The sequence below is a fragment of the Saccopteryx bilineata genome, chromosome 2 (assembly GCF_036850765.1).
Source record: "Saccopteryx bilineata isolate mSacBil1 chromosome 2, mSacBil1_pri_phased_curated, whole genome shotgun sequence".
Classification (NCBI taxonomy): Eukaryota; Metazoa; Chordata; class Mammalia; order Chiroptera; family Emballonuridae; genus Saccopteryx; species Saccopteryx bilineata.
The window spans coordinates 312,682,173-312,783,477 of NC_089491.1; the positions used below are offsets into that span (position 1 = coordinate 312,682,173).

General features: G+C 44.3%; 1 protein-coding gene and 2 long non-coding RNA genes across 3 annotated transcripts; 1 reads left to right on the plus strand and 2 right to left on the minus strand.

Annotated features, from left to right (window-relative positions):
• Positions 1–17,766: 17,766 nt before the first annotated feature.
• On the minus strand, positions 17,767–25,560 carry RHBG (Rh family B glycoprotein). The gene is given in 12 exon segments (XM_066254510.1): positions 17,767–17,835; positions 18,021–18,094; positions 19,123–19,198; positions 19,200–19,245; positions 21,934–22,036; positions 22,039–22,066; positions 22,187–22,317; positions 22,613–22,666; positions 22,669–22,785; positions 24,488–24,635; positions 24,715–24,885; positions 25,369–25,560. Coding segments are annotated over 12 exon segments (1,194 nt in total). The 5' UTR covers positions 25,546–25,560.
• A 6,144-nt stretch (positions 25,561–31,704) lies between these two features.
• On the minus strand, positions 31,705–44,215 carry LOC136326216 (uncharacterized). Its single transcript, XR_010729414.1, has 2 exons — positions 44,152–44,215; positions 31,705–32,908 (listed from the first exon to the last, which is right to left on the minus strand). It is a non-coding gene; the product is annotated as an uncharacterized lncRNA (long non-coding RNA).
• Positions 44,216–44,609: 394 nt separating this feature from the next.
• On the plus strand, positions 44,610–79,485 carry LOC136326215 (uncharacterized). The gene is made up of 15 exons (XR_010729413.1): positions 44,610–44,681; positions 46,557–46,660; positions 49,861–49,938; positions 52,690–52,786; positions 55,043–55,195; positions 55,641–55,733; positions 56,535–56,615; positions 56,697–56,784; positions 59,556–59,764; positions 61,679–61,827; positions 62,760–62,842; positions 67,364–67,555; positions 73,526–73,640; positions 73,849–73,939; positions 78,757–79,485. It is a non-coding gene; the product is annotated as an uncharacterized lncRNA (long non-coding RNA).
• The last annotated feature ends 21,820 nt before the right edge of the window (positions 79,486–101,305 follow it).

Genomic DNA, 101,305 nt, shown 5'->3' on the forward strand with positions numbered 1-101,305 from the left:
AATTGCATACGGAATGCTGGCCAGCACCTGGGCCCTGTTTCCAGGAAAGAGACTCACATTAAGAGCCACCTGGTCTGACCCAGCTTCTCATTTTACCGAGAAAATGAGGACTATGCCCAGGGTCCTCCGCCTGGTGAAGGCCTGTCAGGAGAAGACTCCCAGGCTCCTCCAAACTATTTGCCAAGGAGCCCTCGGGCCCTCCAAAGGGATGGTGTCTAGGAGGGCTGATTGAGGCCTAGGAAGCAGCCAGGAAGAGGCAGGTCTATTTGCATCGATGTGGTATAGTTAGGAGGCTGCGCCTAGGGCTCACCAGGCCCAGGAGAGTGTCTCTGAAGTTCCCAGGCCTCCTTTATGAACTTCCTTCTGCCCAGCCTGGCAAGGACCCATTGCAGGAGCCCTGCTCACCACCTGCCACCTTGGTCCCTGAGGAGTAGGGGTGAGTGGAGACAGGGTCTGGCCTGGGGTCAGCATGAGGGAAATTGCCCAGGACCACCTTTCCCCTCCCCTGGCTTTTGTTTGGACCCCAGAGCCGGAGCATCAGTTTAGCAACTGTGACTGGGGCCAGCTCTCTGCCTCCACTAGTGGCCTCCTTCCTGGCTTGGAAAGTAGGCTCCTGGTGAAGGAGTTGGAGGAGGCACAGGAAGGAGGAGGTGGAAGAACTGAGCACAGGAAAGGAAAGCAGGGTACCAGCGACAGCAGGTGACAGAGGAGCAACAGAAGGTAGCTGCCTTTTGGAAACAAAAAGACCAGACAGAGGCAGTAGGGGTGGGGAGGAACCCCTCTCTTGACAGGGATGCCAGGACTGGGGTAGGAGGGTCCAGGAGGGTCAGTTCTGCTGAGCCTATGCAGATGAGACCTGTCTGTATGCAAATGAATAATTTGTATGCAGATGAGAAGGGAGGGTGTTCTCTCAGAGTTACCACAGACTCAGGACGCAGCTGCAGGGCAACTTGAGAAAAGACCAGGGCTGGGGTGGGGCAATAGCAATAGGTTAGACTTCAGGAAGGACGTACCAAAGGAGGAAAGCCAGTTCTGGAGATGAAATGGGGACTATAGATGGGCTTCTGGGAGAGTCAGGCAAAAAAGATGGGGGTAGACCATAAAAGGACATCCCAGTCACAGAATAGGCAGACCAACCAAGAGCTTTGAGAGGGAAACAGGAATAAAAAGAACTTTGACTGAGCCTCCACTTCGTGCCAGGTCCCCACATCGTGCCTTCCACTTGCAGTCTCACTGGATCCTGGAGATATCCTGCGAGACCTTTCACGTGTGAGACCCAGCGAGGCTAATCGGACATGCCCAGGTCAGAGAGCGAGCAAATGGCAGGGTCCTGTCAGACTCCACGGCAGGCGGCCACAGCTTATAACCTTCCTGCTCCTTCCTGGAGTACAGTCTGGAACAGCGCCTCCCGGCCTGAAGGGAGGGGTGGGCGTCAGGGGCTCGGGGTGGGGGCAGGGCCTAGGTGAGGGGGCACTCATATACCCTGAGGGGAGGTCTGAGAACTGGCAGCTGAAGGCGGGATGAGGCTGTGGTGGCAGCTGAGTGGGTGGAGACCTAGAAGGGGACACCAGGGCTGGGAATGATGTCAGGGATAATACAGTGGGGAAAACTGAGGCCCAGAGAGATTTGGAGGTTGGCCCTCCTTGCTCAGCAGATCCAAGTTTAAACTGGGCCTGAACTGAAGGAAGTCACTGGGCCCTCAGCCCAGGTCCCCTTCCTGGGAGTACAGAGCCTGATAGTGGGGGTGTCTTTGAGAATAGCCTCTCCTCTTTCCCCAGTGGCCCCAGCCCTCCACATCCAATGGTGCAGCCAAGGCCTTTGTGGGGAAGGCTTGGGGAAGAGAGGCCCCTTGTTGGCCCATTCATTGTGCCGGAGGTTCGGCCATGCCAGGCCCTCAGTACCGGCTGGGCTGTCCTTCCTGGGGGTGCCAGCCAGCCCTCACCCATTGCCACTGCACATTCCCTAGCTCTGTCATTTCCTGGAGCCTCAAGTCATTGGCCCTGGTCCTGGCTGAAGGATGGCGGGGAGCCCCAGCCCCCACACCTCGCCTTTTACACGCTGGCACCAGAGTCGTGGGAAAACTGGATGGCAGCTGGGCACCGGCGCCTCGTTCTACCCACCCCCAGCCCATCAGACCTCAAAGAGGGGAGAGGAATAGGCCGCCCCCAAAAGAGCCCCTCCAGGATGGGGCCCTAGAAATCCTTAGCACTAATTATGAATCTGGGGACAAATGAGGCATTTGCAAGTCAATTAGTGAAAGAACTTTCCCAGGAAAGAGCTTCATCCAGGCTCAGCTTCAGACAGGGCCACATGCTGGGTCATCTTGTCTCTCTCCCAACCTCTGCCCTGCTCGAAGCTCAGGGATAGAGGCCCATCCAGCGTTCTGCCAACCCCTATGCAGCTAAGAGAGTCAGAGGCCTGCCTGGGCATGAAGGGCCAAGAGCAAAGTTGCACTCTGCTGAGGTCAGCTAGAAGTCACTATGGGGCTGCCACCAGGAGTCAGCCTGTCGGGGCCCTGACCTCAGTCCCACCTACAACAGCCCTTGCAGGGTAGCTCAGTTGGTTAGAGCATCGATCCAATATACCAAGGTTGCAAGTTATATCACCCAGTCAGGGCACATACAAGAATCAACCAATGAATGCTTAAACAAGTGGCACAACTAATCAATGTTTCTCTTTATCCCTCCCTCCATCTCTCTCTCTCTCTCTCTCTTCCTCAAATCACTTTTTAAAAATTCCACATGCAACAGAACCTGGTGGCTCCTGGACAGAATTGCCAAGGAAGACAGCTGGCCTAGACAGTGTGGCCTGGTTGGGTTGACAGAAAAATAGAAGCCACTATGAAAGAGTCAGGGGGAGACGCTTTCCAGAGAACACAGGGTAACCAGGACAAGAGGAGACCAAGGGAGAGACAGATGGTCCCAGACATCTCAGCTTGTGACCAGGCCAGAGCCACACAGCCAGAGGGGGTTCAGCTACACCTGTGGGAACTTCAGGTGGGCTGTCGCCCCCTGTGCATGAGCTTGTTTCTCCCACACTGGAATGCCTTTAGCTAGAAAAAGGGCTCTCTGCTGAAGGGACACCTTAATTGGGGAAAGAAAAGGAAGGAAAAGGCTGTTGGGCCTGACCAGGCGGTGGTGCAGTGGATAAAGCGTCGGACTAGGATGCGGAAGACCCAGGTTTGAGACCCCAAGGTTGCCAGCTTGAGTGCGGGCTCATCTGGTTTGAGCAAAACTCAGCTTGGACCCAAGGTCGGTGGCTCGAGCTGCTGAAGGCCCACGGTCAAGGCACATATAAGAAAGCAATCAATAAATAAGGTGTTGCAATGAAAAACTGATGATTGATGCTTCTCATCTCTCTCCGTTCCTGTCTGTCCCTATCTGTCCCTCTCTCTGACTCCCTCTCTGTCTCTGTAAAAAAAAAAAAAAGAAAGAAAGAAAGGCTATTGGGGCAAGAGCCCTAGAGCCAGCCTCACTATCTGAAGAGTAAGGGATTGTAATTAAAACATGTTCGAGGGACTCTGAACAGGTGGGTTGGGGCTGCAGCTAACAAACTAATTGCTGCCTTTAGGCAGGGTTTTCCCCAGGGCCTAGCTGCTGGGCTTGCTAATAAGTGGGGGCGGCTTTTTTAAAGGAGGGTGGATGAGGGGTCAGGAGTGAAAATCTTCTTCACTTTGAACACCCCAGCTCACAGGGTCACGTGCCCAGAGAGGCTCCCCCTACTGCCCTCCTTGAGAAACAAGATAGGCTGCAGGATAATGGAGTAACAGGAGGCTGAGAGAAGAATTTGGGGGGCCAGGAATGAGCAAAGAGAATACTTAGGTCCTCATAGAGAAGTGACATTGAGACAGGGAAGGTTATAGAGTCCTTGGAATAATTATAACAACAACAGTTGAAAATATTCCTATTCTGTGTCAAGCATTGTGTGAAACAGTTTACCCACTTACTTAACCCTCACAACCACATTATAACGTAGGTCTCTATCAGGACTAGATTGAGGGGAAGATATTGGTCACTAGAACAGGACCCAGCCACCTAGCTAAGCAGATGCCACGGGTCCCACTGACTAGGGGTAGCTCTTTCAGACCCTTCCTTCTTTTGAGGAAGTGACAGGTAGACAAACCCTCTTTAGATTCTGAGAGACCTCAAGCTAAGGGTCAAAAACATGCAGGTTGCAGCCCAAAGGCCTCTGGCTATGGGAGTCCAGCCTCACTCAAGTGGTGCAGCCCTCACTCCTGCCTCTTATGCAAAAAGCACACTAGGAATGGGAACACACATAGGGCGCCACACCGCTAAGCCTTTGCACATGCTGTTCGTTCTCCTTTGAAAACTATCCCTGCGTTCATTGCTCTTCTGAGAGATCTTCCTCTCCCCTCCATCCCCTGGGCTGCCCTGAGAGCTGAGGGTTTTTTTATGGCCATCCAGAGCCTGGCTGAGAGGATGCTTACCACACATTTAGAAACACTGGTCATCTTTGCATGCCATGTGAACTGCATGGTGGAGGCCGAGACAGAAGGGAAACTTCTACTGTACAGCATATTCTTTTTGTGCCTATGAATTTTTGTGCCTTTGAAGTAAATAAATTATTTTTTTAGAAATAAATTTAATTTGCCTGGTCTGTGGTGGTGCAGTGGATAGAGCATTCTCCTGGAATGCTGAGGTTGCCGGTTCCAAACCCTGGGCTTGCCTGGTCAATGCACATATGACAAGCAAGCAATCAGAGAATAACTAAAATGAAGCCACTATATAAAAAAAGAAAAGTAAAGCAACTATGAGTTGATACTTATTATTCCCTATCTCTATCTTCTCTTTGTAAAATCAATAAAAAAAATCTTTTTTAAAAAGGAAGAAAAAAAGAAAGAAATTTAGCTTAAAATATTAATTATTGCACCTTTTTAAAGTCTGGAAAAGGACAGCCTGACCAGGCAGTGGTGCAGTGGATAGAGTGTCAGACTGGGATGCGGAGGACCCAGGTTCAAGATCCCAAGGTCGCCAGCTTGAGCGCGGGCTCACCAGCTTGGACCCAAGGTCACTGGCTTGAGCAAGGGGTTACTCCGTCTGCTGTAGCCCCCAGTCAGGGCACATATGAGAAAGCAATCAATGAGCAACTAAGGTGTCGCAACAAAAAACTGATGATTGATGCTTCTCATCTCTCTCCGTTCCTGTCTGTCAGTCCCTATCTATCCTTCTCTCTGACTCTCTCTCTGTCTCTGAAAAAAAAAAAGTCTGGGGAAGGACAGTGTTTAACCCCAAAGACAGAGAGCATGAGAGAAACTCTGAGCCTCCTCATCCGAGGAGGAAACACTGGAATTTCAGTCCCTTCTCTTTACCTCCCCTTCTTTCCCTCTGCTCCTGCTTCCTCCCAGGCTGGCTGGGCCCAGTTGCTGTGCCTCACCCTCTGCCCATGTCCTCCAAGAGCTTTCCAAGATTGGCTGGAGACAGCCCTGGCCAGTGGCTCAGTGGATAGAGTGTCAGCCCCATGTATAGACATCCTGGGTTTGATTCCTGGTCAGGGCACACAGGAGAAGTGACCATCTGCTTCTCCCCCCATTCCTCTCCCCCCTTCTCTCCCTTTTCCCCTCCCACAGCCAGTAGCTCAATTAGTTCAAGCATGGTCCCGGGTGCTGAGAATAGCTCCTGGAGCACATGGGCCTCAGGTGTTAAAAATAGCTCAGTTGATTCAAGCATCAGCTCCAGATGGGGTTTCCAGGTGGATCCTAGCTGGCGTGCATGTGGGAGTCTGCCTCACTATCTTCCCTTTTCTCACCTAAAAATCAATCAATCAATCAATAAAAGTTAAAACATTTTTAAAAGATTGGCTGGAGAGCAGAAGTGCCCCCTCCAAATCTAATTGGTTTTGTGGGCAGAGCACCTGGATTCTCACTAGCCTTGTGCATATGGCAAACTCCTTGATGCTCCTTGAGCCAGTACCTGCCACTGTAAGAGGGCACAGTGATGGCCTGGCCACTCCCTTACTGCCTCTGAGAGGTGTGTGTAAGAAGAGCTCACCTGGAGAGCTTCTGCTTGCCCTCCTCTGCCTAGGCCCAAGGAAATTTTGCTTCCTATCCCTGCTGGAGAACTTGCTAATCTGCTGAGTGCTCTCTTGCAGGCCATTTTCCCTCTCTGCACCTCAGTGTCTCATCTGGGACATGGGTGCATCCCTGCCCTTCCTGTCCTTGTGTGGCTGAGCTGAAGATAAAGGAGCTCTGACCTGACCAGTGGTGGTGCAATGGATAAATAAATAAATAAGGAGCTCCGATAGCCCAGTCTTAGCATTCTCATCTACAAAATGGGGACATGAACAGTAGCTAGCCCAGGCCAGATAGCTCAGTTGGTTAGAGTGTTGTCCCAGTTCGATCTCCAGTTAGGACACAAACAAAAACAGATTCATGTTTTTGTCTCATTCCCTTCCTCTCTCCCAAAACAAACAAACAAACAGTAGTTATATGCCAGAGCTGTTGGGGGAATTAAATGAGATATTGTATGAGTAGTGCTTGGCGCACACGCATGACGCAGGCTTATAAATGGTGGCTGTTATTATAGTTTTTAAATGTTAGGGACTCTGCAAAACGTGCTAGCCTAGGGCAGGTACCTCATTATTGCTCTGGCTAGGAATAATGAGGCCTTGTGCTAATAGACGTTCACACTCACAGGCCCCTCTGACAAAATACTCAATGGCTGTGGGTAGGTCCAACAAAGCAAGAAGTGAATGGTGCATAATGCAACACTTAAGGGCTTAGCCCGGCCTAGCAGGCCCTGGGAAGGACCCTCCAGCTCCGACTCCAGGTGCTGAGGGATCCCACAACCAGAAACCCAAGTGAGAGGCCACCCATTTTCTTGCTTCATAGTGGCTTAGCCAAGAGCCTTCAAACACAAAACCAGGTCACCCAAGTCTTTGCTAACATGTACTGAGCACCTCCAAGGGCCGGTGCCGCTCTGTGTGCTGTGGCACCGGCCTGTACAAGCAGACCCCAGGACCTCGGACTGTATGAGGCTAGTGGGGAGATGAAGAGGAGTCCAAACAAAAAAGTAAAATACATTGAGTGTCAGATGGGGATAAATGATCTGGAGAAAAATAGATTATGAAAAGGAATATGGAGGGCTAGAGTTGAGTGGAGAACTGCAATTTAAAATAAGGTGCTTAGAAAAGACTAGATTTTTTTCAACTCCCTCTTGTGAAAAATTTTAAATAGATACAATAATAAACAGACTGGTTTAATAAAGCCTCTCCATCATCTGTCATCTAGCTTCAACAATGCCAATCTTGTTCAAACTGCGCTCCCACCTCCCATGTAGCATTCAAGCAAATCCCAGACTCCTCTTCATGGAGAGTGTGATTCAAGAGACAAGGAAGCCAGCTGAGCCAGCCAGCTGTGTGCTCACTAGGGAGTGGGTATCCTGGGCAAAGGGACAGCAAGTGCAAAAGCCTTGTACCTGGTATTTGGAAGACCAGGCTTTCATCTCAGCTTTTTTTTCTTTTAAAGATTTTTTTTTTAATTTATTCTTTTTAGAGAGGAGAGGGAGAGACAGAGAGAGAGAAGGGAGGGAGGAGCTGGAAGCATCAACTCCCATATGTGCCTTGACCAGGCAAGCTCAGGGTTTTGAACCGGCGACCTCAGCACTTCCAGGTCAATGCTTTATCCCACTGCGCCACCACAGGTCAGGCTCTTTTAAAGATTTTATTTACTGTTTTTTAAAGAGAGGATAGAGAGAGAGAGAGGCAGGGGAAGGAGCAGGAAGCATCAACATGTAGTAGTTGTTTCTTGTATGTGCCGTGACCGGGCAAGCCCAGAGTTTTGAGAAGCGGTGACCTCAGCATTCCAGGTCGATGCTTTATCCCCTGCGCCACCACAGGTCAGGTTTCTTTTTTTTTCCTTTTTTTTTTTTTTTCTTTTGTATTTTTCTGAAGTTGGAAACGGGGAGGCAGTCAGACAGACTCCCGCATGTGCCCAACCGGGATCCACCCGGCATGCCCACCAGGGGGCGACGCTCCGCCCATCTGGGGCAGCGCTCTGTTGCCACCAGAGCCATTCTAGTGCCTAATGCAGAGGCCACAGAGCCATCCTCAGCGCCTGGGCCAACTTTGCTCCAATGGAGCCTTGGCTACAGGAGGGAAAGAGAGAGAGACAGAGAGGAAGGAGAGGGGGAGGGGTGGAGAAGCAGATGGGCGCTTCTCCTGTGTGCCCTGGCCGGGAATTGAACCTGGGACTCCTGCACGCCAGGCCGACGCTCTACCACTGAGCAAACCGGCCAGGGCCTGGGTCAGGTTTCTTATCCCAGCTTTGCCCCTACTGGCTGTGTAACCAACCTTACATGTCTCTTAACTGCTCTGCACCGCAACTTTTTCATCTGTGAAATAGTACTGATGCCCTTATTTGATCATAAGGGCATTTGTAGGGGTAGAGCTAGAACCCCTGAGAGTGTTTCATAAAAGCAGAGCAATGAGGGAGAGCCAAAGTCTACTCCCATGCAGGTCTGACCCTAGAGAAACTCCGTCATTTGGTGGAGGAGAGATAAGGCCCTACAGTCCTCAAGACTAGAGAGAGATTATAACGGGAGTCAGCTGGTTAACCAACAGATAGCTCGGTTGGTTAGAGCCTTGTCTCGAAGCACTAGGTTGCCAGTTCGATCCCCTGTTTCTCTCTCTTCTTTCCCTTCTTCTTTCGCTAAAATCAGCCAATAAAGTTGTTTAAGGGGGTAGGGGGCTCAGGGGTTATTTTCTGTAGTAGGCTAGCCCTGAACCTGGTCTACCAGGCCACAGTGATGGGGAGGGCTTGGCCGTGTTTGCTGGTCCACTGCTCATTCCCACCCATTGTGGATGGGCCATGGGATCACAGGCCTCTGGAGAACAAGTGAGGGGCCAAAGGCTGGATGGCCAAGTGCTCCCTGAGGAGGCGTGGCCCCTGCAAAGACCCACATCCACCTCCCTCAGGGTGATTATCACCCAGAGGGACTTTTCCTGGTGGACACAAAGAGACCCTCAGTTCCCATCCTCTAGGCAGGATAATGAGCCATTCACAGTGAGGGACCCCAGCCCCACACCTGGACCTCTCAGGCAGCCCCCACAGCCCTATTGCCGTACAAGGGTGTCATTGGCAGGGAAGCTCGAGCTCCCAGCTGGAGCATTCCTGGCCCTTCCCCCACCTCTCCAGCCGTCTGGACTCAGAGCTTGATTTGGGGGGAGGTCAGCCCACCATTCATCCCACAACCACTCACTCTGAATTTCACTCCTCTTGAAGTCCTTATAGAGCAATGAAAAAATGGGAGGGAATAATTAGGAAAATCATTAGCGTCTCAAGGCCCATCTAAAAGGGATTAAGGGATTAAAGCCTTCCAACCAATCTCTTCTACTTTAAGGTTGTTGGAGGGTTTTCTTTCCAGGACTTTTTTCTCTTCTTTTTTCCTTGTTGGGGAGACTAAAGTCTTGGCGGATCCATCCCTCCAAAACTACAGATAAAAGTCAAGACATTGAAGTCTGGATGGAGAAAAATAGGGGGGAAAGAAGGGACCCTCCCCCAAGTCTCCTGGGACACCTTGGACCACTTCAGGGACATAAGTGAATGGGGTAGGGGGTGAAGAGGCCAGGCTGGGCTGAGGGGAAGCCCAGACAGGCCTGCTGAGAGCCACTGGCTCCTTTGGAGGGCCCCGCACTGCCTGCTAGGCCACCTTCAAGTCCTAGCTGTGGGCTCAGCAGCCTCTCTTGCCCCTGATTGGGTCCAACTGAAGCAAACTGGGACAAAGGGTAACTTGCCATTCATCCTTCTCTGGTAGCTTGAGGGTGGAGGTCAGGGAGAATAAAGTGGGCAGGCGAAGCTGCGGCAACAAAGCCTGATGGGACTCTCATTGTTTGCGGTGAACAACGCACAGCCATTAGTTTCAAGCAGTGTCTGATTGGGGTGAACAGATAAAAGAACAGCTCCTTACAACACCCTATGAGATGGGCTGAAATATGAAAAGGGTGAGGGTGTCTACAGAGAAGGTAGACTTGTCCAGGATGGAGGAATTAGGAACAATCCCCTGGAAGATATAACTACATTTTAATTATATAGTACCCTGAAGGCCTGGCACCTGGTAGGTACTCAGTAATTGTGAGGTACACATTCCATTCAGAGGCATCATCTCCCCCTCTTTTTTAAATGAGAGGAGGGGAGATAGTAAGACAGACTCCTTCATGCGCCCCGTTGGGGATCTATCTACCTGGCAACTCGTGTCTTGGGCTGATGCTTGAATCAACTGAGCTATTTTTAGTGCCTGAGGCTGAAACTTGGACCAACCAAGCTATCCTCAGTGCCCCAGGCCAACGCTCGAACCAATTGAGCCACTGGCTGCAGGAAAGGAAAAGGGAGAGAAGCAGATGGTCGCTTCTCTTGTGTGCCCTGACTGAGAATCAAACCCAAGATGTCCATATGCAGGCCGACACTCAATCCACTGAGCCAACTGACCAGGGCCACGTCATCCCCTTTTCACAGAGAGTGTTTCATGGTCTCACTGAAATAATTCCTTAACCATACGAAAACTTAAATACTCTGATCACCTGACTGAAAGCAAAGGGGAACTCTGGAGGCACCAAGAGCTCTGGGTGCTGGAAAGCAGAGGTGCACATTAGAGTGTACATTCCAACTCTCCCCCGAGTCTTCATGTGCTCCATCCGACCTGCCCCCCAATATTCTGGGGAAGAGAAATACCGGCATTACTGTCTCACCTAGTCCCTCTCACATATTGCACATACTGGCTTCCTTGGTTCCAGTTTGGGGCTCCCTGGAGTGAAGGTTGCCCCTCTACTTCTCCAGAAAGCTCTGCCAAATCCCCTTTGAGCCTCTGTATCCACCCACCTGTGCCTCAAAGGGCCTGAGGCAAGGTGGAGCAGGTGGTGGCATGAGCAGCCCTTCTCAAGATGGTGGCAGGCAGAAGCCACCCTGGAGCCTGCACCTGGCAAATGGTGCAGGCAATGGATGCTGGCTATTGCAGCCTACTACAGCATTAATAATCATGTTTATCAGTGTTTTTGTGTTTGTGTTTTTTGGGTTTTTTGGTTTTTTTACAGAGACAGAGAGAGAGTCAGAGAGAGAGAGAGTCAGAGAGAGGGATAGATAGAGACAGACAGACAGGAACAGAGAGAGATGAGAAGCATCAATCATCAGTTTTTTGTTTTGACACCTTAGTTGTTCATTGATTGCTTTCTCATATGTGCCTTGAGTGTGGGCCTTCAGCAGACCAAGTAACCCCTTGCTTGAGCCAGTGACCTTGGGTCCAAGCTGGTGAGCTTTTGCTCAAACCAGATGAGCCTGCGCTCAATCTGGGGACCTCGGGGTCTTGAACCTGGGTCCTTCTGCATCCCAGTCCGACTCTCTATCCACTGCGCCACTGTCTGGGCAGGCTGTTTGTGGTTTGTTTGTTTTTTTGACAGAGACAGAGAGTCAGAGAGAGGTACATATAGGGACAGACAAACAGAAGGGGAGAGAGATGAGAAGTATCAATTCGTAGTTGCAGCACTTTTAGTTGTTCATTGATTGCCTTCTCATATGTACCTTGACTGGGGGCCTCCAGCAGAGCAAGTGACCCCTTGCTCAAGCCAGTGACCCCACACTCAACCTGGTGACCTCAGGGTTTTGAACCGGGACCTTAGCGTCCAAGGTCAATGCTCTATCCACTGTGCCACCACCAGTCAGCCCAATGTGGTTTTTTTTCCCCAAAAGGTTTTATTTATTGATTTTAGAGAGAAGGGGGAGAGAGTGTGAGAGAGAAAGGGGAAGGGGAGCAGGAAGCATCAATTTGTAGTAGTTGACTCTCGTATGTGCTTTAAGCACACAAGCCCGGGGTTTTGAACCAATGACCTCAGCATTCCAAGTTGATGCTTTATCCACTGCACCACCACAGGTCAGGCATTAATGGTCTTTTTTTTTTTAAAAAAAAAGGATTTTATTTATTGACTTTAGAGAAAAGAGAGAGAGAGAGAGAGAGAAAGGAGTGGGGAGGAGCGGGAAGCATCTACTCATAGTAGTTGCTTCTCATATGTTCCTTGACCCGGGTTTTGGACTGGATGGCTTGCAGACACAGTGTATGCTACTGGGTCCAGCTATAGCAGAGGCCCACCTGAGTGGCTGGAGAGATGGGTCCCCACTGGTTCCCACACCAGAGTTCCTTGACGCCCCCCCTCATGGTGCAGCCACTTCAGATGGTGTTGGGACAAATAAGTGTGAGGTATCGGAGGGAGGAAGGGAGACCTGTCTGTGCCTCAGAGCCAGAACTGAGACAGCAGCCCAGGGATAAAGCTGAGTCTGTAAAAGGCCGAGTGAAATGAGCTAGAAGGGGATTGGGAACAAGCTCCACAGTGTCCGGGAGCCACATTCCTTGCTCTGAGGAGACAGAGATGGATGGTGCTAAGCTGGGAAGGAGGAGACACTAAAATGTGTATGTTGGGGGTCGGGGGAGATCAGCTTCTCCAGCCGAGGATTCTCTTGCCAAAAAGAGCAGAGTGGGAAAAATGAGTTTAAGAATCCAGACAATGCCCAGACACAACAAAGCCCAAACCTTTCTCAGCCTCCAATCCAAGCTGGGCCTGCTTGGGTCCTGCCTAAGGACCCAAAGACCAACCAGAGCAGATCCAGAGGACCCTGGAAATACAGTGGAAGAGAGAGGGCCAAAAAGAGGGAGGGTACAGGGAGGATGAGTGACAGGAGGCCCTGTGTGGAGCTATGCTACGATGTGGGTTTAGCTTCTTTTTGAGGTGGCCCTCGGGGATGGGTCTGCAGGAGGCTGGGCAGTCCCAGGTCAGAATGCTTTGAAGTAGAGACCCAGACAAGAGAGTAGCAGGGTAAGAAGCTGCAGGAGGACCCCCTTCCAAAGGTGGGGAGTGAGGGTGAGCAGAGCTCTGGCTGCTTCCCTGGCACCATGCATTATTGCTTCAGCACTCAGCCCAAGTCCCCTGATGCCACTTTTATCTAATTGTCTCCCAAATGCTCTACCAAAAAGCCAGGTTCTACTGCCCTTACCCCACCTAAATCCCCCCCACACTTAAAATGGGGACGTTGCACATGGGTCCTCATCAAGGCCAGGACGAGAGAGGGGAAGAGTTCTACCTTAGTGGAAGCCTGGGCAAACCCTAAAATGAATAAGCCTCATAGGTATCCAGGACCCCTGCCTCTGGGAAGACTGCCTGCCTTGCCAGCATCTTCTCCCTGCTCCCTCATTCAACCCTCTCCTGCCTTATTGGGACTGAAGACCTGAATTTCCTGGGACAAATGGTAGTCCTTATTTTGGTGTTGCCCTGATTGATTTTGCCCCCCCCTCCAAAAATAAAACCATCATGACTCCTAGAAGCATCACCGCACCATCTCCGAAACAGCTTTTCACCAGAGAGGCATCAGCCCTTGATCTTGGTCTTCATGGGGATTTACTTAGGAAAGAAGGACTCGGGTCCTGCACTGTGCTGGGTCTCAAGCTTATTTACGGGAGTTCAGCCTGTACCATCCAAAAGCAGGGTCTGAGTTCCTAGCTAAAAGGAACTCTGCTCCAAGTACCACTGTCCAGGTATTTCCCCCCAGTCGTAGACCAATACCATCTGTTGGAAGGACACCAACTCCCAGGCCAGGATAGAGGGACTCACCTTTTTCATTTGTGGGAGGGGGCTTTATGTGGCAACCCCCTACCTTACATCACTGGATAAGTTTATTTCAGTCCTGCCATGGCTAGCCTTTCTCCCAGTAAAACTGGTGGTGGACAGCAGAGGGAGGCAGGAAGCAAGGCCTGGATGGTCTTGAGTTCAGAAGTAAGAGGATCCCTGAGGCATCTGTCCTGCAACAATCCAAACCTGAAGTATTTCCCTCAGCGTTCTGGAAGGGAACTGGCTCCCGAGACAGCTGCGAGATTCCTTTGGCTCACTGCAATGTGAAAAAATGGACAGAGGTGGAGGGGCGGGTTAACAGGTAGGGAGGGTGTGAAGAGCAGCAACTATGGACCAGGTTTAAGTCCCAGAGACAGAGTCCCAGAGAAAGAGATTGGCTTGTGCGGGTTACTGAGGTCGTGTGTGGGGGAGTTAAGCTGTGGGCCCACCACGTTTTAACCGCTCTTTGGGGAGAGAGTAGGTATGGAGCGGACAGGTGACCAGCCCTCCTAGGCCCCAAGGCGTGGTTTGAGACACCTTCTGCCTTCCTCCCCAGACCGGCTAGCGTACTGGACTGGCGATCAGACCGAGCGCACAGACAATGGCGCTCTGTCCCGGCGGGCGGGCGCTCCGGCCCGCAGCTCATCCCTATGCAGTGACGGCCTCCCCCACCCTGCCGGGCCGCCTGCCGCTTTCAGACGGTGGAGGCCGGGCGGCCGAGGGGATTCTCACAGGCCGCTGTCATTTGCATAGCCGGCTCGCCGCCGGGAGACATTAGCTCGCATTGTTCCTGGCGGTTCCCGGCGGCGGGCGCATGGGCCGGGGCACTGGGCGGCGCTGGGAGGCGCTGGGACCCGACTGCGGGCCGGCAGGCCAGACAAAAGAGAGGGGCGCAGAGCCGCGAGGAGGAGGGTGGGAGATCCTGACGGTGGGAGAGAAATATCGGGGTGAGGTGGGGGGTCGCGGCTGCCAAGTTTGTCTGCCCCGGGAAGGCCACCCCCCCCCTTCGGACACCCATGCCGTGTCTAATTCCTCCCCTCTCTGGGCCGCTGAGCGCCGTGATGTGAATCCCAATGGGGGAAAGAGAGGACAGATCTTAGGCCTTTCCCAAGCTGCTCGGGCTCAGAGCACAGGCCCTCCAGAGGTCACTGGAGCAGCTCTAAGCTCTTGGTCAAGGGGGATCTGGCCACACATCTCCTGTGAGACTGTGGGTCTCCTGTCCAGATGGCTGGGCAGGTGCTGTCACCCCACACACTTGTGCAATGCCAGAACAGTGGCCACTTCCAGGAACCTTGCTCTCAATGTCTCTGGCTCTGCTGGCTTCCACACAGACTGACCTCACTGCAGCCTGTCTTCTCTATCAGTGGGGCCCTGGGAGAGGAGCAGGGGCTCAGGGAACTCATCCGTCATTATTCTTAGAGTTCTGACCTGAACAGACAGAGTTCATGAGTGGGCAAGCGTCTGATTGCCCTGAATTGGGAGGAATAATGGTAGTGATCAGAGGGGCTGTCCTAGAGGGGCAGAGGCCTTGTAGTCCTGAGAGGGTGAGGAAGGAGCTCCCTTAGCCCCTGTCCCTGCCATCTTCTTGACCTGCTCATTGTCACCCAGTTGACCCAGCCTGAATGGATGGGCCACCGTGTGGGGGACCTACAGTGCTAAGCCAGAGACTACAGAGAAGACAAAGGAGGGGGTTGGACCTGGTTCAGCGGAGGGCTCCAAGGATACCTGTCTTGCCTGCCTGCTGAGCTCCCTGCCTGAAAGCAATGATGGAACGATTGCCCCCATACCCAGACCAGGAATGTTGACCCAGCCCAACTAAATGGAACTTCTATGAACAGTCCACCAATGTACTAGTTATTAGAGGCAAGGTTTGGGGAGGGAGAGAAGGAAATGCAGAGTGAGAACCCAAGGACCTGTTTCAGGAGAGTCCAGCGCTGGACAGAGGTCCCTGAGCCTTGGCGCTCAGCAGCATCTCCCAGAGCACAGGAGGCCTCATGGGCTGATAGAATTTGGAACTTCCTGACTACAGGAGATGCAGGGCAATCTCTTGTGGAACAGCAGCCACCCTGTCCATCCTTTCTCAGGGACTTCTTGGTGGGCCATCCTGGGACCTGTAGCCTTTCCTCCCTTGGAAGCTGGCTGGGTAAATGCCCTCTGCCAGAGAGGGCTTAGTTGTCCCTTCTCTAAGAAGCTTTCTTGGATTGAGATGAGAACAGTGGCCAGTCTGGGCTGGAGCAGACCATTTTTTTCAGGCCTGGTAGATTTAGTTGTGGTCAAGGAGAAACCAGCAGTAGAAGGAGAGATTGGGAGAATGCAGGTGTCAAGAATAAGTGAATAATCATAGCTTTCCCCACCCAGAATGAGTTGGGGCAGGGACGGATCTCATCGTATCCTTGCTTCTTCCTTTGCCTGAAGTCTTTCAGACCTCTGAGGACTGCTTGGGGAGCTCCCTGACTACAGGAGATGCAGGGTCATCTCTTGTAGGACAGCAGCCACCCTGCCTCTTGTGAGACAATGCAGGTCAGCAGGATGGTAGCTAAGGCCCCAGAAGGTAAAGTTGGGGCGGGGCCTCAGCTCTCTCAAACTCCCTCTGTCCCAGCCGGGGCTGACAGGACAGGAGCTTCTTTGCAATGCCAGCCACCAGCCTTCTGCCTCAGCATCAGACTCTCCCCTAACATACCTATCCCAGCCAGCACTGGACAGGGGAAGCTGCAGAGGGAGACTGAAGGGGAGAAACACAGTTGGGTTGTGGGCAGGGATGGTTCCCATATAATGCTTGTCCCTCAGCCACCCTCCTTGTTCCCGCCCCTCTCAACTCTGTGGTTGGCCTCTTTCCCCAGACAAACTCAGTTTCTCCAACCACAGTGATGTGGAGCCTGATGAGGGCACCATCTTCCCCTGTTCCAGGGCCAGACCCCAGACACCCTCCCATTGCTTCCTTGTGTTCCTCGGTCTGACTGGACCTTGGTCTTGGGCTCTGGAGTCATGCTTAACTACTGCCAGAAGCCTTGGGGCAGGGCAGGAGAGGACAGCAGGGAGGGGGGCATCCAGTCCTGCAGGGTTGGAAAAGGAGCTCAGCTCTATCGGAGGGATAGATTCTCTGTTGGATGAGATCTGAAAACCCTAGCACCGACCTGACATGTAGTACGGAGCTGGGAGTTCAAAAGAGGCTGTGGCATGAGTGGTGAGGACCAGAGCTGAAGCAGACAGAAAGGCAGGCTAGAGGAAGGACTTCCATCCTTGACAGAGGATGGAGGGGCATGAAAGCCACATCTTCCTCTGCTGCATCTGGAGTGCCCTCTGGTGGTCAGATGACTTCAGGCAGTCAGAGGCCCTGAACCTGTCTTCCCCGTCCTTCTCAGAAGCAACTCTCATGGGTTTCTCCACTCCTTGGACTTAGGACAGGGACATCAGGTGGTGCCTGGCTGCTTCCAGCTTCTGAGGAGTTAGTGGCAAAGAACTCCTTATGCCCCTCTTAGGCCCTGCAGGTGCCCTCTTCTTACTCTGCTCAGAAGCTGCCTGAGTTGAGGGTCAGAGTGGCAGCAGTTCTTGTGTATAAGAACTCTCCAGCAGCCCAAGCTGTCCTATAACAGACACAGACTTCCTCAGGGAGAATGAGCCCTCCCTGTCTTTTCAGGCAGACAAGCACAGGCTGGGTACCCACCCGGGAGAACACAGTATCTTAAAGGGAGTTCCATGGATCCAGGGAGGTGGGATATTTTCCACCCCAAGGCTCTAATATTGTGACTTAGAGATAAGAGGAACTTGCCAAATTCCCAGTGCACAAAAAAAGGAGTCAGAGTCCTTGGTGATGGTGCTATTTACCACCCTTGAAGAGCCAGGCCCTGGCTCACACTGTAACTGTGTTGGACCAATGGATGGGCAGTCAAGTCAACTTACTTGCAAGTTGCGGGTGGTGGTGGCCATCTTCGTGAGGCTGCTGAGAGGTTCTTCCCCTACCGTGGCCAGTTATAGCCCTGCCCCTCCACCATCTCCCTGGCCTTCTACAGCCTTTCCCCTCGTGCTGCCTGTGGAAAGGAGATGCCTTCTGGCTCACGGTTTCTTTCTTGCAGTAGGAAGGATAGGAGCTGTGAAAGAACTTCATAATCACAGCCAGTCATTATCTTCTAAAAGAAAAGTACCTTCCCAAGGGTTAGAAGCAAGTTAGACCTGAGCGTCTGGTTCCTCCTCCTTCAGAGGTCCCTGGACTTCATCCTCATGCTCCCCAAGCACCTGGAGGGCAGGGGTGGGGTAGCAGATGAAGGGGTAGCTCCAGGTGGCTGGACGCCACAGATCAGGGGAATACCTCAGAGGAGAATGAGCTGGCAAGGAAGGAAGAGGAAGGCTGGTTCATAGAAGGTGCGGCAGTGAAGGGTGACAGGGCCCTGTGGGCATGAGGGGCTGCAGCTCAGTCTTACCTCCCAGTAAATCTGGTCCTCATAACACTGAGCATGCAGGAGGGCATCCAGGAAGGGCAGCCTCTGGCGGAGCCCTGGTGGTGGTAGGGGAGGATGTGTGAGGCTTTTTGCTGTCCCCATGGGGTAGGTTGCCACCCGGTGCCGCAAGGCACAGAGGGGCTGGGAGGCTGGAGGCCAGCATGATGCCTAGCCCAGGCAAGTCACAGCTCTATTTGTTGAGAACCTTCTGTATGCTTGTGCAAAGGGCTTGACAAGCATTGCCCTCCTGACTAATCATAGTGATCCTGAAGGAGGATATGATCCCTACGTTATAGAGAAGGAGCTAAGGTTCAGAGAAATTAAGTAATTCATTCATGTTTTGCACAGTTGGTAATAAACCAAATAGTGATTATGTCATGAACCACAGATGCTGAACTTTCTGCAACCTCCTATCCAGGAGGGGTGCAGAATATGTTTCTTGAATAAATAATTACATGAATGAAAGAATTGAACCTTGTCTGAACATGAAAATCTCAAGTTGAGAGCAGTAGGATAAAGATACTCAATCATAGGTTTTATTTTGAAAGCCAAAAGGACTAAGGCCAGACATTGGGAAAGACTGGCTGGCCCAGCATCAGTGAGCAGTCAGCCTCTGTGGAAAATTTTTGTGCTGCAATCTAGTGGTAAGCCAAGCTGACTCCTTGGTTGCCCCAGCCAGAAGATAGTTAGCTAGCTCAGCATCCCCTTCAGAGCCTCAGCCTGAGGGTGTACTGCCCTCTAGTGGGTAGAGGTAGCAGCACAGGGAAGTCACAGAATAGAGGAATCCAACCTACAGGCGCTAGCAGGGTGCTCCACCTTCCGTTGGCACCAGTAGGAAGCAAGTGTCCACTCGCTTCTCCTTACCTAGAGGTTACCTCTGAACTCTACAATCCCAGTCCGCACCTGACACAAAGTAAGCACTCAATAAATATCTGAGTAAAAAGAAATAAATACAAAAATATCCAAGTAAATGAATGTCGGGGGATGGGATCCACTGGCCCTTCCTCCAGATAACCCCATCTCTCTGTCTTCTGCCCTCCCTGGAGCTCCTGCCAGCCCCTCACCCCTAGCCAAGGTCACCAGCCTCCAAGGTCCCCGCCCACAGATGCAAACGTCAGTGTGACAAACAACCTGAAAAGCTGGTGCATGGCCTGAGATGGGGGCACTGCGCTGGCCCTCAACTGAGCGTGGAAACACATTCTGTAGGCTGCAGGGAGAGGTTGTGGGGAGACAGGGCTGGCCAGTGCATCAGAGCATCGCATCATGCAGCAGCCAAGAGGGCCTCAGCGGAGCCTGTTGGACTGAGTCTGTCAGGCCCGCAGCCAGGAACACCTCCCACACACCTTTCAAGAGTCAATTTGAGGGAGGCTGCCAGCCTGCGGAGGTGAGTCAGGTGTGGCCCATCTTCTTGATGAGTTTCACCTGCTCACCCAGGAAGTGGTTCTCCAGGAAGTCAGAGAGATGAGGGTCCGTGCTGGTAGAACTCAGGGCAAGCGGATCCAAAAGGGCCCGTTTCAGGTTCTGCTGCACGACCATGGCGGCTTCCATGCATCCTGAGTGTCACCCCACTCTTCCTGTGAAGGCTTCAGCACATCCTGGGAAAGAACGCGGCCACTGCGCTGGCTTTGCATTTTGAAGAAATGCTTGGCCTCAGCATTTCCAGGTCGACGCTTTATCCACTGCGCCACCACAGGTCAGGCCGGTTCGAAACCCTGGGCTTGCCTGGTCAAGGCACATATGGGAGTTGATGCTTCCAGCTCCTCCCCCCTTCTCTCTCTCTGTATCTCTCTCTCCCTCTCTCTCTCCTCTCTAAAAATGAATAAATAAAATTATTAAAAAAAAGAGTTAAAAAAAATACTGGCTAAAAAAAAAAAAAAAAAAAAAAGAAATGCTTGGCCAATACAGAAGTGACCCACGCCCCCCAGAGCCGCGTCATCGAGGTTGAAACAGAAGCCAGAGAGAGGTGGAATTTGGGGACTTCCGGCAAAACGCAACTCCGAAGAATGAAAGCAAGCTGTACCGCTTAAGTGAAAATGAACTGGAACACTCCTCCTCCACATCCCGCAAGGACACCATCTCCAGCTCTGTCTCCTCCCACGTGCCCAGGACTGGCTGGAGACTGGCCCATACAGTTCCTGGCCAGTATCACCAGGGTGCCAAGACAGACTGTGTCCTGGTGTTTCCAGAACGCTATTCCTTGGCTTCTCTCCCACTAGATGGGGTCCCCCAGTAGATGAGCCTCCCTCTGTCCACCCAGCAGGGAAGCCTCCTTTGTCCAGCTCTCTAGCCAGTCCCTGTAGTACGCAGAGCCTGGTCTAGTCCTTGCATTGGTTGGCTTCCTGTATGCCCCATCCTCCTGGAGGATACCCTTCTGGGCCCTAGGAATCCTTTCCTATTCATACACCTTCATTCATTTACTCACTAAACAAATATCTATTGAGGACCTACTATGTGCCAGGTGCAGGAGTGGGTGCTGGGGCACATATAAGCAATACAAATCAAACCCCTGCCTCCTCCTCCCAGAAGCCCTGGGATCCTTTTGTAGATGATTCCTCTGTTCCCACAGGGCCAGATGTGTAGACCGAGGGGCCTGAAGAGAAGGTATCACCCCCTTGCGCTGGGCAGCAGTGTCTCTAGCCCCTACATTTCTGTAAGAGATTGACCTGTCAAGAGGCCTTCCTCTGAGTAAAGGAAGTTGAGTTCAAGGAGACTTGTTTTTCCCATTGGAGAGGACAGGCCAGGACTGGGGTAGGGTGGGGGGCAAGGGGGCGTGGCAGCAGGGTTTAGGCTCCAATGAGCAGTCTGATGAATTCCATGAGGATTTTATGTGGCTTTCAAAAGGATTCTATGAAGCTTCTACATGGATTCTGTTAAGATTTCAAGAATTTTATGTTCACCCACAAATTATAGTCTATAAAGATTCTAGGAGGTTTTAATGCAGGGGTCTCAAACTTGCGGCCCATGGGCCGCATGCGGCCCGCCGAACAATTTTGTGCGGCCCGCAGACTAATCCACGAAGTTCAAAATATTTTGGATAAAATTAAGTAAGCCTAGGTTCCTACTTGTATTTTTCATTTCTCTAGCATCCTAGCTAGATATTAGCTTAGTTAACAGCAGTTGTGATGCGAACTACAGTTTCTGGTCGTTTTGTGACACTGAGTAAACTGCATGTACGATTGTGCTTGTTGTACTGATTTTTTTTTGTTTTCAACTGCAGTGAGAAAAGTGTTGGGTAACAGTTGCCTTTTGTAGACCTAGTGCGGCCTGCCAAACGGCTGTGATCTTGCTCTGCGGCCCACATGCTGAGTTGAGTTTGAGACCCCTGTTTTAATGTGTCAGACACTGAAGCCTTGAGGTGTGAGGGAGGAGCAGGACGTGGCTTCTTGCTGGATCCTACCAGCCACACACGGGCTCCCTCTGTGACGCTACGGCATTTCTCCCCCTGTAAACTATATCATGTTTCTTTTCTGCTGGGTTACTTCTTTTGCCCTTTATAGAACCAACTGAAGGCCAACTTTAAAATGTAAATAAAAGGAAAACCCCAGAGCATAAATTTAGAAATAAAATAAAAAAAAAGAGTCAGTTTGAGGGTCACTTTTGCCTGCCCTCTCCTCTGAGCCCTGATGTGCAAAAATTGATCCCAAGGGTCATTATCTCTTACTGACCCTTTAGTAACACTGCTAAAATAATCTGTTCAATGACCTGCTAAACTTGATTGAGGACCAGGAAGGCAGTCCCCTGGCTGGTCTTGCTCACTCCAGTTTCCTCAGCTCCCAGACTGTGGATGAATGAAAATAGACACTGCTTTTCTTGTTGGTGCACAAAACGGGGAGTGAGAGAGGTCACTCCCGGGGGATATAATGACTTCAGTGTGGATTGATGGAGGGCAACTCACTCATCTCCGTAAGCTTCATGGGTGGCCAGCCCAGCCATGAGGACCTCCAGTAGGGCTCCCAAGACCCCAGGCATCCCATGAAGATTATGAATGCCACATGTGTTTGAACTTTGAATTTTGACCCAAGAATGGGCTGAAGGACAGGACGCAAATAGTGAGTCTTGCGTGGCCCTCCCAACCCCAGCCTGTTGGAGAGGTGGGAGGGAAGGCCCTGAACATCCCAGCTCTGCTCGGGGCTGGAGGGGCATCATACCATGAAGAACTTACACCCCAGCGTGGAAACAGCTTCAGCCAAGAAGCCGGCTGCTAGAGCACCCAAAGATGTCAGCATCATTTCACTTGATGTCCCCACCACAATCCCTCCAGCCAGTGCTGCATTCTGGAATGTGGGCCTAAGGAAGCAGGAAAGAGCAAGGCACTGGAGGCCCTTTCAAATCCTCACACCCACACCCAACCCAAACCCGCCCACCACAGTGATGCCTACCTCTGAAGTTCCGCCACCATCTAACCTCTAACTCTTCTGCTATAATATCATCTCACACTCTGACCTCACAGCCTCCAGTGCAGTGGAACCCATGTGCCTGTGCCCTTACCTGTTCCCTGGAAAATCAGCCTTGCAGGGGCTCAGACCTCTCCTCCGGCTCCCATTTTCTCCCTCTACTTCTCCCAAGGCCTCCTCCCCATTCCATGTCCAGCTGCCCATCCCCCCGGAAGAGTGCCGACAGGTGCAGTTGCTGAGCGGGCCTGCAGTCAGGGAGTAGGACATGTTGAGGACTGTCTGGTGCTGTCCATCCCCCAGCACAGTGAGTGCAGAGTTGAAATTAGGCCGGAAGATCCACAGGAAGATGGTTCCTAAATGGTGGGCAGGCAGGCAGGGTGAAAGGAAGTAAGTGGCTCCCACAAGGTTCCCAGGTCAGTCCTGGAGGGAAAAGGAGGAGGAGCCAAGGGACAAAGTGAGAGAAGGCGAGGATCCTTTAGGGTAGGGCCAGCATAGCAAGGGGCTGGAGACACTGCCCCTCCTGCTGCATGGTCCTTGGGTGTGCCAGATAACCTCTCCCTGCAGCCTCAGTCTGCATTAAAATCCACCACACTCCCACACTGGTGCTCTGAGGGGAGGCTTTGGAAGAAATCAAGGAAAGGTCAGGTGGCCTGTCTGGAAGGAGCTGGGAGGCAGAGGAGAGCAGAAAATATAGGCCTCTGGGATAGCACACAAACCTCGGGGAAGCCTTTGGACTTTAAGCCAAACTTATCTAGGTCTTAAAGGGCAAGGAGGCCTCAGTTGCCCTAAGGTTACATATAGTTTATTTCACAACAAACCTGGAGCAAGAAATACAAAACCAGCCTCTTTTTAGAGGTAAGAATAGGTGCTTCAGTTACTTTTTAATACTGCCCACAGGAAAAAAAAAAATCAATTTTATTTCCTGGCTTGTTTATGAAGGTAGAGAGAGGAGCAAAGGCCAGAGTAGAGGTAGTGCTTAGAAGAAACAGGTAGTGAACCATGACCTCCAATCCCCCAACGCCAGGGCAGGGACTTCTGGGAGGAAGGGTCCTTAGGAGGTGGGAGGCAGTACTGGGATAAAGGCCTGGGGTAAGAGATGGGTGAAGCCTAGTGTGAGAGAGACTGGGTGGGGAGGGAGAAGGAGGGTGAGTGGCCGTGTGCCAGGCTGATGAGTCTGGTTTCTAACTTGTGGATGGTGGGCCTGCAGGGTTTTAAGCAGGGACTGGTGCCAACATTTTTGAAAGGCTCCTGGGAATGGGTCTCAAGGCCTGTGCATAATCCAGGGCTGAGTTCTAAAACCCTGTCATAAAACTGTTGAGAAAGAGGAGCACAGATTCTTGGACTCTGCTGGAAGAATCCAAAGAGGAAGGGAGTTCTCAGCCAGAGCCCCTGAGACTACAGCAGGGGTTGGGAAACTTTTTGGCTGAGAGAGCCATGAACGCCACATATTTTTAAATGTAATTCTGTGAGAGCCATACTACGACCCATGTACCTTATGCATTATCCAATAAAAATTTGGTGTTGTCCCGGAGGACAGCTGTGATTGGCTCCAGCCACCTGCAACCATGAACATGAGCGGTAGGAAATGAATGGATTGTAATAAATGAGAATGTTTTATATTTTTAACGTTATTATTTCTTTTATTAAAAGATTTGTCGCCTGACCTGTGGTGACGCAGTGGATAAAGTGTCGACCTGGAAATGCTGAGGTCGCCGGTTCGAAACCCTGGGCTTGCCTGGTCAAGGCACATATGGGAGTTGATGCTTCCTGCTCCTCCCCCCTTCTCTCTCTCTCTCTCTCCCTCTCTCCCTCTCTCTCTCTCCTTTCTAAAATGAATAAATAAAATTAAAAAAAAAAAAAAGAAATGTTAAAAAAAAAAAAGATTTGTCTGCGAGCCAGATGCAGCCATTAAAAGAACCACATCTGGCTTGCAAGCCATAGGTTCCCGACCCCTGGACTGCAGGCTACACCCTGAGACCATGCTTGGTGACAGTCCTCTCTGGCCCAGATCAGGGTGCCTGAAACTGGCTCCCACTCCACCTTGGCAGACCTCACCAATCATGGCAACGAGGTCGGAACTGTAGATGGATTTCTGGCAATGCTTGCTCTTCTTCAGCTAAGGCCTACAGAGGGACCATGAGAGGACCAACCGAAAGTAGGCACCAAAGGTGTGAATGGTCATGGAGCCTCCTGCATCCCTGACCTGAAAAGGCAGAGATGAGGTGCAGGGGCCGCCCTGCCCCATCCCCCTTCTCCTGCTCAGGGCCTGGCCCAGCCCTCACTCCATCCTCATCCAGACTCAGTCCCAGGAGACTAAGGAGCACAAACTCTTCGATGCCAAACAATGCCACCTCCAGCAGGACCATGAACATCAGGTGGACTGGCCTGGTCTTGTCCAGCACAGCACCAAATGAGATGAGTATTGCCCCAGTGCAGAAGTCAGCATTGATCATCTGGAGGGTTGGGATAGGGAGGGTGAGAAGGGGCCAAAACAAGGGGAGCCCTGGGGGAGGGGGTCAGGGGAGGAGGCAATGAGCCCACTATGTGTCTAAGTTCTTCCTTCAAGGAGGAAAGGGATTACCTTATCTTTTTGTAGATGAGGAAACCCAGTCTCAGGGAGGTAGGTTCTGGGACTTGGCGAACAAAGCCGACAGGTAAAAGAACCAGATCTTGAACTAGGAGCTCCTCTGAACCTTGACCTTCTCCATGAAGCTCTCTACCCTCCCAACAGCTCTTCAGTACTAAGGGGCCTAAAGTAATGTGTGTGGCTGAGTGTGTGGATCAATGTTGGGAGAAGAAATCAGGCAACAAGAACAGGCAGGGTACCTAAGAGAAATCAGCTGATGGGTCAGAAACCTGCATCATAGAGTGGACTTGAAGGTGGGTCTTGTGGGCAGGGGCCTCCGAGGCAGACCTGGGGGAGCAGGGGAGGCAACTGCTGCCCACCTCTCCACACCAACATGGATGTGGCTGCCATAGAAAGAGTGCAGGAAGCCCTGGGTGAGTGTGGACCACTGCAGGGCAAAGGAAGCCAGGAGGAAGGTGAAGCCCATGCTGTTCAAGCCCTAACGCTGCAGGAAGGCCACGAGGAAGCCGAAGCCCATGAACACCATGGCGTGCACACCCTGGAAGCCTGAGGAGGCATTTGGGGCTGCTCTGGCCACCACCCACAAATTCTCCAACCAGCCAGCTAGGGCCCCCAGCTCTTGAGGCTGGAAACAAGCTATCAAACCCTCCCCGCGTAGTGGGGCCTCCCAGCCTGGGCCACTTGCACCAAGCTGGCCAGTTTGGAGCATATAGACCCAGACCATCCTGGATGCCTCCATGTCAGAACAAGGGTGTATAGCCTTTTTCTGCTCTCTTCTCTGCTACTTTGCCCTGTTTTTGGACTCTTAAACACCTGCCAAAAAAATCCAACCTGTGTCACTCCTGCTGCAATCCCTGTCCCATCACCCCCAAAATTCTCTTCAATTTTCCCTTTCTGCTGGAAAGTCCTTCTTTTTAAAGAAATTTAGGCCCTGGCTGGTTTGCTCAGTGGATAGAGCATTGGCCTGGTATACAGAAATCCTGGGTTCGATCCTTGTTTAGGGAACACATGACAAGCAACCATCTACTTCTCTTCCTCGTCTCTCTCTCTCTTCCCCTCTTGCAGCCAGTGGCTCAATTGCTTCAAGCGCTGGCCCCAGGTGCTGAAGATAGCTTGGTTGATTTAAGCATCAGCCCCAGATGGGGTTTGCCAGGTGGATCCCATTGGGGGAGCATGCGGGACTCTATCTCCCATCCTCTCACTTAAAAATTTATTTATTTATTTTTTTGGTCCATGTTCTTTTATTATTATTACTTAACTTTATTCATTTTAGAGAGGAGAGAGAGAGAGAGAGAGAGAGAGAGAAGGAGGAGCAGAAAGCATCAACTCCCATATGTGCCTTGACCAGGCAAGCCCAGGGTTTTGAACCAGCGACCTCAGCATTCCAGGTCGAAGCTTTATCCACTGAGCCACCACAGGTCAGGCTATTTTATTTTTTTTACAGGGACAGAGAGAGTCAGAGAGAGTCAGAGAGAGGGATAGACAGGGACAAACAGGAATGCAGAAAGATGAGAAACATCAATCATAAGTTTTTCGTTGCGACACCTTAGTTGTTCATTGACTGCTTTCTCATATGTGCTTTGACCATGGGTCTTCAGCAGACCAAGTAACTCCTTGTTCGAGCCAGTGACCTTGGGTCCAAGCTGGTGAGCTTTTTGCTCAGGCCAGATGAGCCCGCGCTCAAGCTGGCAACCTTGGGGTCTTGAACCTGGTTCCTTCCGCATCCCAGTCCGATGCTCCATCTACTGCGCCACCGCCTGGTCAGGCACTTAAAAATTTTTTTTTAAATTTTATTTATTGTTTGATTTTAGTGAGAGAGGAAGGGAAAGAGGAGAGCAAGAAACATTAATTTGTTATTCCACCCATCCATGCACCCACTGGTGACTCCCACATGTGCCCTGACAAGGGACTGAACCCACAACCCTGATATACAATGCTTCAAACAACTGAGCTACCCAGCCAGGGCCTGGAAAGACCTTCTTCATACTTTAGAATCTTTGCCTCTATACCTCTCCATTTTGAGAATTTAAATTTTTAAAAATATAATTTGCAAAATTGCTTTAAATTGTAGCAGAGATTACCTTAGGGAGAAGGAAACGAAGGGGGGGTGGGGCTGCTGGCACCCAGCTCCAGTATAAGTGATGCCTCCTGTTACGCAACAGGGCAACTCTGGGAAGGAGTATTTCACTTTTTAATTTGTTTCTTTCTATAGTTTGAATTTTTTGTTTTTATAGATGAATTACTTGACTTTTTTTTTACTTGCCGGGCAGGGTTTCCGGGCAGGGAAATTTGGGGCCTTTTCTGTTTTTCTCTTCTGTACCACTGGGCATAAAAACTAAGCTAATAAACGTAACATACAGAAACAGTGACAATAAGATAAATACAAATAATTTGCTTTAGTGTTAGCTGTACCTCTCCCCTATCTACTTGTAAAAATAGGATTTGAAACACAACCCAGTATGATATCTGGCATGCATCTGGGCCTGTTTCCTTTGCCGTGGGTTTATGTATACAGTGACGCCACGCTCTGTATCTTTGACTTTAATTGAAAACAGCACAGAAAGAGTAGTTATTATAAGTGCTGCTATTGCATTTGTTGTAAATCAGTTATTGAAAACAGGATCAACCATGACCCTAAACTCCCCTTTTATAGCTCCACGTGAGAAACTTTTCTTAGAAGATAGTGCTAGGAAATGTCACTTCTCCTGAGGAACCAGTCCATTTCTCCCTGTTGACACGTGACAGATGTTGACTAAGCACTGGTGCCTCAGGATCTAGGAATGTAGCTGTCATCAAGCAGCCACAGTGCCTGCGCTCACAGGCATGGAAGACAGACATCAAAAAATAAAAGCATCACACCCTGGCCAGATAGTTTGGCTGGTTAGACCATCGGCCTGAAGCTCAGAGGTTGCTAGTTTGATCCCTGGTCAGGGCACATACAGGAACAAATCAATGTTCTTGTCTCTCTCTCCCCCTTCCTTTCTGGCTAAAATCAATAAATAAAAATTTAAAATTTAAAAAATTATTCACTAAACATTTAAAAATATATATAAAAGCATCACATATGTGAGGCTTCCTTGGTTCTGATAAGAACACATAGCTGCTCATATTTTCCTTTTCCCTTGGCTGCCAGGAAGCTCAGAGCTACACTGGAATCTCAACTGCTATAGGCCCTCATTATTTGTGTTCTGCTTCTCAGCTTTTCTTTTCTTATACACGTATTTTTGTTGTAAATGAACCTTAAGTCTCTTGTAGAAAGAGGCAGATCATAAAGAAAACAAAATCATGGTCATCTTTTTTGTTTAATCTGGAGAAGTCAAAATTTATTATTAAACTTCAGAATGTAATCAATCATTTTGAGAGTGAAAGGCAGAAACCACAGGCTGGACTGAAAACACGAGGCTAATGTGTTCCAAAAGGAAAGTTTATTTATTTATTTTTGTACTTATTTATTTGACAGAGACAGAGTCAGAGAGAGGGACAGATAAGGACAGAGACAGGAAGGGAGACGAGAAGCATCAATTCATCATTGTGGCACCTTAGTTGTTCATTGACTGCCCTCTCACATGTGCCCTGATCCAGACGCTACAGCAGAGTGGAGTGACCTCTTGCTCAAGCCAGCGACCCTGGGCTTCAAGCCAGTGACCTTTTGGCTCAAGCCGGCAACCTCAGGGCTTTGAACCTGGGTCTTCTGCATCCCAGTCCACTGACCACTGTCTGGTCAGGCTAAAGGAAAGTTTATTTTAAAAGCACCTGGATGCAAGTGGCCTGAGAAAAGCAAAGGATGTCAGCCCCGAGCTGCGGGAGAGAGCATTAGATATAAGGGTTACTATAGGCATTTGCTGGCATGGGGTTGCCTGCACCTGGACATACCCAGAGTAGCATATCCTGGTTTATGGCCTTGGTTACAAATTGTTTCTCTTTCCAACCCTCAGGTCCCTCATGATGGCCTTATCTCAAGAACCTTCCCAAGGTGGGAGAGTTGCTTAAGGGGAGGGGGATGTTGGGCGAGGGGATGCTTACTGAACAAGTTGCCCTAGTGAGAAGTTGGGTGAGAGGAATTTGAGTTTCGAAGGGGCTGTGGATTTAAAGGAGCCCTGTACCTAAACCTAACAGAGAGAAGCAAATTTTTACACTTTTTTTGTGCTGTATATAAACTGATAAGAGTTTGCAAGCCCCTGGTAGAGGGTTGGGTGTGTGCTGGAATTGGAGGTCTGCATCTCAGCTGTCAGCCCCAGTGGCCAAGGGGAGTGAGGATCTAGAAGTCCACTGGCCTCCCTAACTGTCCCCAACACTCTGCTATTTCTCTAGCCCTGCCCATTACCTATTACCCAAACCACTAGATTTCTTTCTTCTCAGATCTTTTATTTCTTCCTTTTAAAATCAGATTTTAAAACCCAATAGTAACGGAGAGACATCACTTAGAACTCAGCTGCAGTCTAAGTTCTTTAATGCCTCACTGCCTGACTTCTTTTCTCCTTGTGAAAATGATAAAGTGGATGCCATGTCGGTTCTTTTGCCCAAAGACAGCAAAATAATGAAGGGGACTGGATCACCGGGATCTGTGCCCATTACATGATGAAACTGCTCCAGAACATGTCTTAAATGGCAATAATATTTATATCTCCTACCCCAGGTTTGTTTGGAATCAAAATTCAATTCCTTGATCTTTCAACTGAAGTCTAAACATCAAGAAATCTACGACCTTGGCTGGTAGATTCAGTGGTATAGTGTCGCCCAGCGTGTGGAAGTCCCGGTTCAGGGCACACAGGAGAAGGGTTCGATTCCCGGTCAGGGCATACAGGAGAAGCAACCATTTGCTTCTCCACCCACTCCCATCTCTCTCTCTCTTCCTCTCCTGAAGCCAAGGCTTGAATGGTTTGAGAAAAATTGGCCCCAGGTGCTGAGAATAGCTCCATGGCCTCGCCTCAGGTGCTAAAATAGCTCGGTTGGTCGCAGAGTAATGGCGCAGCAGCCTAGACAGGGAGAGCTTCACCTGGTAGGGGGCTTGCCAGGTGGATCCCAGTCGGGGCACATGCATGCGGGAGGCTGTCTTTGCCTCCTCGTCTCTCATTTAATAATAAAAAAAGAAAGACAGACAGAGAGAGAGAGAGAGAGAGAGAGAGAGAGAGAGAGAGAGAAATAAATAAATCTCCTTCACTGGGGAACATTCTGCATAGACACTCTCCATGGGCTACACCAGCTGGAGACAGGGGAGTGGATAAGATGATCCCACACCAGTCCCTTCAGAGGATCCTTGTGGGGGCAGGATAAAGCCTGGCTGCAGAGAAGATAAAAGCCCTCTAGAGCCCCCTATCTTTTTTTTTTTTTTAGAAGGAAGGCCTTCTAATCAGCAGTTACTTTTTCTTTCTTTTTTTATTTAGCAACACCTTTTTTTTAAAAAAAATTTTTATTTAGTTATTTATTTTATGACAGAGAGAGTCAGAGAGAGGGACAGACAGGAAGGGAGAGAGAGAAAGCATCAATTCTTCGTTGCGGCACCTTAGTTGTTCGTTGATTGCTTTCTCATATGTGCCTTGACTGGGGGACTACAGCAGACTGAATGACCCTTTCTTTGCTCGAGCCAGCGACCTTGGGCTCAAACTGGTGAGCTTTGCTCAAACCAGATGATCCCGCACTCAAGCTGGCAACCTCGGGTCTCGAACCTGGGTCCTCCGCATCCCAGTCCAACACTCTATCCACTGTGCCACTGCCTGGTCAGGCACCATCCTTTTTTACTTAACTGCCCCTATCCAACCCCACTGGATCATTCTTGAACAAGATTAAGACTATGGGATAATGCCTGACCTGTGGTGGTAGAGATGATAGAGCACTGACCTGGAATGCTGAGGTTGCCAGTTCAAAGCCCTGGGCTTGCCCGGTCAAGGCACATATGGGAGTTGATACTTCTTGCTCCTCTCTGCTTCTCTCTCTCTCTTCTCTGAAAAATGAATAAAGTTTTTTTTTTTTTTTTTTTTTTTTTAAAAAGACTATGGGATAAAAGAACAATTAAAGCTGGGGCTTTAGCATCTGAAAGAGCTGAATTTAAATTCTACGTTACCCCCCCACACACACACACACACACACGTCTGACTGTGTGACTTTGGATAAGCCATTTAACTATTCTGAATATCACTTTCCTCATTTGTAAAATGGGGATATAAAATATGAAGAGCATGAAAAATGAGTGGCAAGCTGGGGAGGCCACCCACCCTACTCTCTCTTCCTCCTGCCTTTAGGGGAGCAGATGGGGTTGTATTCTTCTTAAAAGAGGTCGCACAGACCACTGTAGTCCCCATCACATACCCCTTCCCCACCATTTCCAAGAATATCCTGACTCTATCTATCTTAAATCCCTTTCCTGGTGTATAAGGTCCTGTATAAAAAAGGATTTGTCTATTTTTCTTAGAACCCTTTCTAATGTTTGCTTCTGTGGTCCCTGTAACCAGTGGTGGAGTTCAAATAATTTAACAACTGGTTCTCTGCCCTAATGACCATTTCAAATATAAAAAAAGATACACCAAAAGGTAGTTTATTATTTCATACATTTAATACTTAAATAAGACCAATAAAAGAGGTACAAAAAACTAGATTATAAGAAAGTTTTAAAAAATTAATGAAAAATTATTAACTAATCTGACTAAAAACAATAAAACTGTTATTTAAGATATTTCCATACTGGTTCTTTTTTTTTTTTTGTCTGGGAAGCTTTTTATTTCTCCTTCAATTTTAAATGATATCCTTGCTGGATAAAGAAGTCTTGGTTGTAGGCTCTTGTTCTGCATTACTTTGAACATTTCTTGCCATTCCCTTCTGGCCTCAAGTGTTTCAGTTGAGAAGTCGAATGTCATCCTTATGGGGGCTCCTTTCTGGGTGATAGCCTTTTTCTCTTGAGCAGCTTTTAATATTTCCTCTTTATCTCTTAGCTTTGGTATTTTAATTATGATGTATCTTGGTGTAGATTTCTTTGGGTTTCTCTTTAATGGAGTTCTCTGTGTTTCTTGAACTTGTGTGACCTTTTTCTGCATCAATTTAGGGAAGTTTTCGCTATGATTTCATTGAACAAGGTCTCTACCCCTTGTTCTTTCTCTTCTTCTTCAGGAATCCCTATGATGCGGATGTTGTTTCTCTTTAGGTTGTCACAGAGCTCTCTTAGAGTTTCCTCAGATTTTTTCAGCCTTTTTTCTTTTTGCTGCTCCGCTTCCGTGTTTTCGTTTATCTTGTCTTCTAAATCGCTGATTTGATCCTCTGCTTCATCCAGCCTGCTTTTAATTGCTTCTAGTGTAGTCTTCATTTCTGATTTTGTATTTGTCATTTCTGACTGGTTCTTCTTTATTATTTCAATGTCCTTTTTGATGCTTGTTATCGCTTTATGTGCTCATTGTGTCCATCCATTGTTGTCCTAAAATCTTTCAGCATTCTAATAATCATTATTTTAAACTCTGCATCCAGTAGTTTGCTTATTTCCATCTCACTCAGTTCATTCTCTGGGGGTTTCTCTTGTTGATTCATTTGGATTGCACTTCTCTGTCTTCCCATTTTGTCTGTGTATACCCTCCTTGTTTAGGTGTGTTGTTTGTAGAGCTGGCTAAGTCTAGGGTTGGTGTTGTCTGTCCATATTGCTGCTTTTTTTTTTTAGATTTTATTTATTCATTTTAGAGAGAGGAGACAGAGAGAGAAGGGAGGGAGGAGCAGAAAGCATCAACTCCCATATGTGCCTTGACCAGGGAAGCCCGGGGTTTCGAACCGTCGACCTCAGTGTTCCAGGTCGATGCTTTTACCCACTGCGCCACCGCAGGTGAGGCTCATATTGCTTCTTGATTGGTGTCCTCACTTGCAATTTTTTTCCAGTGGACGTAATAAACATTACTATGGGCACTTAGAATATGCTGTTGCACAGACGAACATTAAAAAAAGAGTAAGAAATGTAAATTTGTTATTTCTACATTGGATGGCTGCCCAGGCCTGTAATGCCCTGATTACAAGTGCCATTTTAACAACCAGTTCATGAGCTCAACAAAAAATTAGATATGAGTTCTGCCAAACCCATGCAAACCAGCTGAATCTCACCACTGCCTATAACCCTGCCTTTTTCCTATTACTCACCTAATGGGATAAGAAGCTTGTAATATGGGGAAAGGCCACAACTGGGGAACAAAGAGGCCTTGTTAAAGCCAAGATAACTTGCTGTGTGATCTTGGGCAGTCACATTTTCTTTCTTGTCTTCTCTCCACATCTCAGTAGAGTAGACCAGATGGACTCTAAAGGCCTTTCCTATAGATATAACAGATCCTCAAAGCAGCCATTCCATTGGTATTGGCTAGTACCCCAGCACAACAACAGCTTCAGAGCTCCCTGTCATATTCCAAATCAAAGGGTGGTGCCTACATCCCCTCTGGCCCTGATCCCTTCCCCTGACACAAGGGCAAGTGAAGACCTAGCTTATCAAAGTCACAGGCTCCAGAGACCTCAACATCTCCCTCTTCCCCAACCTTCCCCCCAACACCAGGGTCTCAAGTCCACAGGGATGAAAACCTAGGGCAGAAAAAGAGGGAGGACTTCCACTGCCATTCTTTTTACTACAATATAGGGCAGAGAATCTGTGTCCAAGGAGAGCCCACCACTGCAACAGAGGAGTGAGAAGCTGGCAGTTTTCAGGGAGGACTTTGAAACAAGCAGGGCTTGGTGGCCTTCAGTGAGGCCCAGGGGAGAAGCAATGGGGCTTCATGGCAGGCATCCAGGCCAGACCCTTGGACAAGTGCCTACGTCTCTCAGCCTGTGGACTGTTCCCTCCCAACTCTCTTATCTCTCTGGACAAATGTGTGACCTGAAGAGTCTGCCATTCCAGCCCTATGGCTCTGGCCTTCATCCTAGCTTCCATGGCTCACCTTGTCCAGCCAGGGTTGGGGTGAGGGAGGAGCTGTCACAACCTCTGCCTAGGATGTCTGGGGTCTGGTACTTTATGTCCAGGTCCAAATCTCCACCCCACACTCTAGATCCTCAGAATTATTTGCTTTATTTTGTCTGGCTAGAGCTGAGGGAGGGCCAGGTGGGGACAGACTGCTTCCAGCTCTTAATATAGAAAATAGGGTAATAACAGCCTGCGATTTGTGTGTGTGTGTGAGACAGAGACAAAGAGAGAGACAGAGAGAGGGACAGATAGGGACAGACAGGAAGGGAGAGAGATGGGAAGCATCAATTCTTTGTTGTGGCTCCTTAGTTACTCATTGATTGCTTTCTCATATGTGCCTTGAAGGGGGGGAGGGCTACAGCAGAGTGAGTGAGCTCTTGCTCAAGCCAGTGACCTTGGGGTCATGGTCATGTCTATCATCCCATGCTCAAGCCTGCGACTCTGCGCTCCAGCTGGTAAGCCCCTGCTCAAGCCAGCGACCTCGGGGTTTTGAACCTGGGTCCTCCACATCCCAGTCCGACTCTATCCACTGCACCATTGCCTGGTCAGGCAGCCTGTGATTTTTTAATAGGAGGTTCTCACTCCGAGGCTTGTTTGAATGCATATCCTTCAAACTGAGGCATCCTTCTTCCCATTGCCCAGATGGGGAAACTGAGGCTTGGAGAAGACCTGCCTAAGAATTTGTGATGAAGTCTGAGAGACCTGGCATCCTTGGTCTCAGCTGCATTGGGCCTGAGTCACAAGGCTGGGCCCCCAACCTTGAGAGACTACCCAGCAGGGGTCAGGGGATTAACCCTCCCCTTTCTGGGCCTTGCCAGCAGGCAAGTGAATTGTGGTTCAAAGAGTTTGACACATGATGGCTGATCATGAGCAAGTTCACAACTTCTTTGAGCCTCAGCTTCCTCCTGTTAAGTGGGCTGATGACCCTATCATGCCTCCTTCTGGGGGCAACTACTCTGTGGTTGGCTGGTAGGTAGTTGCATAATTTTCTCTGATTCTGGGCCAGTTCTGGGGAACTGGGAAAGAAATGCCTGACCCCACTACTTCTGACTGCCTTTGTAGCTAATTACCTGTCATTACCACCTGTTGCATACCACTCCCATTCTCACCTGCTCAGGATTCTCTTTTCTGTGGTCAGGGTAGAGGTTCCAGCAAAGCCCAATTAGGCCAACTGGGAGGTGGGACAAGAGAGTAGTTAAAGCTGGGGCTTCAAATCTGGGTTTGAATCCCAGCTCCCCCAATTCTGACCATGTGATCTTGAACCAGCCACTTAACCTTTCTGAACCTCAGCTTCCCCACCTCTAATTTATAGATGAAATGAGATAATGCATGTGTGGCCCTCAGCATCATACCTGGAACATGGCAGACACTAGTCAAAGGGTGTTCGTAAATCTGGGTGTAATGCCGATGGTTGAGGCCAGGCAGGTTCACACTGGACTCAGGCAGACGGTAGAGGAACTACAGAGTGGGAAAGCACTGGGCCATTCCCATTTATTAGATTCTCATAACGGGAGACAAGCAAACAGGGAAAAAGCTCTCACCGCAGCAGGCAAAGGAACAGCAAAATGGCTCGCTTGCAGTGGCAGGCAAGCAATCTGCAAAAACTGCCCTAAATGAAAAGTACCCATAGCCTTACATAGGCCATGAACACACATGTGGCTCTGCCATGTGCTCATGTAGTAATCATGCAAAGTGCAAGCGAGCAAGCCTAACACAGCTGTTTTCCCAACACTGAGGCACTTTCATCTCAGAGCAAGAGGGTAGCCCACCTAGGGGTAGATCTGAGCACACAAGTGCCTCTTCCTTAGGGTCCTTGCTCCCCACCCACCCTCACCAGCACTCACTTGGGTAGTGAAAGTAAAATTCATTGTTCTTGGCCTGTGGTGGTGCAGTAGATAGAGCTGCAGTGGATGGACCTGGAATGCTGAGGTCCCAATTCGAAACCTCATGCTTGTTGGCTCAAGACACATACATATAAGAAGCAACTACATACTAGGAGTTGATGCTTCCCACTCCTCCCTCCTTTCTCTCTCTCTCTCTCCTCTTTCTAAAATCAATAAAATATTTTAAAAGAAAATAAAATTCATTGTCCGCATTAACTATGGTGTTTCAGTGTTGTAGCTGTAGCCAACAAAAACCTGAAAGAGGATGGCAGTGGCTCCCTGGAAAAGAAGGCACCCAGGGGTAGTATAGTAACTACAGTCGCCAGCTCGAGGTGCGGCAGGGGGCCCTGGCCATGAAACAGACACTAGGAGTCGCAGGCGCGCTCTGGCTCTGCAGCGGATGGACACTCTGAGGCAGGGGGAGCAGGTTTCACTAGAGCCCGCCCACGTGGAGGTCCAACAGATGCGGAGATTTAGCCCTGAGGCTCCCGGTTCCAGTCCTGGGGAGCCTGGGCCCGGGGCCTGGGGTGGGGCAAGGACTGGGCGGGTTGGGGGCGTTCAGACCCCAGGATCCTGTCTCCCTTTGCCCAGCTGCCCTTGGCGCGGGTCTGGTCAGTACCGCTCCTTGGAAATGACCCTGGAAAAGCACCAAGATTCTGCCTGCTGGGCCGCAGCTGAGATGCGGTGGGGGAGAGGAAGAGAACGGACCCGCCCTCTAAAAAAATAAAATAAAATAAGGAACTGGTGTTCATTTGAAGAGTGTTTCCCAAAGAATAAACAAACAGCCCTTAAAGGCCCTGGCGGCCAGTGGGGCCCCTCCAGGGTTAACACAAGAGAGAGTTGAGGGGTTATTTAATCTTTTTCAAACTGAAAAATCAACATGGAGAGTGGAGATAAAGAAATGTTTCTCCAGGCACTGATAATTAACCCAGCTGGGGAGGTCTGAGCCTCAGCAATGCAGTTGATTAATCCATTCCTATCCTCCTCAGCCTCACCATCCCTAGTCTGCATCCCACCCACCACAGTGCAGCAGGCTGGGCAGGGGCCACACTGACACTGGGCTTTCCTCGGCATCCAGTCCAGTGTGGCTATGAGAGAGTTTGGGCTGTCTCAGTAGCTGGAAAGAAGGGAAGCCAGACAGAAGGAGGGTCTTTTTATTTAGGAGTCCGGAGTCCCTTGTTACAAAAGCAAGATTTTCATCCACTGGGGTCCTGGTAGACAGAAACTGAGGAGACACTTACTGTGAGCTAGGCTTCAGAGATGAACCAGATGACCCTTCTCTCTAGAAGCCCCTGTCCAATTGGGAGACAGACACTTAGGAGGGAATTTAATTGTGATGGGGTAAATGTGTGACCCTGGGAAGCACAAAGACTGTGGGGACTCAGGAGGAGAGGCTGCAGAACCCACAGGAGTGGAGATGAGAAAGGTGATGGAGACAGAGCATTGCTTACCTGTGAAGTAATGTCCACAGGCAGTCTAAAAGGACAACCCTGAAACTGGGCAAATGAAGAAGGAAGGAGGACATTTCAAGGGGCCCATCATAAACAGAAGCCTGGTTGTGTGAGTGTTCACTGTGTTCAGGAACTGAGGCTATGGGTGGTAAGCCTAGAAAGGCCCTGAAGGCCCCAAGGCACATGACCTCTGCCCAGTGGCTGCTGGGCCACTGGAGGGCTCTAAACCAGTGGAAGGCCTTGCCCTGAAAGAAGAGATCACCAAAGTCTCTCTTTGGATCAAAGCTATTTTAGAAGCCCTTATCTTCTTTAAAATAGTGAAACTTAGTCTACAAGTTGCTGTCAGGGCAAGGACTCCAATTATTTCAGTAATAACCTCCTATGATCTTCTGAGAAAAACATCTGACTTTTACTTTAAAAAACCTTATAGCCTGACCAGGCGGTGGCGCAGTGGATAGAGCATTGGACTGGGATGCAGAGGACCCGGGTTCGAGACCCCGAGGTCTCCAGCTGGAGTGCGGGCTCATCTGGTTTGAGGAAAAGCCCACCAGCTTGAACCCAGGGTCGCTGGCTCCAGCAAGGGGTTACTCAGTCTGCTGAAGGCCCGTGGTCAAGACACATATGAGAAAGCAATCAATGAACAACTAAGGTGTTGCAACGCGCAATGAAAAACTAATGATCGCTGCTTCTCATCTCTCTCCGTTCCTGTCTGTCTGTCCCTGTCTATCCCTCTCTCTGACTCACTCTCTGTCTCTGTAAAAAATAAAAAAAACCTTATAAATAAGTAGATGAAAACTGTTTTCATGAAGGAAAAGACCTAAGAACTAAGGATAAGCCATATTTTATTTTTCCTTGACACAAATGTGAGGGATTTGCATATGTGTGTCCACAAACAACAGGGCACAGAACTGAAGTAATATCAGATTTACGTTCCCCAGCTTTAGTAGTAAATGGTAATCAAAGGTGGGAAATCCAATAATTAACTTAGGGAACATTTAATAGCTCAGTCTTAGTATAGTGGAAGTTTCCTATAAAGAAAGAATAAAAATGAGGCTGATAATACAATTTAGGATGGTGTCATCCTCAGACATGACCTGAAATTCCCATCATTAGTATCATTCTAGACTAGAAAATAAAGAGAAAATATTTCTACAAAAGTTGTTTCCAAAAGGTTACATTCAAATGTACACAGAAAAAGGTAGGTGCTGCCTGACCAGGCGGTGGGGCAGTGGATAGAGCATCGGACTAGGATGCAGAGGACCCAGTTTGAGACCCCGAGTTCGCCAGCTTGAGCATAGGTTCATCTGGTTTGAGCCCAAGGCTCACCAGCTTGAGCCCAAGGTCACTGGCTTGAGTAAAGGGTCACTCAGTCTGCTGTAGCCCCACGGTCAAGGCACATATAAGAAAGCAATCAATGAACTAAGGTGCCGCAATGAAGAATTGATGCTTTCTCTCTTCCTTCCTGTCTCTCCCTCTCTCTGTCATAAAATAAATAAATAAAATTTACAGTAAAAGCGGAAGGAATGAAAAGGCAGCATGAAGAAAGACTAGCAGGAACGTCCGAAAGTGTGGGAGACTTATGTGTAAAAGAAACAGTCTATGTGCAGTAAGGGAAGTCTGGAAGAGGGTATTTCTCATGACCTTTATCTTTAGTGATCCTATCTTTCTCTCAAACTTTTCTTCCCTTAAAATTTTAAAAAAATAATGGGGAGTAAGGCTGGCAATCTAATGAAAGGCCTCACAGGATGCTACTATTTGGTTGAGCAGTGCAGGGTCTACCCTCTTAACTTAAAAGTTAAGGAATCGGATTGGTGACCATAAAGGGGTGTGACTACCTGAGTCCTCGGACAGTGCCTTCTTTAGAAGTAGGTAACATGGGGCATCAGATTGTAACAGGAAGTAGCTTGGGAATGTGGATAGAACCAGAACAAGGCAAGTTCCTTATGGAATTTGAATGTTCCAAGGTCTTGTGATAAGATATCCAGAAAGAAAATGGTCACAATAGACTTTTATTTGCTACTAGACCTCAAAATCAAGTCCTTGGGCCATAATGCACTTTCTCTTAAATAATGTTTAGATGGATAAAAGCAGTTTGTCTATGTAACTCTCTTTTTTGCTGTTGTTTCTTTGTCTTGATGACCAGTCCTCCTTGCTTCTTAGCACAGTTTTTCTTCAATTATAATAAATCAGTTGGTGCTTATGCTTTTTAAACAAACTGTTCAAATCCCTGTTCCATTTTGTATTGATTTTTAAGGCTTAACTTTATGAGGCAAATAGAATGTGTCTGATTTGTCAAATTTTTCTTAACCTCCTCTCCTATCTCTCCAATGAATCAACATTTTAAAAAATCAATGACAGGCACTGTACTATGTAACAAAATACAGTGTGTCCGTAAAGTCATGGTGCACTTTTGACTGGTCACAGGAAAGCAACAAAAGACGATAGAAATGTGAAATCTGTACCAAATAAAAGGAAAACTCTCCCAGTTTCTGTAGGATGATGTGGCAGCATGTGCGCATGTGCAGATGATGACATAACACCGTGTATACAGCGGAGCAGCCCACGGCCATGCCAGTCGAAATGTGGACAGTACAGAGGAAAGTTCAGTGTGTGCTTGCTAAATTCAAATCTGTGACCAAAGTGCAACGTGAATATTGGCACATTTATAAAAAAGCACCACCACATAGGAATAACATTTCTCGGTGGGATAATCAGTTGAAGGAAACCGGCAGTTTGGTAGAGAAACCCCGTTCTGGTAGGCCATCAGTCAGTGACGAGTCTGTAGAGGCTACACGGGATAGCTACCTAAGGAGCCCTAAAAAATCTGTGCGTGAGCCCACATCGAACTGCACTGAATAGGTATGAAACTGGGAGAGTTTTCCTTTTATTTGGTGCAGATTTCACATTTCTATCGTCTTTTGTTGCTTTCCTGTGACCTGTCAAAAGTGCACCGTGACTTTACGGACACACTGTATATGACCACTGTTGCTACAAGTCTGAGATAAGACAAAGTAGAATAGGAATAAACTTATCAAAAGCTACTTCTGTAAAGAACTGAACAACCAGGAATTTATAAAGATCAGAAGGGAGTATAAAACACTTTGAAAATACAAATAATGTGGTCAGTAACAATTCTAATATGGAGTTTTTACATTATAAAATATTCTTACATTGTCAAAAGATAATGTGTTCTGACTTAAGCAAACCTGGACTAGGTCTATCTTACTGCTCCACATTTTTTCTCAAAAATCCTCTTGGCATTTACATCTTCATTCCACCCTGAATTTATTGTTAAATAGCATACTTCACCTTTAAATAAACAGGCAATTTGTTCTGTCAATAAATACACACTTAGAAATACATACCTTCCCTATTAAAAGTCCAGAGACAAAAGACTTTCCTTGGAGACTGAGGTTTAAAAGATACTGGCCAACAGTCTCTTCTACAGTGTAGGTTCTTTCCATTATGAGAACCAATTCAATCTCCTAAATTACAAGAAAAATGTATATAGTATTTTTAGGGAAAAATATATCTATAACTTGCAATGGTTTTCTCATGGGGAAAGTATAGAGAAAGAAGTGGTACTCAATGCTACCCCATGCCTTGCAGTGACTGCTTATTAAATAGGGTTTTCTTATCTGCAAAGTTCAAATGCAGCTTCAGAATTCTCAACACAGTGCTACAGTAAATGCTGCAGTAAATTTACTGCAGTAAATGCTGTAAATCAACCAGAGTTGATGTGAGAGATGAAACTTATTTCTAGACCTGGGATAAGGGAAAGGACACTAAATTAGTAGTCAACACAGCTGATTTCTTATTCCAGATGTCCTACTCCTTAGTTGTGTTATCTTTGATAATCTATTGCTGAGCCTCAGTGTGCTTACTTCTCAAACACAAATGATAACTTTGCTTTGCTCATTGGGAGGTGGAAATAATCAAATTCATTTACTCAGTAAGCATACTATGAAGAACTACGACGTGCTAGAAATGGTGCCACGTGGGATGGTACCAACGTAAAATTTCATCTCTGCTCTTGCGTAACTCACAGTACAAGACCTACTAAAGCTGATTAATAGCAACGCAATAATAACAAACATGTCTATAGCTTCTACTGAAACAAAGAAAGGTAATGTAATTTGCCCAAGTGATAGAGCCGTTAAGTGGCAAAGGTGGCATTTAAACTCAGTCTAGATCTAGAATCCATGCCCTTAAATATTATGCTCATACTGAGTACCCTGTCTCTATACTAAACCATTACTAAGGGTAACTCTTGACTGTGGGTGAGAACCAGTATATCATTCTTATTGGCTTGTGCTCCTTTGTTTTGATTTTCAGTAGCTAAAAACCAAAGATGCTGACTAAAAGAGCTAGGCAGTAATGAATGATGAGCTCAAGGATTTTACATTCAGTGTGGGAGACAAAAATGTAAAAAGATGATATTAAAAAATGATATAAAATAGATAAAAAAGATTGTAGGAACACAGTTGCAGCATTTTGAATAGAGATAATGGTTATTTGAGTTCTATAAAAAATTTCAATCTTAGTACAACAAAGTCAAGGTGACTACAGATGTAGTGAGCTGGCTTATCTGACACCAGCAAACTGCCAGTCACAATGATTTTGTATTAGCTAAAACTAAAGCCCAGAGAACTGGTTCCAGTTTGAAACAGCCTACTGGATCCTGTTTTGTTTTGTTCTTTTCCCAAAGAGCCCGTTCAGTCTTGTCTCAAAATGCTTTATATTTCTTCCTACCTCTTTTCTGACAACCACGGAAATAAGTTGGGTTTGCACACCATTTTTGTTTAGATTAAGTCTATAACTCTCTGTATAAACCATTAATGCCTCTATAAAGTTAAGGGCTTTCAACTTTTAATATTGCCTTAAGGTATGCATTTCTATGTATTAAACTTTCCTCTACTTTTTCATGCTATTCTAGTCCTTTCCTTCTGGTCTAATAACTCCTAATTCTTGCAAGAAACAGCAGTGACAGTGACTCCAAAGTCATGGTATGTAACTTTCTAATCTTATTTTTTTCCGAGGTATCTACTAGCCAAGTTAACGCATAAAAAATTGAATGCAATAGGAAGATGTAAATGTATTGGGTTATAAAATCTGATTGAATGTCAGACATTATTTTCTTCACTGCTCTTTAAAAGTTTTAAATGTAGCCATGCCTGACCTGTGGTGGCGCAGTGGATAAAGTGTCGACCTGGAAATGCTGAGGTCGCTGGTTCAAAACCCTGGGCTTGCCTGGTCAAGGCACATATGGGAGTTGATGCTTCCAGCTCCTCCCCCATCTCTTTCCTCTCTCTCTCTCTTTCTCTGTCTTTCGCCTCTCTAAAATGAATAAATAAAATAAAAAATAAAAAAAACTTGAAAAATAAATAAATAAATGTAGCCAACCACACTTTGCAAAGGACACTACTAAAAAGGTAGATCTTGTTTTATACAGTTCAATTTTTCCTGAAATGTGTCAGCAGAAGCTTTGCAAGTTGTCCAAACACTGTGACTTGAAACACCTTAACCTCCCTGCACTTTCATTACCTAATCTATAAAATAAAGGATTTGGATCACAGCAGGTCTGAAAACCTATCTAATTTCAGGATTCTGTGTGTTCAAGTGCAAAATATCTTCATTCTCCAAAGGGGAGATCAATAATATGATAATATTGTGGACCGAGGACATAGTCCACTACTACACATATCCACTACCTCAGAGCGCTTATATAAAATATTTCAGGGGTAATAAAATCAACCTCAAGCTTCTTACTGATATTCACAAAAGGCCTGCTACTGTGGGAATTGAAGGGTGAACGACATTAGCGATGCTTTATTTCAATAAAAAATTTAATGAACTATTTCAGACGAGCAATCAAATATGTAATAATCTTCAGACCCATTTTAGAAGTCACAGACTAATGATCTGGAAACAAGTAGATCCTTTATGGGGGCAGAGAAATGGTTTTTAAGAATGCGCTTAAAAACTTTTCTTACAACACCTTTTCGAAATACAAATGTAAGGCAACATTTTCTGCAATATTACCTTAAAACAGAAACAAAAGTTGCACGCCAACTCCTCCTACCTTCTTTTTAAAATCTTCCTAGAAAATGAACCGAGCTCCCTAAATTCCTGTTGGATCACTGTCACCCACCCCAACACACACACACACCACCTAAATGGCCGTTTAAACATGGTTTGTCCTAACTGGATTCGAGTCTGTTGTACCTGAGTGTCCATGTTTCCTACAGTCTGTTCCTTTGTTCCTTAAAAAAGAAAGCGGTGTCCAAGCGCGCGCACACTCACACACACAACGTTCACACACGAATTACACCCCTAGGCGGGCTCACCAGCACGCGTGGCCGCCCAGCCTGTCAGTCTGCCTGCGAAGGAAGTTCAGGGTTCAAGTGCCAGCCTCCATGGGCCAAACTCCCCTCCAGCCCCACGGCCAATTAATTCATCAGAAAGCGACGGACTTCCCACACCTCACTTCTCACTCCAAACCTGGGGTCTCGGGAGGGAGGTGACACGGACTGATGACGCGAGCCGCCCTCCCACCCCCCATGGCTTCACTGCAGCGCCTCCGCCAAAGCGACTCTGGTAGCCACACCGCCCCGTTCCGGGCCCTGTTGAGAGCGTGGCGTTAGCCCGGCGCCTGCCGTCCGGCCCTGCCGGGACCGATGCCCTCTAGTGGCTCAGTGTCTAGGAACCGGCAAACAGGACCATCCATGGCATCCCGAAGCTTTGACGGTAAGGTTGCCCTGCTTTTCAGGAAGGGACGTGGGACGACAGGTATTACGTGGCACCCATTCGCGGACAGTGCTCAAGTGGCCGGACTAGGAGAGCTGGGGGGCGGGGAGGGAAAAGTAAGCGAAACCAGCGTTGCGTACTTGCGCTCACTCGAAGCACTGAAGGAAAAACACGTTTTCCAGAGTTCTGCGACGCTTGAAGCGGTTGGACACGGGAGCCGGAAGTCCGCGTGCAGGTCCGGGTGAGAGGCCTCTTCTGAACTTGTATACCCAGAGTGCATAGCGGCCAGCGGCTGCGCGTGCACTTGACACGGGAGCCGGAAGTCCGCGTGCAGGTCCGGGTGAGAGGCCTCTTCCGAACTCGTATACCCAGAGTGCACAGCGGCCAGCGGCTGCGCGCGCACTTGAGCGCAGACGCGGTGGCCCTTCTGCCGTGGCTAACAGAGGACTCGATTTCCCAGGGGCTCGCCGGGGCAGTCTCCCGCAGGCAGGCGCGCGCGAGCCAGGGAGCGAGGCTGCCGCGGAGGTGGCCCCCGAAGTTTCTGCGTCCTTCTGGTTTTCGCTTTTCTCCGTTTCTGCTTCGTCGGTCGCTGCCGCTGCGCTCTCTAGCCCGATCCACATGGCAGTGGTGCTGCAGCTAGTCCTGGAGCGGGCGGCCAGAGAACTTTAAGGTGGAGAGCGCTGAGTACGACGCTCTTCCCGTCCATACAGGCTCCCTCTGGGTCTGACTTCCCTGGGAGCATCGCCTCCTCTGTGTCCAGGGTCCCCGAGGCCCTGTCTTACCTACTTCTCTCAATTTGATGGAAGGAGCCTTTTGTTTGTTTTTGTAAATCTGCATCCACATGTAGGTCTGTTTTCTTTGTAAGTAGGGTACATCATATAACAAGTTGTGACGATTTGGGTCTATTTCCACTGGAATAAAAAGAGTCTGCAACCCCTGTCTAAGCCTATAATCCCGTCTGTAAGTTTCACGTAAAATAGTAGTGGTTTCCGCTCTGTTTGCCGGGCACTTGGATGCAGAGGCCTTTGTCCAATTGACTGCTTCATGAACTGATGTTTGAGTGTGTCCTGGTCTGGTAACGAGCTGGATATTCCCAGAAATGAGTAGGTGCCTAGGACAGCGTTGGCAGAGAAGTGAACGTCCAGTAAATACGTTTAATATATCGGACTTATCTCTGAAAGTTGGAGTTTGATATGAAATATGTTAAGACCTACTGTTAATACCTGTGGTAGACCCTCAAAGACAGGGGTCCCCAAACTACTGCCCGGGGGCCGCATGCGGCCCCCTGAGGCTATTTATCTGGCCCCGCCGCACTTCCGGAAAGGGCACCTCTTTCATTGGTGGTCAGTGAGAGGAGCACAGGATGCGCATGCTCCTGGAGTACTGTATGTGGCGATGCAGCGAAGTGTGGCGTCGCTCACGTACAGTACTACTTTCGTTTTGTTTGTTTTTTTACTTTAAAATAAGATATGTGCAGTGTGCATAGGGATTTGTTCATAGTTTTTTTTATAGTCCAGCCCTCCAACGTCTGAGAGACAGTGAACTGGCCCCCTGTGTAAAAAGTTTGCGGACCCCTGCTCAAAGAGAAAGTTACCGAGATAACGTCTGTCAGGGGTCGTCAAACTTTTTATGAAAACCGCCCACTTTTGCAGTGCTGGTCAACCTGGTCCCTACCGTGGAACCAAACAGCCGCGATTGGCCCATCATGAAAGCTGGAACGCCCACTAGTGGGCGGTAGGGACCAGGTCTACCAGCACTGCAAAAGTGGGCGGTTTTTATAAAAAGTTTGACGACCCCTGGAACTCCCTGTTGTGTGTTTTGGCTTTACCAGTTGTTTGGGGTGATTGGTACTGAGTTTTACTCAGTTGATTGAAAATTCCGAATAAATTTTTACTTCAGAAAATGGAATCATCAAGCAGAATTGATGTTGAATATTAATGTCCTGAGTCCCAAAAGAGAAGCTAGTACACTGCATTGTATTCATTAATGGGCACAATAAATATTGGGTGTCTTGGATGCACCCAATACTGTGTGAGCAGCACATACTCAGGTCCTTTCCTGTGCTAAGGTAACACTTTTTTTTTTACATAAACTTAATAATTTTATACTTTTAGGTATTATTTTGGCTATTTTAATATGAGCCTTTTAAAGTAAAGCAGTTTTTAATCTAAGTAATTTTTTTCTCCATTTAATAAAGCTTTTTGGATGCTTTATTCAGATAAATCTACTGATGTGTGGGGGGAAAATGCTAAGATAAGACATGTTGACTGCCTTGAAGAAGTTGGTGATCTGGTGGGATAAACAAGCAATTTGTAAAATCCCCTTGAGGCCTTGTTTTCTTTTGGCCTGTATTTGTAAGTTAGTTGGAAATATTAAAGTCATATTCAGTGCTTGATGTATTTACCTTTATTCAAATTATTACCTAGAGAGCAGTTCCAATACTATGTCTTAAATTTAAAAATCAAGCTTATTGAAAATAAGTAGCATTATGGAAACTGTGTGTACATGTGTGTTTGATGTTATTTTCTTTTCTGCTCTTCTGTAGAACAACAGTACTTTGAGATAGAAAAGAGCTGTCCCACACTTGGGAGAGACTTGTGAACAAAACCTGAGAGTGCCAAAGCTTGCAGCTTGAGCTAGAGAAGCTCAGTGAGTATTTTAATTGCATCTGTATAATTTTCATGGAGTATTGAGATCTTCAGACATCTTTGCTTGCTTTGGAAACATTTATTACTCTATATGAAATTGTTGACTAAGTGTCGTTTTCATTTATTGTAATATTTTGGTTTTCTCATTCTGTAGTAAAGACTGTAAAAGAACATAGGGTTTAATGGTCAGAAAGCCTGGGTTTTAATTCTGAGTGCTATTTAAAAGCTCTTTTGCATGTAACTCATAACAGTGCCTGACTTGTTTATAAAATGGCTAGAACAACATGTCCATCTACATACACAGCTGTATAGATAAAATATACATTGGAACACATTTTGAAAAAATGAAAGCTAGGAAGAATAAACATCATTAAAATGTCTATATTACCCAAAGCAATCTATAAATTCAATGCAATACCAATTAAAATACCAATGACATACTTCAAAGATATAGACCACATATTCCAAAAATTTATATGGAACCAAAAGAGAACACGAATAGCCTCAGCAATCTTAAAAAAGAAGAATAAAGTGGGAGGTATCACACTTCCTGATATCAAGTTATACTACAAGGCCATTGTACTCAAAACAGCCTGGTACTGGCATAAGAATAGGCATATAGATCAATGGAACAGAACAGAGAACCCAGAAAAAATGAAAGCAATTATGCAACTGAAAAGGTAAAGAGAGTGTCTTAATTATTTTTATATTGTTGAAAAACCTATTAGTTCCTTTATATTTATGTTTTAACTCTGTTATAATTTTTATAAATATAAAATATTTATTAATCTCAGGATATTTTCTACATAATCCTAGTTCAGGTGAAAGATGATTAGGTAATTTCCTTTTTTTCTTTTTTTTTTTTTTACAGAGACAGAGAGCGAGCCGGAGAGAGGGATAGACAGGGACAGACAGACAGAGAGATGAGAAGCATCAATCATTAGTTTTTCATTGCGCATTGCAACACCTTAGTTGTTCATTGATTGCTTTCTCATATGTGCCTTGACCACGAGCCTTCAGCAGACCAAGTAACCCCCTTGCTGGAGCCAGCAACCTTGGGTCCAAGTTTGTGAGCTTTTGCTTAAACCAGATGAGCCCGTGCTCAAGCTGGCAACCTCGGGGTCTTGAACCTGGGTCCTCTGCATCCCAGTCCGACGCTCTATCCCAGGGGTCGGAAACCTATGGCTCACAAGCCAGATGTGGCTCTTTTGATGGCTGCATCTGGCTCGCAGACAAATCTTTAATAAAAAAAATAATGTTAAAAATATAAAACGTTCTCATGTATTACAATCTATTCATTTCCTACCGCTCATGTTCATGGTTGTGGGTGGCTGGAGCCAATCACAGCTGTCCTCTGGGACAACATCAAATTTCTATTGGATAATGCATAACGTACACAGGTTGTTGTATGGCTCTCATGGAATTACATTTTAAAATATGTGGCGTTCATGGCTCTCTCAGCCAAAAACTATCCACTGCGCCACCGCCTGGTCAGGCGGTAATTTCCTTCTTAATTAGTTTTCTTACATCATTAAGTTCTAGAAGGTTCACAAGCTCTTAGATAAAGATCTTGATGTTTGTAGGGAGGATGATGTATATTACTTGCTTTGTCTGCAATAGAAGAAAGCAAATGCCAGAAAAGACCTGTGCAGAGTAGGGGCATAATACTGATTGCTAGATATAGCTGAATTTTAATTTGGGAACTCAGGAAGCTAATAATGAGAATGGTTAAAACTTCAACTTTCTTTCTTAACCAGGTTATGTCCATTGGTTATTTGGGTCATAATGTTTTTCCAACTGATTTTGGCAAACTCATTTTTAAAACATGGCATACATATGATGATACGGTATGGATACATGTTTAATGAGGGCATAAAATTTATTGAGTAGCTAAATCTAATTTATAATCTATACATCGTTCTGTCTTGGCATAATAAAAAGGTCTGTACATTAATGATGCTAAAGAATTTCAGGAAAGTGGCTGATTACAGCTGCTTGTGTGAGATCTGGAAAAAGGGAGAGGGAGGGGAAGATGAGGATAAACCTACACGAACGTCTGAGCTGTACAATTACATTTGTATTTTTTTAGTTTATCGTTCTGCATCTGTAAATTTGGACAGCAGCGAATAACCTTAAAGCAGAATAGAAGATTTAGACAAGTTTAGCAGCATTTTTTTTCTTAATTAACCAATTGTTTAAATAGAACTTAAATCTAGAAGTAGTAATAATGTATTTGCTCATTAAATCACTCACACATGATATAGATGAGTGATTGGGAAGAAGCTTCAGAAAGTACACTTTCCCAATTACAGTTATGTGTTTAGAAGAGAAACTATAAGAAGAGATAGCCCACTATAAGTGGACGTTGTGGGATTGATAATTCAGTATCAAGCATACATAGTCTTCTTCCATGTTAAAGACTGTTTAGAGCAGTGGTAGTCAACCTGGTCCCTACTGCCCACTAGTGGCCATTCCAGCTTTCATGGCGGGCGGTAGTGGAGCAACCAAAGTATAAATAAAAAGATAGATTTAACTATAGTAAGTTGTTTCATCAAGTTTTATTCTGCCAAACTTAGCGAAAATCCGACATAAAGTACTTGGTAAATAATTATTATTATATGCTTTAACTTGCTATAATTCTGCTTTATAAATTTTATAAAGTAAAGTTACTTCCCTACTTTATAAATCACCATTACTGTGGAACCAGTGGGCAGTTAGAAAATTTTACTACTAACAGAGATACCAAAGTGGGTGGTAGGTATAAAAAGGTTGACTACCCCTGGTTTAGAGTGATAACTAAGCTGAATTATATTGATAATTACAGTATCTATTAGTGTGATTTATTCTGTATATGTAGTTTAAATGTTACTTTCTTAATATTTTTTATCCAGTTTTCTTATAATTCACTGGTTTTATGATTGACTTAGAAGATGTCATTAAAAATAGAGAAATTGGTCATTGTGTATGCTTTTCCTATAAATGTTGGCTAGAATGATCACCAAGGCAGTTTTGGAGTTAGGATAGCATATTTTAAAATTTGATCTAAAAATATAGTAAATTTTAGATGTATCTTTAAATTTAGAATATAGTGTATAACTCAGCCTTTCTAAGGCTCAGTCTTAATTTTAAAGTGTATATTTAAACTTGTTATTGCAAGTTGTAAGCCTTTGTGTGTATGACCATAGTATTTCTTTTATTCAGATAGTCAACTGAAGGCACTAAATGAGAAAAACAAAGAGCTTGAATTTGCTCAGGATTGCAATACGTATTGCCATTCAGGTAAATGTCACTCATTTCAAAAAAAACTAATTGTAAACATGTACTGGAGCAAGTTTTTTTTTTAATCCTGATTTTGTTTATTAGTTATTTAGGCAACGAGAAGATGAAACAGATGTTCTATACAAGAAGCCACCAATAAAATCATATATACATAAATTTTTAAATTGGCTCTTTATGTGATTTTTTTTTTTTTTACAAAGAGAGAGAGTCAGAGAGAGGGATAGACAGGGACAGACAGACAAGAATGGAGAGATGTGAAGCATCAATCCTTAGTTTTTTGTTGCGCATTGCAACACCTTAGTTATTCATTGATTGCCTTCTCATACATGCCTTGACCGCGGGCCTTCAGCAGACCGAGTAATCCCTTGCTCAAGCCAGTGACGTTGGGCTCAAGCTGGTGAGCTTTTGCTCAAACCAGATGAGCCCTCGCTCAAGCTGGCGACCTCAGGGCCTCGAACCTGGGTCTTCCGTATCCCAGTCTGACGCTCTTATCCACTGCGCCACCGCCCGGTCAGGCTATGTGATATTTTTATTGATAGATCGGACATTACTTTTACTCATTAGAATATATTGGTACTTGAAATTTTAAAAAAACCTTTTAGCTCTGAAGCTCTTAAGTTGTGATTTTTAAGAATTATCATTGTTAAGTACAGTGCCATAGAATTAGATATAAGATGAAGTTCTTAGATTCATCTATCCGCTCATCCATTTATCTGCCTGCCTTCCATCCTTGCTTTCTCTTGGAAATTATCTATTTAATGCTTACGATCACCTAGGCATTATTTTAGGTATCGTGATATAGTTGGGGATATGGATGAATCACATTAGAAATTATTTCCTTAGAGTAGTGATATGAATAACAGATTGAATGTGATTATAAAGATTATTGACTAGTTTGTCTAATAAAGTGATCATACCCAGTGATTCTTCACCCAGATAGAACTTTAGACTCTTCCCATCACTTTTTAAATTTTGCATTAGATTTGAGGTTGAAAGGTACGTGCTATGTAAAAGAAACTTTTCATGGGAAAGACTAATAGACTTGATCTGTTAGAATTTTTTTACTTCTCCATGTTAACAGTAATTTCTTTTATTTTTTTTTTAATTTCTCTTTTTTATTTTTCATGACAGAGACAGAGTCAGAGAGGGGGACCGATAGGGACAGACAGACAGGAAGGGAGAGAGATGAGAAACATCAATTCTTTGTTGCGGCTCCTTAGTTGTTCATTGATTGCTTTCTCATATGTGCCTTGACTGTGGGGCTACAGCAGACAGAGTGATCCCTTGCTTGAGCCAGCGACTTTGGGCTCAAGCTGGTGAGCTTTGCTCAAACCAGATGAGCCCACGCTCAAGCTGGTGACCTCGGGGTCTCGAACCTGGGTCCTCCACATCCCAGTCCAATGCTCTATCCACTACGCCACTGCCTGGTCAGGCATAAATTTCTCTCTTTTTAAGAACAGTCTTTACCTTTCACATGAGTGGCTTGAAATTGCTACTTATGACTCACGCATATTAATTGCCTTTGTCTTGCTGCAAAGGTATTTGACTAAATACATTAAGGGTTTTAGGTAATTCCTTTTCTAAGGATCTTTCTTGAGAAATAATTTGAACCACGGTATAAATGTATTGAGAGCAAAAAACTAAAAGTAAAATAAATGTCTGACAAAGGCATATTTAAGGACACTTTTTTTTTTTTTAATAATTTTATTTTTTTAATGGGGCGACATCAATAAATCAGGATACATATATTCAAAGATAACAAGTCCAGGTTATCTTGTCGTTCAATTATGTTGCATACCCATCACCCAGAGTCAGATTGTCCTCTGTCACCTTCTATCTAGTTTTCTTTGTGCCCCTCCACCTCCCCCTTTCCCTCTTCCTCCCCCTCCCCCCCCAACCACCACACTCTTATCAATGTCTCTTAGTTTCACTTTTATGTCCCACCTACGTATGGAATAATGCAGTTCCTGGTTTTTTCTGATTTACTTATTTCGCTTCGTATCATGTTATCAAGATCCCACCATTTTGCTGTAAATGATCGATGTCATCATTTCTTATGGCTGAGTAGTATTCCATAGTGTATATTGCCACATCTTCTTTATCCAGTCATCTATTGACGGGCTTTTTGGTTGTTTCCATGTAAGGACACTTTCAAGTGAGAGTGATGTGATTTTTTTCATGAGCTAAGAAAAATAATTTTTAAAAATCCAAAACGAACAGAAATGTTAAAAGTATAGGTAATTTTCAACTTTTTGCTGTATGAGTTATATGAGAAAAACCCAACTATTTTATTTTATTTTATTTATATTTATTCATTTATTTTTGTGACAGAGACAGAGGGACAGATAGGGACAGACAAGAAGGGGAGAGAGAGATGAGAAGCATCAGTTCTTCCTTGCGGCACCTTAGTTGTTCATTGCTTGCCTTCCCATATGTGCCTTGATGGGGGGCTACAGCAGACCCAGTTACCCCTTGCTCGAGCCAGCGACCTTGGGCTCAAGTTGGTGAGCCTTGCCTAAACCAGATGAGCCCATGCTCAAGCTGACGACCGCGGGGTTTGGAACCTGGGTCCTTTGCATCCCAATCCGACGCTCTATCCACTGCACCACCGCCTAGTCAGGCAAAAAATCAACTATTTTAAACTGCATCTAACATTATCTAAATTGACAATTCCATATTCAGGTTCCTGTATTGATTGATTGATGAGCTTGATTTTTTAAATTTATTTATGTATTATGCTTTGTATGACAGAGACAATTTACAAGAACAAAAGAAGAATTAGAAGCTGAGAAAAGAGACTTAAATAGAACCAATGAGAGACTATCTTAAGAACTTGAATATTTAACAGGTATGAAGAAGTGGTTTAGCCTCTAACACTACTCTTTTCTGTTGGTGCTAGGAATTAATCATCCATGTCGTTGTTTATTCATCATAGCTCAGAATAGAGTTCAGGGTGATAGCCTATTGTTTCTCCCACTTACTTATTTTTAGATCATTAACAAGTATTTAAATAAGTGTTTAGACAAGTACACAAATGAAAAACATCTCCAGGAAGTAATTTGGACCAAGATTTACATCCAAAGATACTTAATACAATATTAATTGTAATATCAAATTGTAAGCAGTTTAATGTTCATTTATAGAGACTGAACTCCTTTATTTCATACATTTACTTTTGCTGGTATGAGTGTCCACAAGCATTCAATATAAGAACTTAAGAGGAGGTTCTTACAGGCTTTAAAGCCCATAGGTCTTAAAAATATGCTGAAGTAGTTAGGAAGCAGGAATATAAAATATATAAACAGACTATAGTATATAATACAGTTGATACATTCGGTGAACATGACTTTTATGCAGTTTAATGGTATCAAGTTCCCTTTGGTTACTTTTCATAACAGTTTTGAAAAGTTTTATTTCTGTTGAAGAATTTTCAAATATTTATGTTGCTATATAATATTTAATTAGACTTTTCTAGTCTTAGAAAAAAGTTACTTCAAAGTATTTGTTGATGCTGATCAGCTGTAGTTGAGTAAAATTAAAGGAATTTGTCCATAAAAACTTTGATGCAGGGAATGTAAAAAAAGTAAACATGTATTCTGATAGTTTTGACTAGAAAGTCTTAATATGTATCGTTATTTTTTTTATTTTATTTTTTTTACAGAGACAGAGAGAGAGTCAGAGAGAGGGATAGACAGGCAGGAACGGAGAGAGATGAGAAGCATCAATCATTCATCCGTTTTTTGTTGCGACACCTTAGTTGTTCATTGATTGCTTTCTCATATGTGCCTTGACTGTGGGCCTTCAGCAGACCAAGGCCCTTGCTCGAGCCAGCGACCTTGGGTCCAAGCTGGTGAGCTTTTGCTCAAACCAGATGAGCCCCTGCTCAAGCTGGCGACCTTGGGGTCTTGAACCTGAGTCCTCCGCATCCCAGTCCGATGCTCTATCCACTGCGCCACCGCCTGGTTAGGCTGTATCATTATTTTTTTAACTTAACAAATAGCTATTTGTGAAATTTTAATTAATCTTTGGTTATATATGAGAAAAATTAATGTTAATTTTTTTGTATTTAGCTTAAGATACTGCATTTAAAATAAAGTAACCAGTATAACTTAAATGTTTGGTTGGGTGCTGGAATCATCTATTTATTAAAATTAAATTTATTATGGCAGAAAGAAATTAAAATAGAGGAGTTGAGAACTACTTACTTAATATTAAATGTTTATATTCCTAGATAGGTATTTTTGATGTTTGTTTTCCTCCATATAATAATTAGTTATCATTTTCAAATTCTTTTCTGACCTTGCTAGAGAATGTTAAACATCTAAATGAAAAACTTAAAAGAAAGCAATGCAAAAATCTTTAGTTAAAATTGGATGAACTTGAAGCTTCTAATGTTTCTGTTAAGGCAAGTAACAAATAATTCCAAATGCACAAAATACAATTTTTGCTTAAAATTAACCTACATTAAATTTAGGCAAGGCCCTGGCCGGTTGGCTCAGTGGTAGAGCGTTGGCCTGGTGTGCGGGAGTCCCAGGTTCGATTCCTGGCCAGGGCACACAGGAGAAGCGTCCATCTGCTTCTCCACCCCTCCCCCTCTCCTTCCTCTCTGTCTCTCTCTTCCCCTCCTGCAACCAAGGTTCCATTGGAGCAAGATTGGCCTGGGCACTGAGGATGGCTCAGGCGCTAGAATGTCTCTGGTTGCGTTCAGAGCTATGCCCCGGATGGGCAGAGCATTGCCCCCTGGTGGGCATACTGGGTGGATCCCGGTTGGGCGCATGCGGGAGTCTGTCTGTCTCTCCCCGTTTCCAGCTTCAGAAAAACATAAAAAGGAAAAAAAAATTTAGGCAAGTTATAGAAGAAGTAGTTAAAGCTATGTCTTGTTTTTTAATGTCAGGGAATAAGCATTTAACAATTTCAGTCGAACACTTTTGCTTCTGTGATATTTAAGTTTCTTGTTCTTACCTGATTGTTTTCTGTTAAGAATTCTTGCAGGTACTTATTCCTCTTGTAAGGTAAAAATCTCCTTGTGTTCCTTGGCTACAGATAAAATCTTTTAAATAACCATGTCTTTTACTATCATAGTTATTTTTTTGTATTTCTTTAGCATCGAGAATAAGAAAAGGAATTGTTACATAATCAGCACACGTGGCTAAATACAGAGTTAAAAACCAAAACTGATGAACTTCTGGCTCTTGGCAGAGAAAAAGGAAATGAAATTCTAGAGCTTAAATGTAATCTTGAAAACAAAAAAGAGGAGGTATGTTATTAATATTGTATCTTTGTTTTGGTTTGAATTTATATGCTAGTTTATTAAACATTTATTCAGTGGTGTACAAAAGTAAATGTATTGTAGGATTAAGGGTCAAACGTGGAAGACAGAACTCATAAACATTTGACCTGGGAAATTAACCAATTACTTTTAAATATAATTTATGATATTCTTTGAATGTTGATACTATTACTCTCTTAAGATATGTCTTTCCTAAGACATATTTAAGTAGTGGTACGGTTTTGTAACCTAAATCTAAACATGTTTCATGAGCTAGTATTTTTCATTTTCTCAAGTATCTATATTTAATATATAATGTCTTTTTAGGATGTAGGGAATTATTTTGTGCTTATTTGGCAGCTAAATGTCATATCGAACTAATTTTAGTTAATATCACATTCTTCCCCCCCCCCATTCTCATTTTTGTTTCTAGATTACTAGTATGGAAAAACAAATGAACAGCTTGAAAACATCAAATGAGAATCTTCAAAACTATGTATAAGATCTATTGACCAAACTGAAAGAGGTGTAGTGACCACTTTAAAATGTCTCTTTTACAAAAATATTAAAGAATTTATGAAACTTATTATAATAGAATCTATGTAAACACAATTAATTAAATAAAAAAAGAAACATTATAAAATTATTTTGTTTTAAACTGTTCCTAGCACCATAAAATAGGACACTTAACCTAATCAAATATAACAATTATATGCTATATCCAAAGTAATGTATAAAAATGAGTGTCATTAATTTTGTTATTTTTAAGTCTTTTTTTATTTTTTATTTATTTATTACAGAGACAGAGAGTGAGTCAGAGCGAGGGATAGACAGGGACAGACAGACAGGAACAGAGAGATGAGAAGCATCAATCATTAGTTTTTCATTGCATGTTGCAACACCTTAGTTGTTCATTGATTGCTTTCTCATATGTGCCTTGACCGTGGGCCTTCAGCAGACCAAGTAACCCCTTGTTGGACCCAGCAACCTTGGGTTCAAGCTGGTAGGCTTTTGCTCAAACCAGATGAGCCCACGCTCAAGCCGGCGACCTTGGGGTCTCGAACCTGGGTCCTCTGCATCCCAGTCCGATGCTCTATCCACTGCGCCACCGCCTGGTCAGGCTAATTTTGTTATTTTTAAGTATTCCATTTTTAGATAAAAATATTATTTTATCCTTATAGTAATTCATCTGTATCATGAAAACTGATTTTTAACCTAGTGTTTTAGCACAAACCTATATATATATATTTATTTTGTTTTTTGATAAGGATTCTAAATTCATTTCAGATGTGTCTGCTTTAATTAATTAGTGTTTTTTTTTTTTCAGGCAAAGGAACAGCAGCCCAGTATGGAAGAGAAATTTCACAGTGAGTTAAATGCTCATATAAAACTCTCTAACTTATACAAGGTAGGTACCCTACCACACATTTTAACGTCCTAATGTTACGTTATTGATTGTTTTGGTTAACATTTTAACATTAAATCTTAGAGTGCTGCTGAGGACTCTGAGGCAAAGAGCAATGAACTAACCTGAGCAGTGGATGAACTACAGAAACTTTTGAAAGAAGCTAGAGAAGGTAACTTTTCATTTATGCAAATATTACTTTATTTTTAGATAAAAGGTGTTTTTTTCTTTACCTTTGTGTAGATGTTGGATTTAGAAGTTAGATTACCTTTATTAGTGATACAAACTGGCATATAAGAAAAATTCAGGATTAAGATATTTTAAATTATATTTTCAGCAAATACTATATTTTAAAATATAGTTATTATTTTCTGTTTCATTTAGCTGATAACCTTATGTGTCTATCATCTGATTTCTATTGGAAAGTTTTTCTTCCATTTTTAAAATACGTAGTTTGATGGGTACATATGGGTTTACATATAGTTTGGGTACTCTCTTACTCCATGAGTAAACCTCACGTTTAAATTATAAATAGTATATTTTAACATCTATGATTCCCTTATATTCTTTTTATTCTGAAATGCAAGTTATTTATGTATGACCTTTTTCATTTATTTTCAATGTTCTATACTAAAGATCAGATTAAAACCAGAGATACTTAGAGGCACTTTTTTACAATTTGAGTTCCCTCATTTTTCTCGTGGATAGGAGACATCAAAAGGAAAAATAGATGCACCAGGCCAGGACATTTCAGGAATTATACTGCTCACAAAAAGTAGGGGATATTTCAAAATAATATGAAGCTATAAAATATTTCCTAATTTTTGTGAGTGGTACAGAAGTAGAGCAAGAGCTTTAGGGGATAATAACTGTCAACCACAGCCTTTCTAGAATTTAATATTGTTTGATGGAGAGAAAAATGACTATTCGGTTACATTTTATAAGCTCTAGCATTTTAACTATATGTTTAAATATTGCCTTTTAAAATGTTTTAGCAAATAAAGGAATCTAAAGATCAAATGGAAGAAGAAATGCTTGAAAAAATAGGAAAGTTAGAGAAGAAATTAGAGAATGCAAGTGACTTGTTTCTGCCACAAAATATAAAAGTATGGCCTGACCAGGTGGTGGCGCAGTGGATAGAGCATCGGACTGGGATGCAGAAGGACCCAGGTTCGAGACCCCGAGGTCGAGGTCGCCAGCTTGAGCACGGGCTCATCTGGCTTGAGCAAAGAGCTCACCAGCTTGGACCCAAGGCCCCTGGCTCCAGCAGGGGGTTACTTGGTCTGCTGAAGGCCCGCGGTCAAGGCACATGTGGGAAAGCAATCAATGAACAACTAAGAAGTCGCAACGCGCAACGAGAAACTGATGATTGATGCTTCTCATCTCTCTCCGTTCCTGTCTGTCTGTCCCTGTCTATCTCTGCCTCTGTTAAAAAAAAAAAAAAAAAAAAAAAAAAATATATATATATATATATATATATATATGTATTTAGATGCTTATTAATGGCTAGAAATACTAGAACGTCTCTACAAGGGTCTCACTTAATATTACTAATAGAATTTTTCTGTCGTGTTGTAAGAAACTCTATTGAACTGTATAGCATCATATTATTTTTAGTTTAAAATTAGTACTTTAGCCTGACCAGGCAGTGGTGCAGTTGATAGAGCATCGGACTGGAATGCAGAGAACCCAGGTTTGAGATCCTGAGGTCGCCAGCTTGAGCGCAGGCTCATCTGGTTTGAGCAAAAGCTCACCAGCTTGGACCCAAGGTCGCTGGCTTGAGCAAGGGGTTACTCGGTCTATTGAAGGCCCACGGTCAAGGCACATATGAGAAATCAATCAATGAACAACTAAGGTGTTACAACATGCAATGAAAAACTGATGATTGATGCTTCTCATCTCTCTCCGTTCCTGTCTGTTTGTCCCTATCTATCCCCCTCTCTGACTCTCTCTCTGTCCCTGTTAAAAAAAAAAAAATTAGTACTTTATATGTATCTTTACTGTATCCTCAGATGGAAGTACTTTTTGGTGATATTTAACTGTGTCAATTTTCCAAATATACTGCTCACAAAAATTAGGGGATATTTCAAAAGGAATATAAAGCAATAAAATATCCCCTAATATTTGTGAGCAATATATGTATAAGAGGGCCCTGGCCAGTTGGCTCAGTGGTAGAGCGTCAGCCTGGCGTGCAGAAGTCCTGGGTTCGATTCCCGACCAGGGCACCAGGAGAAGCACCCATCTGCTTCTCCACCCCTCCCCCTCTCCTTCCTCTCTGTCTCTCTCTTCCCCTCCCGCAGCCGAGGCTCCACTGGAGCAAAAGATGGCCCGGGCGCTGGGGATGGCTCCTCGGCCTCTGCCCCAGGTGCTAGAATGGCTCTGGTCGCAACAGAGCGACGCCCCGGAGGGGCAGAGCATTCGCTCCCTGGTGGGCAGAGCGTCGCCCCCTGGTGGGCGTGCCGGGTGGATCCTGGTCAGGCGCATGCGGGAGTCTGTCTGACTGTCTCTCCCCGTTTCCAGCTTCAGAAAAATATAAATAAAATAAAATAAAATATACATATAAGAGGCTGGGCTGAGACTTAGGAAAGTGAACAACAGCTGAGAACATTTCACATTGTCAGAATGCACCCCTGCAGAGTATTTCCTGCACAGGTCTTAATGCTTAAATTCCAAACCTCTTCAATAAGAGTTTTGACAGATTTAGTGAACAAAAAAATATAGAACTAGACTTAGTGTCTCTCTCTTGCTTTTTTTTTTAATCTGCCAAAAGTCTACCCAAAGCAGTGTTAGGAAAAATAGAGTTAGTAAGGTCTGAATGCATAGTAGGTCATACTTGTTGAACACTCCCGGAAATACTTGTGCTTTACTTTTAATACAGTGTGTGTACTTCATAAAGGATATTTATAGTAACTCAGTTATTCTTGTGTTTTCCTCTCTGTTAAGTGCCAGCACATCAGACCCACCAACAGCTAATGTCAAGCCAACCCTTGTTGTGTCTACTCCCAGTAAAGTGACAGCTGCAGCCATGGCTGGTAATAAGTCCACACCCAGAGCCAGTATCTGCCCAGTGCTTACACCTGCAGTTGTTACAAATCCTACTACCACCCCAACAGCTACAGTGATACCCGCGACACAGGTGGAGTCACAAGAAGGTAAGTAAATAATAGATAAGAGCGGACTGGCTGCTTGCTTAGATTTATTCTGAGAGGATGACAGTAACTTTAAGGATAAATGGCCTGACCAGGCGGTGGCGCAGTGGATAGAGTGTCGGACTGGGATGCAAAGGACCCAGGTTCAAGACCCTGAGTTCGCCAGCTTGAGCGCAGGCTCATCTGGTTTGAGCATAGCTCACCAGCTTGGACCCAAGGTCGCTGGCTCGAGCAAGGGGTTACTCGGTCTGCTGAAGGCCCACAATCAAAGCACATATGAGAAAACAATCAATGAACAACTAAGGTGTCGCAATGAAAAACTAATGATTGATGCTTCTCATCTCTCTCTGCTCCTATCTGTCTGTCCCTATCTGTCCCTCTCTCTGACTCCCTCTCTGTCTCTGTAAAAGAAAAAGAAAAAAATAGTAAGGATAAATGAAGCTTCCACTGAAGCTAAAGTCAGACATGATAGTAAAAGTGGGCAGTTATATTTTCAAATGGGTATCTCCTAGGAGACATGTTAATGTAGTAAATTTCCTCCCTCCTTTTCTGCTTTATTGTGTTTTTAACCAAAGAAGGGGGGAATTCACCCCTATAAGTATATGGCATGTTTTTCAAGGACCAAAATTTCTACTTGTAATGCCTAAGAAAGATGATACGAAATACTAAGTCACTGGTTGAGCCAAAACATCACATTTTCATTGAAATTCATTTCTTAATTGCTTTCTCTACTTTACTCCCATGTCGCTTGCTTGCTCACTACAGCAACTGCAATTCCGTTAAATACATGCCTTTCTGTTCCATTAGAGTGAGTTCCTGAAGGGTAAAAAATTTTCATTATTTTGATTCTTTTATCCAACCCCTAGATAGGTAGGTGTTTAGTAAAACTGCTAAATACAATTTCCTTGGCTTCTTATCTAAACAAATGTTAGAATTTAATAAATTATTCAAGCATTTAGGAGTATGTAATACACACATATACACACACACACATGCTATAAAAGAACAGAATATTTTATTTCAGCTACATTCAGTCCAATGATTTTCAGATATGTTACCACTTAAACTTAATAGTCATTTTATGTCAATTAAAAATAAAATGATGCTTAGTAAAATCTCATATGACTCTGAGCTCTAAATTTTATTTATTTTATGTAGTTTTATATAATTTAATGATCAAAAACATTTTCAGATATTTATTTTATTTAACTACCTTATCAGTCATATAGGCAATACAAAAATGTATAAATACATTGCCTTTACCCACTTTGTTTTTGTATAGTAGGGCAAGATATGTGTGTGTGTGTGTGTGTGTGTGTGTGTGTGTGTATTCACAGTAAATGTCACCTATAACACAGACTAGGGAAGATAACCCCAGCTTTGGTAGGAGTAGACTTAATATATTAAATATTATAATTACTTTTTAGCTATGCAGTCAGAAGGGCCTGTGGAACATGTTCCAGAAGCACAAGTGGATCTGTTCTACTAGTCCTAACGTCCAGCCTTCTGTTCCTAAACTTATACTAACTGTTCAGCAGCAACACAGGCTGTGGCTTTTGTGCAACCCACTCCACAGGGTCATCCTCAGAGTCATCCTCAGATTGAACCTGCAAATCAAGAGCTGTCTCCAAACAGAGTAGAGGAGGTTCAGAGTTCACCAGTTGAGCGGCCTTCTACTTCCACTGCAGTATTTGGCACGGGTAGGATTAATTTTAGAACAAAGTGAGAGTAGGCCTGTGCATTGTAGTTTCCTGGATATAATGCATATGGAGGATTCTTTGTATTTGTTCTCTGCCAGGTGTGACGATGGATGTGTTCCTGACATTTTATTTCATGTTTAGTTTTTTAAATTAAGTTTGTCTAAATTGAGTTAATTATTATATTTTAATTCAATATTTAAATTATGTAATTTCAAAGTTTCAGCTACCCCAAGTTCTTCTTTGCCGAAGCGTACATGGAAAGAGGAAGAGGATAGCACCATGGAAGCGTCAGACCAGGTCTCTGATGATACTGTGGACATGCCTCTTCCAAAGAAATTGAAAAGTGTCACACCTGTAGGAACTGAGGTGTGTAAAGGCCCTTCTGTTTGTTTATACTTCTATCAGTACAGCTAAGGTATTCATTCAGTTACACCATTACTAGGTGAATGGGCCTTTAGGGCCCAAATCCAGTAAACTCTTAACTTACTACAAAGTTTCCCCTGACAATTCAGGGATTGTTGTGCCAACTGTGCTTTATATCTTCTGCATATCTTTAATTAAATTAGTTCCCATTTCAATTTTAAAAATGAATTCCCTTTTTTTTTTATTCAAAGAATAAAGAAGTTTATAGTCCCATGGACATTTTAAACTGTTACTTTTTTCAGATTTACCAAATTTATAGTCCCTTATTTTCTTTTTTTGAGGATAAATTGTAGTGAATTGTTTCACTATCAAACATTGAAACTACTAAATTAATTTCATTACTTTGTATTTAATTAATGCTAATAAGCCTAATTTTGTATTACTGAAGAGGAAGGAAATTGTATTTTATGAGTAAATATAAATGAACATTTCTGGTGTACATTGTGTGACAGAGACAGACAGAGAGGGACAGATAGGACAGACAGGAAGGGAGAGAGATGAGAAGCATCAATTCTTCATTGCGGCTTCTTAGTTGTTGCTTGACTGCTTTCTCATATGAGCGTTGACTGGGGGGGTGGCTACAGCAGAGTGAGTAACCCCTTGCTCAAGCCAGCGACCATTAAGTCATGTCTATGATCCCACACTCAAGCCAGCTACCCCGCACTCAAGCTGGTGAGCCCGCACTCAACCAACAACTTCAGGGTTTCGAACCTGGGTTCTCTGTGTCCCAGTCCAACGCTTTATCCACTGTGCCACTACCTGGGCAGGCTCTGGTATACGTTTTTTAAAATTACAGATGAGTTTTATTTTATTAGGAGAACTTTTTATTTATTCGTGAACTGATGTGACTAACACACTTGTATTTTGTGATTCAGGGAAGGAGTCATGGCGAAGAAAGTACTAATGGAGAAGTAGAGACTCAAGTGTACAACCAAGATTCTCAGATTCCATTGGGGAAGTAAGAAAAACATCTTTAAAAAACAAATTGTTGTTTTTAATAAACAAAATTAGCTTTGACAATTGAATCATTACTTGGACTTTTTTTCAATTGTCTGCTTTTATATTTAATGAAATATTAGAATTACCAATGCAGTTTCTGCTTTCTTTTATTCCTAATTAATATAATGCCTTCTAAACTTTATGAAAGAAAAGTTTATTTATACTTAGCACAGGTTTTCCATGCTAAGAGTTGTTATGAGTTAAAATCATCTACTCAGTTATTTGGAGGGATGCGTGCTGGTTGAGTCTTGAGTTAACCGAGAGTGCCCAGTTTGGTGGTCTTGTACTGCTTCCCTTACTGAATTAAATTAATTTATAAAAGAAAATGCATTTATACACTTCATTTTTAAAGTCTCATTGAGGCCTCTGTAGAGACAACCTCACTAGTGGAAATGCATAGACTCTGAAGTAACAAAGCACTAGATTCCACTCCTGACTTCACCACTTAGAAGCTGACTGAATGTAAGCAAATCGTTAGGTCTCTCTAAGCCTCAAGGTCCTCATTTATTGGAATAATTTAACATAACTTTTAGTATTGTAAAATACCTAAAGTAGTATTTGTCACATTTTAGATACTCAAATTACTTTCTTTCCATCCCTCTACCCTGCAATTAAGAATTCATAATACAGTAATGTTAGTAGTTAACACATCTCATTACTGTAAGCCAACTGTTATTTTTAAGTAATATGCATTTATTAATTAAATTAACCCTCAAAGCAACCCTGTTCCATAGATGGAAAATACAATGCCCAGGTAGTTCACACTCCTGTCTTCTCATAGCATTGAAGCTGGAATTGGAACTCAGGCTATCTGGTTTTCTATTGTCCTCTTAAGCTTGAAACAATACTTTCTGTCTGGATAAATTTTCAGGATCATTTTATTCTAAAATTATTTTATCTGTAAAAAAATCAAGGAATTATCTTAAGCTAATCATAAGTAACCATAGATCACAAATAAATTTTAGTGTCTGAGATGCATTAATTTTGTAAGTTTATTTTTCCAATTTTCCTTGGCTTAAAACAGTAAACAAGCTGTAGGGTGAATACACAACACTGTAAATGACATTTTTTTCATGTATCTTTCAGCGAGTATCATCTAAAGAGCATAAGAACAATTTTGAAATAATAAGATGTGAACTTCTATTTTATTGCCATGTTTGTTTAAATTATCCTAAACTGCAGTTTTTTCTTGCGTTGCGCAAATTGCTTGTGACTCAAAAGTGCCATTTGGCTTTTCATTCTGCCTTCTAGTACTGTCTGCTGAATGTATAACAACAGCTCATTTTTCTGATTTCTGACAGTGAAGCTGATGTTCTTGCTAAGTGTTGCTTTTCTTGAAATAAGTATGTCACTTTGAGGCCCCCCCCCCTTTTTTTTTTTTACACAGACAGAGAGAGGTATAGATAGGGACAGACAGACAGGAACGGAGAGAGGTAAGAAGCATCAATCATCAGTTTTTCATTGCAACACCTTAGTTGTTCATTGATTGATTTCTCATATGTGCCTTGACCACTGGCCTTTAGTCGACCGAGTCACCCCTTGCTCAAACCAGTGACCTTGAATCCAAGCTGATGAGCTTTGCTCAAACCAGATGAGCCCACGCTCAAGCTGGCGACCTCGGGGTCTTGAACCTGGGTCTTTCTGCTTCCCAGTCGGACGCTCTGTCCACTGTGCCACCTCCTGGTCAGGCGAGGCACATTTTTAACTATACCGTGACTTCACTCTTTTTTCCCATTTGGTAACCATAATCTCTGTGAATGATTTCATTCACAAGACATTGTTCCTGGCTTGTATAAAAAGTAGATTTTTCTGAGTGCATAACTAAAAAGGAGACATTAAAATTTTTATAATAAATATAAAAAAATAAAGTTAAGGCCCTGGCCAGGTGGCACAATTGATAAACCATCATCCTGGCGCTCCAAGGTCACGGTTTCAATCCCCAGCCAGGGCACATACGGGAAGCAACCAGTGAATGCACAACTGATGGAACAACTAAGTGGAACAGCGAGTTGATTCTCTTCTCTCTTTCTCTCTCCCTCCCTCTCTCTCCCTGTCTCCTTCCCTATTTCATTTTCCTCCTCTCAGTAGAAAAATCTTTTAAACATTTTTTAATTAAAAAATATATTAAAGTTAAAATTATAATTTATTTGAGCAGCTAACAAAATGGAATTGTGAGGACATAGATTAAACAAAAAGGGAAGGAGAGGAAGGGGGTTGGGGGAAGGGAGGGGCACAAAGAAAACCAGTTAGAAGGTGACGGAAGACAATTGGACTTTGGGCGATGGGAATGCATCATAATCAAATGTCAGAATAACCTGGAAATGTTTTCTCTGAACATATATACCCTGATTTACCAATGTCACCCCATTAAAATTAATAAAAAAAAAGATTAAACAAAGAATTATTTTCATATTTCATATCTTTAATGTGGTTTGAAGGTTTAGGATAGAGTTTTGGGCGGTGGTAGAAGTGTCTTTGTAAAAAGACAGAAATAATAGCTTATTTAGGGTATTTTCCAGACTACCTCTCATTTGGGGTGAAATTCTTTTGTTGAAGGCATGGATTTCTTTTTTTTTATATATATAAATTTTTATTTTAATGGGGTAACATCAATAAATCAGGGTACATATATTCAAAGAAAACATGTCCAGGTTATCTTGTCATTCAATTCTGTTGCATACCCATCACCCAAAGATAGATTGTCCTCCGTCACCTTCTATCTAGTTTTCTTTGTACCCCTCCCTCTGCCCCTCCCCCTCTCCCTCCTTCCCTCCCTTCGCCCCACCCACCCCACCCCCACCCCGTAACCACCACACTCTTGTCCATGTCTCTCAGTCTCGTTTTTTTTTTGTTTTTTTTTTTCATTTTTCTGAAGCTGGAAATAGGGAGAGACAGTCAGACAGACTCCCGCATGCGCCCGACCGGGATCCACCCGGCACGCCCACCAGGGGCGACGCTCTGCCCATCCTGGGCATCGCCATGTTGCGACCAGAGCCACTCTAGCGCCTGGGGCAGAGGCCACAGAGCCATCCCCAGCGCCCGGGCCATCTTTGCTCCAGTGGAGCCTTGGCTGCGGGAGGGGACGAGAGAGACAGAGAGGAAAGCGCGGCGGAGGGGTGGAGAAGCAAATGGGCGCTTCTCCTGTGTGCCCTGGCCGGGAATCAAACCCGGGTCCTCCGCACGCTAGGCCGACGCTCTACCGCTGAGCCAACCGGCCAGGGCCCTCAGTCTCGTTTTTATGTCCCACGAATGTATGGAATCCTGCAGTTCTTGTTTTTTTCTGATTTACTGATTTCACTCCGTATAATGTTATCAAGATCCCATCATTTTGTTGTAAGTGATCTGATGTCATCATTTCTTATGGCTGAATAGTATTCCATAGTGTATATGTGCCACATCTTCTTTATCTAGTCTTCTATTTTTTTTTACAGTGATTAAAGCCTTTAAGCAAACTCTTGGCCAATACAGCAAGAATCCATAAAAGAGTAGTGTCCTTAACATGTTCACCAAGTCCAAGTTGGCCCCAACACCATGTGAAGGCATGGATTTCTGACTTTGCTCTGCTACTGCACTGTCACCTAACCAGTTGGCTTTTCTTGAAGTTGAAATATGGGATAAGTGTAAGATACATTGGATTTTGAAAACTTACTACAAATTTTAAAATGTAGAGTATCTGCTTAAGTTTTACATTGATTACATATTGCAGTAATGTTTTGGCTCTATTAAGTATTTTTTGTTGTTATTTATTCATTTTTTACAGAGACAGAGGGATAGACAGGGACAGACAGACAGGAATGGAGAGATGAGAAGCATCAATCATTAGTTTTTCGTTGCGTGTTGCAACACCTTAGTTGTTTATTAATTGCTTTCTCATATGTACCTTGACCATGGGCCTTCAGCAGACTGAGTAACCCCTTGCTCGAGCCAGTGACCTTGGGTCCAAGCTGGTGAGCTTTTGCTCAAACCAGATGAGCCCGCGCTCAAGCTGGTGACCTCAGGGTCTCGAACCTGGGTCCTCTGCATCCCAGTCCAACGCTCTATCCACTGTGCCACCGCCTGGTCTGGCCCTATTAAGTATGTTTTTAAAATTGATTTCACCTGTGTCTTACCTTTTTAAGTGACTATTAGAAAATTTTAAATTGCATATGTGAATTACATTTGACTCATGTTATATTTCTCTTGGATAACACTAATCTACAATATCACACTGGTAGTTTTGACACATGTATATCTGTATATTTTTTTCTCACATTTTTATTGGACTCTTCCTCAATGAGATGTGTAATTCTTCAATAGGAAGACAAGAAACCCAAAAGTTTATCTTCTTTCACTTTTTTCAATTAATTCTGATTTTGAAAACTACATGTTGAAAAATAAAATGTTAGTCCATAAGTATTCTTTAATCTTTACTTAAGTCTCTAGTATATGACTGATAGTTTTAGGCATGTTTGACTTTTTATGATTTTTTTAATTTTTAAAGGAGCCACCCAGGGAGATTACGCTCCAATGGAAGATGGTAAAGAGACTTCTCACTCTGCAAGCAGACAGTGGAGCTCCACGGTCAGATCAGCAAACCTCATACCAAGATGGGCAAGGCAAAGGAGATGATGTCATTGTGATTGACAGTGATGATGAAGTGGAGGATGATGATGATAACGATGGAGATCATGAGGTAAATTTGGTTTGAAATCATCCATTGTTTTTAAATTGTTGGATGAAATGCTGAAATCCTCGGTACTACTAACGCATCAACCAATCAGTTCTGATTCTCTCTCAGTGTAAATCAGTTATTTTGCTTTTCTTTTATCCTGATTAGCTTCTTTTTTTTTAAATAAATTTTTATTAATGTTAATGGGGTGACATTAATAAATCAGGGTACATATATTCAAAGAAAACATGTCCAGGTTATCTTGTCATGCAATTATGTTGCATACCCATCTCCCAGAGTCAGATTGTCCTCCGTCACCCTCTATCTAGTTTTCTTTGTGCCCCTCCCCTCCCCCTTCCCCTTTCCCTCCTTCCCTCCCATGTCCACCCTCCCCCCACCCCTGGTAACCACCACACTCTTGTCCATGTGTCTTAGTCTCGTTTTTATGTCCCACCAATGTACGGAATCATGTAGTTCCATTTTTTTTACTGGATTGCTTGTTTGTTTGTTGTTGAGTTTTATGAGTTCTTTGTATATTTTGGATATTAGGCCCTGATCTGAGCTGTTGTTTGACAATAACATTTCCCATTTAGTTGGCTGCCTGTTTATTTTGTTGTCAGTTTCTCTTGCTGAGGAAAAACTTTTCAGTCTGATGTAGTCCCATTCATTTATCTTTGCCTTCACTTCTCTTGCCTTTGGAGTCAAATTCATAAAATGCTCTTTAAAACCCAGGTCCATGAGTTTAGTACCTATGCCTTCTTCTATGTACTTTATTGTTTCAGGTCTTATATTTAGGTCTTTGATCCATTTTGAATTAATTTTAGTACATGGGGACAAGCTGTAGTCAAGTTTCATTCTTTTGCATGTGGCTTTCCAGTTTTCCCAGCACCATTTGTTGAAGAGGCTTTCTTTTCTCCATTGTGTGTTGTTGGCCCCTTTATCAAAAATTATTTGACCATATATATGTGGTTTTGTTTCTGGACTTTCTATTCTGTTCCATTGGTCTGAGTGTCTATTTTTCTGCCAATACCATGCTGTTTTAATTGTTGTGGCCCTATAATATAGTTTGAAGTCAGGTATTGTAATGCCCCCAGCTTCATTCTTTTTCCTTAGGATTGCTTTGGCTATTCGGGGTTTTTTATAGTTCCATATAAATCTGATGATTTTTTGTTCCATTTCTTTAAAAAAATGTCATAGGAATTTTGATGGGAATTGCATTAAATTTATAAATTGCTTTGGGTAATATGGCCATTTTTATTATATTTATTCTTCCTCTCCAAGAACAAGGAATATTTTTCCATCTCATTGTGTCTTTTTCTTTTTTTCTTTTCTTTTTTTTTTTCATTGTGTCTTTTTCGATTTCTCTTAACAATGCTTTGTAGTTTTCGTTATATAGGCCCTTCACATTCTTTGTTATCTTTATTCCTAGGTATTTTATTTTTTTTGTTGCAATCGTGAAGGGGATTATTTTTTTGAGTTCATTTTCTAATATTTCATTGTTGGCATATAGAAAGGCTATGGACTTTTGTATGTTAATTTTGTATCCTGCGACCTTACTGTATTGGTTTATTGTTTCTAGTAATCTTTTTGTGGAGTCTTTGGAGTTTTCGATGTATAGGATCATATCATCTGCAAAAAGTGATACCTTTACTTCTTCTTTTCCAATATGGATCCCTTTTATTTCTTTCTCTTGTCTGACTGCTCTGGTCAGAACTTCTAGCACCACGTTAAATAAGAGTAGAGACAGTGGACAACCCTGTCTTGTTCTTGATTTAAGGGGGAAATTCCTCAGTTTTATGCCATTTAGTATGATGTTGGCTGATGGTTTATCATATATGGCCTTTATCATGTTGAGATATTTTCCTTCTATACCCATTTTGTTGAGTGTCTTAAACATAAAGTTGTGTTGTATTTTATCGAATGCCTTTTCTGCATCTATTGATAAGATCATGTGGTTTTTGTTCTTTGTTTTGTTGATATGGTGTATTACATTAACCGTTTTACGTACGTTGAACCATCCTTGAGATTCTGGGATGAATCCCACTTGATCATGATGTATTATTTTTTTAATATGTTGTTGTATTCGATTTGCCAGTATTTTGTTTAATATTTTAGCATCTGTATTCATTAGAGATATTGGTCTGTAGTTTTCTTTTTTTGTGCCGTCCTTGCCAGGTTTCAGTATGAGGGTTATGTTGGCCTCATAAAATGTGTTTGGAAGTATTGCTTCTTCAATTTTTTGGAAGACTTTGAGTAGAATAGGAACCAAGTCTTTTTTGAATGTTTGATAGAATTCACTAGTATAACTGTCTGGGCCTGGACTTTTATTTTTGGGGAGGTTTTTAATAGTTTTTTCTATTTCCTCCCTGCTAATTGGTCTGTTTAGGCTTTCTGCTTCTTCATGACTCAGTCTAGGAAGATTGTATTGTTCTAGGAATTTATCCATTTCTTCTAGATTGTTGAATTTGGTGGCATATAGTTTTTCATAGTATTCTACAATAATTCTTTGTATATCTATGATGTCTGTGGTGATTTCTCCTCTTTCATTTTGGATTTTATTTATATGAGTCCTTTCTCTTTTTTCCTTGATGAGTCTTGCCAAGGGTTTGTCAATTTTGTTGATCTTTTCAAAAAACCAGCTCCTTGTTTTATTAATTTTTTCTATAGTTTTTCTGTTCTCTATTTCATTTATTTCTGCTCTGATTTTTATTATCTCCTTTCTTTGGCTGGTTTTGGGTTGTCTTTGTTCTTCTTTTTCTAGTTCCTTAAGGTGTGAAATTAAGTGGTTCACTTGGGCTCTCTGTTGTTTGTTCATATAGGCCTGAAGTGATATGAACTTTCCTCTTATTACTGCTTTTGCTGCATCCCAGAGATTCTGATATGTTGTATTGTCATTTTCATTTGTCTGTATATATCTTTTGATCTCTGTGCTTATTTCTTCTTTGACCCATTCATTTTTAAAAGTATGTTGTTTAATTTCCACATTTTTGTGGGTTTTTTTCCTTCTATTTTGCAGTTTAAAGTTTCAAGGCTTTATGATCAGAAAATATGCTTGGTACAATTTCAGTTTTTCTGAATTTGTTGATGTTATCTTTGTGGCCCAAAATATGGTCAATTCTTGAGAATGTTCCATGAACACTAGAGAAAAATGTATACTCTGTTGCTTTGGGATGAAGTGTCTTGTAGATATCTATCATATCCAGGTGCTTTAGTGTTTTATTTAAGGCCAATATGTCTTTATTGATTCTCTGTTTGGATGACTGATCTAGAGCTGTCAGCGGTGTATTGAGGTCTCCAAGTATGATTGTATTTTTGTCAGTTTTTGTTTTTAGGTCAATAAGTAGCTGTCTTATATATTTTTGTGCTCCTTGGTTTGGTGCATATATATTAAGAATTGTTATGTCTTCTTGATTCAGTGTCCCCTTAATCATTATGAAATGACCATTTTTGTCTCTGAGTACTTTTTCTGTCTTATAGTCAGCATTATTGGATATGAGTATTGCTACACCTGCTTTTTTTTTGGATGTTATTTGCTTGGAGTGTTGTTTTCCAGCCTTTCACTTTGAATTTGTTTTTATCCTTGTTGCTTAAATGTGTTTCTTGTAGGCAGCATATAGTTGGATTTTTTTTTAATCCATTCTGCTACTCTGTGTCTTTTTATTGGTAAGTTTAATCCATTTACATTTAGTGTAATTATTGACACTTGTGGGTTTCCTATTGCCATTTTATAAATTACTTTCTGTTAGTTTTGTATCTTGTTTGATTCTTTTCTTTTGTCTATCCTTTGTTTTTGTTTGTTTGTATTCCATACTTCTTTCTTCTGTTGCTACCTTTTTAAAGTCATGTGATTCTGTGGTGGTTTTTTCAAGTGTGGTTACCATTAAGTTTTGAAAAGGGTACCTACCATATTCATTGTAGTACCCTATCTTATGAGTGTTTCTGCGCTTCATCGTCCTTTGCTACTGTTAATCTCCGTCCTCTCTCCCTTTTTTTTCCTTTTGTTGTCACAGTTTAAATTTGGTTTTATTGTGTTCTTGGTGGAGCTGTTACTTGTGGTTTTGTTTGTTTGTTCTTTGAATCTGGTTGGAAAACCCTCTTTAGTATTTCCTGGAGTGGGGGCTTTCTGATGATAAATTCCCTCATCTTTTCTGTATTTGTGAATGTTTTTACTTCTCCTTCGTACTTGAAGGATAGCTTTGATGGGTATAGTATTCTTGGCTGAAAGTTCCTCTCTTTAAGGGCTTTAAATATTGGGGTCCACTCTCTTCTAGCTTGTAGAGTTTCTGCTGAGAAATCTGATGATAATCTAATAGGCCTTCCTTTATATGTTGTATTCTTCTTTTTTATGGCTGCCTTGAGAATTTTTCTTTGTCGTTGGTTTGTGCCATCTTCATTATGATGTGCCTTAGAGTAGGTTTGTTGTTGTTAAGAAAACTCAGTGTTCTATTTGCTTCTTGAATTTGAGGCTTTAGTTCTTCCTACAGGCTTGGGAAGTTCTTGTCTATTATTTGTTTGAGTATATTCTCCATTCCATTTTCTCTCTCTTCTCCCTCTGACATACCTATTATTCTTATGTTATTCTTTTTGATGGAGTTAGACAATTCCTCTAGGGCTTTCTCGTTTTTTTTTGGTTTTTTTTTTTGAGTCTCTTTATTCTTCTCTCTGTTGTGCCTCAAGTTGCTTGTCTTCTATTTCACTAATCCTGCCTTCTATTATTAGCTAAGCTTGTTACCTCGTTTTTCAGTTCATGAATTGAGTTTTTCATTTCTGTTTGATTTGTTTTTATAGTTTCAGTTTCCTTGGAAATATATTCTTTGTGTTCGTTGAGTTGTTTTCTGAGCTCCCTAAATTGCCTTTCTGTGTTTTCTTGTATATCTCTGAGTATTTTTAGGATTTCTATTTTAAATTCTCTGTCATTTAGCTCCAAGTTTTCCAATATATTAAATTTTTTCTCCATAGATTTTTCCACATCTATCTGTGTTACTTCTCTATCTTTTGAATCCATGATATTCGATTTCCTTTTTCTTAATGGCATCTGAGAGTAGTCTTGTTGATAGCACACAGGCACACTCCCTCCTCGGCTTGAACGAATGTCCTTGCGGCAGTTAGCTTCCTCCACACCCTCAGCTCCCTCCCGACTCTCAGTTCCAAGTGAAAGCAGCCCTTTTGCCTTCAGTGTGTGTGGAACTCCCAGATAGATTGCTCCAGGGATAGATTTTTCTGTCTCTAGTTGATGAACTTGTTGAAATTTTGGGGAGATCTGTCGGATGCGCTGCTCATGGTGCCATTTCCGTGACATCACTCCCCTGATTAACTTCTAAATTAATATTTTATAGTGAAATTGAGTTGTAGAACAAATGATGGAAAACTAGTTTTTTAAATAATTTTTAAGCACTTTAGGATTTGTTAGGGTAGTTGAACTTAATCTTAAATCTTATTTGATGAGTGACTGTGGACTTAATTGTAAGATCTGCAGTTTCTGAAAATAATAGTAGAAACTTAGATTATTTTTTTTCCTCATGGAGTACTGTAGTTCTCTTTAAAAGAAATTGAGGTGTCATGGTAATTTAAGCATATTTTAAGTGAAACTTTGTTTTATTTTGGGAGTTAATCCTAAAGTGACAGCTTCACATTTGAGATTCTATCATTAATCACTGTGTTTTAAAAGCTCATAATATAGTATAATTTCATCATCAATACTATATTTTAAATTTAGAATTAAAGTGGACTGCTTGACACTAGAAATCCAGGAGCTTTCATCTTTGAACTGATCTCATGAGAACAATTAGATTTCAGAATGGATTATTACTGTACTACTTTTGATAAATGCCACAGTATTGATATTTGCTACCACTGAACTAATCCCATAACAACTTTCAGTACAACTCTTGTATCCTGATCAACAAAGTGTCACATAAATATCTAAGCATGGTATTAAGATGTGCAGAACGTCTGTGCCTTTATTTATATCAATACTTGGGGATTTCTTCCTAGGATTATGAAGAAGATAAGGAAGAAGATGCAGGGATGGGAGACAAGGGAGACAACAGTAATGAAGGCACCGGTAGCACAGATGGCATTGATGGATATGAAGCTTGATGATGCTCAGGTAACTGGTTAGGATTTTGACCAACCATTTTAAGGACTTCCTTGGAAAACTTACTGTTCTCCAAAGCTATAAAAAGTCCTATATTCTCAGAACACTACAACTTTTTATACCTTTGGGTTTGTTTTTTACTGTGGTTTAGTTTGGTTAATATTTTTTAAGATAATTATATTTGATTTGTTTGTACTTAGTATTTGTATTTTGTTTTTAGGGTGGTGATAGGATGGATCCAGGTACAGAAACAGAAGACAGTAGGGGTGGAAGTGAAAGTAATCAGAGAGCTGCTGATTCTCAAAACAGTGGTGAGATTTTTAGTCTCTTTTTTTTCTTTTTGGACAGAGATAGAGAGAGAGTCAGAGAGAGGGACAGATAGAGATAGACCGACAGGAAGGGTTAGAAATGAGAAGCATCAATTGTTCATTGCAGCACCTTAGTTTTTCATTGTTTGCTTTCTCATATGTGCCTTGACTGGGGCACTGCAGCAAAGCGAGTGACCCCTTGCTTAAGCCAGCGACCTTGGGCTTCAAGCCAGCGACCTTTAGGCTCGAGCCAGCGACCATGGGGTCATGTCTATGATCCTATGTTCAAGCTGGCAACACTGTGCTTGAGCTGGTGAGCCTGTGCTCAAGCAGGCGACCTTGGGATTTCAAACTTGGGTCCTCTCACCTGAAAAACTTTAAGACATTCTAATGCAAGGCCTAACTCAGCACCAATTAAGACAGAATCTCTAAGCATAAGAGTCAAGCATTCATACTTTTTAGACTCAGCAATTCAGTTTAATACTTATTAAACCCTCATTGATTCTAAAAAAACAAACAAACAAACAAACAAAAAACTTGGGTCCTCTGCATACTCAATCTGATGCTCTATCCACTGTACCACCACCTGGTCAGGCTAGTATATTTTTCATTAGGGATTTCTGGTAATATTTTCTAAATTAGGATTGCATTTAATTACCACATAGATAATAAAACTTGGTTAGTAAATTGGCAAGCAAAAGGTTGGCTCTTGTTCTAGCTTTGTCATTTTATTCTGTCATAAAATCTGCTATATTTATACCTGTAAAGTACAGTTATACCATCGTTTCTACCTCATTGGGTTACTGTAAGGTTAAAATAATTTGAAATCTTACACAGTATGAAAAATGCTATCTGTTGTTGCTGTTCTTCCTAAGAGGAAAAATTAAATCAGGAACTTCTGTCAGCAGTTCACAACCAGAAGAGGTCAGTCTAATCAAGCCACATGTTTCAAGAGTTGTGGGAATTGGATCTTTGCAATGTTGTCTGCTTTTCCAATGAATAAAAGACTTTTGACCAATATAGAATGGGGGTTTTTTTGTGTTTTTTTTACAGAGACAGAGAGAGAGCCAGAGAGAGGGATAGATAGGGACAGACAGACAAGAACAGAGAGAGATGAGAAGCATCAATCATTAGTTTTTTGTTGTGACACCTTAGTTGTTCATTGATTGCTTTCTCATATGTGCCTTGACCGTGGGGCTATAGCAGATCAAGTAACCCCCTTGCTCAAGCCAGCGACCTTGGGTCCAAGATAGTGAGCTTTTGCTCAAACCAGATGAGCCTGCGCTCAGGCTGGCGAGCTCGGGGTCTCGAACCTGGGTCCTCGGCATCCCAGTCCAACGCTCTATCCACTGCGCCACTGCCTGGTCAGGCTACGGTCATTTTACTTTTATTTATTTTTTATTGATTGATTGATTTTAGAGAAGAGAGACATATATATATATATGGAGAGAGAGAGAGAGAGAGAGAGAGAGAGAGAGAGAGAAAGGGGGGAAGAGCAGGAAGCATCAACTCCCCTATGTGCCTTGACCAGGCAAGCCCAGGGTTTTGAACCAGCGACCTCAGCATTCCAGGTCGATGCTTTATCCACTGCGCCACCGCAGGTCAGGCCAGGCTACAGTCATTTTATAACAATCTGATTATTATAAAGGTCAAAGAGCTTTTATGATTGCCTCATGGCTGACTGATGGTGGTGAAGTGTATGGAGTGTCGGCCAAGGATGCTTGAGGGCCCTGGATTGAAACCCCAAGTTCGTCAGCTGGAGATCGGGCTTGTGGACTTGAGCACAAGATCATCATCGTGGTCCCAAAGTCACTGGTTTGAAGCCCAAGGTCACTGGCTTGAGCAAGGGGTCACTGGCTAGGCTTGAGCCCCCAGTCAATGTACATATGAGAAAGCAATCAATGACAATTAAAAGTGAAGCAACTAGCAGTTCATGCTTCTTATACTTCACTCCCTCACACACACTTCCTGTTTCTCTGTCTAAAAACAAAAGGAGTCTCCTCAAAATAAGATGCTCTTGGCAAAGTGGTAAATTTGTTTGAGTGCCATTTTCCTGAAAGCTATCCTAGTATTAGACATTAGTTTACAGTACATTTAAAAAAAAATACACGCCAACTTTTATATACTTATCACTCGGGACTAAGTTACAAAAGTTTAAGATGTGCTGGAAGTCATGCCTGGACTTGGGGAGGGAGAGGGCCAGTGACCTTGGGCCAGGACAGATAGAGAACCTTCTGGTCGGGAGGAGGGTAGCCTGTAAGACACATTACTGACGGGGTCCCTGTTAGGCATCCTGACAGAGCAACAGAGCGTTTGGCAAATGGCAGTCAGGATGTCAAGCACGGGCTTTGAGGGCCATTGGCACCCTCCCTCCCCCAGGTGCCAAGTCAACCCAAATAAACATGCCTTCTAAATAGGGTGTGCCAAGTAAGTGCAGCTTCAAGCCCACCATATCCCCAACCAGATAGCCACTGTCAGGCCCTTCTAATAGAAGTTCTGGTCCTGCCACTGTCATTTCTGATAACCCAGGTGGTGCGCAGTGTGTTTGTTTGGGAGAGGAAAGCCGCATTGACCAAGCTTATGGTTAAACAAAGCAACTTAGTACTTTGTAGGCAACTGGCCTAGCGTCATCCCCTCATCTTTGTTATAGGAACTCTACTTCACAACTGGAAAACCTACTTGGGAGTCAAGTACAGTAATTGGGTTCCTCATTTTAACTTTATTCCAGGCCCCATTATTAAAAAAAAAAAATCATTCCTAATTAGGAAAGTTTCCATTTACCCTGTAATCAGTCACAAAAATTCAATTCTCCTAACACTTTTCTTTAAGAGATGGATTAGTGGAATTAATATAGTATCTCTTTACAAGTTGATTTTGGATGGTGTAGAGCAGGAATCTGGAACCTTTTTGGCTGAGAGCCATGAACGCTACATATTTTAAAATGTAATTTCATGACAACCATACGATATGTTTAACACTAAATACAAGTAAATGTGTGCATTTTATATAAGACCAACACTTTTAAAGTACAATAAGTCTCTGAATTCTTTTTAATAACGTTGTTATGCTGTTGCTAACCAATGATGAATAAAGTACTTCTTACCATTATTGCAACTTCTGGTGCTGCATGGTTTTGCTGATGGTTTTATAGTCTGATTGATACGTGGTGAGGTTAAGCTTCATGCAGGCGTTGAGACTTCCATCCGTTAAACGTGATCGTAGGTTGGTCTTAACGTTCTTTAGATGTGAGAAAGACTGCTCACAAGCATACATAGAGCCAAACATTGTCAGTACAGCAATACTCACACACTGCAGTGTGTGGTATGTGACGGGAAGCTTGTTCCAAGTTTTGACAGTCAGCTGGTCCGCGGGTTGAAGTTTTTTTATTTCTCACCACTTGTGTTTGCTCACCAACTCTGCTTGCTGTTGTGCAAGTCTTTCCAAATCTTCATTCACTGACTTGAACTTATTCATCCACATGTCTGAGGCCTTCAGGTCAGCAGCTTGTAGCTCAAAATCTCTGACAGACACACCAGGGATGTAACTCAGGTCGGCGCTGTCCACTGCACACTCGTGTGGATGGGTGATGAACTTAAAAAGACGAGTGCGCTAACGAAATTCGCCAAAGCGCACTTTGAATGACTGCAGGAGATTAGATGCAAAGCTCGCTAGCTGCTAGAGGTCAAGATGTTGAGCAGGGTCACTAGCTGTGCATGCATATTTAAATTCTCCCAGTTTTTTTTTTTTCTTTTTTCTTTTTTCTTTTTTCTATTTTTCTGAAGCTGCAAACGGGGAGAGACAGTCAGACAGACTCCCGCATGCGCCAGACCGGGATCCACCCGGCACGCCCACCAGGGGCGACGCTCTGTCCACCAGGGGGCGATGCTCTGCCCCTCCGGGGCATCGCTCTGCCGCGTCCAGAGCCACTCTAGCGCCTGGGGCAGAGGCCAAGGAGCCATCCCCAGCGCCTGGGCCATCTTTGCTCCAATGGAGCCTCGCTGCGGGAGGGGAAGAGAGAGACAGAGAGGAAGGAGGGAGGGGGTGGAGAAGCAAATGGGCACTTCTCCTATGTGCCCTGGCCGGGAATCAAACCTGGGTCCCCCGCACGCCAGGCCGATGCTCTACCACTGAGCCAACCTGCCAGGGCCTAAATTCTCCCAGTTTTTCAAAGTGTAGAAAACGACCTGTTTCAATGTCAGGGATGAAGAGTTCCAGCTAGTTTTCAAATACAAACACTGCTTGTTGAAGGGATAAGACTATTTCCAACATCTTGCATTTTCACATTGAGCTGGTTCAGATGTTCAGTTATGTCCCCGAGATAGTAGAACTTCAGGAGCCACTCAGTGTTAGCTAACTCAGGATGCTCGATGTTTTCCATTTCAAGAAAAGTCCGGATTTCACTCAGACAAGCCACGAAATGGCTGAGCACCTTCCCTCTTGACAACCAACACACATTGCTATGCAGAAACAGACCAGGGTAATTATTCCCAACTTCATCCAGCAGTGTTTTAAACTAGCGATCATTTCAAGCTCGGGCAACAATAAAGTTGACCACCCAAATGACCAGCAACATCACCTCATCAAGCTGCTCGCCACACATCTGAGCACCAAGTGCCTCCTGATGTGGGATGCAGTGAAAACTTAGGATGGGTCTCTTTTCATGTTCAGGAAGAAGGGCTTCGAATCCTCTGTTTTTATCCACCATGCATGGAACACCATCAGTACACACCGAAATAAGTTTATCCATTGGTAGACGTTTTCTTTAGCGAACTCAGTGAAAGACTTGAATAAATCCTCCCCTCTTGTTGTCTCTTTCATAGGCAAAACAGAAGACTTTCCTCACGTGGTGTGTCACCGACAGCATACCTTGTAATCACGCTGAACTGGGATAAATGGCTTAAGTCTGTTGACTCATCCAAAGCGAGAGAAAAGAATGGTGCTGCATTTTTGTCCTTCACTTGTGTTGCCTCAATTTGATTTGCCATCATGATGGTACGATTGTGAACAGTTCTTGCCGACAGAGGCATGTCTTTTATTCATTTGATTATCTTGTCTTTATCCGAAAGGTCGTCAAAAAGTTTATAGGCAACATCAAGCATGAATGTTTTGGCATACTCCCCATCTGTGAATGGCTTTCCGTTTCTCATAATTGCTAAAGCACCAGCAAAGCTGGCCGAATTCCAGTCACCTTGTTGGGTCCAAACACGGAGTTGCTGCTGACTAGCTTGCACTCTGCACAGTAGCTCTTGACATGCTTTTTTCCTGCTGTCCTCCGCTGGATATTTCGATGCAAATGTAGTATGGCGTGTGTCGAAGTGCCGCTTTATATTTGACCGTTTCATCGATGCAATTTTATCATGGCATATTAGACACACTGCAGAACCTGCTCTCTCCACAAAGGCAAATTCCTCTGTCCCTTCCTGCTGAAAAGTATTATACTCCTCATCTTATTTTCTTTTAGCTATCTTCTTTGTCAAAAGGGTTTCTGCAATTATCTAGCTGACGACTTGATTAAAAGGAGGGAAGTTTACTTCCTGACCTTACAATGACCCCAATATGTTATACATTATCCAATAAAAATTTGGTGTTGTCCCTGAGGACAGCTGTGATTGGCTCTAGCCACCCGCCACCATGAACATGAGGGATAGGAAATGAATGGATAATAGTACATGAGAATGTTTTTTTCAATATTATTAGTTTTTTTCTTAAAGATTTGTCTGCGAGCCAGATGCAGCCATCAAAAGAGCCACATCTGGCTCGCGAGCCATAGGTTCCCGACCCCTGCTCTAGACAAAGGGATCACAAGCCCTTCCTTACCCACTCCAACCAGTAATTGTGTAAGGCCAGGGGCCACCATCGTGGCCATTCACATGCAGGTTCTCATTGAATTCGGGCAGATGGTAAAGAAATGGCAGAGTTGGAGAATGGTGGGTGTTGGTCAAATAAGTTTTTGACCAACAGAAAATCTGCTTTTCTCATACAGGTCAAGGGGTCAGGAGGCCTCTGCAATGCTGATAGCAGGAACCTAGAGAGCAAGAGCCCCTGGTCTGCCTCATTTTATAGTGTAGAAAATTAAAGCATTTAAGCCAGTATACAAATAAGGAAGTCTCTGATACAAAGCCACTTATCTGAGGCATAAATGGGACTCCTCCTAAAAGTGTACCACCCCCTATCATGCAATAGTCAAGGGTGTGGGGAAAAGCTTAGTTTTGAGAAGACCTTAGTATTAGAAGGGAGGGAAAATGCTGTATTAAAACTAACCCTTAGCCCTGGCCGGTTGGCTCAGCGGTAGAGCGTCAGCCTAGCGTGCAGAGGACCCGGGTTCTATTCCCGGCCAGGGCACACAGGAGAAGCACCCATTTGCTTCTCCACCCCTCCACAGCGCTTTCCTCTCTGTCTCTCTCTTCCCCTCCCGCAGCCAAGGCTCCATTGGAGCAAAGATGGCCCAGGCGCTGGGGATGGCTCTGTGGCCTCTGCCCCAGGCGCTAGAGTGGCTCTGGTCGCAACATGGCGACGCCCAGGATGGGCAGAGCATCGCCCCCTGATGGGCAGAGTGTCGCCCCATGGTGGGCGTGCCGGGTGGATCCCGGTCGGGCGCATGCGGGAGTCTTTCTGTCTCTCCCGGTTTCCAGCTTCAGAAAAATGAAAAAAATAATAATAATAAAAATAAAACTAACCCTTAGGCTATAATGACTTGGAAAGCTTACAGCCTGTCTCCCACACCCAAAGTGAGCAAACATATACATCATATTAACAAACACTTAAAGAACTAAAGATGCCTGACCAGGCGTTGGCACAGTGGATAGAACGTTGGACTGGAATGTGGAAGGACCCAGGTTCGAGACCCCAAGGTCACCAGCTTGAGCATTGGCTCATCTGGTTTGAGCAAAGCTCACCCGCTTGGACCCAAGGTTGCTGGCTTGAGCAAGGGGTTACTTGGTCTGCTGTAGCCCCACCGTCAAAGCACATGAGAAAGCAATCAATGAACAACTAAAGTGCCACAACAAAAAACTAATGATGCTTCTCATCTCTCTGCATTCCTGTCTGTCTGTCCCTATCTATCCCTCACTTTGACTCTGGCTCTGTGTATGAAAAAATAAATAATTATTAGGAAATAAAAGATGGGTTTAGAAGGGCTTTGCAATTACTGCTGGCAGAAACACTGCCCTAGCAGAGAAACAAATGACTGTAGGCCGCAGCCCCAAAACCACATCTTTTTTTATTTACTGGGCAAAGTAGCAAGCCAACGACTCTTCTGATTACAGTTTCCAAGGTAACACAAGAATTCCACCAAGTGCATAAACCCCCACCAATACATAAACATACACAAAAAAGCCAGTTTTAACTTCCGAGGAACATGGGGGGGGAAGGACCAGCATCACAGATAACAGGGAGGTGTGGGGAAGGGTTTAGCTTTTTGCAAACGAATTAGGGGGTTGGGGAGCAGCCAGTACCCCACACTTCTGTCCCCCAGAAATAACTAAAAGTCCTGTTGATTTTTTGGTCCCCGAGAGTTGGGGAACTAGTATTTGAATTCTACGTTTTGAATATATATGAAATATTATAAAGTACTGCAGCACAGATTCTGAAAGGCACTGTACCTCATTTCATCAAGTTCACATAGAGACACTCAGTCCAGATAAGTTTTGAAGAGTTTTATTAAAGGAGGAAATTTTAAATATGCCGGCTGCATATGGCTGACAAGGGGCATCTGCAGGCCCAAATTGTGCAGCTCCCCAAAACTAGTTCAGGGGCTGTTTATATATCCTTGATCACACTTGGCGGGGAGAGCATGACATTATGGCACAATCATTAACAAGATTATAACATTTGTCTAGGGCAGGGGTCCCCAGACTTTTTACACAGGGGGCCAGTTCACCATTCCTCAGACCATTGGAGGGCCGGTCTATAAAAAAAACTATGAACAAATCCCTATGCACACTGCACATATCTTATTTTAAAGTAAAAAAACAAAACAGGAAGAAATACAATATTTAAAATAACAAACAAGTAAATTTAAATCAACAAACTGACCAGTATTTCAATGGGAACTATGCTCCTCTCACTGACCACCTATGAAAGAGGTGCCCCTTCCAGAAGTGCAGCGGAGGTCAGATAAATGGCCTCAGGGGGCTGCATGTGGCCCGCGGGCCGTAGTTTGGGGACCCCCGGTCTAGGGGATACACAGAAACATTAACACTTTCAAGGTAACAGAATCAGATATTTACAAATCTTTCTGGGTTCCTCTTCCCTCACTAGCCTAGAGGTATTTTATTCTCAAGATTTCAGGAAAGACCTGACCTGTGGTGGTGCAATGGATAAAGCGTCAACCTGGAATGCTGAGGTTGCCGGTTCAAAACCCTGGGCTTGCCTGGTAAAGGCACATATGGAGTTGAACCTTCCTGCTCCTTCCTTCTCTCTGTCTCTCTCCTCTCTAAAATGAATAAAGTCTTTAAAAACAAAAAACAAATTCCAGGAAAAGGGAGGAACTACAATCAGTGCAAGGTGGTATATAAATTCTGCCTCCTATTGAAAGAGAAGAAGTTTCTTGGTTAACCTTTATTTTAGATTTAAAACTAAATGACCCATTGTTCTTGTAAGCCAGAAACTTCTACATTCTTCTCCCTCCCTTCCCTAAGGAGGGACAGGACAGGAAAGCCTGACCTTTCCTCCCAGAATATCAATATTAATTTGCAGCTTTTTAGTACCTTACAACAGAAAATATGTAGATGTTCAGTATATGCTTTAGCACAGTGGTTGGCAAACAATGGCTCGCAAGCCACATGCGGCTCTTTGGCCCTGTAAAGCCAGAAGCCACGGCCACCATCACAGACACCTGGCCCGTGCAGGTTCACATTGGATTCGGACAGACAGTAATGAAACAATGGAGCCAAGAACTGGTGGGCCATTAGCTTTAATCCTAGCTTGTACACAGCGGGCAAGAAATACACACGGCGAGAAAACACTTCCCTTTCCATTCAGGGCTCCAAAAGCCAGTAACTTATCCGAGTTTCCTAGAATCAAAGTGTAAGGTGGTAGGCAATGGAGGAAAGGTCACGTGAGAAACCAGACCGGGGAACTTTGGCTAGAACCACCCACACCCATGCGTGCCGAAAGAAACTTCCCAGGAGTCCTCTGGAAAAGGGCGACTGTCTGCCAGCCAGTGAGATTTCACCACGTCATACTAGCTCGACCACCCTACAGACCCTTTAAATATCCCCCATACAAATCACTCCATGTGACTTCCCTGGCCTCTGTCCCTGGGACTAGGGAACATCATCCCAGAAGCACTGTACTAAATAAAACTTTTATTATTCCACACTTTGTGGATACACCCTTCCTTCATCCTCGGCAGGGAAAAATACCTTACACCAGTGATTTTCAACCTTTTTTGAGCCGCGGCACATTTTTTACATTTATAAAATCCTGGGGCACACCACCTACCAAAATGACACAAAATGACACTCTAACACAGTACATATTTTACATATAGTTAATAATATAGTTTCTAAATGTATTTATACTCAGTGTGAAACCTGGGCCTGTTTCTATGAATACAAACGGGATATCCTGGCAGGAATGGTAGAAAGACACACACGAAGCTCTTCCTCAACAGTTCTCAGTCTCTCTCTGTTTTTAGTTTTTATCGCAGTCAAGCTTGAGAAGCTCATCACATAGATATGTGGTTGAAAACAGGAGCACTAATAGATACTGGAGCTTTCATCAAGGTTGTGGGTTCAAATCAATTTGGCAAATACTCTCTATTTAGAGACTGGACAAAATCAATTTTAGAAAATGTTGGGTACTTGTGTAACATCGTAAGTCCTCAGAGCATCTCTACTGTCAGATTGAGAAGTTTGCTTTCTAGGTTAGGATTCTGATAAATACTAGAGTTCTCCCTGAGGTTGTGGGTTCAAATCCCATGGTCAGCTGGCTGCAGGGGCCTTGGTTCTGTCTGTTTTGATGGTGTATATAGACTGAGCTCTTTAAGAAGATGACCCTTCAGGAGGCCATATACAATATAGATAACATTGTGATGCATTGTATATCACCCTCTGCAGGGGCCTCTTTTAAAAAGAATAAGGTCAAATATCTATATACACCATCAGGATAAACATAACCAGCTGAGGCTGAGCCTTCATCTAGTGGTGGCAACATTTACCTCCAGTCCTGACCAGGATTAGAAATCGGGACCATGGGAAGGAGTAGCAGCTTCAACTACTCGCCACAGCCACACAATGACAAGTGCTCGGTAGTCCGAGCAGGGACCATCCTGGGTGTGGATGAGAGGCGGCCTACTATCAGTTCATTGCTAGTGGTTGGGATGAATCCTAGAAGGTGATTGGTCAGTGAGCGTGCCTTGTGCCTCCACTCTTTCTGTCGCTGATAGCTGGAGGGATTGTGAGGGGAATGTTTATGTTCGGATGGAGGCTGATGGCGGTGGGCCGGATAAATAGCCTTCATGGGCGGTATCTGGCACGCGGGCCGTAGTTTGGGGACCCATGTTTAATTTCCCCACAGCACACATGACCATGTCTCATGGCACACTAGTGTGCCGCGGCACACTGGTTGAAAAACACTGCTTTACACAAAGATTTCTAACCTCACCAATTTCATTGACCTCTGTTCCCCATCTCCTTCTCTCTGCACAAACTGGCTTCTTTTTCAGCACTCCGCCATCGTGGCTACCTCTGGCCTCCTCCATGTGGCCTTTCTCTGCTCTCCTTTCTCTGCTCTCTCCTCTAATGCTAATCCCAGGAACTGAGCAAGCTCCCTGTCTACCCCACTTTATAGTGTAGAAATCAAATCCTTAATCCAATATACAAACAAGGAAGTCTCTAATACAAAGTCACTTATCTGAGGCATAATGGAATTCCTCATGAGAGTGCACCACCCCACATCATGCAATCAGTCAAGGGTGTGGGGAAAAGCTTAGTCTTAAAACTAAGCCTTAGGCTATAACCACCCTGCCTGCTTACAGCCTGTCCCCCACACCCAATGTAAACTATAAGACAGCAAACATATACATCATATTTAAAAACTTATTTGATCAACACGCCCCTTGAGTGCAGCTCTTTGGCCAGCTTAGGAGTACCCTAATTAAGTTAATAACAATGTACCTACCTATATAGCTTAAGGTTAAAAGATTTGGCTCTCTAGAGAAATTTCAATCGTTATCCTGTTGATATTTGGCTCTGTTTTTTGTTTTGTTTTGTTTTGTTTTTTGTTTTTTTTCCATTTTCTTCTGAAGCTGGAAACGGGGAGAGACAGTCAGACAGACTCCCGCATGCGCCCGACCGGGATCCACCTGGCACGCCCACCAGGGGCGACGCTCTGCCCACCAGGGGGTGATGCTCTGTCCCTCCGGGGCGTCGCTCGGCCGCGACCAGAGCCACTCTAGCGCCTGGGGCAGAGAGGCCAAGGAGCCATCCCCAGCGCCCGGGCCATCTTTGCTCCAATGGAGCCTTGGCTGCAGGAGGGGAAGAGAGAGACAGAGAGAAAGGAGGGGAAGGGAGTGGAGAAGCAAATGGGCGCTTTTCCTATGTGCTCTGGCCGGGAATCGAACCCGGTCCCCCGCACGCCAGGCCGACGCTCTACCACTGAGCCAACCGGCCAGGGCTGATATTTGGCTCTGTTGACTGATGAGTTTGCTGACCACTGCTCTAGCATAATAGAAACTTGAAGCATTGTATCAATATATCCCATTTACTTACTGAGAAAATTTTACCTTACCAATACCAATGATGAAAGCATGTAGTAATTTAGTGTCTTCTTTTTGGTTTTACCCTGACTTTTTTTTGGTTTTTTTTCTAGAGACAGAGAGTCAGAGAGAGAGGGATAGATAGAGACAGACAGACAGGAATGGAGAGATGAGAAGCATCAATCATCAGTTTTTTGTTGCAACACCTTAGTTGTTCATAGATTGCTTTCTCATATGTGCCTTGACCGCGGGCCTTCAGTAGACCGAGTAACCCCTTGCTTGAGCCAGCCACCTTGGGTCCAAGCTGATGAGCTTTTGCTCAAACCAGATGAGCCTGCGCTCAAGCTGGCGACCTCAGGGTCTCGAACTGGGGTCCTCCACATTCCAGTTCAAAGCTCTATCCACTGCGCCACCGCCTGGTCAGGCTACCCTGACTTTTAAGTGAACAATTATGTTATCTTTTTAAATAATATGGTACCATTCTATCAATGTGTTCACTCAGATTTAGCTCACTTCTATAAGGACACAGTGGGGAAGCAGCTTGTTAGGCTTGCTCGCTGGTTTACCAGCTGCAAGCAGTTCGCCTGATGGGAACATGAGAGAGTAGCAGCACCACGTGTGTAGGGTCTGTGTAAGGCTATGGGTGCTTGCGCTCAGGGGGACTGCAGTGATGGATTGCCTGCCCGCCACTGTGAGGGGCCATTTTGTGTTTCTTTGCCTGAGAAGTGGTTCTCCGCTCCTGTGTGTTGGTCTGCAGCTGTGAGATTCTATTAAAGGGAATGGCCCGCTTTCCAGCTCCGCAGGTTCTTTACCGTCAGCACAAGTGCTATGTGGACCCGCCTGGCCTCGGCCACAGGCGTCGCACACAGCTCACTCTCAATTTTGTATTTTTAATACTATTTTAAACTTGAAAAAGACCTGAGAAGTCATATAATGGCCCCAGGCAGGTAACCTCAAATGTTATTTAGAGACAGTAGCTTTTTGTCAGATCATTTTGAAGTACTAAATGAAATAAAATATTGCTAAATATATTTTAACTGGAGGTCCCCTCCCCCCAAAAAAGAATTACTAGTAATGAAGTTAAGTACTGGCTAATTAAAGTAATCCATTATTAACATTCTTGAGGGGAGGATGATTTTCTATATTGAAATACAAAAAGATTTTGAAGTCTTTTTTAGGTTATATAATGCATACACATACATAGTAGTCCAAATTTTTTTTTTAATGAATGTAAGATTCTTTTATTTATTTTTTATTTTTTACAGAGACAGAGAGTGAGTCAGAGAGAGGGATCAACAGGGACAGACAGAAACGGAGAGAGATGAGAACATCGATCATTAATTTTTCATTGCCCATTTCAACACCTTAGTTGTTCATTGATTGCTTTCTCATATGTGCCTTGACCGTGAGCCTTCAGCAGACCGAGTAACCCCTTGCTTGAGCCAGCAACCTTGGGTTCAAGCTGGTGGGCTCTTGCTCAAACTAGATGAGCCAGCGCTCAAGCTGGAGACCTGGGTCCTCTGCCTCCCAGTTCGACGCTCTATCCATTGCGACACTGCCTGGTCAGGCAGTACTCCAGAATTTAAATGAGAGACTTAGAAGGGAGGGGCAGGGAGCCCAGCTCTGGTGGAGGCCCTCCTGTACAGGGCAGCTGCTCCCATTCAGTTGCAGATACGCACCACGTACACTTTGCTCAAGCCGGGCTATTGACGGCATGGCAACGTACTTTTGCCTGCCCTAACGGCCCTCCTTAAAGGCCAACGACTTCACTGGACATGGCTCTGGACTGTACAGGCCCCCCACCATTGATGGGTGTCCTTGATGGCACCGTGGGGTAGGAGGCTGGAGATGGACCTCCAGTTAACTCCCTGGGAAACCAGCATCTGGCTGCGTAAAGTAGAAGTCTATTATCCCTTGAGTGTCAGGGAGACAGTATTATGAAGGGCACCTTTGTAATTTCTTCATGGCTCATAACAGAGTTCTCCCATTTTGCTACATCGAACCAGCAGATCCTGGTGTACAGGCCATTAAGGTTTGGTATGTCCGTACTTGAAACCTATGTGACTTTCAACAAGGTACTTAAATTCTTTATACCTCAGTTTCATTTTCCTGAAAGAGGCCAATGATAGTTCGTACCTTGGGGTTTGTTGTGACAATTAGATGATACAGAGCACTTGAGTGCAATACTTGATGTGTGGTCAGCACTTGCAAAATGCTGCTGCTGTTATTACAGGCAGGTTATGGCCTTAAATGCCAGCCTATGGTTTTCATCTCATCTGTGTAGCCACTGGAAGCCAGTGGGAATTTTTATGTAGAAAAGGAGTGTGGACAAGGCCTGCCAGGGGTGAGGACAATGGAGATGCAAAGACCCAACTCCGGAGATCAGGTTCAGTGACGCAGATCCGATTTATTCAGGAAGTAAGCTAGCTTATATACAGAGGTTCAGCCTATAGGGTGTTACAGCATGTTCTTCAAAGACAATGGCTGAAAAGGTCAGGGAGCTGCCGGGTTGGCGCTGAGTTACCTCCCCACAGCGGGCAAGCTCCCTCCTGGGTGTGCCTAGGAGGGTTTCAGGGGCTGGAGTGTTCTCACAGCATTGCATCAGCCACAGCTGCTAGGAATGCGCTCTGCGCTCTAGCTACAAAGGAGGAGGAAGAAAATGTCATTTAGGAAGATTCAGCTGGTAGCAGTAATGACCTTGCTTACCAGTAAAATGAGAAGGGATTGGACAATGAACAGGAATAAGGAAATTGAGGGAAGGAAGCACGTTTGGAAAGAAAAGATGAGTAGTCCTTTGTGGATATAGGTAATTGTCCACTTGTACTAAATTTTTTATTGGGCTATATTTCTGTTACTACCTTTAATTTTAGATCTGTAAATAAAAAGAAACAAGTAACAGTGAATATTCAGTCTAGATTAAATTCACAATATATAATTTAAATCCTACTTTTGAAGGACTGATATTTCTTATCAAACCCAATCCAGGGACAGATTTTGCTGTAACTTTTGTGAAAAGAAACAGATTGGGGCTTATGAATACAGAGTTTCATCGACTTCCTTTCCCTAATGTTCACCTATTTAGTTCAAGTCACAAAGAACCATTTTATTCTTTATTTGAATTCTCTCAATAGATTTCTTTAAAATTAAAAAAAAAATTTTTTTTATTTTAGTGAGAGGAAGCAAGGCAGAGAAACAGACTCCTGCATGCACCCTACCAGGAAACACCCAGCAAGCACACTAGGGGGAGATGTTCTGCCCACCTAGGGCCGTTGCTCTGTTGCAACCAGACACAATTTTTAGTGCCTGAGCCAGAGGCTGTGGAGCCATCCTCAGTGCCTGTGAAGCAGGAGGAGTGGAGAAGCTGATGGGCGCTTCTCCTGTGTGCCCTGGCCCCAAGACGCCGAGACAACGCTCTACCACTGACTCAACCAGCCAGGGCTCTCAATAGGCTTTTTGTGTGGTCTCCAGGTTGGGTTGAGCTGCTTTCGGTTAGGAATGTGTATGGCATGCTCTGTCTTCCTTTTTCTGCATCGTTTCTGGTGCTTGACTCTGTTGGCCGTAAAATTGTGGGATGCACAATTCAAGGAGTCTGTCATCATAGATGTTGTGGCCAATAGTCTGTAGAGTAGGTCTCTAATTTCAGTGATGGACTGTTTATTACCATCTGAGGTCTCCTTTTTCACCTGAAAGGGGGAAGCCAATGATAATATACATTTTCTCTTACTGTAGTTCAAATGAAGTTTTCTGAATATCTACACTTAAACTCCAAATACCATACATTACTTAGTTATAGAAAAGAAAGCTTACTACAAAACATAGGTACAAGAGCCTGGCCTGTGGTGGTGCAGAGGCGAGAGTATTGACTTGGAAGGTGGAGGTCCCCGTTTCAGGACTCTGGTCTTGGCCATTTAAGGCATATACCAGAAGCAACCATGAGTTCATGCTTCCTGCTCCTTTCCCTTCCCCAACACACCCCACCCCATCTTTCTTTATCCCTCTCTGTCTCTCCCTCAAATCAACAAATCTTTTTTTTTTTTAAGAAAAAACAGGTACAAGGGCAGAAGAAGTGCTCTATTGTGTATGTACATGTGAAAGGTGATAGTAATCATTTTCACTATTAACCAACACTTAAAATGTGCTTTTATGGTTAGAGCATTCTGCTAGAAGAAATTATTTGAATATTAGCAAAATATTTCCCTTTTCTAAACAGCCTGAAGGAAAATGCAATAAAATTCAGTCATTTTATAACAACTTGATTATCATAAAGGTCAAAGAGCTTTGATGATTGCCTCACAGCTGACAGATGGTGGTGTAGTAGATGGAGTGTCTGCCAAGGATGCCGAGGACTCTGGTCTGAAACCCCAAGTTTGCCAGCTAGAGTGCAGGCTTGTTGGCTTGAGCTCAGGGTTGCCAGATTAAGCACAGGGTCATCAATGTGATTCTGGCTTGAAGCCAAAGTCATTGGCTTGAACAAGGGATCACTGGCTTGGCTTGAACCTCCAGTCAAGGCACATGAGAAAGCAATCAATAAACAATTAAAAGTGAAGCAACTATAAGTTGATGCTTCTCACCTCCCACACACACACACTTCCTGTTTCTCTGTCTAGAAACAAAAAGAGTCGCCTCAAAACAAGATGCTGTTGGCAAAGTGGTATATTTGTTTAAGAGTGCCATTTCCCTGAAAGTTATCCTAGTATTAGACATTAGTTTACAGTTCACTTAGAAAAATACACGCCAACTTTTACATCCTTATCCCTCCTACATAGATGCACAAGGAATCTATCAGCAATTTTGGTCCAGATGTGTCATTTTATGGGTTAGGCAGCTGAGAAAGGTCAGATGACTTACCTCCCACCCCAGACCCACACGTCATTTCCTGTACAGCCTATTCATTATAGCTACTTTCTTGATGTGTTTTGTCACTTGAAATAGGGGGTTGCACTAGATTACTTTAGGGCCTTTTAAACTAATACTCATTTGTTGAGCACCTAGTGTGTGCAAGACACTGTGCTGGATGCTGGGGGCGAATGGCTGGGATGGGGGAGGTTACAAAGAGGAGTAAGATGGGGTACTTTCCCTCAAAGTAGCTCCTAATCTTATGTTTTAAAGCAATTTTCCTATAAGTATTACTATCTGCATCACGAGCTTACCTTTTTCTTGTGTTTCTTCCATTTTTTCCACAGGTAATACACAGATAGACCAAGCAGAATAAAAAAGACAGCTTCTCCCATAATATATATGAGATATAAAGAAGCCTGAAATATATTCATGTTCGCAAAACTGAAGCATAGATTGTTCATAGGGTAAGGTAGACAGTGAGATGGAGGACGATTAACTTTTAGATAAAGCGCTTCTTCCGGTAAAATCTCCCATCCAATCCTGGCCCAGGTTGGACGAGTTCTCTCACAAGTGCCCAAACTTCCCATCAACAGGCAGACAAACAAAAAATATATTGGAAATAGTCCATGAAAGGACATCTTTCCTTCTCAATCAGAACAACAACAAACACTCTAGCCAAAAATACGATCAGAGACAGAGCAGAAATGCCCTGACTGTGGTCAATGTACTCCATAAAAGTACTGAGAACAGTCGTCCCAGGCAGCAGTATATAAACTCCTGATCATTGTTACATCATCGGTGACAGGACAGAGTCAGTGACACCAGAAAGAACACATTGAAGCTAGAGGTGTCAGCTAGCCAGGCACCTTGGGTTTCTTTTCTTTTTTTACTGTTTTAAATTTGTTTGAATTGATTTTTTGAGAGGGAGAGGAAGAATGTACTAATATCTTGCTGACTAATAATTTCAAAATGTAATCATACTAATGGAATTTCATGGAAACAGTTAATCCCTTTCAACCCTTCTGAAGTATGGTTGCTGTATATCTATATATATTTTTTGTTAGGTGAAAGGAGGGGAGATAGTGAGGCAGACTCCTGCATGTGTCCTGACCAGGAACCGCCTGGCAAGCCTGTCTGGAGCCGTTTTTTGAGGAGGCCCAAGGCTGATGAACTCCAAGGGAGAGCCATCCTCAGTGCCCAGGGCCAACCTAAACTGATCAAACCACTAGCTGTGGTAGGGGTAGATAGAGAGATGGTGGGAGGAAGCAGATGGTCACTTCTCCTGTGTGTCCTGACCATGAATCATACCTGGGTCTTCCATATGCTGGGCCGATGCTGTAGCCACTGAGACACCCACCAGGGCCATGTTTTACATCTACTTTAAAAATATCTGTAGCTAGCCTGACCAGGCGGTGGCGCAGTGGATAGAGCGTCGGACTGGGATGCCAGGTTCGAGACCTCGAGGTCGCCAGCTTGAGTGCAGGCTCATCTGGTTTGAGCAAAGCTCACCAGCTTGGACCCAAAAGTCGCTGGCTCATGCAAGGGTTTACTCGGTCTGCTGTAGCCCCACAGTCAAGGCACATATGAGAAAGCAATCAATGAACAACTACAGTGTTGCAAGGAAAAACTGATGATTGATGCTTCTCATCTCTCTCCGTTCCTGTCTGTCTATCCCTCTCTATCCCTCTCTCTGACTCTGTCTCTGTAAAAAAATTAAAATAAAATAAAATAATTAATTAAAAAAATATATATCTGTAGCTGTACCATTTTACACAACCTACAATTGTTTCTTTTTTTTTTCTCTGAAATATTCTTCCTTTCAAATAGTTAAGCAAAAAAAAGTACCTTCCTCTTTTAAATTATGTCCCTTTGGTGGCAATGTGGTACTATTAGGTAGGTGGTGGGGGCAGGGAGTTCGGCTTGGCATGTGCAAAAAAGATGAGTTGGTGAGGGGACACGGTATATGATAAAAGGTTGAGGCAGAGGCCCTGTCTCTAAGGATTTTACCACTAGGGGTAGAATTGAAAAATAAGATAAATAAAAAATCTCTGATACTGTGTACTAAATTGGAAGGTAAATCAGATTATAATCACATAACAGTTGCTAAAGCAGGGAGTTTTCTTGGGGGAATTAGGACTGTTGCAGTATGTTTAAGCTTGGAAGAATGAGTAGAATTTTGGAGGGTGGACAAGGCATATTATATTGTGGAAACGTCATAAGCAAAGCAATTCTGTGTAAACATCAATTCCACAAATATTTATTGAGCACCTCAATATGCTAAATACTGTTCTAGGAACTCAGAATGAGTGTTCACCTAGGCACAATACAAAATCTTTGTGTTCAGGGAGTTTCCTTTCTAGTGAAGAGACATACAATCTATCTAAATCTATATATCTATGGAGTGCTGTGGAGAAAAATAAAGTGGTAAAGGGGTTATAAAGTGGCAGCAAGTGAATGAAGGAGAGTGTGTTGTTTGATGGAAGGCAAACAGGAAAAGCCTCTCTGAACAGGTGATGCTGGAGAGAGACCCAGGAGACTGAAGGTTGAGCCACGTTGACCCCGGGGGCAGATGGAACAGTTAGTAAACAATGGATAGACTCTCTGGATGAACGTTGGAAGGCATAAAGCTGGAAAGATAGCTTGTGTCTAGATAGACCTTGAGGCCTTGTATTTTCTTCAGTAACCATTAGGGAGTCATTTATAGCAGGGCAGTCAACCTTTTTATACCTACCGCTCACTTTTCTATCTCTCTTAGTAGTTAAAATTTTCTAACTGCTCACTGATTCCACAGTAATGGTGATTTATAAAGTAGGAAAGTAACTTTACTTTATAAAATTTATAAAGCAGAGTTACAGCAAGTTAAAGCATATAACAGTAATTACTTACCAAGTACTTTATGTCGAAGATTTTCACTAAGTTTGGCAGAATAAATCTTTATGAAACAACTTACTATAGTTAAATCTTTTTTTTTTTTTTTTCATTTTTCCAAACCTGGAAACGGGGAGGCAGTCAGACAAACTCCCGCATGCGCCCGACCGGGATCCACCTGGCATGCCCAACAGGGGGCGTCGCTCTGTTGCATCCAGAGCCATTCTAGCGCCTGAGGCAGAGGCCACAGAGCCATTTTCAGCACCCGGGCCATCTTTGCTACAATGGAGCCTTGGCTGCGGGAGGGAGGGGAAGAGAGACACAGAGAGGAAGGAGAGGGGAAGGGTGGAGTAGCAGATGGGCGCTTCTCCTATGTGCCCTGACTGGGAATCAAACCCGGGACTCCGGCACGCCAGGCCGTCGCTCTACTGCTGAGCCAACCGGCCAGGGTCTAAATCTTTTATTTATACTTTGGTTGTTCCACTACCACCCACCATGAAAGCTGGAACACCCACTAGTGGGCTGTAGGGACCAGGTTGACCACCACTGATTTATAGTGTTGAGGAGAGGCATGAAGTGCTAAACTTACTGAGTGCTCTACTGTGTACCAGGCACTGTACCAAACAAGGTATTTGCATGTGTTATACTAACATTTTCTTTAATTCTTACACCACCCCATGAGGACTGCAATATATTGCATACATGCTATGGATAGGGAAACTGAGGTTAGAGGATTAAGGAATTTTTGTGGTTTCATTGTTTGTGTCTGCAGAATTTCACATGTTGAAATCCTAATGCCCAATATGATGTTATCAGGAGGTGGAGTATTTGGGAGGTCATTAGGACATGTGAGTGGAGCCCTTACGGAGGTGATTAGTGTTCTTTTAAAGAGAGCCCCCACAGAGCTCCCTAACCCCTTCCACTTCGTGAGGACACACAGTAAGAAGGCTCTGACTCTGGAGGAAGAGGGCTTTCACCAGACTGCATCTTGGCTTAGCTTCTCAGTCACCCTCCCCCCAACTGTGAGCAATAAATTTTGTGTGTTATAAGGTACCTTGTCTGTGGCCTTTTCCCATGGTGGCTGCATGGACAAAAAGAGGCATGGTGGCATTAGGAGGTTGCTTGCCATAATCTCCTTTCTCTACCAGCCACCCAAAATAAAATAGTGCTCTCTATAAAATCAGTGCGCTTATTACACAGATGCTACTTTGTGATTATAAGGCCCTGAGTTCCCACTACCAACTCATCCCTTGCCTAAACTCCAACCTATATTGAAATGGTGGGGAGAACAGCTAGCCTGTGCTCCTGCCCTCCAGTGAGGGGCCGCGCTCCCACACATCACCTGCCTGGTCCCACACCCTCCAAGAGGTGCTCATATTGCAGGAATCAAAGGAGGACAAAGATGCCCAGACAGATTGATGAAAGAAGTAAGATTTATTAAAGCCAGTGGAGCACGTGAGACTTGTAGCTCCAAAACACGGGCTCCCGGAAGTTGACTTTCTTATAGGTTATATACCTTTACAATATCTAAGCAATGTGCATATGATTTCTTTGATTAAGGTTTCCCAGGACTCAAGGAGAAGGGAGGAAAAGCTTCCGGTGGGGTAAACAAGGGAGAAGGGGTTTCTAGATCACTGGCTATAGTTACATACAGATCCTTGCTTTGTATTTTAACTCTGGGATATAGTTCATTTATTACTGGCTGACTTGGTTACTCCTGCTAGCCCCTTTCCCTTGTATTCTTTTCATTTCTTTCTTCTCAGGGATGAGGGGGCCTGCCCAACCTTCCTCACTCAGGTGCTGCTGCCCTTTGCCAGGGGCCTGAAATGGCTGAGGAACAAAGAGAATCTGAGCTCAGACAAGGGTTCCACAGACCAGGAGGGAGGAGGGGTGGAGCCCGCCCCTCCAAGGGTGGGCAACAATTGGCAAAGGGCCAGAGGGTTGCCCTGGCAACGGCAGCGGACCCCGAAAAAGCTGTGGCTCCTGCGGGGCAGGACTGTGGACTGGCACTAGGTGGTGCCCCGAAGCAGTTTCTATAGCCGGAATGCAGCCTCTGGTCTCCGCCTCCGCCAGGGAGCTCACACTGTTGTGCCCCCTGCACTGGCCCACTGGCGGAGGGTAGGACTCGCAGGAGGAGCAGCAGGGGCACTGCTGTGCACCCTGAGGCCTGACCACAATCCCACCCTGTGAGTGTGGTTGATGAGGGGCCGTGCAGGGCTCTCTTAGCGAGCTGACCCCCGCCCTTCCTAACTTCTGTACCCCAGTGTTGGGCAAACCAACGTGTTGCAAATGTAAAACAAGTGAGTTAGGTTTGCTCACTTGTATCTTGCATTGGCACGGGGCACGGCCAGGTGTGTGTGGTCTGTGGAAGGCTGCGGGGGCTTGCCCTCAGGGCGCAGGTTGCAAATTGTGGACTGTCTGCTGCCCTAGGTAAGGGCTGTTGTTTGCTGGAGAACGGGTATATTCTCCCAGCCTGTTTTGGCTGGAGAGTCCAGAGGGAGGGAGGGAGGGAAGGGGAGAGAGAGAGAGAGCGAGAGCGAGAGCGAGAGCGAGAGCGAGAGAGCGCTGAGGGGCTTGGGAGCCCTGCTGAGACTGGTGGGGGGGGCCTGTGAGGAGAAAGGGAAGCAGTGGTCCCAGCCTGTTTTCTCCCCCCTCCCCTCCTCCCTTAGGAGGCTTAAATAAACCGGACGGCCCACCATTTTCTGTCTCCACAATTCCTTTACCGTCTGCCGGAATCCAATGAAGAACCTGCATAGCCAGGGCATTGGCCGCTGGCCTTATAGCCAGGATGACCTCCAAGTGACAGCCGTACCCTGGGAGCCTGTTTCACACTGAACATGCTGCAAATCCCGCACTGATACAATTCCAACGTTGCTAGTAAAAGCAGACCTGGCTTCAGTAGGGCCAGGAAGGAGCCTGCCTGCTGACATTGCAGGATAGGCTTTTGGGGTATACTGTAGCTACCCTACCTAATGCCACGCAGGTGACAGTAAATGATTTATACAGTTACGTTTTACATCTCCAAGTGTGTTGTAATATAAAACTGTAGTTTCAAGCCCTCTTCTCCATAAGCAGCCATCATGAGAAATTAAAATGTCTTTTATTTTCCAAACAGCAAATAGTAATTTAAAAAGGAGAGGTAGACTTCTTGTACTCAATCATAATAATAGTAAGGAATAGATAAATATTAGGTTTCTTCCCCCACATTACTCATATATGTTTTCTCTATATGACTATTTTAAATTTGCATAGATAATCATTGTTTCCCAAGGTGATGATGCCTGTGATAATATTCTTCCTCACATAATCAACGTGTGCATATTACAAAGGTCTCTGCCACTGTTACACACGCAGAGAAGGGACCAGGGAGACTCTTTAAAGAGGACAAGATACTGCAGTGTGTTCATTGCTTGTTCTAAACTCTTTTGAGATTTTTGCTTTGTAGCTTCCATTTTTACACTAATGCTCTAGAGCAGGGGACGGGAACCTTTCTGGGTGAGAGAGCCATGAACGCCACATATTTTAAAATGTAATTATGTGAGAGCCATACAATGACCCGTTTATGTTATGCATTATCCAATAAAAATTTGGTGTTGTCCCGAAGGACAGCTGTGATTGGCTTCAGCCACCTGCAACCATGAACATGAGCAATAGGAAATGAATGGGTTGTAATACATGGGAATGTTTTATATATATATATAAAAATATATATATATAAAACATATATATAAAATATATATATATATTTTTTGTATTTTTCTGAAGCTGGAAACGGGGAGAGACAGTCAGACAGACTCCCGCATGCGCCCGACCAGGATCCACCTGGCACGCCCACCAGGGGCGAAGCTCTGCCCACCAGGGGGCGATGCTCTGCCCCTCCGGGGCATTGCTCTGCCACGACCAGAGCCACTCTAGCGCCTGGGGTAGAGGCCAAGGAGCCATCCCCAGCGCCCGGGCCATCTTTGCTCCAATGGAGCCTTGGCTGCGGGAGGGTTAAGAGAGAGACAGAAAGGAAGGAGTGGGGGGTGGAGAAGCAAATGAGCGCCTCTCCTATGTGCCCTGGCTGGGAATCAAACCCGGGTCCCCCGCACGCCAGGCCGACGCTCTATCGCTGAGCCAACCGGCCAGGGCCAATGTTTTATATTTTTAACGTTATAAATTTTTTTATTAAAGATTTGTCTACGAGCCATATGCAGTCATCAAAAGAGCCACATCCGACTCACGAGCCACATGTTCCCAACCCCTACTCTAGAGGTAGGTGGTGGTCCTTACGGCAGCCTACTTCCGTTTTTCTTCCCTCCTCCTTAATATGCTACTGCTAAGAGATGGACTAAAAAATTCCATGAAGTGCCCTGGCCGGTTAGCTCAGCGGTAGAGCATCGGCCTGGCATGCGGGGGACCCGAGTTAGATTCCTAGCCAGGGCACATAGGAGAAGCGCCCATTTGCTTCTCCCCCCCCCCTCCTTCTTCTCTGTCTCTCTCTTCCCCTCCCGCAGCCAAGGCTCCATTGGAGCGAGGATGGCCCGGGCTCTGGCGATGGCTCCTTGGCCTCTGCCCCAGGCGCTAGAGTGGCTCTGGTCGCAGCAGAGCGACACCCCGGAGGGGCAGAGCATCGCCCCCTGATGGGCAGAGTGTCGCCCCCTGGTGGGCGTGCCGGGTGGATCCCGGTCGGGCGCATGCGGGAGTCTGACTGTCTCTCCCCGCTTCCAGCTTCAGAAAAATACAGAAAGAAAAAAAAAATTCCATGAAGTAATATTTTAAAATGACATAACTTTGTACTAAGTATCTCACCCAACAACATGAATGAATCTTAGAAATGAAGCGTTCAGTGAAAATAATTTATCAGTGCGTGCCTGATGGGTGGTGTCTCAGTGGATTGAGTGTCAACCTGAAATACTGAGGTCCCAGGTTTGTAACTTGGAATCACCAGCTTGAGCATGGGCTTATCAGCTTCAGTGCAGGGTCTCTGGCTGAAGAGAACAATCTGTCTTGAGGCCAAAGGTCGCTGGCTAGAAGCCCAAGGTCACTGGCTTGAGCCCAACCTCGATGGTTTGAGCAAGGTGTCACTAGATTAACTGGAGCCCCCCGAGTCAAGGCACATATGAGAAATCAATCAATGAACAACTAAAGTGCCGCAACTATGGCTTGATGTTTCTCATCTTTCTCCTTTTCTGGCTCTCTCTCTCTCTCTTCTCCTCCAAAAAAGAAAAAAGAAGTTTGTGAAAGACTAGATAGATTTTTATAAAGCTCAAAAGCAAGCAAAATCAACCTGTACTGTTTCAATATGCCTACATATGAGGTAAAACTGTTTTTAAAAGGAAAGTAAAGGTATAAGCCCAGATTGTGATTATGTCTTGGAAGTGGGCTGGGGATGGAACAGGAAGGGGCATGGAAGGAGGGTTAATAGTACTGGAGGTGTTCAACTGGGGCTTCTGTTGATTAGAGGGGTTCTCTGACACTCATTATTTTGCTTCAAAATTTAGAAATAGGTCAAATATACTAGCATATACATAACAGTATATTACATATTTTTGATGTATCAAATATTACATAATGGTGGGAAAGGTACACAGAAATAAAGATAGCTAATTTAAAGCCAGCTTGCCATGTTTATACTAACTAGTGCATGTGGACGAGTTTATTGCTTTGGATGTACACACACACACAGAAGATATTCTCTCAAAGTATCAGAAATGTGTTTTGGTTTTAAATTATTTCCCACATTTCTTTGCAAGAATTTCTCTGTGAATTTCATTGTGACTTTCTGATGAAAAAGAATTAGGTATCATTAAAGCATGGATGTCACCAAGTCTGGGAACGTTAAAAGTTACACATTTCACTTGTAGTGTCTAAAATCTCTTACAGAATCTCTTATGAAGTAAACAATAAAAGGCAAAATTAAACTCACAACCTACAGTCATGAAGCAGTAGCCACTCTTAGCATTCGGTGGCATATCTGTCTAATGGTGGCTGTACGGGACATTGCAGGTACAGAACAGCATCACGGGAAGTTCCAGTGCACAATGCAGCTTAGAAATGCTATAAAGCTTTCTTTTTCAGTAGAGAAGTGCAAAGTAAAATTTCTATTTCTGTCTCTAGAACACCATCCTCAGCATATGCGGTATAAAAAGTGAGTGGTTAGAGACCCATCTGGAAGTTTCTATTAATGAGCTTTTGGAGCAGAAACAACAATGGAAGAGAGCATGACTCCTGTCTTCACAAAAGTGGCTACACTGCGTAAGTTTTAGATAAAATAGGTTTGAATGTCACAAAGCATAAATATTAGGTTCAGTGTTGTTATTTCTGAGACACTCTGATTTTTAACAATCTTCAGTAAGTAGTTACAAGCAATAACCTGTGATACAACTTGCTAATTTTATTCAGTTTTTTTTATTTTTTATTTTTTTATTATTATTATTTTTGTATTTCTCTGAAGTCGGAAAGGGGAGGCAGTCAGACAAACTCCCCCGCATGCGCCCGACCGGGATCCACCCGGCATGCCCACCGGAGGACAATGCTCTGTCCATCTTGGGGCATCGCTCTGCCGCAATCAGAGCCATTCTAGCGCCTGAGGCAGAGGCCACAGAGCCATCCTCAGCGCCTGGGCAAACGCTGCTCCAATGGAGCCTTGGCTGTGGGAGGGGAAGAGAGAGACAGAGAGGAAGGAGAGGGGGAGGGGTGGAGAAGCAGATGGGTGCTTCTCCTGTGTGTCCTGGCCTGGAATCGATCCTGGGACTCCCGCACGCCAGGCGGACGCTCTACCACTTAGCCAACCGACCAGGGCCTTAATTTTATTCAGTTTTAATAACTAAAAATAGGCCTGACCTGTGGTGGCACAGTCAATAGGGCGTCAACCTGGATTGCTCAGGTCACTGGTTGGAAACCTGGGACTTGCCTGGTCAAGGCACAGACTAGAAACAATGGCTCCTCCCTCCCTTCTTTTCTCCCTCCCTCCTGCCTTTCTCTCCTCTCTGTAAAAATGAATAAATAAAATCTTAAGAAAATAACTTAAAATAGTAACTGAAATATTTCTATAGAGAATGTGTAATATTAATCTTAATGTTGTTACCTTCATTAATAATTTAATTTAATTTACTATGCCTTTGATTTTTTTTTTTTTTTTTTTTTTTTTTTTTTTAGTGAGAGAGAAGGGGACAGAAGATAGGGACAGATAGACAGGAAGGGAGTGAGATGAGAAGCAGCTACTAATAGTTGCAGCACCTTAGTTGCTCATTGATTGTTTTCTCGTCTGTGCCTTACTTGGGGGTTCCAGCAGAGTGAGTGACCCCTTGCTCAAACCAGCGAACTTGGGCTCAAATCAGTAACCCTGGACTCAAGCCAGTGTCCTTGGGTTTCAAGCCAGTGACTTTTGGCCTCTAGCTAGCGATCATTGGGTCATGTCTATGATCCCACACTCAAGCCAGCGACCCTAGGGTTTTGAACCTCTCTTCTCAATGTCCCAATGCTCTATCCCCTGAGCCATGACATAGCCAGGCTGCCTTTGATTTTGACCAATGATTGTAAAATAGGAAGTAATGTTCTCCTAGGAGACGAAGTGGCAGAATTTGGAAATGCATTTTCAGTGTTTTAACTTTATGTTGAAAAACCTATTGTGGTCTTGTGAATGGGATCGGTACACTATCATCAGATCTTGGTGGCCGGTGTACCTAAGACTATAGAAAATATCAGCTTTATTGAGATAAAATTATCATACTATAAACTCACCATTTAAAAATGAACAAAGTAGCCTGATCCAGGGGTGGCGCAGTGGATAGAGCGTCAGACTGGGACACAGAGGACCCACATTTGAAACCCCAAGGTCTCCGGCTTGAGTGCAACCTTATCTGGCTTGAGAGTGGGTTCAACGGCTTGAGCGTGAGTAGCTGGCTTGAGTGTGGGATCATAGATATGACTCCATGGTTATTGGTTTGAGCCAAAGGTTGCTGGCTTGAACCCAAAGG